The sequence below is a fragment of the Cupressus sempervirens genome, chromosome 11 (assembly GCF_028749045.1).
Source record: "Cupressus sempervirens isolate cs-2001-9-10 chromosome 11, ASM2874904v1, whole genome shotgun sequence".
NCBI lineage: Eukaryota > Viridiplantae > Streptophyta > Pinopsida > Cupressales > Cupressaceae > Cupressus > Cupressus sempervirens.
The window spans coordinates 639,043,290-639,187,468 of NC_143128.1; the positions used below are offsets into that span (position 1 = coordinate 639,043,290).

The window sequence follows — 144,179 nt, forward strand, 5'->3', positions numbered from 1 at the left end:
TGTCATACATGCACATATCTAATTTAATGTCATACACGAACATATCTTATTTAATGTCATACATGAACAAACATATAATATAAAATGATAACCAATAATGTCATGTACATTAACAAACACATAATATATTATGATAACCAATAATGTCGCATATGAACAAACATATCATATATTAATCAATAATGTCATAAGTCGAATAATGTCACACATCAAATAAATGTCATACATCAAATATAAAATGTCATATACATCAAATGTGTATCGAATATGTCCATTGATGCCTATATATATATGTCTAGATAAACTATATCTTTTCCTTCCCACAAGGGGAAGGAAATAAATCTCTTGACGTCTTCTGTCATCGTGTCGAGGGAGATGGTGGAGATGATAGGGTCCTCCTGACATGCTCGCTCGTCCTCTTGTTGAGGCTCTTCTCCAACTCGAGCTGATACAAACAAAGTAGATATGAATCAGTATTTATTATATGTTAAAATCAAATATATGTACACACAAAATCAATTATTTTCTTACCGCCATCAAATAGTCACTCTGTACGTCCACCTCGAAGGCTCGTGGACGATCAGGCGTGACGAGACCCTACAATAATTCAATAAATATAATCACTTATAAATAACATTAGAAAATTTGAGACTAACTATTATAAACAACAACTAAAATAGAGAAAATTCTTTCATACCTCAGTCAATGGCTGTGAGCTAGCCATAGCTGCGGCCACTCCATGATCAACAGACTGTCGGAGATGAGGAGGTGTGTCCGACGTCATGAGCTGCATGTCATACAATACACGTTACATGTAACATGAAACATGAAACAAATATAATCAAATGAATTAAATTAACATGAAACAACTGTACCTGTACGAAGCTCGTACGATGTCTATGCTCTGAGTCCATACTAAAGGTTGAGGGTCCTGTGGAGAACTGATGAACATGCATAATTTTTTTTGTCAATCCTTAATATGATAACTTAATAAATATATGTATTAATTTAAATGATTAAATCAATACATACCTCTGGACTCGTGGAGGGGACAAAAAATGGGGCCGGAGCATTGCTGCTAGGCTCGGCAACAGTTTGACCCTGAATTTTGAACAATGTCAATAGATGCTAATTAATTAATAATTCACTATACATATGAAATGTGATCAAATTAGTAAATTATAATTGTAATTTACCTGTGTTTCAATGCCAAATGTTTCGTTCAAGAACTGATCAGTGACGAGCCCATCATCCACAGCATCTCTAGCATGAGTGCCAAATGTGCATAGGGATCCGCATGAAGTGCACATGTGACCACGACGCACAGAAGGCTCCCCCTCAACTAATGGGCCCGTGGAATGGATGAGGATCTGTGTCAAAGCATTAATGGTCCCTAGAGTGCTGGCCTCTACATGTTCCTTCACAACTGAAGGAATAGTCACATGCTCACACTGTGGCTTGACCACAGGTGCCCTAACTACATTAGGGTCATGATGTGCTCCCGGCCTCTCGAATGATGACCCCCCACCTCTACCTTGGGAGTCTAATAGATCAAAATAATTGGGGATCTCCTCAAGGACAAACTCACAATACAATTTCTTCAAAAAATACATTGGGACCTCGTGATTGTTGCAAGGAGGGGCATCAAAAACCATCCACCATCTATCCCAAAAATGATTTCTCATAGCATCATGTATACACCAATGGATGGGGAACCGTTTAGTACCCTCTCTAACAGTATTTTGCTCACCGGGTTTTCTAAATAATGCAAATATTGAACCTTTTGGTATTTCTTTTTTTTTAACATCTTCATATGACAATTTATTTGCATAAAATCTTTTTTGTTCTTCCCTCTTAACCCGCCAAACATCTAACTGACCAGTAACTGAGGCTATCTGGGTCTTAATGGATTCGAGGGATGATGCCAATTGAGACCTCATTGGATTGGTTTGTCCAGCTTGTTTCAACCGACCAATGAGTCCTTCTAATTCAATTTTGCCTATCTCAATTTCATTTAATATATTTTCTTGTGTGCCTGGTGGAGGTCTTGGAATTGGTTCAGGTTGTGGAATTTGTTGTTCTTTAGGAGGGTTTTGTGGATTTTGGTTTTGAGGTTCTTCAGGTTCTTGAGGGTTTTGTGGATTTGCCAGTTGATTATGGACATTTCTTGATAAAGAATCAATTGAAATCCAAATGAATAAACAAATCTAAATAAAAATTGTAAAAACCCTATAAAACAATATGAAAAACATATAAAATAATGCAAAGTCAAGTTTAGATTACATACGACGTTGGCGTTGGCGTGCTGGTGATCTTGGATTTTGTCGACGAGGAGGGATATTGGCAAGGGATGTTGAAAATGAATTGTTTTCCAACTCGCGTGCACGCTGCCCTTATAAACAGTAAAAATCACTGTTAATATGATGGGCCGCGGGTGTGCAGCCCATCATTTATAAAAAAAATTTCTTTTTAATAGCGCGTACGCGCTATAAAGCGTATGCACAATAGCGCGTGTGCGCTATTGAAAAATGAAAGAAAAAATGCTTGTCACCTTTTTGGCACCACAACTCGGTGCATATGCCCCTTAAAAAATAGTGAAAATTTGGTAGCATGTTATTGGTGGTTTTTCTCAATTTGGGTTTCCATGTTAAATATTGGTGTTATACTTGTGTGAATGTATTTGATTTGTTTTATTGCTTATTTCTTTACATTCTACAAGTAGGTCACAATTGGGATAGTGAACTACAAGTTTATGTTACTATTAAGATGATATATAGACCGAGTGGACTAATAAATAAATATGAGTTGCTAAAAGTGGTTAAAAGTTTGTTTGAAACATTTGGACCTAAGGATAATTGATTCACCACCCCCCCACCCAATTATTATAAAATCATTCTAACAATTAGCAGCATAACTATTGGAAGCATAAATGCTGATGATATTCCTATAAGGGATTATTGTAGATATGTTACTATGATGATATGCTACATTCATGACTGTTTTTGTCATTGATGTCAACATATCAGTTTTTTGTGGTATCTAACAGAAGAATAACATAAAGATCAAGTTGTTATGGATGACTAGTTGAGTATTCTCACTATTCAAGGTTATGAGAGATAGTTTTGAGTATCTAGTGTATGTAGTTAACATTGGATGAAGAAATAATAAGTATGGAAGAAGTTATGTAAGTTTTGGTGATGTTTGTTTTGAGATAGAGTTCATAGAGGCATGTTTTGGTAAACTTGTTATATCTCTTAGCAAAATTGTTATTCTAAGAATTGAGGTTGAGGATGTGTAGATGACATGTTGATGATGATGTGGTCAAGTTGGCTCATCATAATATTGTGTGTACAAAAAGTTATTCAAGTTTCAAGGTGAAAGATTAATGTTATCACTAAGTATAATGTGTTCTTAATGTGGTCCTATGATAATTAATTGAGAAGGTCTAACAGCTGACTCGGGGAATTGTTTTATGAATTTGACATAAAGGAAGGACATTTTCCTTTATCATAATATATGTGGATATGAAATGGAATTGTATTGATCAAAATTGATTGTAAGTAGTAGAGAGAGCATAATATGAAGCTGAGTAGAGAAGAGCGGAAGTGAAGGAAACTTCATTGCAGAGGTTTTATTGTGTGACTTGAGGTTTGATATTTGGATCTAAGTTTTGTGAACTGGTCTATAAGGTCTGACAGTGTTTGGTTCGGTTGATAGAAAAAAGGAAAGAAGAACATAATAGTAAATTGCATGTTTGAGTAGTGAGCTCTTCTTGTAGTTGAAATTGCATGTTTGGGTAGTGGGCTCTTCTTGAATAAACTATAGTACAACTTATAATAGGGTTGGAATCTCCTAACAGGGATTCAAAGTCTCCTAATAGGGACTCTATATATTAAATGTTGTAATAGACTCCTAACAGGGTCCATCTTCTAACATGGAATATTTATATTAGTACATCATCTTGTGAGCATCATTCCCATTGGGGTTTTTCCTCTAATCAAGGGTTTCCCTAGTTAACATATTTGGTGTAATTGTCTATATGCATCTTACTATGGTTGTTGTTTACTTTGGTTGAATGGTTAAGTTTGTTTAAGGAAGATAAATTTTTTAATTATTGGATAACTGATTCACCCACCCTCTTAGTTATCTTGGTGGACTATTGTTTCTAACAATTAGTATTAGAGCATCAAGTCCTTGAAGATAAAGTTTAACAACTTTGGGAGATCCATGGAGAATATGTTTAGGAAAGACAGTTCTAAATCTGGCAGAGGAAATTTTGACACCCTAATGATGGAAATTATTGGTGAGTTATTAGATTTGTGTAAAGAATAGAGTATTAATTTTTCCAATCTAGAATCCTTCCATTGTATATAAAACAAAAAAAGTTCAAGCAGAGATAGATCTAGATCTGAAGAAGACATGAAGATAGAGGAAGGTATTGATCTACTTATGAAGAGAGAACTAGAAGGTATGAATTTTTTTGTTTGTTGGACATGTAAAGAGTTTGGTCATTTTTCATCCAAATGTCCTAAGAGATTAAGGAAAACCAGAAAGAGCTTACTTTATAATCAAGTTGAAGAATTTAAAGCAAGTATGAAAAGATTCTTGAATGACTATGATAATGAGCCTAGATTGGTTGATGAAGATGAAGTGATAGAAGAGACAACTTTGGTGACTAATATGGAAAGTGGAAATGTGAGAGTTGATGAAAAATTCAAGATACAAGAAAGAATAGTTGATTACAATTCTAATGATGATGTTGTTATTAAACCAAGGAATGATGAAGTATTTATTGAGACTAATAATGATTTGCAGAATGAAGGAGAGCCAAGGCAAGAACAAAGCTTGAAACCTTCAGTAGAGCCACGAGTTGAGATAACAACTCCTACTTTGAGAAAGAATATGATAAAGGATCACCCATTTAAGTAGATCATTAGAAGTAGAGATAAAGGTGTGGTGAAAAGAAGCAAATTCAATGAACAACTATGTTTGATATCTCAAGTTGAGCCTATGAAAGTAGATGAAGCATGTAAAGATGATTATTGAAAACAAGTTATGAAAGAGGAACTAGATTAGATAGTAAAGAATGAGACATGGGAATTGGTCCCCAGACCAACAAACAAGAATGTGATAGGAACTAAATGGGTATTCATGAAAAAGATGAATGAGCAAGGTGAACTTGTAAGGAACAAGGCAAGATTGGTATGTAAAGGTTACTCACAACAAGAAGGAATAGGCTATGATGAGACCTATGCTTCTATGGCTAGAATAGAAGTAGTCAGTTTATTCTTAGCCTATGCAACACAAAAGAAATTCAAAGTATATTAGATGGATGTCAAGTTAGCATTTTTGAATGGAGAACTTGAAGAAGAGGTATACATTGAATAGCCTAAAGGTTGTCCTTTAACAGATGACAAGTACATAGTATGCATATTGAAGAAAGCATTGCATGGCTTGAAGCAAGCACCCAAAACCTAGTATGTGAGGTTGGATAAGAATTTGGCAAAGCTTAGATATAGAAAAGGTATGGTAGATAGTAATCTCTACTAGAAATAAATTGATAATGGACTAATGATTTTGGTAATATTTGTTAATGATATCATATTTGGAGGAAATAATGAGGAAAGTGAAAAGTTTGTAGAAAAAATGAAGGAAGAATTTGAAATGAGTATGATAGGAGAAAGGAAATATTTTCTAGGATTACAAATCATATATAATAAAGAAGGAATCTTTATTTCTCAAACTAAGTATTTGAAGGATTTACTGAAAAGGTTTGGTTTGGAAACATGTAAACCTATTGGAACACCTATGGTAATTGGACACAAGTTATCTACAAAGGATGAGACACCTACTAGTGAGTAGAACAAGTATAGATCTATGATCAGAGGTTTGTAATATCTAACTCACACAAGGTCAAATATACCATAAATCCTCATCAAAGAAAAGGCTGGAAATAGGAAAATATCTCCCCAATTATGATCTAATCTTTTACCCTTTGGAAGCAGGGTGATTCTTAAAAGAAGTTTTAAAATCTAAAGTTCCCTAAAGTAACCTAGATCTAACATTTTTACTATAACAACAATAAAATTAGTAAAGAATGATACATAATCAGAATAGTGCTAAGAACTATCCCATACCTATGTCGAAAACAGAATTGACAACTCTCCATTAGCATCATAAGTGCTATCAATAAAATCTAGTCTTATGTATCCCACATTTTTATACATGATTAGGTGTATGAGTAGTGAATAATGATGGAACATGAATTTCTCCATTTCTCCTCTCTAGGCTAGCTCAATGTTTTCTCTTATCCTCTCTAGGATGTACTCAACATAATTATATTCACCTCCATGATAGGAGTCTTTCACATCTCTCACTATGATGAATTCTACTCCATATAACATAGTAGTCCTATCTTTTCCGATCACCTTGTGGACTCCACACACAATTTTTACAAAATAGTTCTTAAATTTATCTAGTGGCATCTTCTTTTCCACTTTCTTTGGATAGTCTCCCACCTACTTTAGGTCCATGGGAATATGTTTTAGGATTGATTTACCTATGTATGCCTTGGTGTTGGCATCAAATTTTTATTTTATATCAACCAGGTACACTGGTTCACTAATGGCACCATCCAATCTAGATGCTTCAATGAATGAGACATAGTCCAGTGTACACAGAATAGTTCCATCTCTCTTATGGAATGATTTGGTGGCAGGATAGTATGAATTTATTAGGGCCTTTACCAAATTGAAAAAATGAAAAACTCTAGAAAGATTAATTTCGCTAAGTTCTTCTTCCAAAAAATGCACACAGGGATCTTCTTCTCTCTGTTATGGTAAAAATATTTGAAGAGTTCATAACCTGTAACCCCAAGAAATTTAGCATCTCTACATAGAGCATATGGGTCCATGAATGCATAATCATTTGCAACATTAGCATTGGAGGATCTTGGAAAAGCTTAATCCATTCTTCTACAAACCTATTAGGTTTTCTCTACTAGGTTTTTCCTCCCTTTTGAGATGATGTTTCCACCACCTCCATGTCTGAAGCTTGTATCTCTTTAAATTCTTTTTCAGACATTGTGAAAGTAGCTTGAAAACACTAATTTTTTTTCTACAAATAGCTCTTGATAACAATCTACTGGCACTGAAAACACTGCAATTGCTCTAAAAATTTTGATCTTTACAAATGGTAATGGTTCACTAGATTATGGAATATTTTATAATGAGCGTTCCTTCATCAACCTTCTCTGTGTATTGATAATCTGCATGCTTGGGCTTTAATTTTAGTGCAATTTGTCAACTTAGATGGATCGTCTACATTACTACTCCAGCTCAGGGACCTTTTGTACTTTATTCAAATTTGATTGGCCATGAGCAATCTATCATTATTCCAGCTAAGGAGGGAAAAGTTCCTCTTTAAGTCAAACTAGGGTTTACGATCTTACGATATACACTAAAGAAATAAATTTCTCGTATTATCTTAGGATGGAAGGAAAGGCTCTACGATCTTACAATCATTTTAAATTGAATCTTATCTTATTATCTTAGGTTGTGGGAAGATCCCTCATGATCCATAGCTAAACCCTTTATTGTATTATCTCATTGCTCCCCAAGACTGCACACGATCTTATGATCACTTTTTTATACTTCCCTTGGTGTAGCATCTCACCCTTCCTTCTTTATCCTTACGATCTTATGAAAAACTATTATCTTTCTTCATCATAGCATCATTGATATTAACTTTCAACTTTACAATCTCATGATACACTATTTTGTAGCATTGTAACTCTTTAACACTGCCTTTGAGATCTTATGATATACTACTTGTTGTAAGATTAGAGAATGAAAATTTCCATATTTTCATAAAAAATTATGTAAATATGCTTCTAGCCCCACCTTACCATGTGTTTAATTGTCGTGATTTCACCTTAGTTGAATTTTAAGCATCTTCATTTTGCGAAAAAATAACCACCTTAGATCTGTCCCTGATCAACGATGTTGAATGATCCTTTTATCTCTGAGCATACTTTACAAACATCGGGCCCACCTATCCAACTTGGCATCCACCTTTTTATGAATTGTAACTTTGACCAATCAAGATAGAACACATGTAATCTTCCCTAACACTAAACTACCACCTTGCTTTGTTATTTGTTACCTTACGATCTTATGATCGTGCCTTCATTATGCCATGTTATACTTCTCATTTTACTCATAGAATCGTAAGCTTTTTGAAGAGCCTCTCTAATGTCATGACTCCTCCTTTTGTGTAAGATTATATCTTAGAATATCTTCTTTTCCCTAAAGTAACCCGCAATATTATGATCACTACCTTTTGTAGTATCGTGAACTTCCATTTCTTTATTTGATATCTTATGATGACTTTTTTTTTGTAAGATCCTAAATCATGCTTTACCATTCTTTTATTAGACACATAAGATAATATGATGAAAAGAGAGTTTTAAAGTTGGAGACCTCACCTTGAACTTTTATGATGTTATGAACACACAATATATCTTAAGATTAGGGAACTCAGAGCACTAGCTCTGAGATCTTGCACATAACCTTACATCGTAAGATTGTAACATATGTTTTGAAAGAACTACCATTTCCTGCTTGAAAGAAAATTTAGGTAAAGGTAAAGGGTTGCAATTTTAATGAATTTATTTCATGACTAGCTTGAAAAAGAAACCTTAAGACATCACATTATCTTACTAGGAAAAAATCTCAAAGCGGGACTAGGGAAAAATATTCAGGTTAGGGCTTATTTTGGAAAATGATGATAAATAAAATAAAAACCCTAAAAATACAACCTAGTTCAAAAATATTTTCACAATGAATTTTCAAATTTGTGGCATAGTGAAAATAAGGGCTATCAATACCTTTTGAACATATCAAAAGCATGTGACTTCAACTTCATAAACATGACTGTCATCATCTTAGAATGATCATCAACAAATAATATGAAATATATGTCACCATAATAACTTTCTACTCTCATTGGTCCACACAAATTAGTATGCATTAATTCTATAATATCATTAGATGTATGTGTCTTACTTAAAAGTCTTGACTTGGTCATCTTACCAAGCTGACATTGTTTGCACATATAATTCTCAATTTTATGCAAATTTAGTAAGCATCTAGCTCTTCTATTTCTATTAACCTTGACCATATTACCAAAATGTACATGATATGACCTCTTATGCCATAACCACATATCTTAAACCTTTGAAAACATACATGTATCAAATGTAGGATCAAGATAAAATAGATTACCTTTTCTTTCTCACCTATACCAATTAGATTTCAATCATCATCATAGATCTTGATTTTCCTATTCTGAAACTCTATCTTGTGACCTATATTATTCAACTGAGAAACACTCAACACATTATATTTTGTTTCTTTAACCTAATATGCATCATCAAGTCTAATTTTATCTTTCAACATCAATGAGCCTCTACCTTTCTCTAGACATGGAACACCATTCCATAATTTAATAGTTCCACCATCATATTCTTCAAGTTTATGAAACTTACTAATCTCTCTATTCATGTGATGTGAAAATCCACTACCAATGATCCATGTATCATTCTTACCAACATGTGAAATAAGAGATTTTTCATCCTCATACCTTTCCTCAATAGGGTCTTCTTTACCACCAACATACACTATTTCCACTCATTTTTCATCTTTAGTGTCTAAATTAGTGTGATCTTCGTTAATAATATAGCATGATTTCTTCCCTTTGTCCTTGAAGTCTTTGTTCTTTATGTATTTTTATCCTTCTTATCATTTCCATCACTCCTTCTCTTGTTAGGACATCTTGTAGAAAGATGACCTATTTCATAACACTTAAAATATATCAGAGGTAGAAAAACCTTTGAATTTACCTTTACCTCTTAGTAGCCTCCTTGCAAGAAATGCCTCAGTCTCATCCATATAATCTTCTGATTTTGACTCACTTTCACTCTTACTGCTCTTTACTTTCTTGGAACTACCAATAGTTAGTGAACACTTGAAAGTACTCCCTGACCACACTATTATCAAAATCAATCAATTCAAATATAGTCAACCAATTAACTAAATCATCAAGAGTAAGATCATTACTAGAAATAGCTCTAACTTCTTGAATTGTAGATACATTAATAGCATAAAAAGGTATGAGAGTTCTAAGAACTTTACTTACAACTTTAGTGTCACTAATAACTCCTCTAGTAGCTTTTATTGCACTCACCACTTGCTTAATTTGGTGCACATACTACACAACATCTTCACCTTCTTTCATTCTCATGTCATCATATTGGCTTCTCAAACTTTTACTTTTTCTCTCAATACATTGTCATATCCATCATGCAAGAGTGCCAACTTTTCCCACATCTCTTTAGTAGTAGTAGAGTTCTTGGCATCATCAAACTTGATATCTTTGAGGGAAGATGCAATATTAATCATCAAACTATTGTGTTCTCTCTTCTGAGTGATCTCTTCCATAGTCATAGGAGGGATAGGAGCAAAATATGCATTATCTATCTAGTGTGTAGAATTATCTCTTATTCTAGATAAATGTAGCCTCATCATGTTCTTCCGTGAGGAGAAGTTCTCCTTGTTCATCTTTGGTTCCTCTCTCTTACACATTTTTGGATCTTTTGCTCAAGTCCCTTCAAAATTCTTCCTTCAAGCACTAGACTCTGATACCAATTGTTAGATAACTAAGAGGGGGAGTGGGGTGTGAATCAGTTATATCCAATTATCCTACATGTCTTTCAAACACTTTAGTACTAATTCAAACTTTATAAACTTTTACAACAATAAATCTGTAACCACATTTAGCTTCTAAATCAAAATTACACTTATTTATAATCAAACTATTATCTTATTGTTCCTTACTTTACTAAGTGACAAAGTATTCACTTAGCTTATATTGAGTTGCAAAAATAAAAAATAACATAAAAATTAACTTGCAACACATAAGAAATCATAATTTGACACAAATATTGGACGTGGAAACCATATAAAGGGGAAAAATACCTGGGAACTAGAAACCCAAATAATTTCACTCTTCTGAAGTGAGCTCTGTTAGGAGACAATCTTGTTAAAGTTTTCACATTTTTAGTGTGACTTGGTTTTGAGGATTGTAGCCAAAGATCATCTAGACCTTATTAGTTCTTGTCATTACTAAGGAGTTTCCTTCTCTAAAGGACTTATAAATATTACTAATCGATGTTACCATATATGATTTCAAAGACTTGTTAGGTCCACTTGGTTGAGCTATTTTATCTTCTACAATGGTAAGAAAGTAACAATCAAATGATCTACTAGGTTAAGCACTACCTTTCTTGTTCAACTCTCTACTTCACTCTATCTCTTTCTTTTGATCTCTTACTGGTTGATTCAAACACTCACACTAACACTTAGTACTTCCTCTTGCTTGATCTTTGCACTTCTGTTCTTCCCCATTCACCTTCTATCTTGTTCTTCCTTCTTTTCTTTGCATCATCAACAACTAAAAACAACCTCATTCAACTCCTTAAATAGTAAACTTTTCTATTCCAGGTTCTTCCATATTTTGCCACTTAATAATGATTGTAGATCTAAGATTCAGTGAATTTATTCACTCAAAAAAGGGTTACACCTTGAAATTTTTGCTCATCACCATTTTGTTACATATTCATTATATCTCTCTATTCATAGATCTTATAACTAAATTGGACTTTATCCTTGGAACTTCTCAATAATTCTTAATTTTCACCAAATATCAGCCTCAGATTCAATCTTTCTTAACTTGTCCTTCATATTCATACTTAGTGAAAACTACAACTTAATCAAACAATACATCACTCGGTTAACACAAAAATTAATTGGTTAACACTAAACTCTAACCCTTCTTTTCTAGATGCTTGGTGACAACTATAGTAGCTTAGTTAATACCACATCTCTTCATTCACTAACCAAAGTGTCTTATATATAGATGATCTTCATCACTTAATAACATCAATACATGATTGTAAAACAATCAAACCAACATTATTTTATCATACTTTCTTCAAATCCTCTTCATCAATCAAATGATATGTTACTCTACTAAATTAGAATAATGTCTAACCAACTAAGGCTTAACATCAATTAAAACATAAAAAATGATATTTCTATTTTAATATAATAACAAAATTATTCGTTGGGGATAAAAAGGAAACCAATAGAATCTCCAAAATTATCAAATGAGGCATTTCCCTATGGGAAGAAGCTGAGATAAGTTAGGAGGCTAAACATCTTTTCTTTGATTTACTCTCTACTAATTCCAACCTCTCTCTTGATAATTAGGGAACCATCTCAACAACATTCCTCCTATTATAATAGGAGAAAAAAATCACTCACTTTGGGCTATCCCAAAATAAAAATAAATAAAAATGAACTATTTTTGTTTAATGGGGATAAGGCGTAAGGCCTTGACCACTTCCCCATGTTATTTTTCTATACTTTCTAGGAGATTGTTCAATAATTCTTTGGATCTAGGAATATCCTTAAATAAATCAATGCTACCTTCCTAGTTCTTTCCCTAAAGGTGACTATGGCTAAAGCTATGGATAAGTTTTTCCATATCAATATGTACAGTTCCTTTTATAAGATTATTTCTAAGGTTCTTACTCTTAGGTTGTTGGCTTTGCTTGTAGCTATCATTTCTCACCAAAATTTTAAATTAGTTCCTAAAAGGAAGACCCCTTACTAAATTATCTCTATCCATGAAGTGATTTATTCCCTTGAAGCTTCATTAAATGAAGGATTTCTTCTCAAGATGGATTTATCCAAGGCTTATGATTGAGTGAACTACAATTTTTTAGTCAAGGTTTTGTCCACTTGTGGATCTAATAAAAAGTTGTATAAGCTTACATCTTAGCTATTTACTACTCATTTGTTAGTTATTATCTATCTTATCTCTTCTAATTTCTTCAAACCTTTAAGTGGTCTTAGGAAAGGGGGTCCTCTATCACCCACTCTCTTTTTTATCATTGTTGAATTCGTTGGAAGGTTGATCTTATCCTTTATTACCAACAAAAGTTTGATTGGGATCTCAAGATGTCCTTTGCCAACATTACTTTCTCCCATTAGTAATTTGTTTGATGACACAATCCTTGGGGGGTATTTTGTAATTAAGGAAGATAAGAACCATAAATTTGCATAGAATTGTTATAGAAATGCTTTGGGACAACTAATAAATTTGGATTAGTGTTCTCTATTCTTCATTAATACTCCTTTGGATAGATAGAGGTTGTTGGAAATATAGATGAAGTAACTAGGGGGGGGGGGAGGTGAATCAGTTACCACAAAAACAAATCTCAATCCCTTAGATGTCTTAAATAACTAGTTACTGCTATCACTTGGTAAATACATCACATAAATGTTGTAACACGGTAGATTAACTTGTTACTAATCTTTAAGAATTCATAATTATTAGCATGCATGCAAAAGTAAACAACATGAGCACAAGAGACTCCAAATTTAATGTGGAAACCCAATATGGAAAAAACCACCAAGTAACTAGCTACCAATTTTCACTCTTCTGAAGGGAGCCCTGTTAGGAGCCAACCCTGTTAAAGGTTACAATACACATTGTTAGGTGTGACCTTGTTAGAGGATTTAATCACCCTGTTAGGAGTGGCCTTGCTAGAGGTTTTTAGAACAATTCAATTGAACTATCAACTTGTTTTAGGATTTACAAAATGGCTGTCAAACCAACTCTGTTAAGAGATTTTGAAATCATTGCTACAATGGTTAGAAAGTAACAATGAATTGACTTGAATATTATGCAACTAAATTTGCTGATTACAGATCTCTATTCTGCAACATTAGATCCTCCTCAATCAAATATAGCTTTGCCGCTCCTCAATGATCTTTGATCATCCTTCAAAATTTTCTCTCACAATAATCAGTCCTCCTTCTCATTCTCATTACATCAAATCCATCACTTACACTTATAATTCACAACTTGACCTCTTATATATACCATTCAGTTTATCAAGTTGGCTCATTCACAAGTTAAATTTACTAATAAATCATACATTAGTCAGATAAAAATATTACATTAAAAAAATAAAACTTTATTTCACAAAATAATGAAATCTTTCATTGGCCGACCCTGCTCAGTAAGCACTGCTTCCAGAAACAATTTCCTGAGTTAACCATCTCAACTCATTTAACACTACAAAATCTGCAAAATCCTTTGGCTACCGAGTGAACTCAATAAGAACTAAATTTCCTTCATTGACCATGAGAGCTTGGTAAGAACTGTCTCTACCATATTTCCCTTTGATGACCAAGTGAGCTCAGTAACAACTGAATTTCCTTGATTAACCTTGAAAGCTCGGTAACAACTATCTGCACAAGGTAAAGCCTGAGAATGCTTAGTAGACACTGTAAACCTTCTTTGCTAGCCTTCTAAGCTTGGTAGACTCTATCTGATGACTGATATGACATTTGTGTAACATCAAAGATAACACACAATTGAACAATTGTATCCAACAGAGGTGCATTGCTGACATCTTGGGATGCCTCATTTCTAATCTTCTAGTGACTTATTTGGATCTTCTACGTGGATCTAAGCCCCCTAAGTCATTTTGGTGCTAATTAATTGACAAATTCAGTATGAATTTGGCTAGTTGGAAAGGTGTGCTACGCAGCCAAGTGGGAAAAATCCAACTCCTAAAGTCTACCCTTTAGAATCTCCTATTTATGTTCTCAACATGTTTTGTATTCCCTTTAAATCTATTGAGGCAATAGAAATAATTCAAAAGTTCTTTATCCAGTTTGGGGATTATAAAGATAAAAAATGAATTCCTTTGATTTCTTGGGAGAAGGTCTACCTCCCAAAGGCTAGAGGTGGTTTGGGTATAAGAAATTCAAGAATATTCAATTGGGCTTTACTAGCTAAAATGACATGGAGAATATTTTATAACATTGGGGAATGGAGAGAAATCTTTTATTATAAGTATCTCTTCAATAATTATACTCTTTAGGAATTTGTTTCCCCCAATAATATCCCAAATGGTGTGGCCATTTGGAACAACATTGTAAAGGATAAAGGTATTGTTGCTAAAGGTATCAAGTGGAAGACATGAAGCACGAATTTTATTAAATTCTAGTAGGATGATTGGATCCCTATTGAGAGGTTGGATACTCTTGATGAATTCAATTTGTAGAAGGAGGTCTATGAGGAAATTTTTTCTAGTCTTGGTTGTTAATTACTGGTATAGTTCCAACTAGGTGAATTTGAGAGCCATCTCTCCCTAGCTAGAACCTTTGATGTGTATTTTCTCATCAATTATCTTTGCTAATAAGCTGGATATCCTGTTTGGGTTGCCTCACCCTCTAGCTTGTATTGTGTTACTTCTTCCTACCTTTCATTATCTATTGCCCTTGATTCCCCTTCTTATTGGACTAAGGCTTGGATTTCAAGTCATATCCCTAAATTTAATAAGTTTTTATGGATCCTCCTTTAGAATAGAATCCTTACTATGGAAGTTTTTTGCAAGTAGGGTTTTGTCTTCCAAGAAGGTGTGTTTTATGCTTCAATGATGAGTCAATTAATTTCCTCTTTGTTCATTGTCCTTTTTCTAGTGATATTTGGTCTCTTTTCTTTGGCATATTGAATTCAACCTGGACCCCTCTAAGTAGTCTAGTTTTTTAATTCAATGGCACCCCACCTTCCACCTTAAGTAAGATCTCATGCATATCTAGTCCTTCTCTCTCCCACACATCTTATGGGGCATATGGAAAAAATGTAACAAAAGGTTCTTTAGAGAGAGGTCTACTTCCCCCAAGGTGTTTTTTTTTTCAAAATTGAGAGGGCTCTTTCTAAAAACATCAATTTTTCTTGTTCTAGTTCTCCTAGTTTGGATATATTGAATTATTCAGGACAAGATCTGTATAATCTTGTTGATAATAGGAGTAGGGATAGAAGATGTATTTTTCCTCCTCGTGACTAGCACACCGATAATTTTGATTGGGAAGCTAAGGGAAACCCCATGATATCTGGACATGGAGGAGCATTAAGGAACCATTTTGGCCAATGCCTTCTAGCTATGGAACTCCCCTTGGGAAATTATACTATTGAAATGTAGAGGCAATATTGGTTCCTCAAGATATTAGATTGGATAATGACATCGGTATTTGTAGCCTTGGGATGGAGGGTGACCCTAAAAATATAATTAATTTTGTAAAGATGATACCTAATCTTGGTAGCTACAAGTAGGATAAGGTACTAAGAGCAGGGATGAGGGGCTGGGGGGTGGGGGGGTGACTCATTACCTTAAACAATTCACTTTTAAACACTTACTTTCTTTTAATTGATAGCCAGCTTGAACATTGACCTAATAGTGTCCTTTAATTTGTATCTCCAATGTATACTAATAGTTAATGTGTCTTCAATAAAAAAATGAAATAAACATCCAAATTATAAAATTGAAATACATAACACACTATTTTTGGTATTGTACAAAACCCTTGGTCAGAGGGAAAAAATGTGGTGGGGATGATACTCACTACTCATAATTTCAGTAATAAGGTGCTCAGTTAAAATCTTACACTAATACCATCTTCTAAATGACTTCACTCTGTTGAAAGTGTCTAATACCCTATTAAGAGTATCAATAGTCCTTTTAAATGCTACTCTATCAAGAGATTCAATCCCACTCTTATAGTATTCACCTCATTAAGGGATTTACAAGTGAGTTTAAAATAAGAGCTAATGAGTCCTTTGACAGGCCAACTTGTAAAAAGATTTTACAATCTTGCTGATTAACTTATTAGGGAAAAAACAAGAGATTGACTTGTGTTTGCTTTCCACTTCTTGATAGATTCCTTTCTTCTAATACCAACTTTTCTCCTTTTGATAGCTTTCTATTCAATCACTTCACTAATAGATTGTTTTTTTATCTCTTTCTCTAATAGCTTGGACTCCAATACTTCTCTCAATAGATTATTCTCTTTAACATATCCTTCTTGTTTCTTTCTTTTCTTTTCATGTGCTTACTTACTCTTTTCCACTTCTTGATCTAACTAGGGTTTCTAGATTCTTCCATAAGCTTCCTTTGACCTTTGCTCCCTTGTGACACCAATAGACCTTAACATCTCTGATAAGCTAAGCCTTATAGTATCTCCAATAACATATTAGTCTATGATAGTAATATTCTTATTTAAACATAACAACCCAACATACATAAATATAAATTTTTTTTTTGGCAAACAATGACAACATCACAAAAATGATACCAATAGGGTTATAGGATTTTGTCAATGTGAAAATCTCCCCTATTGGAATTGGTGTAAAAAAATTATGCATCTTTAATTTTCCAACTTTAAAATGTCCCACTTTTTGAATAACCTTTTTACATAAACTCTCTGTCTTCACAAATTCTCCCCCTTTGACAACAATGCCAAAGGAGAAAAACTTGGTGTACTCCTCACTTGGCTAACTCTATATATTTCATTTTTCTTGCTATATGTTGAGCTGTCATTTTACATGATGCTAAATAGTAGGGATCCTTTCAAACTCCTCTCTTGAAAAGCTGATCAAGGACCAACTCCATGGTTTTAGGTGGTTTTGCTCAATTGAAGATAAATGTGTATGTTCACAAGGAGGTCTTTTCTAGTTCGAACCAATCTTGTATAATTTTTTTTTGTTTGAAATCTAACCACAAAAGAGATATATTTTTATTTATTTTTTGTTTTACGATGAATACAATTTATCAATGCAACTATATTTTTAACCAAGAGTTTTAAATGCAAATAACAAAGATAGAGTAACAAGAGGTTAAGAAAAGAATTAACTTGAAAGGGAAATTTGTAATGGACTTAAACCAAGGTAACAACATGTCTGTGAATTAAATTATCAAAAGAATTGGTTAGGAAACCAATGTAATTAGGAGTAGTGCTTCCTCAAATCCACTAATGCAATCATCAATGGGAACTCAATATAAACCAAAAGATGTTTCATATTTCATCAAATCATAAGGCCACAGAGAGTGTGCGCACATGAGACAAGACACTATGCAAGAACAAAGATGATCTCCATTTTTTCACAATAGTGGAATTCATTAACACAAGGCAAACACTATAATTAAAAGATGGCACAATCATAACAACACAATAAAACCATTGGCTCAATTATTATTCATGAACATGCCTTCACAAAAAAAACACACTCTAATAAGATTTACTACACTCAGAAGGAGAGAAACAATATCATATATTATTGCATCAAAATAATGGCCTAGAGTACATATTACATCCATGTATTTATAAGAAATCATCTCCTCCCTTTTTTTTGGAGAGGGAGCTCTTAAAAATGCAAACTCATGCTAAAAACGAATAAAACAAATGTACTTATATACAAATCGACTCTCTAAATGGTGCTAAGTAGGTCTCCACCCTTGTTTATATCCATTAATGGGTGCATGATCCTTTACATGACACAAAAAGAATGAAAGAATAAGAAGATAAGAAGAATGAATTTGTGAGATGATCTGAAAGTCTCTAGGAGCTCTAAAAATGGAATCTTGGCCTTCTTTAGACATCAATGGGAGTTGGACTATCATCAAAATGCATTTTTTCAGTACATGGAATGCTCTAAAATAGCAACTGGCAATTAATTTCTAGTACACTAATTCTTCTTCAAAACCGTTAGGGCACCTCTAAGAAAAGTACACTTGCGCACTTGTGCACTTTAGTGATAGGTTCCAAAAATCCAAAAAATCTTTGAAGTGCCAAAATTGAATTTCCAACATCTAGGTTTTCTTCCCCTTTAGACCAAAATGATTTTTGGATGTTTATTCTTGAATTTATGAACAATCTCTACTATTTGAGTAGTTTTCAATAAATATAAAGCCTCATACTTATTCTTCATTACTTGTTGGTAGTTACTAATTTTTATTCTTGTCTCTGCAAAATCCCCAAAATTGGTGTTCAGTTCCAACAATGCTTCTTCGGTTTTGGAAGCTTGTCCATCTATGGGTTTGTCTATTTTCTACCTAATGCAACTCGAAGAGTGACTTTTTAATTTTCCAGGTTGATAGGTCTCACTACTTCATTCATGTAGCCTCTGAGTAGCTCATTCTACTTATGCAGTGTTATCAATTTAGTCTCATCCTGATCCATATGTTAAATCACCTCCTTCATGCATGTGGTGATCATTACGTTAGTTGTGTCCACCATGGGCTTTCCCAATATAAACCCCTTGATTTATTATTCTTTTAAATTTAGTTCTTTGGTTTTAGCATGAAGAGGAGGAATGGTGATATGTGTGAGAAGCTCTTGGTCTTGGTTATTCATTATGAAGGCTAGTGTTTTTGCATCAACCTTAGGTGGCTCAGGCCTCCTTACCTCTTTAATCAATTCATTCATTTCTTCCTCTATTGTCATCTCTAGCTTCCTTTTCTATAGAGACATAACCTCCCTCTTCAACCATATTGGTGTGGTACCCATGAGTGACATATGCTTAGTTGAAGAAGTTGGTTGTGCAACAAGATCCTTTCCCTTATAACTTCTTTCTAGACTCTTCTCATGTCGAGGAAGATCTTTAGAAGGAGTTTCTATTCTCTATTGGAATAAGGATCTAACCTCTATATCTCAAGGAGTTTGATAAGTTTATTTTAGTATTTGTCCCTCCTTGGATACTCCATTGGCATGAAGTTGTTGGAATTCTCCTTCCTCATTTTTTTGTTCTTCTTCTTTTGCTTAAATAATTGGAGGAGGTGGAGTTACTAACGCTTTGCCTAGATAGCCACATCTTATGATGGAGGTAGTGGAATGTCTGGAGGTCCTTAAGGTAAAGGAGGAAATTGATTCCAATCCTCTCCTAAAGGTTCACTTGTGGGAGTATCTCTGATATTCTCTCCCATTATCTCAATGCCCAATGACATAAACTCAAAGTCTGAGAGGTCAAAGACATTAGTTGCTTTACTCTCCATCTCTATTATCCACTTCTATTGTTCATCTTCTAAAGTTGATACTTGTATAGGTTCTCTTTGGCTAGATGATATTATTCTCCTCTCTTCCTTTGTGGCTTTGGTCGAATGAGTTCTCTGGCTCAAGGGGACAAACTCTATTTTCCCCCTTCTTTCTCATCCTTGGCTTCTGGAATGGAGTATTTTTGTTCTTTAATCTCCTCCTTTATGTACCCACCATAGTTTTCTCTATGCTCACTATCTTTAGACTTGAGGAGGAGGCTTCTTCCTTTGTAGTTTTGAATGGTGGGACCCTCTATTCCTTTGCATATTCTTCTTCTTATTATTCTTGGTGTGCTTGATTTGGAGGTTGATGTACTAGCTCTTCTTGAGGCTCTTCATTCTTAGCTTGAGGTTTCACTTGCTCCTATTAAGCTGGTGTTATTTGCGCCTCAGCCACTTGTCTCTTTTCCTTACAGGGTGCCCTCTTCCTCTTCTTTCCCTTATTAGCCTTAAAGTACTCAATCTCCCACTCATGTTTATGTACCATTTATGTTCATACTAGGGATTGAGAAGAGTAGGTTGGTACGGTGACCTTTGCACCTTTACCTTTGATAGGCCTGGCCTAGCTTTGGCTTGTAGTGGTATGGATTGAGGAACTGGATCCATCCAAAATGTCTTCTAGATTTGTTCCCTTGTCAGTTCAATTATATGTTGTCTTGATGATCTAAGTCACCATTTTCCTCTTTCCTTCTCTCAACATTCATGATAGGCCTATTGCAGATTTTTTCTCTATTGTGCAAAGGATCCATAACTTCTAGTACATCCTTTTCTATGGCCTTGAAAGGAATCTTCATTTTGAGCACAATTTCTACTAGGTATAGACTCATCCTACAATAGTCCCTTATATAGACATTATAATCATCTATTGCATTCATTTAGTGATCTTCTAGGGCATCAACATGTACAAATTTCTTCCCTACTAGATGTTGAACCATCACAATATTATCGAAGAATGGGTGAGGGGCGTTGTATTCTTCCAAGAGATACTAGTCCCATTCAGAGTCAAAGGTGGCAATGTCTTATTTCTTCTTCACTTGGAATGCACCAATTGTAATTTGTTAGACCCATGTCTTCTTATGCTATTTTCTCACTCTGTCATAAGAAGTGATTTGGTATGCTATCTCCAAGATTATCATCCTATCCAAAGGATATCTTTTGAGCTTCTTGGGGAATATAAGAGTATCAACTACCCGAAGATATGTGAAAGTCTTAAATTGAATGTAGTAGGAACCTATCTTTGTGAGTTGGGCTACTGCCTCTATTGACATTCTCTTTGCATAATCACCTTCAATGAATTTGATGATGGCGAAGATGAACCCATCATTGACCACTCTATATTTAGAACTCTATAGTGGGAGATTCTTTTTCACCAATTGTAGGTATATCACATAGGGCCAATAATTTGCATCCTACATGCTTCTTTTTCTATACAAGCCTAGATAATCACTAGTTCTAATAGCTAGTAAGTACACCTTTTCTGATGTCATCTAGAAACAAGGATTGATTTTAATAGTGATTAGCTACTCATCCAAGTTATCACTTAGGATGGTGGCCCAATCAATGGGTATCTTATCAGTCATTATGGTTTCAATGAAATGAACAATCCATTTTAGTAAGTGACCCATTGGAGGAAGACACATAACTCTACTAAGGAGGACAATCGAGTATCCAATGTCATATTTCATGTACCCTTTGGTCATATCCATCTTGCCTAATCTTTGGCCTCAAGGTGTCTTGTCAATTAAGAATGAGGATTGCACTAGTTCCTTCACCTCTTTCTCATTATCCTTGTACCATTTCTCTGATCCATCATATGAGATTTGTAAGTATTGGTCTGCTTTTGGAAGGTGTAACACTTTCTCCATGTTTCAAGGTCATGGGTTCAAGACTATCTCTTGAGTGATGCTCTTTACAACCTTTTCCTCCATCACATAGTGTTATGCCATCATCATTACTAGTTCATAAGATAAAAATAATGTGGGATGGGATGCTACATTGACCAGCCCAAATTAGATCAATAAAGATAAATTATTGTTCTTTCCCTTAGTTTTTTGTAGATTTTTTGGAAGGCATTCTGGTCAATGTGGCCTAGTTCAATATATATGATCTTTGCATGCCCATCTAGAAATCTTGACTTCTTTGGTGCCCCTTGGCACTTGAATGCAACCATTTTTGGTGTCATTTTCTCCACCATGGAAGATGAAGATGATGCCATTGAATCTACATGAAAGAGGAAAATATTAGTCTTATGTTATCTAAAGGAAAAAAATGAGACTCTACAAGACTCAGATGATCATCAAAATAGGTCAAAAACCATTCATAGTAGATCAAAATGTTAATTTTTTCCCTAAGATGGCCTGCTATGAAACTTAGCACACCCTTACAGGTGCACTAGTGCACTTCATTAGCCTTAATAATGACTATTTTTCACATTTGTGCACCAACACACATGCATACCTATAAGGCTGCACTCATGTGCATGTATGCAACTATGCACATGCATAGTACCTTAGTGCAATAGGGGAGGATCACCCTAGTCCTTTTAGTTTTGATAGGTAGAGGTTGGCATATCACACCTAATGGGGGTGCACATGTGCGCACCTCCATGAAGTCCCTTAGGTGTCTTAGGTTTTGATTTTTTTTTTTTTGAGTTTTCAAAGTTATATGGAGGTGTACACATGTGCACCTCTAAGGGATGAACATGTGTGCACCTCATGGATGTCTAACCTTGTGATTTTTTGTGTAGGAGAGGAGAGGAAAGTTGCACAATGGGTAGACTTGCGTAGGTGCGGCATCAAAGATAGAGCAGAAGCAAAGTGAGGAAGGATGGGGGTGGTATATAGACCCCAAGTGTCAAGCGCATACCCTCACAGGTGTGCACCTATGAAGGTGTGCATGCTCTAACACACATGTCCATGTGTGTATGTGCACACCCCCAGAGCGAGGGTGAAGTGCACATGTTTGCACTTAGCACACATGCACATGTGCAAGTGCACATATGCACATTTAAAGAACAATGAGTCCCAAACATTTATCTCTATGGTGTAAGAGAACACTCCAATTCATCTTCATCAAAGGATTAATGTACTAAAACTTCTTCTTTTGATTTATGTGATAAGTCCAAAGTGTAAGGCCAAGGGACACAAAATGTAATTATAAATCTTGTCATCCACCTTGGGTCAAGGGACAATTTTACACATTTTATGCTAGTACTAGAAGTCTAGATGTTAGGAGGTCTTAGATATGATTTTAATTTTTTTTTAAATCCTCAGGAATGCAAGAAATAATGACAACTTGCTTTTGGAAACTTATTGCTAAAAGTTGTCAAAAGTTGTCAAAGTTGCTAATGAGCAACTTTTGCATTTTTTGTTGTTTTTGAGAAAAATCATTCAAAACCACTTTTTGGTTGGAAGAAATACTAGGATCTATAAAAATAGGATGGAAAACATGTCCTATGATATATTGGAAGTGAGATCGTACAGAGGAAGCATTTAATCAATAGAAAAATTGAATTTTTTGTGTATTTTGCTATTTTTTGGGTATTGTACAAATTGGTACAGTCTAAAACCACTAGTTGGATCCCATGATCAAATAGAGGGAAAAGTCACCTTTCCATTGCATCTAGTTTGAGGCTTTGAAGTGGAGGAATAGGCCTATTAGAAGGATTTTTGTGCTGATTGCCCTGTTATAAGCCCACACCTAGGGTTTCAGATTATTTTTCTCATATCTTACAAAGTAACGATGGGAAAAATCTAATCCTTGGTGATTTGAAAGGTATGGAAATTTAATTTAATTGTTTTTTGGTTACAAGTTGTGAAAATGTTGGCTGCTAGAGTTATTAGCAAAACCCTAGGACAAGCATCTTCACGTGACTAACCAAATTTGTGCAAATGATTGCATAGGTCAAGTTGGGGGTGGAATCTCAAGGTGAAATCAGAAATTGAGTAATTTTTCATAAACCTTTACATGATCCAAGTGTTGGTGAGGATTGGGAATTAGTTTTTGTTATAGCAATATCCTTCAAATTTAGGTGTAGTATATGTATTCTTGAGTCTTGACCTGCACTCATGTATTTAATGCCCTAGTTTCTTGCAGTAGAAATAGTAACTAGGAAACTTAAGATTAGAATTTTGAACATCATGTTTTCTTCTTCAAATATTTTGAGTATGAGCAAGTTTCCCACAGTGATAGCATGTTGGTTTTGACTTTGCAATCATCAGTTCTCCATTCTTGGATGATCTCCTTTCTCAGTGCATGAATGTCCTGGCCCATTAGAACAACTCGATGACTTCATAAGTTCTTCAAAGTACTTCATTTCTTCTTTTGGTTTGTTGAATTTCTCAATGGATTCTCTCTCATTCTTCAGTATGTCCTATGATTTTAGATTTGCAATTTTGACATCCTTGTGATTCAATTCCTAATTTGCAAGCATTAGTTGATTCATCATGTCTAGTTGAGTGTTTGTGAGCATCTATACATTTGATATCCTTTCTTCAAGTTTGGTAGTCATTACCCTTTTGACTTCTTCAGCCATAGTCATGTCTTCTTCAACTTTCTTCTTTTGTTCAATCACTTCACATAGTCTTATTGATTGGATTTCATGTTTTCTTTTTAGTCCTCTTATCTCTTCATTCAAGAGTTTGTTCTTGTCAAGTAGGTTAATAGATGCTTTGTCATTGGGATTGATTGGTTCAAATAGTCCTTTAGTCTTGTAAGAATTTTCCTTAGGGAAAAATCACCCAAGACCAAGGAACTCAAGCACAAGCACAATAGTATACCAAAGAGAATATGATCGAAATGATAATATAATATTCATTCAATATGCATTGAAAGTACACTAGGAGTGCCTGTATATAAAAGCCTCTGGAATGCTTCTAGAATGCATAGGATTCAGCATCATGATAAGTCATACAACCAAGCATATGTCCACTAGATATGGGTTATCCTCCATTAAGCATAGGAGTAAGTGCAATGATGAGAGGATAAGCCTACAAAGGTGTAGCATGCAAAATAATGTTGTAGACACTATGTGCTAAATTAGGAGTGCAAATAACTATGTTGTCTACATGAAAACTTAGTTAATTATGCAAACTCTAGTATTGTAGAAACCATGTGTTGAATTAGACTTGCTTACTCCAGTGTTGTCAACATGAAAACTCATAAGAGTATGCAAACTCCTAAGTGTCTCACCAAATAAATAATAAAATAATGAATTAACCTAAGTAAATTTAAGTAAAGTGTAAATAGTAAATACATATTTACATTAACACCCCCCCTTAAGTGCAACTTAGGGGAATTCACTTAAGTTTTCAAAAGCTAGTATGAAATGCACAATGGGTCCCAACTACTAGGCCATATTAGGTACCCATGTACATAATGCAATGCAATCTCTCATAAAGTGAAGAAAGAAGGAAAACCTCATGGGAAAAAAACTCCCCCAAAAAGAGAGATGAAAAGACAAGATGCATGGATGGATGGAGTAATCAAGACCCCCCCATTACGACATACATCAAGTATATACAAAAGAGAAATGTGAGAAGAACACAATCTCAAAAGAGGAAAAGGTTCCCCCCACAAGAGAGAAGAAGAAAAGAGACAAGGTAGTCTCCCCCCCAAATGAAGAGTGCCAATTAGTGATAGCTACTCCAATGTAGAAGCTGATCCAAAGTTGTTGAATAATGTTCCTCCCCTTTGGAAGAAACAATAACCTAGCTACAAGTGAGATGCTTTCGCTGTGTGTGGAAAGAATTTTAATGATGGATGATGCCTTTGAAACTTGCTCAAGTATCCCTATCAAGGATGAATGAAGAACCTATCCCAAAGAATATACGATCTCCTAAAATGATAAAAAGACCTCTTGCAATTTTTGTACATAAGTATCCACAATCACATCAATTTGTGAAGATCGATCATGTAGAGAATGGACATGAGGGTCAGAGTGAGCCCTCGCAACAACTGAAGAAGGGTCTTCTCCATCAAAGAGAATATGTATATCATTAATGATGTCTTCCAAGTCTACTATGTGCAACTCCACAAACAAACCTAAAATACCTGTCAAGAAGTCATCCATTGATGTTGAAGCTGGAAGACTAGGTGTACCTTGTTATGCTGAACCTATCACTGTGGCAATATATGCATGTGGAATGTGCTAATGTCATGACTTCTTGCTGCAATAGTCAATAGAAACCCATGTATTTAAATCTATTGAAGCACTATCAGTGGTGTCACTATTAGTTTCCACAATGTATGATGTGTGGAGAGGATTAGAGGATAAGCTTGGTGAACTTTTCTCAAAGTGTACATCCTTCTCCACAAAGATCTCATGTGTCTCAGGATCCATAAGTTTGTATGTCTTCACACTATCTTCATATCTAATGAAAGTACAAGGCCAAGGTGGCGGTGCCTTGCATCCCCTAGAAGATATGTTTGCCCATGCTAGACAACTAAATACTCTAAAGTGTGTCACAACTAGTTTTCTACCACACCATGCCTCAAAAGGAGTCTTGACATCTAAGGCAGGATAAGGAGACCTGTTCAATATTTGATTAGCACTGCTGATTGCTTCAACTTCAAGTGATGGATCAAGAGACTTGGGTTGTATGATGCAAGTTGTCATTGAATTAAGAGTTCATATCTTCAGTGCTGCAACGTTTGTCTTGTGTAGACTGAATGCTGGTGGATTTTGAAGATCAATACCCTCAAATTTGCAAAAGTCTTTAAGTCTTTTGTTCACATATCTACTTTCATTTTCCATCCTTAGAAATTTGATGGCTTTCCTTGATTTTTGTTCTCAACATGAGTCTTGAAGGCTAGAAACTCATCCAACACTTTTTGCTTGTGATGAAGAAAGTAGACCCACGTATACTATGAAAAGTCATCAATGAAAGTAAGTATGTAGCGACCCTAGCTAACTGATGTCACTGCTAAAGGACCCTGTAGCATCATGTGAATCATTTGAAGAACAACTAGTGCTCTTGAAGAATTCCCTTTAGTTAACTTCTCCTTTAGATGCATATCCAGTGAACCTGTTGAACATTCACAGTGGGAAAAGTTGATTGTAGATAGACCTTTGACCATATTGTTTAAACAAAGTTTCCAAACATAGAAAAAGGATAGATGTCTATACCACTCATGCCATAATTTGATTTGAGAATTAGATTGAGTCAACAAGGCTTGTGAATGAGACTTGGCACAAAGTGTGAGAAAGAATACAAGTTACAACCTTTTGTCATGATTAACTTTCCCCACTACAACCAATGAGTTATCTTTTAGACTATGCACCTTTACTGAGTCAAGAAGGAACTAAAAATTATGGCCATCTCCAAGGTGAGTGATTTAGTAAATTGAGAAGATATTTTAGGTTTGGAACATAGAGAATATCTTTGAATTCTCCATTTTCCATTTCCACATTTTCTTACCCTTCAACTTCCATTTTTGTATAATCTCCTACAAAGATGTGCGGTACCTTAGATTGCTTCAATGAAGAAAAGTCTCCTTTTGAAGAACCCATGTGATATGAGGCACATGAGTCAAGAATCCATTTTGATGAAAAACTTAAATTTTCCATGAGTCCTTGCCCTTTTCCCTTTGAATCTGAAGAAGATCCTTTCTCCTTATAAGCATTAGGTAGTGGAACTTTATGTTTCTTCATGATGTTTTTTAACTCATCAATCTTCTTCTGATAACACTCATGTTCATGATCATGACCCAACTTCTTGCAATAGGCACACTTTTTCTTCTCCTTATTATTGTCCCCCTTCTTGTTTGAATTTAAGGAAGACTTACCTTGTTGATTTGCTTGTGTTGTTTCCTTTTTTGCATCCTCTGATTTGTTATTCTTCCACTTCTTATTCTTGCTCTTTCCTTTATTTGAAGATTAACCAATTGAATTTTGAGAACCCTCATTATTTGCCACCAATGCCTTTGACTTAGGTGAATTGAGAATCCCCATTGATTTCAACTTCTTTTCTTCTTCATCCAATAATATAGCATAGTGATCAAAAGAGACTTTCTAATAGGAAAACCCTAATGTAGTCTTTGAAGTGTTATAAGAAGAAACAAATGTGGAGTACTTAGATGGCAGCTTATTATGAATGAGATAAATTAACCTGTAATCCTTAATAGGACTCCCACAATAATCAAGCTTTGTTCTTAATTCATTCACCGTTATGATAAAGTCATGTATGGAATCAAATGCCTTAGGATCTAAGGAGACAAATTCATCTTCAATTTTGTAAACATCCTCCTCAGGCACTTTACCAGTATCCCAAGCTTCCTTGGATGTATGAGACTTCTAGATCTGATATATGATCTTGTCTTTAACCCCCAAAAAAATATTACCTAGGGCTTTCCTATCCATTGTTTGCTAATCAATGATTTCACTGGTAGATACTTGATCACCTGTTGGTTTAGGAAGGGTACCATCTACATATTGAGAAACTTCTTTATGCATTAAATGACACCACATTTTAAAGGATCATGTAGTATATTTATGTGGAGTTAATTTTGGAAACTTAAAATTTCCCATGATGTAGAAAATGAAATAAAATAACAAAAAAGGAGGAACACAAACACCAAGAACACCACCCCTTTTCACTCAATCACCCCCCTGGCAAAAAAAATGTTTTTGGCACTTTATATGTAGTGCATTTACAATGGCCACTTACCAATTTTGGCCTTAGTGGACTTCTGATTTTTCCTTTTTACAACCTCCTTATGGAGTTCAAAACTAGAATATTACAATGTATCTCAGATATACAAAAATTCTGAATTTATATCAAAGCATTACAATGTAGAAAAGAACCTAATTCTAAAAGTGAAACTTTTGTCCACACAACCCTTTAATCTAATTATAGATCTGGAATGTAGATGAAAAATAATGCACTTTCAAAAAAATAGAACCTATTTTTGAGTCTTGGGACTGCATGGAGCATTTAAAGTTGTTAAATGTATAATTAGATAGGTACAACCAAAGGATGCAATTTTTGACAAATCTATGCACAAAACTAGAAAAGAGTAGCACTACTAAAATTTTAAGGAAATTTTAGAGAAAATTAAAAAAAATTACACCTAATTTGGAATTTGGATGACTAAGATATGGCCTCCCAAAGTCAAATTGTCAAATCAAAAATCAATCTGGAGAGGGGTTGGATAAAAAAAAGATGGGGTTAAATTTTAAGGTCATACAACCATCATAGCAGTTCTATTTTTCCTCCTGATGATGGTCAAATGGCCATCAAATTTAGGATTGTGAACTACTAATGTCAGTGTACTCAGGCCCTTGTGGTGACATCACTAATGACATCAACATCGTATGGATGGTACAAAAAAAATCCAACGTGTCTAGGTTGACATGGCATACGAAGATGACTTTATATATGGTAGGGCTTGCCATGTGTCGTACCAACATTTTAGACATGGATGTTGAGGTGTGATAGTACAAATCCTACTGACTAGATTTTTCTTGTGGCACCTATGTGTCTGCTTATTGTTTAGAGGACGTGGAAGAAGTGTGGAGTGTCCAGATCGATGCCACGTGGTAGGTGTCAGAATCAATGCCAGAATTCAATAGTGTGGCAATCAAATTTTTTTTTGCTATCATTGGCAAAAATGCCACCAGGTGCCAGGAATCAAGCAAGTGTATTGGAATGTATTTTAGCGGCAATCGAGAACCTTAAGTTAATCCCACATTCATGGGGAAAACACTTTGCAAAGTGTTCAAATGAGTGTGACCACAGGTTTTAAATAAACCATGGTGCCACCAGTGGTATGTAGTGTGCCCTCTAGTTAGCTTTGGCTAGTTTTTGGTGATCAGTTGGGATATGCTTGCTATTCACTAGATTTGGCCAGTGGAAACTTAGTTGGAACTTGTATAGAATTTGTTGCCAAAATATGATGATTTCCTAGCTAGATTTTTGAGCCAAATAATAGAATATTCCAAATTCATATGGAATATTCTCTATGGGAGCCAAGGTGTCACTGCCTAGTTCCTACAAAAAAAAATTCTCTAGAGGTGCCTTTAGGGCCGATTTTTTTTCAAAAAATACCCAATTCAAAAATAATGCAAAGAATAAATAATTATAGATTTGAAACAATTGAAATGTACAGATTTAATAAATGACCATACCCAGTTTGTGAATTGGGCCTTCGAGTGCTAGTTTGTAAAAAAAATTTGCCTCAAAATTGACTTTGGCCTAGCATAGGCGAATTTATTGTCAATTTTCACCGAATCGACATTCCAAATGCAATGGTGAGGTCCAATTTGGCTCTAAATGCTCCTAATTTTTGTAGATTCTTTGGATATGGGTCAAGGTGCTAAAGCAAGAATGGTCTTGAATGGATATGTGAAGAGAATCTCCTCGAGCTCTAATACCATGTAAGAATTTTCCTTAGGGAAAAATCACCCAAGACCAAGGAACTCAAGCACAAGAATAATAGTAGACCAAAGAGAGTATGATCAGAATGACAATATAATATTCATTCAATATGCATTGAAAGTACACTAAGAGTGCCTATATATAAAGGCCTATGGAATGCTTCTAGAATGCATAAGAGTCAACATCATGATAAGTCATACAACCAGGCACATGTCCCCTAGATATGGGTTATCCTTCATTAAGCATAGGAGTAAGTGTGATGATGAGAGGATAAGCCTAAAAAAGTGTAGCATGCAAAATAATATTATAGACACCATGTGCTAAATTAGGAGTGTGAATAATTGTGTTGTCTACATTACAATTCAGTTAATGATGCAAACTCCAGTGTTGCAGACACCATGTGCTGAATTAGAGTTTCTTACTCCAGTGTTGTCAACATGAAAACTCATAAGAGTACACAAATTCCTAAGTGTCTCACCAAATAAATATTAAAATAATGCATTAACCTAAGTAAAATTAAGTAAAGTGTAAATAGAAAATACGTATTTACACCAACAAGTCTCAACATCTTCATAGGAAAACTTTTTTATCTTAATTGCAATTTCCTTTCTCCTTTTTAGGGAATCCTTTAGATCTTGTCTTGCCTTCTTAAGTTTTTTCAATGTGAGTTGGATGTCAATCACTTGATTATCAATAACCTTATCCAGTTTGAATGCCTCCATCTCCAAGATCTAATCTCCAAGTTGTTAAGCTTCTCTCAAAGAGCCAATGCTCTAATACCAATTATTGATTGATGAAGGAATACAAAAGATAAACTATATACTAAGAAGGGGTGGGGGGTGGTGAATCAAAATCTATAACACTTTCTAACTTTTCACCAATTCATTCATACCTATCAATAACTTGTGCATGTAAAAATTATAGTGTAAAATCATTATAACATATAAATCTAATCAATCACATACATGAAAGTAAAACACATAAGACAATATTTGTTACCCAAAAACCCTCCAAGGTGAAGGTAAAACTAGGGTGGGGATGACACCCACAAATCTACACTACTATAGTAATAAAGTTAACCAGTTAAGGTTACAATGTTTTACCATAAAATATGATCTAATGTGTGAGAATTCTACCTTGTTAAAGGCTTAAGAGACTACTAGGTATCATTTTGTTAGAGGATTTAACACTTACAATAAAGTAAGGACTCTGTTAGGAGATTTATAAAGATTTGTTAAGAACACTCTATTAAAAGATTTACCCTAATTCAAGTAAGTTAAAATGGTTTAGTACCTAACTCTTAGTTTTCTCTGTAAGATGATTTTGAGAGTCTTCCTTGCTAACTGATCCTCTCCTCTAATCTGATATGATTGTCTTTCCCTTTCACTTCACTACCATGACTAGGTCACTTGCTTTGTTAGATGATAACATAACCCTTCACTGACTTCTCATCTTTTCTTAGTCCTTCTCATGCACAACACTTATAGTTTGCATGCATACACCTCTCTTTCCTTTCTCTTATTTTGCATGATTATGATCTAGGTTAAGATTATTTATATTTAAAGTGTTTCATAAAGAATTTTCTAGATGATTCCATAATAGCTTCTTCATCTTGATCATCAAACATACAACATAGAGATCTATGATCCACATCATTTAAATGTTCTGTAACAACCTCAAAAAAAAAATTTCCTTCCAAGTTGGCCAGATAATTATTTTTCTTCAAACTTTGTTCCATTCTTGACTTTTATGTAAACTTTGCTCTGCTTGGTCTTTACTATTTCATGATGCTAAATATTGTTGTTCCTCGATCTGCATTACCCTTCTGATGCTTAGAAAGTGTTGTGCTTGACACACACTATATAACAAGGTACATGTATACTTTTTACTTGGAATTTTATCAATCATTGATGACTTCAATTCATATAGAAATACTCAATGACCACTCACTTACTTGGCTCCTATAGAGCTTGGTACATACTCACTTATGTACATAACTCAACCTATGTAGAGTATCTTGGTTGTAATGATGTCAATCAATTGGAATTCTTTAGAATAATTGAGAGGGGGGTGAATCAGTTATCCAAGGTCCAAATGTACAATGAAAACTTTTCACAACTTAGTGAACTCATAAAACATTTGTCATCATGCATGTATCCATAAGATTATGCAATGACTTAAAACTTGTAGGTTACTATCAAACCAATTTGCAAAAATGTAAACATGAAACATAATAGATTCAATCATCACACTTACCAATAACATGCTACTCTTTTTCACTCTTCTAAAGTGATGCCCTTTGAAAGGCCAACCCTGTTAAAGGTTATAATGCACATTGTTAAATGTGACCTAGTTAAAGGATTTCAATCACCCTGTTAGGAGTGAGCCTTGTTAGAGGACTGTAAACCATTCATTTGGAATTTCACCCAATTAAAGGATTTACAAATGACTATTAGGTCAACCTTAATCTAAAGGATTTACCCTAGAATGATTAAAATTATTAGATAGTAATAGTGAGGCTTGATCTGATAACAACTCACAACTCCATTTGTAGATTATAGATCTCTATTTCAGCCCTCCATTCTACTTGACTTTCACACACTTCAGCTCTAATAGCGTGTTCACCCTTCAAGCATTCATACCCTTAAACCTTATTGATTAACATGCTAATGCAAACCCTTCACTTAGGTCATTGAATGATGTAATATCCTAGACTCTTTGTCTTCCTTAGGTTCTCGCACATGACAACCTTTGCTTCTAACCAACCATCCCCATAAATAGAGAATTAAGATATTTTGTTCTTCATTATCCATTGCCCAATTTAGGATTAGGATATATTAGGTAGGATTCAATGAATCTACCCCTTATTTCATTTCATCCCTTTCTAGAAACTTCTCCTTTAATCCTCCTTGAATTTTCCTCAAAACGGTTTACCATGGATTCTATGCCACCAACTCATCAATCTTATCTCCACATGGTTCACACAATCCAAGAAAAAAAACTTCTCAGCTCAAATCTATTGAATTTATGATCTTTCAAATAATCCTGACACTCAGCATTAACTTGCTTCTAATTCTTGGCACATACTATGTTGCTCGATGTCCTCTGTAAAATCACTTGGCACAAACTAAAGTTGACTAGTGCTCGGCTTCAACTAAAATTTACTTAGCATCAACTCTTTTACTCAACATACACTAAAATAAACTTTTACTCGTCTCCAACTAGTTTTTTTCTTGGCTTGCACTGACTTTGCTTGGAACCTATTGTCCACTCGGTTAAGCTTTGTTGACAAACTTTGTTATACTTGTTCTTCTGAACTTGCTTAGTATAACTAACCTTTTCAACCTTAAGTATATTATCAATGCATTATTTTACCACTGTCTTAGTTGATTCTTGTACTCATTTTCATATCATAACTCAACCTTTCCTCTAAGTGCTATTGTTACATCTTTTGATCAAATCCTTTTCATCAATCAAATAAGTGATAGTACTTGAATCATGTAAGCAGTTGTCTTACCAACAAATAGAAGGTTTGACATTAGTGAAAAAACAATAATTGAAATACATTTATCATAATTGTATCAATTTATTTTCAATAATTTCCCTTTTCAACAATCTCCTTCTTTGGCATTGATGGAAAACCAAATTGTCAACTAAAATGACTAGCTTAAAATAGTAAGACCAACGAAATACCAAAAAAAAATTTCTTTGTATTGAAATATCTCCCTATATCAGTAGCTTTCATCTTTTGAATAGGTTACAAAACTCTATTATGTCATCCTTATGACTCCCTTTGAATTACTTCTTATATCTTCCTCTACATTATCATCCTCTTACTAAGTAGATGTAGTCAACTGATACACTTTCTTTTTTAGATGTTCAAAAGTTCTCCCTCATATTGTGTGTTATGATTTCTCCCTCTTTGTTCCTTTTCCTGTGTTAGGATTTCTCCCTCTTAGCTGTATATCTCACATTCTTTGTATATATCTCCCTCTTTGACAACAATGCCAAAGACTTGTCATCTTAACATGCAAATATGACCTTTTTCAGTTTCTCCCTCTGTCACCTTGCTTGTGACTGATTTGTAGTTCCAGCTCATTGATTACTTTAGGCATCTATTAAAGTAAGATCCATTGCATCAATTTGTAACATATGTCAATCAACTTGTTTGATGTAGGGCACTCTTCTTTTTACTTAGATAGCCTTTGATAGGGGTATCACCCCTAGTTTACCTCTTAGATACTCATGAGCATCCTTAGGTAATGCCTTTGTGAAGATATCAACAATTTTTTCTTTTGTGTTAACATATTCCATCTCCACCTCTTTATCTTGAACTAATTCTCTCAAGTAATGATACTTGATTGCAATGTGCTTAGTCTTTGTGTACATCACATGATTCTTTGATATATTTATAGCATTTGTATTATCACAATAAAGTATCCCCGGTTCAATAATTTCTTCCTTCATATCTTTGAGTAGTTTTTGATCCATATAATGTTTGTACAATTTACAGCAACAACAACATATTCAACTTCAACAGTAGATTGTGAGGTGCAATTTTATTTCTTGCTAGTCCATGTAACTAGCCTCTTGCCTAAGAAAAATGCTCCTCCATTGGTGCTCTTTCTATCATCAATGTTTCCATCCCAATCAAAATTAGTATAGGCTCTTAATTCAAATTTGTCATTTTTCTTATAGTATAGACTATATTCCTCTGTTCCTTGTAGATATCTCATTATTCTCTTTATAGCCATCAAATGATTATCCCTAAGATTAGTAGAGAATCTTGTAACTATCCCTATAGATAAAGCAATATCAAGTCTACTATGTACTACATATTGCAATTTTCCAATCATAGACCTGTATAATGTTTGATTCACCTCAACTAAATCATCATTCTTTGACAAATTATGTCCTATCACCATAGGTGTGCTTACTGGTTTGAAATCCTCCAATCTAAAAATTTTCAGTATCTCCTTGACATACTTTGACTGAGTGATGTATATACCATATTTCATTTGGTGTACTTGCAAACCCACAAAGAACTTGATCTCTCCAAACATAGAAATCTCAAATCCTTGCTTCATTTCATTTGTAAAAGCCTTACATAATATATTTTGACCTCCAAATATGATTTCATCAACAAAAATTTCAAATAAGAAAATTTCTTCGCCTTTCTCTATCTTCAAGTATAGATTGTTGTTATCATTAGTCCTTTCAAATCCAATCTTCAAAAGATCGTTATGAAGTCTGTCATACCATACTCTTAGTGCTTGCTTCAAACCATATAAAGCTTTGTGTTATCTACATACCATTTTTTTATTGTTAATATCAACAAATATTTTTGGTTGTTCTATATAAACTTCTTCCTCTAGTATACCATTTAGAAATGTAGATTTAACATCCATTTGATAAACTTTGAAACCTTTGTATGTAGAATAAGCAAGAAGGGTTCTTACTCCTTCCAATCTAGAAACATGAGAAAATGTTTCTCCATAATCAATCCCTTCTTCTTGTGCACATCCTCTACAGACTAATCTTGCCTTGTTCCTTGTGACTTCGCCATTTTCATCTAACTTGTTTCTGTATACCCACTTGGTGCCAATCACATTTTTGTCTTCTGGTATAGGAACTAGAGTCCATGTTTTTTTTCTCAATTTGTTCAATCTCTTCTTCCATGGCTTTACTCCAGTCCACATCTTCTAAAGCATCTTTCACTATTCTAGGTTCCTTCATGCTCATCAAACATGTATCACTTCTCAACTTGTTCCTTGTCATTGTTCTACTATCTTTATCTCTAATTATTTGTGCATCAAGATGATGTCTCTTAACATATTTAGACAATCTTGGTTCACCTCTAGTTTCTTCATTTTGTCTCTCAACTTCTACGTCATTATGTATATCTCTATTAGGTATTTCAGCATCTCTTTCATGTACACTAATCTCAGAATTGGAATGTGCCTCAACTCCATTCTGTAACTCAATACCTGAATGTAGCTTAGTTCTTAAATGCAACTTGACATTCATAGTATGTGACTTGGTAGTCACTAAAACTTGCTATTGGTTTATAGCTTGATTAGCAGCATCTTCTTCCAGTAGGCATATCTTATTAAAAATATACAAATTATTTGTATTCTTCTATTTCCTTCATATGTTCAACCTCATATACTTCTATATATTCATCAAATTTCACATTTGCACTTTCCACAACTTTTTCAGGGTTAGTATCTAAACACTTATAAGCTTTACTTATTATGGAACAACCTAGGAATATACATTCTTCACATTTTACATCTAGTTTACCATTCCTAAAATCTTTGAGAAATAACATTTTCTTCCAAATACCTTAAAATATTTTACATTAGGTGAGTATCCATACCACAATTCAAAAGGTGTTGAATGAGTACCTTTCTTGACTTATACATAATTTAAGGTATAGGTAGTTGTACTTACAGCTTCTCTCCAATATTTCAAAGCAATATTTTTCTCCATCATGAGTGTCCTAGAATAGTCCATTATAGTCATGTTACTCCTTTCAACAATGCCATTTTGTGGAGGGGTTCTAGGAGAAATTATCTATCTTTTGATTCCTTTGTCATTACAGAACATCTCAAACTCATTTGATGTATATTCTCCTCTTGTGTTAGATCTCAAACATTTCAGACTTTTACCTATTTCTTTTTCAACTCTTGTTAGGTATCACTTAAACATTTGGAAAGCATTAGATTTCTTTTTCAGAAACATTACTATCATCATTCTAGAATAATCATCAACAAGAAGCATAATGTACTTTGTAGCTTTGTACTTCAAATCATCCACAGAAATCAGTATGAACAATCTCTAGTATTCCTTTAGAGATATGAGTTTACTTTTAAGACTTAACTTTTTCATCTTGCCTAACTAACATTGTTTGCACATTATATTGTCAGATTTCTTAAACTTAGTCAAACCTCTAGCTCTTCTCATGTTATTGATAATAATGAAGTTATCAAAATTAACATGACATAATCTCTTGTGCCATAGCCACACATCATAAAATTCTACAACTAAACAAGTAGCATTGTCTAAATCAAGATAGAATAGATTACTCCTAGTTTGATCACCCTTTCCAATTAGTTTTCCATCAGTATCATATATCTTAGCAATCTTGTTTTCAAACTCAACCTTACATCATGAATTATTCAGTTGTGACACACTCAAAAAATTATAGTTAAGTCCTTCAACATAGTAAGCATTGTCACATAAATTTTTTCTATGAGTTTGATAGAACCTTTTCCTTTTATCAAACATGATGCATCATTACCAAGTCTTACACTATTTCCATCATAACAATTTAAGACAATGAACTTACTTTTATCTCCAGTCATGTGATGTGAGCATCCACTATCAATGATCTGTCTATCATTCTTGTTCACACAAGACACAAGTATAGTTGCCTCATCTTCATTAGATTCATCCTTCATTGCAACACACACCACTTCATCATCATTTTCATTAGATTCATCTCTTATTTCATCTTCAACAATGTAGCAAGAATTCTTGGCTTTGTCTTTGTAATCCTTGATATCTTCATCTCTTTTACTTTTGTACTTGTCACCACCTTTGTAGTTCTTCTTCTCTAGACATCTAGTAGAAATATGACAAACCTCATTGCAATTGAAACAAATGATATGTCATTCACCTTTAAACTTTCCTTTACCTTTGTGAAATCTTCTTTCCTATAGTGCTTCAAGTTGATATATATCCTCCTCATCTGTATCACTATCACTGGACACATATTTTGTTTTTTTCTTCTTCTTCTTCTCATCAGGTTCCTTTAATGATAGCTTAACTTTGAAAGTAGATTTAATATTTTCAGGTTTGTAATTATCAAAGTTAGATAGCTCAAAAGTGGTGAGCCTACCTACCAAACCTTCAAGAGTTAGATCATTCCTTGGTACACATCTTAGTTCTTGTATTGTAGAAACTCTAATAGCATGGATGGGTAGCAATGTTCTCAAAACTTTACTTAGTACAATGTCATCATCTATTTTACTAGTAGACCCCCTTATAGCATTAACAACATCTTTTATCCTAGAGTAGTATTGAGCAATATTCTCAACTTATTGCATTCTCATATCATCAAACTTACGTCTGAGACTTTTAGTTTTGGCTCTTAGAACATTCTTGTCATGCCAAATTTTCTTTGCACTGTCAAGACTTTTTATATCATCAAATTTAGCATAGCTTAGGGTAGAGGCAATTTCTAACATTGCCTAGTTGTGTTCTTTCTTCTTTTTCAAATCCTCAACAGTTAGGGCTCTAGTAGGACTAGCATGCTCTGTAGTAATGTTAGATTGTGCATGATCTCCAATTCCTCCAAGGTGTAGCTTCATCACACTTTTTCATGCAGGAGAGTTATCTCTATTAAGCTTGGGTACTTCTCTTTTTGACATCTTCATCTTTGTGTTTCTAGTATCTTTAAACTAGTTCTCTTAAGCAGATGGTTCTGACACCAATTGCTAGAATTCTTTAAATGAACTAAGAGGGGAGGTGAATCCATTATGCAAGATCTAGATGTACAATTAATCTTTTTCATAACTTAGTGAACCCATAAAATATTTATCATCATGCATGCATCCATAAAATTATGCAATTACTTAAAACTTGCAGGTTACTATCAAATCAATTTGCAAAAATGTAAACATGAAACATAATAGATTCAATCAACACATTTGACACAATTATTTACGTGGAAACCAAATTTGGGAAAACCCACTAGTAACATGCTACTCTTTTTCACTCTTTTGAATGGATGCCCTGTAAAAGGCCAGCCATATTAAAGGTTACAATTCACACTATTAAATGTGACCTAATTAAAGGATTTCAATCACCCTTTTAGGAGTGAGCCTTGTTAGAGGACTTTAGACCATTCACTTGGAATTTCACCTAGTTAAAAGATTTTCAAATGACTAGTAGGTCAACCTTAATCCAAAGGATTTACCCTAGACTAATTACAATTATTAGAGAGTAATAGTAAGGCTTGATCTGATAACAACTCACAACTCCATTTGTAGATCACAGATCTCTATTTCAGTCCTCCATTCTACTTGTCTTTCACACACTTTAGCTTTGATAGCTTGTTCACCCTTCAAGCATCCATACCCTTAAACCTTCTTTCTTAACATGCCAATCCAAACTCTTCACTTAGGTCATTGAATGAAACAATACCCTAGACTCTTTTTCTTCCCTAGGTTCTCGTACATGACAACCTTTGCTTTTGATCAACCATCCCTATAAATAGAGAATTAAGATATTTTTTTATTCATTCTCCATCGTCCAATTTAGGGTTAGGATAGATTAGGTAAGATTCGATGAATCTACCCCTTATTTAATTTCATCCCTTTCTAGAAACTTCTCCTTCAATCCTTTTTGAAGTCACCTCAAAATGGTTTACCATGGATTCTGTGCCACCAGTTCATCAATATTATCTTCCACATGCTTCACACAATCCAAGAAAACAAACTTGTTGGCTCAAATCTATTTAATTCAATATATTTCAAATAATACTAACACTTAGCATTAACTTGCTTCTAATGCTCAACATATACTACGTTGCTTGGCATCCTCTATAAAATCACTCAGCACGAACTGAAGTTTTCTAGTGCTCAAAATTAACTAAACTTTACTTGGCATCAACTATTTTACTTGGCATACAGTAAAATAAACTTTTACTTAGCTCTATTGAGATATGATTGAAAAGATTATTATTGAGATAGATTATTGAAAGAAGGAGATTGTCAAAGAAGACTATGTGTTTCAATCATTATTTTGTCACTGATGTCACACCTGCCATTTTCTAGTAAGACAACTACTTATAAGATTCAAGTACGATCACTTAGTTGATTGATGAAGAGGATTTGATCAATAAGATGTAACAAAATCACCTAGAGGAAAGGTTGAGTTATGATTATGTAATGAAGTACAAGGATCAATTAAGATATTGATGATATGGCGTATTGATAATCTACTTAAAGTTACAAATGTTGGCTACACTAAATTTTTTTAGAAGAACAAGTTAAACAAAATTTGTCTACCAAGCTTGACCAAGTGGATAGTAGGTGCCAAGAAAAGTTAGTGTAGGTTGAACATAGAGTCAGTTGGAGCCGAGTGAAAGCAAATTATAGTGGATGTCAAGAAAGATAGTTGATGTCAAGTAAAGTTTAGCTGATGCCAAGCATTACTAAACTTTACTTGATGCTGAGTGATTTTATAGTTGATGCTGAGCAATGTAGTATGTGTTGAGCATCAAAAGGTTGATAATTTTGAGCTGCTACATTATGTTAAAAATCAAAGAATCACCAAATCTGAGCCAACAAGTTTTTTTTCTTGAAACTTGTGAACTAGGAGAAAGATAAGGTTGATGAGCTGGTGGAAAATAACTTGATGTAAACCATTTTTTAGGTGAATTCGAATAGATTCTAGGAAAATTTTCTAGAAGAAACAAGATATGGTGTAGATACATTGTATCCTACCTAATCCATTCAAATCTAGAATTAGATGATGAGTGGGAAAATATCCCAATTTCCTATCTATAGAAATATCTAGCCATGAAGCAAAGTTTTCATGTGTGAGAACCCAAGAAAGAGAAGGAATTAATGGTTTTGCTTCATCAAGTGACCCAAGAAAAGAGTCCACAATGGCATGTTAAGCAAGAAGGCTTAAGGAAATATATTCTTGAAGGGTGAACAAGCTATCAAAATTGCAAAGTATGAAGGCCAAGTAGAATTGAGGACTGCACAAAGATCTACAATCTACAAGAGAAGTTGTAAGTTTTATCAGATCAAAGCTCTACTATTACTCTCTAACAATTGTATCAGTCTAGGGTAAATCCTTTGGATTAAGGTTGACCTAAAAATCATTTGTAAATCCTTTAACAGGGTGGCATTCCAAGTGAATGGCCTAAAGTCCTCTAACAAGGCTCACTTCTAAGAGGGTGATTGAAATCCCTTAATCGGGTCACATTTAATAGTGTGTATTATAACATTTAATAGGGTTGGCATTTCATAAGGCATCACTTCAGAAGAGTGAAAAGGAGTAGCATGTTACTGGTGGCTCTTCTCAATTTGGGTTTCCTCGTAAATCATTATGTCAAGTGTGTTGATGAATCTATTATGTTTCATGCTTTACATTTTTGCAAGTTGATTTGACAGTAACCTACAAGTTTTAGGGATTGCTTAATCTTAATGGATGCATACATCGGTATGAAAGTTTTATGGGTTCACTAAGCTATGAAATTTTTTATTTATACATCTAGGCCTTGGATAACTAATTCATGCCCCCCCCCCCCCCCCCCAACCCATTTATTCTAAAGTATTCCAACAATTGGTATTAGAGCCATTTTATTAAGAGAATTAGTTTATAGGTGCTAGAAGCATAAAGATCAAGATGTCTAAAAGGGAAATACCCAAGCTCAATAGAGATAACTTTCTTGTATGGAAAATTTTGATGAAGCTACACCTTGGAGGACTTGGAGATCATGCACAATCTACCATTACAATAGAATATGTTGATCCAGTTGGAGCCTTAACTATTGAATACATGAAGAAGAAGAAAGAACACAATCAAGCAATGTTGGAGATTGCCTCTACTCTAAGCTATGCTAAATTTGATGATATCAAAAGCTGTGACACTACAAAGAAAATGTGGGATTCCCTACACACTATCTATGGAGACAAAAATGTTCAAAGAGCCAATTTGAAAGTCTCAAAGGTAAGTTTGATGATATGAGAATGGAAGGTGAGAATATTGCTCAATATGTTGCTAGAATAAAAGAAGTTGTTAGTGCAATACGAGGAGCTACTAGTCATATAGATGATGATACTGTGTTGAGAAAAGTCTTGAGCACACTACTACCTATTTATTCTAGTAGAGTTTCTATAATTCAAGAACTAAGATGTATTCTAGGAAATGATCTAACTCTTGAAGGTCTAGTAGGTAGACTCACTACTTTTGAGCTATCTAACTTTGATAATTATAAACTTGAGAGTCTTGAATCTACATTCAAAGCCAAGTTTTTATTGAAGGAATCTAATGAAGTAAAGTGGAAGAAGAAGAAGAGAAAGATAAAATATGTATCTAGTGACAGTGATACAGATGAGGAAGATGCTGAACAATTAGAAGCACTACTAGCAAGAAGATCTCATAAAGGTAAATGTAAGTTCAAAGGTAAGTTACCTATCATTTGTTTCAATTGCAATGAGGTTGGTCATATTGTTGCAAGATGTACATAGAAGAACTATAGAGATGGCAACAAGTACAAAAATGGAAGAGAAGATGACATCAAAGATTACAAAGATAAAGGCATGAAGTCATGCTGCATTGCTAAAGAAGAAACCAAGGATGATTTTGATGAACACGATGATAAAGTGGTGTATGTTGCAATGAAGGATGAATCTGATGAAGACGAGGCAACTGCACTTGTGACTTGTATGAACAAAAATCATAGATGGATCATTGATAGTGGATGCTCACATCTCATGATTGGAGACAAAAGTAAGTTCATTACCTTGAATTGTTATGATGGAAATAGTGTAAGATTTGGTAATGATGCACCATGTTTGATAAAAGGAAAAGGTTCTATCAAACTCATATACAAGATCTTATGTGACAATGATTACTATGTTTAAGGACTAAACTAAAACTCATTGAGTGTATCAGAATTGAATAATTTGGGATGCAAGGTTGAATTTGGAAATAAGACAACTAAGATATTTGATAGAAATGGGAAACAAATTGGAAAAGGTGATCAAACTAGAAGTAATTTATTCTATCTTGATATAGAGAATGCTACTTGTTTTGTTGCAAAATATGATGATGTATGGCTTTGGCACAAAAGCTTATGTCATGTTAATTTTGATAACTTGGTTAGTATCAGTAACATGAAGAAAGTTAGAGGTTTGCCTAAGTTCAACAACCTGACAATGTAGTGTGCAAAAAATGTTAGCTAGGCAAAATGAAAAAGTCAACCTTTAAAAGTAAAGCTTTTACCTCTAAAAAAATACTAGAGATTGTTCATACTGATTTGTGTGGAGCAATTGAAGTGCAAAGATATAGAGGAGATAAGTACATAATGTTGTTTGTTGATGATTATTCTAGGACGATGATAGTCATGCTTCTAAAACAAAAATTTGATACTTTTCAAATGTTTAAGTGGTACTTAGCAAGATTTGAGAAAGAAACAGGAAGCAGTCTAAAATGTTTGACATCTAACAGAGGAGGAGAATTTACATCAAATGAGTTTGGGATGTTTTGTAATGAAAGAGGAATCAAAAGATAGAAATTTTCCCCAAGAACCCCTCCACAAAATATAATAAATAATAGGAGAAATAGGTCTCTAATGGACTATGATAGAACACTCATGATGGAGAAGAATGTTGATTTGAAATACTGGAGAGAAGTAGTAAGTATTGTTGTCTATGCTTTGAACTGTGTGCAAATCAAGAAAGGTACTCATTCAACACCTTTTGAACTATGGTATGGATATCCTCCCATTGCAAAATACTTTAAGCTATTTAGAAGTAAGTGTTACATTCTTAAAGATGTTAAGAATGGAAAGCTTGATGCAAAAAGTGAAGAAGGTATATTCCTTGGATATTTCACAAGAAGAAAAACTTATAAGTGTTTAAATACGAACACAAACAAAATTATGGAAAGTGTAAATGTGAATTTTGATGAATATATAGAAGTACATGATGCTGAACCTATGAAAGAACTAAAAAGATACAAATCATTTGTATACTTTTACGAAGGAATGCTTGCTAAAGAAGATGTTGCAAAAAAAGTTGTAAACCAACATCAAGTTTCAGTAACTGTTGAGTCATATCTTATGAATGTCGAGTTACATCTAGGAATTGAGCTGCATTCAGATGCTAAGTTATAGAATGAAGTAGATGGACATTCTAATTTTGAAGATGGTACACATGAAAGAGATATTGAGATACCTAATAAAGATGTACATAGTGATTTTGAAGCTAAAAGACAAAATGAAGAAACAAGAGCTAAGCCAAGATTGTCCAAATATGTCAAAAGACATCATCCTGATGATCAAATCATTGGAGATAAAGATGCTATACCAATGACAATAAATAGATTGAGAAGTGAATCATGTTTGCTAAGCATGAAGGAACCCAAAATAGTGAAAGATGCATTAGAAGATGAGAACTGGTACAAATCCATGGAAGAGGAGATTGAAAAAATAGAGAAGAACAAAACTTGGAGTCTAGTTCCTAGACTAGAAGACAAGAATGTGATTGACACCAAGTGTGTATTCAGAAACAAGCTAGATGAGAATGATGAAGTCACAAGTAACAAAGCAAGATTAGTCTGCAAAGGATATGCACAAGAAGAAGGAATAGACTATGGGGAGACATTTTCTCCTATTGCTAAAATGGAAGGAGTAAGAACTCTACTTGCTTATGTTGCATACAAAGGTTTTAAAGTTTATTAGATGGATGTTAAATATGCATTTTTGAATGACATACTAGAAGAAGTTTACATAGAATAGCCAGAAGGTTCTGTTGATGATAATAATAAGAACATGGTATATAGACTGCATAAAGCTCTATATGGTTTGAAACAAGCACCAAGATCATGGTATGAAAGACTTCATACTTATCTTGTGAAGATTGGATTTGAAAGGACTGATGATAACAACAATCTGTACATAAATAATAAAAAAGGAAAAGATATTTTTTTATTTGAAATATTTGTTGATGATATCATATTTGGAGGTCAAGATGCTTTATGTAAGGATTTTGCAAATCAGATGAAGCAAGAATTTTAAATGTCTATGTTTGGAGAAATCAATTTATTTGTGGGTTTGCAAGTTTATTAGATGAAGTATGCTATATATATCCCTCAGTCAAAGCATGTCAAAGAAATATTGAAAACTTTTGGACTAGGAGATTCCAAACCAATAAGTACACCTATGGTGATAGGACATAAGTTGTCAAAGAATGATGATTCTACTAAGGTGAATCAAACATTATACAGGTCTATAATTGACAAATTGCAATATGTAGTACATAGAAAACCTAATATTACATCATCTATAGGGATAGTTGCAATATCCTCTACTAATCCTAGGGAGAATCATTTAATGGTTGTGAAGAGAACAATGAGATATCTAAAAGGAATAGAAGAGTTTGGTCTATACTACAAGAAGAATGAAAAGTTTGAATTAAGAGCCTACACAAATGCTAATTGGGATGGAAACATTGATGACAGAAAGAGCACCCATGGATGAGCATTTTTCTTAGGCAAGAGACAAGTTACATGGACTAGCAAGAAACAAAGTTGCACCTCACAATCTACTATTGAAGATGAATATGTTATTGTTTCTATAAACTGCACAAACATTGTATGGATCAAATAGCCTCAAAGGAATGAAGGATGACATCATAGAACTAGTGATACTTTATTGTGATAATACAAGTGCTATCAATATATCATAGAATCCAATAATGCACACAAAGACAAAGTACATTGCAATTAAGTATCATTATTTAAGAGAATTAGTTCAAGATAAATAGGTTAAGATGGAATATGTTAACATAAAGGAGAAAATTACTAATATCTTCACAAATCCATTACCTAAAGATGCTCCTGAATATCTAAAAGGTAAAGTAGGGGTGATACCCCAATCAAAGGCTATTTAAGTAACAAGAGGAGTGTCCTACATCAAATAAGCTAATGTTCATATAATACAAATTGATGTAGAGAATCTTACTTTAGGAACCACCTAAAGTAATCATAGAGCTAAAACTATAAATCAATGACATGAAAGGTGATAGAGGGAGAAATTGAAGAAACTACAAAAGCTTATGTCTATATATTTTAAGATGACAAGTTTTTGGTATATGTCTTTGTCATTGTTGTCAAAGAGGGAGAGATTTACTGATAAAGAGGGAGATACTCTACTAGTCAAGAGTCAAAGATCAAGAGTTAGAACAGATAGAGAGATTTATTGATTAGAAAAGGGAGAAAGATCACCATCACAGGGAGAAAGTATAAAAGTTGAGAAGTCTTACTGATCTTTAGAGGGAGATCAAATAATTGTTGATGTTGCTGATTAAAGAAGAGGACACATATATGATGAAATAAATCCTAATCTACCTAGTAAGAGGGGAATACAAGAAGGAACTCAAAGGGAGTTTTGTAACCTAATCAGAAGATGGAAGTTGTTGACGAACAAATTTGGATACAAGTTTCTTTTTGGTATTGACTTACTATTTTAACCAAGTTAGTTTGGTTGAACAAGATGTTCATCATTATTTGATTGACTTGGTTGATCAGTTTGGTTTGCCATCAATGCCAAAGAGGGAGATTTTTGAGATATGATTGAAAAAATCATTATTGAGAGAGGTTATTGAAAGAAAGAGATTTTTGAAGAAGACTATGTGTTTCAATCATTGTTTTATCACCGATGTCAAACTTTCCATTTGCTAGTAAGACAACTGCTTATAAGATTCAAGTACTATCATTTAGTTGATTGATGAAGAGGATTTGATCAATAAGATGTAACAAAAGCACCTAGAGAAAAGGTTGAGCTATGATTATGTAATGAAGTACAAGGATTAGTTAAGACAGTGATGACATGGTAATCAAATCAAGGTTACAAATGTTGGCTATACTAAGAAAGTTTAGAAGAACAAGTTACATGAAGTTTGTCTACCAAGCTTGACCAAGTGGATAGTAGGTGCCAAGCAAAGTTAGTGCAAGAAAAGCAGAAAGTCAGTTGGAGCTGAGTGAAAGAAAATTCTAGTGGATGCTAAGAAAGACAATTGATGTTGAGTAAAGTTTAGTTGATGCTAAGCAATGCAGTATGTGTTGAGCATCAGAAGGTTGATAATTCCAAGCTACTAAATTATGTTAAAAATTGAAGATTCACTGAATCTAAGCTGACAAGTTTTTTCTTGAAACTTGTGAACTAGGGGAAAGATAAGGTTATGAGCTAGTGGCACAGAACTTGATGTAAACAATTTTTGAGGCAAATTCAAATGGATTCTAGGAGAATTTTCTAGAAGAAACAAGATATGGGGTAGATACATTGTATCCTACCTAATCAATTTGAATCCTAAATTGGACAATGAGTGGGAAAATATCCTAATTTCCTCTTTATAGGAATGTCTAGTCATGAAGCTTGTCATGCATGAGAACCCAAGGAAGAGAAAGAATTAAGGGTTTTGCTTCATCAAGTGACCTAAAAAAAGAATTTTCAATGGCATGTTAAGAAAGAAGGCTTAAGGAGATATATACTTGAAGGGTGAATAAGCTGTCAGAACTGTAAAGTATGAAGGCCAAGAAAAATTGAGGACTGAATAGATATTTTTAATCTGTAAGAGAAGTTGTAAGTTTTATCAGATCAAAGCTCTACTATTACTCTCTAATAATTGTATCAGTCTAGGGTAAATCCTTTGGATTAAGGTTTACCTAACATTCATTTTTAAATCCTTTAATTGGGTGGCATTCCAAGTGAATAGCCTAAAGTCCTCTAATAATGCTCACTTTTAATAGGGTGATTGAAATCCCTAAATCGGGTCACATTTAACAATGTGTATTGTAACCTACAACAACATTGGCCTTTCACAGGGCATCACTTCAAAAGAGTGAAAAGGAGTAGCATGTTACTAGTGGTTTTTTCAAAATTGAGTTTCCACATAAATCATTGTATCAAGTGTTGATGAATCTATTATGTTTCATGCTTTACATCTCTACAAGTTGATTTGACAATAACCTACAAGTTTTAGGGATTTCTTAACATTAATGGATGCATGCATGGGTATGAAATTTATATGGGTTCACTAAGCTATGCAAAGTTTTATTTATACATCTAGACCTTAGATAATTGATTCACCGCCACCCCCTAGTTATTCTAAAGTATTCCAACAAGCTCCAATTAACTTTTTTCTTGACTTGTACTGATTTTTCTCAGTGCCTACTATCCACTCAATCAAGCTTTATAGACAAACTTTATTATACTTTTTATTCTGAACTTTCTTAGTGTAACCAACCTTTGCAACCTTAAGTAGATTATCAATGCATTATGTTACCACTATCTTAGTTGATTCTTGTACTCATTTCCATATCATAACCTAACCTTTCCTATAGGTGCTATTGTTACATCTTTTGATAAAATCCTCTTCATCAATCAAATAAGTGATAGTACTTGAATTATGTAAGCAATTGTCCTACCAGAAAATAGCAAGTTTGACATCAATGACAAAACAATGATTGAAACACATTTATCATACCTGTATCAATATGTTGTCAATAATTTCCCTTTTCAACACTGTTTGACTCTACCTTATAAATGACTAAGTGGTTGACACTAATAGATAATAATAGTTACAGAGAACAATAATAATATAATATATTTTTGGTCAACAATGATAATATTAAAAAAATGATACCAACAGGGTTCTAGGATTTTGTCAAGGTAACATCTAATCCTTCTTGAACTATATAAAATATAATTCAAGAAGCTAGAAGTATGCTAAGAACTTTGGAGAACCATTTTATTAATCATTCTTATCATGAGTCAAACATGGTTGTTGACTCTCTTTCTAAGAATAAGTGAAGACCAACTAGAAGATGAGATGGCAAGGTGATGTGTATTGTTAGAATAATTTAGAATAACTGAGAGGGGGGGTGAATCAGTTATCTCAAGTCTAGATGTACCAATTGAAATTTTAAATACCTCAAATACATCAAATCTAAACATTCAATAGCTCAGCCTCTATAGAAAATATTATTAACATAAACTTGTAGTCCACTATCTGAATAGTAAAAACCATGCAATATGTAAAACATTAACAGTAAAATATCTCAAAATAAATTCACACAAGTATGATACCAAGATTTAACATGGAAACCCAATTTTGGAAAAACCACTAGTAACATGTCACCATTTTTTCACTCTTCTAAAGTGAGCTTTGTTAGGAGCCAACCCTATTAAAAGTTACAAATACATTATTAAATGTGACCTTGTAAAATGATTTAATCACCCTAGTAGGAGTGTTCTTGTTAGAGGAATCAAGAAAATTTTATTAGAATGTCAACTTGATTAAAGGATTTATATATTACTATTAGGTCAACCTTGATTAAAGAATTTTAAAACTAATACAATGGTTTGCAAGTAACAGTAGGCTGATCTGAAAAATACAACTCACATAAAAAATATAGATCACAATTCAATTCATATTTTGATCCACTAACTAGCCTCCATTGTCAAATCTATCTCTGATCTACTTGGCAACCCTTCAAGAAATCATACTTCACCTCTTCATATTTTCTCTTACCCTCCTACTCAAGTTCTCTAATCAATAGCATCAATAAATACTCCAACCTTATTAGGTTAGCCCTTCACCTCCTAAAATAGGTAATTCTAATATTATTCAGCTTAAACATCATTGTAGATCTTAGGATTTGGTTAGATTCATTGAAACCTTCCATCATTTCATCTCCTCTTTTCTCTTCTAGAAATTTTTCCAAACTTCTCCTTGAATTCTTAAATAGAAACACTCAAACATAATTTCCCTTAAAAAAAATTATCTACTTCATCCATCCTTATCTTCAACATGCTTTACATATTCTAATAAATCAACTATGTCAACTAGAAATTAGGATTTCCTCATAATCTATCAAATGTTGTCCTCAACCAACACTGTAATCAGACACTCAGTCATCACTAGATTACTTAGTTGCTAACTATTCTTCTTGGTACATTTAATGACCCTCAATCAATATTGATGCATGGTTGGTACTATATATTCTTGGCTTACACTGGTGCTTGGTCAACACTAGCATCACTTGGCATGAACTTCAATCTCCTTAATATTTTTCTCTTTTGCTCAGTCAAGCATATGTATTTGGTCATTCTTTGATCACTTCTTCTAGGATTTAGTACATCTGTCTTCCCCACTTAGGTTATGATTAAACAATCACATTATCTTATCAATGTCTAACTAATCATGTTCCTATTACAATTTTGCATAAGTCAACCTTTCCTTTAGGTCTTTTTTTTAATGTCCTTCTCAAATCCTCTTCTTCAATCATCTTGATATGTTCCTATACTTAGATAGAAACTGGTTTATCAATAAGGTTTGGAAACAATTATAATATAACAATTGTCTCAATTCTAATTTCCAACAATCTCCTTCTTTGGCATTTCTGGCAACACCTCTAGTTACCATGTAATCCAAAAAATATAATACTTTGAGCATCTCCCTCTATGTTCAATATCATATATTCATTAATATCCTTAGTTTCATTCTAATTCTCATCCATGCAACTCTGATATAAAACACATAGACCTCCTTTATTTCTCCCTCTTTGCAACACCTCTTCATTAATAACTCTTTCTTCATATGGTAACTATATATTATCTACCTTATATTCTAGTTGACATTATCTCCCTCTTTGACAATAATACCAAAGACACTTCATCTTTTCATACATCTTTATCATGTAGATATCTTCATGGTAATACTTCTAAATCTTATTCACCATCTATCATCTTGTCTTATGACTAATACAACATCATGTTCTTATAACATCACTACTTTAGGTATCTCCTAAAGTATGAATTTATGCATCAACTTGTAAGATTTTATGATCAACTCCTAGAATGCTGAGATCCATCTTAGCTTAAGTATCCTTAGCTAGGGGAATCGCCCCTAATTTACTTCTTACATACTCATGTGCATCCTTAGGTAAAGCCTTCATGAAATTATTAGCTATTTTCTCCTTGTGGATCACATACTCCAATCTCACTTCTTTATCATAAACCAATTCTCTCAAGTAATGATACTTGATAGCAATATGCTTCGTCTTTTTGTGCATTACAGAGTTCTTTGATATATTTATAGCACTTTTGTTGTCACAATATATAACAATAGGATTAGTGATCTCTTCCTTCATACCTTTCAACAATTTCTCAATCCACACAATGTTTGAACAATTTACTACTACTTTTATGTATTCATCTTTTGTTTTTTATTGAGAAATGTAATTTTTCTTCTTTCTTGTTCAAGAAACTAATCTCTTTCCTAAAAAGAAAGCTCCACCACTTGTACTTTTTTTTCATCAACATTATCTACCCAATCAACATCTGTGTACACTTTTAGTTCAAACTTGTCATTTTTCTTTTAATATAAGACATAATCATCTATTCCTTTTGGATACCTCAATATTCTCTTTACTACCATCATATGATTCTCTTTAGGATTTGTTAAAAACCTTGCAACAATCCTAACTACTAGTGCAATATCAAGTCTATTGTGAACAACATATTGTATCTTTCCAGTCATTGATCTATACAATATTTGGTTCAAATCAGTTGAATCATCATTCTTAGATAGTTTATGTCTTGTAGCCATGGGTATGTTGACTAGTCTTGAGTCTTCCATTACAAAAAAAAAAATTTATCTCCTTGATATACTTTGATTGAGTAAACTTGGCTTCATCCAATATACTTGTAAACCAACAAATAATTTGATCTCACTAAATATAGACATTTAAAATTCCTTATTCATCTCTTCCACAAATGATTTTCATAATGCATCTTGTCCTCCAAATATGATATCATCCACAAATATTTCAGCTAACAATATCCCTCTATCACTTTTAGTCTTCAAGTATAGATTATTGTTATCATTAATTCTAGCAAATCCAATCTTTATCAAATAAATGTGCAACCTTTCATACCATGTTCAATCCATATAGAGATTTGTGTACTTTACATACCATGTTCTTCTTGTTGGAATCAATAAATCCTTCTAGTTGTTAAATGTAAACCTTTTCTTCTAGTATTCCATTTAGAAATGTAGATTTGACATCCATTTGGTACACTTTAAATCCTTTATAAGCACAATATGAAAGTAGTGTTCTAACTCCTTCCAATCTTGCGAGTGGGGAAAATGTTTCTCCATAGTCAATACTTTCTTCTTGTGCATATCTTTTGCATACCAATATAGCTTTGTTCCTTATGAATTATCATTTTCCATTTAGCTTGTTTGTGAATACCCACTTAGTTCCAATAGAATTCTTGTCTTTTGGTCTAGGTACCAGTGTCTAGGTTTTGTTCTTCTCTATCTATTAAATTTCCTTATTCATTGCTTGAATACAATCTTCATTATCCAAAGAATCCTTTATAGATTTAGGTTCAATCTAAGAAAGTAGACATGTAACACTTCTAACTCTTCTCCTTGTCATCACTCTAGAGTCTTTGCTTCCAATGATTTGTTCAAGTGCATGATGTCATCTCAAATACTTTGCTAGTATAGGTTCTTTCCATCTTTCTTCTTGAACAGGTTCATCTTGAAAATTGATTTCGTGTTCATTTTATATTTTTGCTTCTAGTTCTAGTTTAGGTTCTACTTGCTTGGCATTTTCTTCCTGATGTTTTACATCTTCTTAATATAGCTTGCTATCATTCTATTGATGCTTGACACCTGCAATCTATTGCTCGGTAACCTATTGTTGCAACTCATCATTTACATTTTTTTCCCTTGGTAGCTTTATTCTCTAGTTTAGGTAAGGTGCAGGGAACACTTTCATTAACATATATGAATATGTTATAGTATTGAAGTTTAGTCTTACACTGAACTTCATTCTTTTCTGCATATTCATTAACTTTCACATTTGCACTTTCCACAACTTTTTTAGTGTTAGAGTTTAAACACTTATAAGCTTTCCTCTTAGTGGAATATCCTAGGAATATACCTTCATCACTTTTAGCAACAAGTTTTCCATTTCATTTTCCTTCAATATATAAAATTTTCTTACAAAGACTTTAAAATATTTTACATTAGGTGCACACCCATACCATAATTCAAAGGGTGTAAATTGTGTACCATTCTTGACTTGTACTTGGTTCAAATTGTAGATTGTTGTACTTACAACTTCTCTCCCATTTTTTTTGTGACACATTCTTCTCCATCATCAATGTTTTGGCACAATCCATGATTGATATGTTTCTCCTTTCAACTATTCCATTTTGAGGAGTCCTAGGTGCTAATATCTACCTTTTGATTTCTCTATCATTGTAGAATATATTGAATTCATTAGAGATAAACTCCCTTCCTCTATCAAATCTCAAACACTTCAAAATCTTACCTATTTCCTTTTCACCTCTTTCCAAATACCACTTTAAAAATTGAAAAAGCATCATATTTCTATTTAACAAGCATCACAATTGTCTTTCTATAATAGTCTTCAACAAATAAAATGAAATATTTTTCACACAATAGATTTGCACACCAATGGGTCCCCAAATGTTAGTATGAACTAATTCCAAAATATAATTAGACGAGTATGTCTTGCTCTTGAAACTAGACTTAGTCATTTTTCCCAATTAACATTGTTTACACATAGTGTTATTAGGTTTCTTCAATCTTGGACATCCTCTTACTCTTTTTGTCTTACTAATTATTACCAAATTATCAAAATTCACATGAGATAACCTCTTATGTCATAACCATATAACTTCATTTTGTCCAAACAAACATGTCTCATCATATAAATATAGATAGAACAATTTACCTCTTGTTTCATCACCACTTCCAATTAGTTCACTAGTAGCATCAAATATCTTGCCCTTCTTCTAATGGAAATCAAATTTGCATCTTGATTTGTTGAACTATGAGATACTCAACAAATTATAGTTAAGTCCTTCAACATGATAAATATTGTCACATTTTATCTTATCAGTTAGTTATATTAATCCTTTACCTTTCACAAGACATGATGTATCATTACCAAACCTAACAAAACTATATTTGTATAATCCCATTCTCTCAAACTTACTTTTATCACTAGACCTATGATGTGAGTAGCCACTATCAACTATCCATCTATAACCTTTACTCACATATGAAATTAATGCAATTTTCTCATCTACATTAGAATCTTCTTTCGTAGAAACATAGATAACTTCTTCATCATTACTATCAAAATCATTGTTAATTTCTTCTTAAAAAATATAACAAGATTTATTAGGTTTGTCTTTGTAGTCCTTGTTTCTCCTATTGTCTCAGTAATCTTTTATACCTTTTTACTTTCTTTCCCTTCTCTCATCCATGTCTTCTCTTTTAGGATATCTTGCAGCAAAATGACCAACTTTGTTACATGAAAAATATATTATAGGAAGTTTAACTTTGTATTTTCCTCTACCTCTTGCAAGTCTTCTTGTCATCAACACTTCAAGCTCATCAAGATCATCATCAAAAAAATCATTGTCAGTAATCACATACTTTCCTTTTTCTTTCATACTAAGAACTAGTTGAGACTTAAAAGCATATTCAATAATGATAGGAGTAAAATTATCAAAATTTGACAATTCAAAAGTCGTAGGCCTACAACTGCACCTTCCAAAGTTAGACTATTACTAGGGGTACAACTTAGTTCTTGTATTGTGAAAACTCTAATAGCATAAATAGGAAGTAGAGTTTTCAATACCTTGTTGATGATAGTCTCATCATAAATCTTTCCATTTGATCCTCTTAAAATATTTACCACCTCTTTGATTCTTCCATAATATTGTACAATATTATCTCCTTCTACCATTCTCATTTTATCAAATTTACCTCTTAAGCTTTCTGATTTTGCTCTCAAAAAATTTGTGTTTCCTCCATAGATAGTCTACAATGTAACCCACATGTGCTTAGTATAGTGCACTACTTTATGTCATCAAACTTGGCATAGCTTGGGGTTAATACAATCTGCAACATTTCTTGATTATGTTATTGCTTCTCTTTTAGCTAATGTGTTGTTAAGGGTTTTGGCATCTCTACATATGCATTCTCTACATAATATATTGCTCCTTCTTGAATTCCTACTAGTTTCAACTTCAACAAACTTTGACATGCAAGGAATTTCTCTTTGTTCAAACTTGGCACTTCCTTTTTTAACATCTTGATCTTTAACTTCAAGTACCTTCAGACATTTCTCTACAAGCACCAATTCTCTGATACTAGTTGTTAGAATTATTTAGAATAACTAAGAAGATGGGTTGAATCATTTATCCTTATGTCTAGATGTACCAATTGAACTTTTAAACACTTCAAATGCTTTAGATCTAAACAATCAATAGCTTGGTCTCCATATAAAATAATCAATAACATAAACTTGTAGTTCACTATCCTAATAGTAACAAACTTGGAGAATGTAAAAAATTAACAATAAAAATCTCAAATGACATACACACAAGTATGACACTAGGATTTAACATGGAAAACTAATTTGGGAAAAAATACTTTTAACATGTCACCAAATTTTCACTCTTTTGAAGTGAGCTATGCTAGGATCCAACATTGTTAAATACAACCTTCTTAAGTTATTTAATCACCATGTTAGGAGTGGCCTTGTTAGATTACTCAAGAACATTCCATTATAATTTCACCTTGATTAAAGGATTTACATATGAGGTGAGTGCACCAGATTGTGGTGTCAAAAAGATGACTCCTTTTTTTTTCTAGTTTTAAAAAGTCTGTACACGCTATAGCATGTACGTGCTATGGCTTGGGATACCCAAGCCATAATGCGTATGCACTTTCTAAAACATAAAAAAAATTATAAATGGGTTGCAAACCCATAGCCCATTTCATTTTCACTCTATTTTGCAAGGATTTCATAGCCACAATGCATACGCAAGTTGAAGGAATTAAAGATTTTTTCCACTCGCCTCCTCAAAATGCCTCCTTGTTGTTGAAGTTCAAGATCGAGATCATGCCATATATTTTCGACTATTGTTTTTGCATTGTTTTGTAGGTTTTTCTTCAATTTTTCTTTAAATTTGTTTATATATTTAGATTGCAATTGATTTCTTATTAGGAAATGTGAATAATGAACTAGAAAATCCCCAAAAAGATCAAAACCAAAACCCTCAACAAGATCCAAATGAAAACTCTCCACAAGATGAGAATCAAAACCCTTCGCAATAAGAACAAGAAATTCTGCAACCTACACCGATTGGAAGATCTCATCCTAACACACAAGACAACATAATAAATGAAATAGAAAGAGGGAAAAAATGAATTACAAGAACTCATTGGTAGGTTGAAAGCTTGTGGAAAAGCCAATCCAATGAGAGCACAATTGACATCCTCCTTCGAGTCCATTATGACCCATGTATCTTCAATTAGTGGTCAATTAGATATTTGGCATGTTAAGAGGGAGGAACAAAAAAGATATTATGCAAACAAATTATCATATCAAGATGTAAGAAAAAAAGATATACCAAAAGGTAGCATTTGTGCATTGTTTAGAAAGCCTGGTGAATGAAATACTATTAAAGAGACAACTAAATGGTTCCCCATCCATTGGTGTATACACGTTGGTATTAGAAATAATTTTTGGGATAGATGGTGGATGGTCTTTGATACCCCTCCCTAACATAATCACGAGGTCCCAATGCATTTCTTAAGGAAATTGTATTATAAATTTTTCCTTGGGGAGATCCCCAATTATTTTGATATATTAGAATCTCAGCGTAGAGGTGGGGGGTCATCATTTGAGAGGCCAAGGGCACGTCATGACCCTAACATAGTTAGGGCACCTATTGTTAAGCCATAGAGTGAGCATGTGATTATTCTCTTAGTTATGAAGGAACATGTAGAGGTCAGCACTCTAAGGACTATTAATGCTTTGACACAGACCCTCATTCATTACATGAGTCCATTAGTTGAGGAGGAGCCTTCTGTGCATCGCGGTCACATGTGCACATCATCTAGATCCTTATGCACATTTGGGAGTCATGTTGAAGATAGTATGGATGATGGGCTAGTCACTAATCAGTTCCTAAATGAGACATTTGGCATTGACACATAGGTAAATTACAATTATAATAAACTAATTTGATCACATTTCATATGTATAGTGAATGATTAATTAATTAGCATGTATTGACATTGTTCAAAATTTAGGGTTAGAGTGTTGGTGGCCCTAGTAGAGATCCCCCAACCCCATTTTTCATCTCGTCAATGAGTCCAGAGGTATGTATCAATTTAATCATTCAAATTAATAGATGTATTTATTAAGTAATGATATGAAGGATTGAGAAAATTTTTTATGCATGTGCATTAGTTCTCTACTGGACCATCGACATTCACTAGGGACTCTGAGCCTAGGCATGATACGAGCTTTGTAGAGGTACATTTGTTTCATGTTAATTTAATTCATTTGATTATATTTGTTTCATGTTAATTTAATTCATTTGATTATATTTGTTTCATATTTCATGTTACATGTAATGTGTATTGTATGACATGCAGCTCTTGACATCTGAGACTCCTCCTCATCTTCAACAGTCCATCAATCATGGAGTGGCTGCAACTATGGCTAGTTCAGAGCCATTGACTAAGGTATGAAAGATTTTTCTTGATTTTAGTTGTTGTTTATAATAGTTAGTATCAAAATTTATAATTTTATTTATAATTGATTAAATTGATTGAATTGTTGTAGGGTCTTGTTACACCTAATCGTCTGTGAGCCTTTGAGGTGTACTTGTAGAGCGACTATTTGATGGTGGTAAGAAAATAATTAATTTTGTGTGTACATATATTTTATTTCAATGTATAATAATTATTGATTCATATCTACTTTGTTTGTGTTAGGTTGAGTTAGAGAAGAGCCTAAAGAAGATGACAAGCAAGCATGTGAGGAAGACCCCATCATCCCCATCATCTCCCTCCACATGATGACTGAAGACCTATAGAGATTTTTTTCCTTCCTCTTGTGGGAAGGAGAAGATATAGTTGATAGAAACACATGCATAGGCATTAGTGGACATATTCAATATACATTTGATGTATATATGACATTTTATATTTGATGTACGACATATATTTGATGCATGACATTATTAGACTTATGACATTATTGGTTAATATATGATATGTCTATTCATGTATGATATAATTGGTTATCATAATATATTATGTGTTTGTTAATGTATGACATGATTGGTTATCATTTTATATTATATGTTTATTCATGTATGACATTATTGGTTATCATAATATATTATATGTTCGTTCATGTATGACATTATTGGTTATCATAATATATTATGAGGTTGCATGGGTACTTGTACCCACACCCATAGTACTTGTACCCACGTACCCAAGTACCAAGTACATGTATCCCAAGTACTGGGTACTCAGTGGAGAGCATCATAGCTAAGGACCTTGATTGAGATTTTTGATTATTTTTTTCAATTTTTTGTTTTTGTATCAGCTCGTTGTTTATCAAGCTTAATTCAATACCTACTTAGTTCAAAACTTTGATAGAATATTGATTAACAATAGAATTTATCACTGTTCAAGCATAAGTTTATCATTTCCAATATGTCATCATCATATGATTTATGATCTTGTTCATGTTTAAAGTTTTCTTTCTCTGTTATTTGTTTATCAAGCTTAATTCAATACCTAATTAGTTTGAAACTTTGATACAATGTTGATAAAAAATAAACTTTATCAATGTTAAAGCTAGAAATTTATCATTTGCAATATGTCATTTTCATATGATTTATGATCTTCTTGTTCATGTTTAAAGTCTACCTTCTATGTTATGCATCTAAACATTTATCATAAATTATTATTACAAACATATAACAAATCTAAAATTGAAAACAATACATTACATTTGCAAACTTTATCAATGTTCTTTATTTGAAAAATCATTGTCATGACTCATAAATTCAGGTTTTCTACAAATATAAAAGTATAATTAAAAATAAAGTTTGACATACCCAAGGACCCCCCTTCCCTATTATAAAAAATAGTTGTACCTGTACCCGTACCTGTACCCTAAGTACCCCTGTCCCCATGCAACCTTGTATATTATACGTGGATCTTGGTGTTTTCTCTACACCTATGTGGTCTATAGAATCTCTTGGTACTTAGAACATCCCCTAACCTTGCCCAACCTCCTCACCAAGTTAACTGATCCAAACCTGCAACATCACTCCCTTACTCTTCTAGGAATACTATCCCTCCAAAGGTTTTATAGGTCTACTAGGGCACCACATCACTCCCCAGTTCAACCAAGGTTTCCATGATGTCCTAAGGTATTATTTGAACACTTATACTATGATTGAATGGATAAGAACAATGGGTTTGTACCCAATTTCAAGATTTATTCACAAAAGGGCTACAAGGAGAGCCCCTAATTAGGCCTCTACTTGGATTTCTAGGGCCAATAGATCCTTTGTCTTAGAGTTTCAACACCTCTATCCTTAAGAAAAATTGATAAATAGGACCCATGCTCAAGGATTTTTAGGGTCTCAGGGTGCCTACAGGCTGTACAACAAAAATAACAAAATTGAGGGTTTGGTAGGGTTTTCTTGGCTGCCTATTGTCCCCACTTTTAAGACACCTTCCACAATTCATCAAGACTCCTCCTCCACAAGTTATAACCTCATCATATGCCTCTTCAATCCCTTAGAAGTTCAAGTCTTCATTCTTCAAGCTTTTCTCTTGAGAGCTCTTTCTTTGCTAATAGTCCCTAGCCAGGAATTGCCTAGCTCACCTAGGGCTTGGTCAAAGAATTCTTTGCACTCAATTTTAGGGAATTTTCTTGAATAATATAATATATTAGGTTCTATAGAATTGAAATCCAAAAGACCATGGAATTTCCATAGTGGAGACAAGACTTACAACCCTTTCATGATAGACAACTCCAAAACTAGCAGCAAACATGTATCTTTGAAGAAATTTACAAAACCTTTCAAAACTTGGTCACAAAATATAACTAATGCATATAAAATGAAAAGTAAACAATAAAAAAAGTAAAACATGCAACAAAATGATAATAGCCACATGATTTTCCTCCAAACAAGATAAAAAACTAGTAAAATATGTGCTAAAATAGTCACAATCTGCTACATACATTCCAACAGTACAGATTCATACAAGAAATGAGTTGCCAACCCTTGATTAGGGTTCCTCCAAGAATAAATATATTTCTCCTTGTGTTAGAGATAGGTTTTAGGGATTTTTCAAAGCTTCTTTTCAAAGTAGGTCTTTTAGCAACAATTGGAAAAAGTTGCTCAGCAACTTTTAAAAATTGCAAGCAATTTTGGGGCAATTTTTATTGCTTGGGTAGTCTTGTTTTGACTCACATTTCAAGACCATGCTATGCCTTTCCAAAACATCCTTGGGAGTTAAAATTTAACTATCTTGCTTCACCTAAGAATCCCCAAACTCATAATAACATCCCTTCGATAAGGTGGCAGATTTACATAACATTATAGTGTTCATGCACTTTGGTCTTCTAAACAAGTAGTCCACCTTGAAAGGTTCTTTTAATGCACATCCATGCCTAAAATGTAATAAAAAATCCTAAATTAAACTTCCCCCAAAAAAGAGCTAAGAAGGATACCAACCCAAAGTCAAGGTACCATTCTCAACAGAGACTAAAGAGGAAACTTTAAGACCTATCCTAGCTTGGACACACAAGCATGAGCTAAATGCCCTTATTGTATTCACATACTTCTTCAGAGAAGTTCATCACACCAAAAATGATATGATGGGAGCCTTGAAAGGGTGCTCCTAAACCACCTTCCAAGAGATTCTTCAACATCATATAAGTGAAACTTCCAACATCCTATGACTATATTTTCTTTGCAACAACATGTAATTGGTTGATTTTTGGACAACTCTTCACAAAGGGAAGTGGTTATGTTTCAAACCCATGAAATGACTATTAAGACAACCAAGAAGATCATTAACATCTTCCACTAACTCCATTCAAAGATAACATGCAGCTATATATGGTGTAATGACTCTCAAAACACTTATTGAGTCAACTTATTAACAAAATCAACAAAAAAAGGAAAATCATTAGGACTAAGGCAATTTGGGTTTATAGGTGACCTCAAGTTCCTTGACCTTACAAAAAAGGATTACCTTATTACCATAAAAAATATAACATGTTCAAAATGATGTGTATGATCACCCCTTTACCTTCTATCATGAGTTTCCATCATTAGATGAGATGACATATCCAGTTGCCATAGTCAAAGATTGCTGCCCTATGGCATTTAGTGACTCTTACAGATGATTCAATTGGGTGTGCCTAAGAATGTTTGAACACTCAATAGGACATGACAAGCTTGGGGCTAATGTTTACCTAGCTATCTAGAGCTAACAAAATAGACAGTTCAATCCCACGATGAAAGGTGAGAGAGATTTGGTAGTTGGCAACTTTGTACTAGCCAACACTATAGGTTTCAGCATCACCTGAGATGGCATCACAAAATCAAAATAGAATAAGTTCATCAAAAAATGAGAGAGTTTATTATAGGTCTTTACAACATGGTCCTATAGCACCTATAATTGCATCCATACCTCACACGGGCTCTGAGATATGCCCCCTCAAAGATCACTGACCTATGGCATTTAGTGACCCTTAGGGATGTTTTAGTTTGGCATGCCCAAGAATGTTTGAGTGCTCAATGAGATGGGACAAGTTTGGGGCTAGGGTTTACCTAACCACTTAGAGCTAATGGAATAGATAGTTTGGTCCCACGACAAATAGTGAGGGGGATTTGGCAGTTGGCAACTTTGTATTGGCCAACACTATGAGTTTCAACATCACCTAAGATGGCATCGAAAAATCAACACAGAGTAAGATCTCCAAAAAATGAGAGAGGTTATTGTAGGTTTCCACAACATGGTCTAATATCACTTAGAATCACATCCATACTTCACACGAGCTCCAAGATATGCCCCATCAAAGATCATTGCCCGATGGCATTTAGTGACCCTTAGGGGATGTTTTAGTTCGGCATGCCCGAGAATGTTTGAGCACTCAATAGGATGGGATAAGCCTGGGGCTAGGGTTTACCCAGCCACCTAGACCTAACAAAATAGACAGTTCAATCCCACGATGAATAATGAGGGAGATTTGGCAGTTGGCAACTTTGTACTAGCTAATACTATGAGTTTTAGTATCACTCAAGATGGCATCACAAAATCAAAATGGAGTAAGATCTCCAAAAAAAAAAGAGAGAGGTTATTCTAGATCTCTACAATATGGTCCTATGGCACTTGGAATGGCATCCATACCTCACATGAGCTCTAAGATATTCCTCGTCAAAGATCACTTCCCTATGGCATTTACAGACCCTTAGGGATGTTTTGGTTTGGCACGCTTGAGAACGTTTGAGTGCTCAATGGGATGGGAAAAGCTTGGGTCTAGGGTTTACCTAGCCACTTAGAGCTAATAGAATATAAAGTTTTATCCCATGATGAACGATGAGGGAGATTTGGCAGTTGGCAACTTTGTACTAGCCAACACTACGAGTTTCAGCATCACCCAAGCTGGTGTCGCAAAATTAAAATAGAGTAAGATCTCCAAAAAGAGAGAGAGGTTATTGTATGTATCTGCAATATGGTCCTATAAACACCTAGAATCTTATACATACGTCACACGAGCTCTAAGATATGCCTCATCAAAGATTGATGCCCTATGGAATTTAGTGACCCTTAGGGACATTTTGGTTTGGCATGCCCAAGAATGTTTGAGCGCTCAATAGGATGGGATAAGCTTGGGGCTAGGATTTACCTAGCCACCTGGAGCTAATATAATAGACAATTTGATCCCATGACAAATGGTGAGGGAGATTTGGCAATTGGTAAATTGTATTGGCCAACACTACGAACTTCAACATCACCAGAGATGGTCTCACAAAATCAAAATGGAGTAGGATTTCCAAAAAGAGAGAGAGGTTATTGTAGGTCTTTGTAACATGGTCCTATAGCACTTAGAATCACATCCATACCTCACATAAGCTTTGAGCTATGCCCCATCAAAGATCGTTTCCCTATGGCATTTAGTGACCCTTAGGGACATTTCAGTTTGGCATGCTCAAGAATGTTTGAGCACTCACCAAGATGGGATGAACTTGGGGCTAGGGTTTACCTGGCCACTCAGAGCTAATGGAATAGAAAGTTCAATCCCATGATGAATGGTGAGGGAGATTTGGCAGTTGGCAACTTTGTACTGACCAACACTATGAGTTTGAGCATCACTCGAGATGGCATCACAAAATCAAAATAGAGAAATATCTCCCAAAAGCAAGAGATGTTATTGTAGGCCTCCACAAGATAGTCTTATAGAACCTAGAATTGCATCCATACCTCACATGAGCTCTAAGGTATGCCCCGTCAAAGATCGCTACTGTATGGCATTTAGTGACCCTTAGGGATGTTTTAGTTCAGCATGCCCAAGAATGTTTGAGCACTCAACAGGATGAGATAAGCTTGGGGCTAGCATTTACTTGGCCACCCAGAGCTAATAGAATAGATAGTTTGATCCCATGATGAATAGTGAGGGAGATTCGGTAGTTTACAACTTTGTACTGGCCAACACTACGAGTTTCTGCATCGCTTGAGATGGTGTTGCAAAATCAAAATGGAGTAAGATCTCCAAAAAGTGAGAGAAGTTATTGTAGGTCTCTACAAAATGGTCCTATAGGACCTAGAATTGCATCCACACCTCACACGAGATCTAAGATATGCCTTATCAAAGATCACTGCCCTATGGCATTTAGTGACCCTTAGGGACATTTCAATTCGGCATGCCCGAGAACTTTCAAGCACTCAATGAGGCTGAATGAACTTGAGGCTAGGGTTTACCCAACAACCTGAAGCTAATGGGACAATTCGATCCCACCACAAATGGTGATGGAGATTTGGTAGTTGGAAAATTTGTACTGGCCAACACTATGAGTTTCAGCATCACCTGAGATGGTGTTGCAAAATCAAAATGGAGTAAGATCTCCAAAAAGTGAGAGAGGTTATTGTAGGTCTCTACAACATGGTCTTATAGGACCTAGAATCACATCTCTACCTCACACAAGCTCCGAGATATGCCCTGTCAAAAAAAATTGCTCTATAGCATTTAATGACCCTTAGGGATGTTTCAGTTCAGCATGCCCAAGAACATTTGAGTGCTCAATGGGATGGGATGAGCTTGGGGCTAGGGTTTTCTTGGCCACCAAAGCTATCAAAATAGACAATTTGATCCCACGATCAATGGTGAGGGAGATTTGATAGTTGACAACTTTGTACTAGCTAATACTACAAGTTTCAACATCAACCAAGATGGCATCACAAAATCAAAATAGAGTAAGATCTCCAAAAAGTGAGAGGTTATTGTAGGTCTCTACAACACGGTCCTATAGCACCTAGAATTGAATCCATACATCACACGAGCTCTGAGATATGCCCCATCAAAGATCATTGCCTTATGACATTTAGTGACCCTTGGGGACATTTTAGTTGAGCATGTCCAAGAATGTTCAAGCACCCAACATGATGGGATGAGCTTGGGGCTAGGGTTTACCTAGCCACTTGGATATAACATAATAGATAGTTTGATCCCACAACAAACGGTGAGAGAGATACAAGCAAGATATGTATGTGTAGGCCACATTGTGCAAGATATGAGAAAAAGTTGCTAATTACACCAAATTGAGTCTTTTTTATTTTTTGGTCAAGATAGCCTAGGATTAGGTGTTTTTAGTTATTTTTTAATAGTTTGAAACCTTTTCCAAGTCCTAGAAGTGAAATCTAGTGAACTTTGCATTAGTTGCACTTTTTGTGCAAAATTACAAAAGATGTAAAAGTTGCTAAAAAATGCAAATTTGACTGGAAACCTTCTAACCTTAAAAAAAATGTTTCTCATGCTCATATACCTGAGCATGGATAGTTACAAATTCCCAAACTTCCATTTGCAACTTTTTTGCAAAAATTGCAAAAGTTTCTCAAGCAACTTTTTGAGCAACATTGCAACTATGCATTTACAAGACTTGGGAAGCTAGGATACTCAATTTGGGCATGACCCCTCAATCTTCTCATTGAAATATACTAATTATCTTAACAGAACAAAAAAAATCTCATTGCCACCTTTAAATGGAGACTTCAGCTTAAATGGAGATTGTCAGTTCCCAAACATGTCCCAGTCAAGTAGATGACTGGTTTAGAAAGGAACCAGTATGAAATGGGGTTGTAGAAATGAACTCAATGCTTAGAAAGGTTTTTCAACACTAAAATAACTTATTTCCAAATTCTTAGCCCTTCACTAATTCCCAAACTCTCGCCATTCACAAATTAACATGCTACAAGAGGTCAAATCCTTCATGGTACTTGACCTAGGGCTTGATTGGAAAAATCACAAAATACATCCTCCAATCTTGAAACCCTGGAATCTTAAAAAGGACCTTACTAAATACCATTTCCCAAGTGGGAATGAAATTTCAACCAAGGAAATTGTAGTTAGAGGCCCATTTTTGCTGTGTGCACCAAAATGCTGTTCTAAAAACGTAGTTTCACTAAAATGTAATAACTTGAGTTAGAAAACATGTAGAATGATGAGAGCAGAAGAAAAAGAAAGCTGATTCAAAGCTCTATCTAAAAAATCCATCACATCTTGTGTAAAAGTCCATACATTTTGTGTAGCATGCAAACAACAATAAAAATGACTTGAAAATTGAATTTCTTTCTTTGCAACTTATTTCAATCCATATATTAATGCCCTCGAAACCTCAAAAATGAGGTATTTATCTTCTATGTATATTTTAATGGTTAGAACCAATACTTTAATAGTTATAACCCTTTTCCCACTAAGTTGCAAATTTGAGCAACTTTTACAACTTTCAACAATGCAACTTTGCACAAAAAGTGCAATTTTTACATTTTTCAATTGATTCCACTTCTAGGACTTGGAAAAGGTTCCAACATACCTAAAACCAACTAAAAAAAACCCATTCCTAGGATTTCTTGACCAAAAATATTAAAAATTCTGAGTTTGCCTAATGACCAACTTTTACTTATAAATTGCATAAAGTGCCTTAAGCATAAAAAATGATGCCTTTCTTTGACAACCATGGACTTCTCATCCAAGGGTTATTTATTCTAGCCTAAGTAGATTAAAAAAAATGAAAATAAAAATATAAACCAAGTTCCTTGGTGCTCTATACCAGGAACATAGCTGCAAACATGAATGAAAAGAGAACAATGACCATGGACACATTGAGATTGGTGAAATGCAGCAATAAAAATCTTCGTGTTTGCAAGTTTGCAATAAATGGCATCCAATACCCATACTACCACACCTAGGTCCAATTTTAAGTTTTCATTTATTTAGATGAAGTGTTGTAGATAGTCATTTTCACATTGTTTCTGATGTAGAGCTTACAACCTTCTTTCACCAAAAGCTTCTTAAGTGCCTAGTAGCACCCAACTCACTACAAGATGCCAATCAGGCTTACTAGCCTTTAACCAATGCTGAACACTATCTCTCCAAGTGGACTCTACTTTTCTAAGGTCTTTCCCCTTCTCTAGGGCTCTTAGCAAACTTGGGTCAATTATAGGTTTTAGGGACACTAGCCCTCAACTAGGCAAAATAAGGAAAAATGTGAACTTTGGTTTCCAAACTCCAAACTTAGGCTAGGATCAACATCACTAGGCTAATACCATAAAGATTCATGCACTTTTAGGGTTCTAACAACCCCAAAAGACCAAATTCTGAAAATCAGGCCTAGAAATCCTAGTAGGTCAATTTTTAGTTTTCTATGGCTAACTTCCAAACTTTCCAAATGAGGTATTAAATAAATTACCTTTTTAAATACCCTTTACCAGGTTCTTGAAGAATCCAAAATATCTTGGGCTGAACCTACTACAAAATGTCCTAAATCCCACTTGGTTCACAAACCTAATAGGCCTAATTAGGTTGGCTTTCCAAAGCAAGTGTTAGGATATGGGTTCATAGAGCTAATACAACTACATGAAACTCTTCCTACCCATGCCACATCTCCATTTCACCCTTTTCCTAGGTTAGAACAATTGGTTTGGAAGTCTAATCACCACTTCTCTTACAAATTTGGGCTGAACACATAGGGATGTTCAGCCTAGGGCCAGCTGGTAAAAAATTGAAACCTTCTCCTCCATACTTAAAACTCTACCATATCAAATTACACTCCCCTAACTTTCATCCCTCCAAGTGGCATTAAATTCCAACAGTGGGATTGCAAGTTAGAGACACATGTTTGCCAAAACCCACAAATTCAGCCCCAATCAAGCAACTTGAACAAAAAATGCAATAACTTGAACAAATGGAAAGATAAATCCTTCAAACAAAAATAAAATGAAGCCTAGTTCATTAGGATATCTAACCGTGTCAATTGATCCCTTCTCCCAATCTGTATAGTTCCATACAACACAAAAAAAAAAAGAGAAAATGGTAGAAAATCAGAGTTTTATTCATGCAAATGTTCACCAGTCCGTACCATCATGTTGTCCTCTCCATGTACAAAATATTTAAACACGTACTTTGTGTCTTCAATGGTCATAACCATATTTCAAATGGTTATGCCAACGTACAACATTTTTTGCAACTATATTGCAAAGTTGTCAACATTTTTGCAATTTTGCTTGACAATTTTTGACAACTAACTTCCTATACACCTAGGACTTTACGAAATGACCTTAAGGACTATTAAAACCTTCTAAGGATAAAAAAAAATCGTATTTACATTTAAAAACAATGAAAATTGCTTATTTTTGACCCATTGGTACAATTTGGCACTCTAGCTTATAATGCAACCTAGAGCCCAATTGACCTTACATTTTTGTCTTATTACAACATTCTTATTAATGTTCCAAATCCAAAAATAGGACCACTATCCATTTGCTTTGGTTCCCTACACCAATTTCCTTCAAGAAAAATTATGTAACCATCCCCTTTCTGTTCTAACTATGACTTGGGGATGGATTATTAACATGTATCATATATAATTATGCATACTAATGTAGGGAATAGTCAGAGGATGTGGATTATTTATGCAAAGTCTACAACCTTAATCCACCAAAACCTTCTTAAGTGCCTAGTAGAACCCAACCTACTATAAGATACCAAACAAGGTTTCCAGCCTTTACCCAATGCTAACCTTTGTCTCTTCAAGTGGACTCCACTTCTCCAAGGTTTTTCCCTCTCCCTAGGGTTCTTAGCAAACTTGGGCCAAAATAAAGCTTTAGGGACACTACCCCTCAACTAGGCCAAATAGGGAAAATTAGGAAAAATGCTTTCAAGGGTTCAAAAAAAGACTTTTTTTGTCATACTTAGTCCTATCCCGTTGGAATTCATCCACTTTTAGGGTTCCCACACCACCAATAGACCTGTTTCCTAAATCTAGGCCTAGAAATCCTAGTAGGTCTATTTTTAGTTTTCCAACGTGAACTCTCAAACTCCCTAATAAATGTGGCAAATAAAAAAAAAATTTTGATACCCTTTTCCAGACTCTTGAAGATTCCAAAGACTCATGGGCTGATCCTACTCCAACATACCCAAACACCAACTAGGTTCACAATCCTAATAGGCCTAATTAGGCTGGCTTTCCAAGGCAAGTGTCAAGAGATGGGGTCATAGAATCAACACAACCACTTGGGAATCTTCCCCACCATGCCAAAAATCCATTCCACCCTTCACCTGGGTCATTACAACAAGTTTGAGAGTTTTACACCAATTTCTCTTCAAAACTAGGTTGAACACATGATGATGTTTGAAGCCTAGGGCCTGCAAGAAAAAATAGTAAAAAAACTTTTCTTCCCATAAAACTCTGCCATATGTAAGAATAAACCCCTAACTTGCTTCCCACCAAATGGCATTAAGATCCCATTGTTGGATTGCAAGTTAAAGGGCCATAAGTGCAATCTAGTTTGTTTACAGGCTTACCTAGGCAACCCTTAGTAAAATGGTAATATCTTACACAAATGAATAGATCAAAACCTCAAACCAAATGAAAATGAAAGATACTTCAAATACCTATCAAAACATATCAAATATTCACATGTTTCAATCTATACACATCTGTAAAATAGCAAAACACAGGAAAAATGATAGAAAATAAAATTTTTATTGCTTCAAAAGACATCAAATTTGTACAACCATCATCCACTGAGGCCTGTATGGTCATATCATATATATATGCTTCCATTACAATGGTTATAACCACATTTAAAATGATGGTTATAACATACACTTGGTTTTTCAACAAAATTGCAAAGTTGTCAGCATTTTTGCAATTTTTGACATCTTAACTCCTATACACTTAAAACTTAATGCAATGAGTGTAAGGACCTTTATTGTTGGAATATTCAAATATGGAAAGAATACTTATGAGAGGTGGGGGGGGGGGGGGAGGGAGGTGAATAAGAAGTATTACACTTTAAGCAATCAAACTTTTAACTGAAAGTAAATTGCATGCATGTAAACACATCAAATAAACATGAAACTAATACATGCATCAACAACACATAATTCTGGAATTTGATAACCCAGAAACCCTCCAAAAATAAGAAGGTAAAACTGGGGTGGGGATGATACCCACAAAAATCACTGCAATAATATTGTTCAACCACTTCTGATGGTTTACCCTGTTAAAGGCATTACACTGTGTCAATAGTGACCTAGTTAAAGGATTTACAAACACTTAACATGAAGTGTCACCCTGTTAAAGGATTTAATCACCTTTTGATAAGGATCTACAAATAGCTATTAAGCCAACCTAACTACATATGATTTCCTTTCTAATACAATGGTAAAAGAGTATTAGGTATTATCAACCTGATAGTTTTCAATCCTTGATTGCTGAATGCAGGCACTTGTTCAGGCTCTCTTTCTAATTTTGATCCTTTGAGATCTAATTTTTGTTCATCTCCTTTGGTTTTTTCTAATCATCTGAATACTGAATTGTTGCTCTTACTCTCTATGTCTCCTTTCACTGAATTCCATTATGTTTTTCCCTTAACACTATTCTCCTTCTCTCATCCCTATTAAAATGAAACTTTTGTCTTCCTTAAAAAAGACTTTGAAGACTTAGGGTTAGATATGGATCTATGATCCACATTGAATCTCAATATCCCACTCAATACTTCCCTTTTTGTTGACTGGTTGCATGCCTTTCCAATTTTCCAATTGGTTGCATGCAGATTGCATAGGAAGTGTAAAAGATTCGTTCTTATCTCTAGATCTTCTGAGATTTACCTTGTGTCAGCTACAAAGATGGTTTACATCATAGTTTTTGCAATTACAAACTCTTATGTTGATATTCTGAGTTACTCTAGCTCATGAAGCATTACTAATGCTCGACACATGTTGTTTCCTGGATAGCTCGAAACCTAAACAAAATTGTATCACTCGACACCTTATGTTACTTGGCACTTGATATTACTCAGCACTTGATATCACTCGACACTTGATATTGTAGAACCAGAATCAGTATGCAAAGAACATTAAAAAATAAAGTAAATATTCAAAAACCAAAAACTAAATTCACATATATGCTTAGACAAAGAAAGAGAACAAGAAGTGCAAACCTCACAAGAGAAAACACTCCATGCTTTCTTGATTCTGTAGATGTGTCCTTTTGCTGTGGATGTATGCTCAAGATGCTCAAAAGCTACTTCAATGGAGATGGGTAATGGCAAATTGGTAGCTTTGTGAGCTCTCAATTTGGCATTATAAGGGCATGGTTGATGGCTTTGGTTCTCAAAATAGCATGGTAACTTTAGCTCAAAGATTTTTGATGAAATGGCTTGGGATGGGATTCAATTTATAGGCTAAGGGGTAGAGGGATGGAGGGCTTAGATGCAAGGATGGATGAAGGCTTAAGGAGGGCTAAGATGCACTCAAAGGGGAGCACATGGATTGTGCTTGTTTAGCACCAATGGGAAGGTGACACTTGTCACAAGGAGGATGAGTGTGAGAGGGTAGGGTTAAGGGTTGGTTAAAGTCATGATGAGTGGGGTTGAGTATGTAAGAGGGATGTAAGAGGAATGAGTGTGGAAGAGGGAAGAGTGTGGAAGATGGGTGTAAGAGTCATGAGTGGGCTTGTAAGAGTCTTTATGTTTTGTAAGAGCACTCATGACTTAGTGGTTGGATTTTTTGAGGGAAGACTTTGGTTTGGTTTAGGAAAGTCTTAAACTTGTTTAAGGAATGTGACAACATTAGGGGGTGGATTAGGCTTGGGTTTAGGATTAGATTAGGGATGTTAGAGATGTGCAAGTGGATGGCATTAATGAGGGTGGGTGAGTTAGTGGCTAAGCTTGGTTAGCATGGGTGGATGGGGTGGATTAGGCTAAATGGAGGATTAGAGATAGGTTAGGGGTTTTTGAATTTGAGGATTTCATTTATCAAATAGATTTATTTAATAAATGGGGATTTTTGGAATTAGATAGAAGAATAGGATTTAATTGATAAATAATAGGTTATTTGATTTATCAATTAGGACTATAGATGATTAATTAAATTAATCAGCTAGGGGATGGCAAAGGATTAATTAAATAGGAATTTAATTAATGATGCCTTTAGAGATAACTAAATAGGATTACTAAAGCGATGTAATCAAATTTAGGTGTCTACAGATATCACTCGGCACTTGATATCACTCAGCACTTAATATCACTCGGCACTTGATATGTATAGTAAAAAATGGTTAAGTGTATTGACACTCAACTGTCAAAATTATTCTTTAAACCAACAATCTCCCCATTTGACATGAGTGGCAAAAACACTTCACTAAGATCCTGTGATCTTGACATTATTTCGTGCATCTTCTTATTTGCTTCAAAAATTTTAGGAACAAATAACAATATACCTTATGACTCCCTGTGAGTTGATTATTCCTTGTACACTTAGTGACTTATGTCCTATTTCTACATTCTGACCAATATGTTATATCAAAATTTGTCAAAATTCTCCCAAAATTCTCTATCTCCCCCTTTCATCATACTTACCATTTTATTCTATACTGAACTCCCCCATACTTAATCTCTACTTAACTCCCCCATACTTATTCTTCCCCTTTTTGACACTTATGTCAAGGGTTCTATAGGAAAATTCCATACTTGGCCAAAAATGTACTATTTACTTCAAGGAGTACCTTCAGAGCTGCATCCCAATTTTCTAGTGCAACATCCAATGACTTATGCTAGGTGGCAATCTCTGCTGCTAGGTGTACAAGTCCATTAGATGTAGAAAGATTGGGGTCTTTCTTGACAACTGTCTCTACATTCATCTACACTTTGTGAAGTATTTCCAAATGAGGAGTGATAGAGGATTGAATTTGCATCAATTTGGCTTTGGTGGTTGCCTCCTCTGCTGCTAAGATAGCTAACTCTCTTTGTGTGTGAAGCGATTAGGCAAAATGCTTCTCACTCTGAGCTGGATTTGTAGGGAGTTACATGCTAGAAATTTTCAAATTTCTCTCTAAGCTCAGTATTTTCTGGCTAGTGTCCTATGTGAATGTGGAAAGATCACACAAATTGTTGTACAGGGAAAATATGTTTCCAAGTACAGTTTTGACTGTTTCAATTTTCTTAGCCAACTCCATTTGTGATAGTGCTATATCACCAGATATTTTCTTATTTACCTTGCCTTGGAATTTTCTTCCTGACCATTCCAGTAATTTGGCATTTGTTTCCTGGTCTTCACTAGTTACCTAGTCAACTATATTAGATAGTTGCTCTATAATTGGCCTTGACTCATCTAGAGACTGTAAGCAAAAAGCTTCTGTGAATATGTCTTTGATTTCATTTAAGGTATGCTTGTGCTTGTGTTCTCTTCTTAGTGCTTCTTGTATCCTTCTTCTATCCAATGCATTCTGAATTTCATTCATCTTTTCTTCAGTGAGAGTGCTGGATTCATAATATGGAATCTTTATTTCTTCATCAAGCTCAGGAACTCCATAGTGAAGTTTCTTGATTGCCTTTGATGAGCTTGAGCATGGTGTCCTGATTTGCAATGGTAACCTATCAGTGCCCGGCTACTGAAGAGACTGTGTTGGAGTACTAGATTTGGGTAATGCAACCAATGTTTGTATTGCAGACTCCTCCTTACTTGTCTCATCTCTTTCTTTAGCTAGTTTATCCTTTTGGTGATCACTAGGTGGGGTTGAACTTGCTGGTTGTTCAAATGTTTCTTTAACTTCCCCTACTGTTGTACTCAACATCTGAAGTGTATCAATGACTACACTTGGTGGAGGTGGTGGAGGAAGGAATAGAATACTAGTAGGTTGTATGGTCGAAGGTGGTTTTTGTGTTTTCACCTTGATTGCCTTTTTCTTAACTACTAGATTCTGCAATTCATCAACACTGACCAATATAGGATTTGAACATAATTTTGCTACTAGTGTTGATTGGTCAAGGATTTCTAAATCCTTTATAGTTAATGGATTGATGTTTGGATTAGAAGTGTCTATAATATCCTTGATTTTAACAATCTCTGTAGGTGTGATGATGGCATGAGGAGGACTAGGAGGGGATACTTGTGTGTCTTGCACACTTTGATCTTCTGGTACTACTGTATCTTTCTCTTCCTCTTTCTCCTCTGTATGTGCCTTTTCTTCCTTTTCTTCTTCAACCTTCTTCTCCACTTGTTCCTTTTCTTTTTCCTTGTTACCTGATATCTTCATCTCCTTTTTCTTGGCACTTTCCTTTGCCTTATATTCTTCATTGTATACATCTTCTATTTTCTTGTAAACTATCTTCCACAATCTTGTGGATTTTGTAACTACATCCTCAATTTTGTTCTGCAAAATGCTGAAAGCTCTATGTTTGGGAGTGAATCTATTTTTATGCCTCTTAACTGCATTTGTTACTTGATCCTTAGTCAAATCAGGCAAAAATATTGCTAATTTTGATTCCCTTATCTCCCTCTCCATTTGTAAACAAAAATGCCATTTATCCTCTACAATTTTGTACAATTCTTTAGGTATTGATTCATCTAACTCTAGAGGTGTGTGCTTATACTCAGCCATCATAGCATACACTGATTCCTCTAATTTATTTTCTTCTTCCTTGGTGAGCTTAGAAAAATTTAGGTTCTTTAAACCTTTCAAATCATCATTCTTAATCTTTCTGCATAATTTATCAATAGTAGTCTAAGGCTTGAAATTGGCTGTTGTCCTCTGACTTAGTCTTCTCTTCATCTGTTTGAGGTTGGGCAACAAATTTTCTTTTCTTCTTTGGCTCGACAGTAGTCTTCTTTGAAGTTTTTTTCTTCTCTTTTTTCTCCTCTTGGGCTTTTTGTGTTGCAGCCCTTGTAGTAGGTCTCTTTGGTGTAGGAGCAGCTACTTTCTTTGCCTTGGGTTGAGGAGCAGGAGGAGTTGTGGCCTTTCTTTTTGTGACCTTGGTTTTAACTTGTGCTTCCTCGGCTTCTTCTTCCTCAGCACTTTCTTCTTTATCTTCTCCTAACCCTTGAGTTATACCTTGAGGTTCATCTTCCTCATCTTCAATGTCTTCTTCTTCCTCTTCTTCTGTTCCTTCTTCTTCAACACCAAATTTTTTCTTGATTTGCCTTACCAATTTTTCTTTCTTCTCTACTGCTGAGGCAGTCTTCAAATCTATTATCACCCTTGATTTTACAACATCATAGGTTCCAAAGGCTTTTGCATTCTTATCAACTTCTTCTGCAAGGAGGGTTGTTATTGTTGTAGAGGCTTGATCAATATTGAGTTCATAACCTAGTGGCCTAAGCCATCTCACTCTAGGTATGATTGCTTGTATATAGGTATAATCAATATCTACAAGAAAGCAAATGTCTTTTTCATATTTCTTAGTCAATGAGACTAGAATCCTCATTCTTTGTTTCATGGACTTTTTGAAGTCCTCAAAGTAGCTAGTCATTTGGGCATCAAAATTATCACCCATATGTTTAGTATATCCATTGATTTGTTCAACAATTTTTTTGTCTAGATTCCATTTCACCTTACCCACAAAAGGAAATTCTTTCATCAGATAGAAAAAAATGCACACCAAAACTGATCCAAATTTGCATTGAGCTCCCTTGCTCTTCCTTATGGCTCCCAGATTTTCATTAATCTGTTGAAACATGAGCTCTGCTAGATCATAGGTATGATCCTTTTTAATCAATTTGTATGCAACATCAACTGCTATACAAGGCACACTGTTTAACCTGCTTGACTGATAGAATTTGTGTGAAATGATTCTCATAGAAAAATCTAGTAGGGGTTCTATGATTGTATCAATAGTCATTCCCCTATTGTTCCATTTAGCACCTATGTTTTTCTCTATTACTTCCTTTTTGTCACTACGCAGGGTCTTTGGCCGCTCTAGGGTTGGAATACTAGTAACCCTATGAACAGTTCTCTTGGTAAATTTCACTAGCCCTATTTCTAACCAAAAGGCTCCATCATGTATTCTGCTCAAAACTATGCGTACCCATTCAACTTTGAAAACAATAAAAAATTCTAGGGTTTTGGTCAATCCTTTTCTCTCGACTATTGAGAACTCATCTTTCAGTATTTTGTTCTCACATAGCTTGTCATATGCATTGTAAATTTCTAAATCTCCTATGGCTCCAATTTTGCAGTTATAGCATCTACGAACATCTTGGACCATAACAACTTTATCAGGAATAACTGATAATGCACCTGTGGGATCATTCTTGTATGAAACTTTTGGAATGGGCTTAAATTTTGGTTGCTTAACTTCATTACTAGCCAACTGTATTTCATGACTCTCCTTGCTCTTAGTGGTTCTAGACCTAGATGCCATTGTTTTCCAAACTAGGGTTTATAGTTTAAACAAGGTTACAAACACTACGTAGCTCAACACACAAGTAAAATACTTCAAATTGATGAAACTCATGCTGAATCGCTATGGAAATCTTTTGCAAATGGCTTCTGAGCTAACCTTGATCTTCTGCACTCTTCTCATCTTTGCTTCGCATTTGAATGGTGAGAAGTGATCAAAAATTGAACTATGTACCCTTCAAAATAGAGCAATTAATGCTTAGTATGTTGACAACTGTCTACTCGGCTCCTGAAGGATTTCAACATGACTCGGCACCCATTGTGTTTCACTTCACTCAGTTCCCATTGATATTTCAAAGCTTGGCATCATCTATCAACTCGGTCGTTGTTAGCAACTCGGCACCTAAAGACAACTTCAGCAAATTTTCCAAGATTCTTAATTTTGACTTAGTATCTTTGTTTATGTTGATTTCTTCTTTGCAGTTCTTCTATGTCTTGGGACTGATGTATGATGTAACTTAGTTTATCAATCCCACACACAACCATTCTTACTTAATTAGATGAAGTGTGATCAGTTGACCCATTAGGTGAAGTGATCTTTGCATTTAATGTGATGCACTCATCTTTCTTCTTCCATGTCTTATTCATCTCACTTCTGATGTGTTCAACATCTATCTTTGCCTTTCCATTGTTGTACTTAGAACTTGGTGCCTTTGACCTTGTTGGGCAATTCCTGCTGACATGACCAATTTTTAAGCAATTGAAACATGTGGTTTGACTCAACCATCTTTTATAGTTCCCCCTGAAATGTGTTCTTATGCAATTCTGGGGTATATGTCCATATTCTTGACAATAGTGACAACTGTACCTGGTGTTGTAATCCCAATAGTAGTGATTTTCATGGTTTGATGTCTTTGCTAGTTGATTTGATGTCCACATAGGCTTTGATCTGCATTCAAAAGCTCTATGCCCATATTTCTTGCAATTATGATAGTGACCCTCAAATCTTGATGTCTTAATAGTCTTGGTTCTACATTCATGTGCTTGATGACCTTGCTTCTTGCACTTATAACAATAGTTTACACTCTTAGGCTTATCATGCTGATGGGCATTCTTGCTTCTACATACATTAGATGTATGTCCTTTCTTTCCATAGAAATGACATGTAGGTTTGACATTTTTACCTTTGTCGCTTCTTTGTTCAGCACTCTTTGATGATTCTCCAACTTCAATGTTGTTGTATCCAAGTCTTGATGTATCATGGGTTGATCTTGGGGATTTCAATAATTGCTCAAAATACTTGATGGCTTCATTGGGTTTGTTGACGCTTTCTAAAATTTCCTTTTCTCTTCTCAAGTCAATCTGCAATTGTTCATTCTACATCTTCAGTGTAGAGATCTCAATGTCTTTCACATTGAGTTCATGACGAAGGTTCATCATTTGGGCAAGTGTATCCATCTGCATGTTTGAGATCCTTGTCAATTCAGTACATTTTTCTTCAAGTCTATTTGCAAGATTTCTTTTATCATTTTCCATCATGACTTTATCTTCAACTGCTCTTTTCTTTTGTTCAGTGATTTCACACAACATTATGGCCTATGATTCATGTTCCATCTTGAGAGATCTTATTTCATCTGCTTGAACTTTTTTTTTCTCCATTAGTTCTACAATTGCTGCATCAAACTCTTTAGTATCTCCATTGGAAAATATATTTGTGGTATTAATCTCCTTGTAGTTTATCTCATTTTCAGCTATGGCTAAATCCTTCCTTCTTTTCAAGGAATTTCTCAACTTATCTCTAGCTTCCTCCAAGCTATGCAGAGCAAGTTGCACATGTATCACCTGGTTTTCAATGATCTTTCTGAGTTTGAAAACTTCCATCTTTAGATATTTTCCTCCAAGCTCTTAGGCTTTTTCTTGTGATAACCTAATCAGTTTTGATACCAATTGTTGGAATATTCAAATATGGAAAGAATACTTATGAGAGTGGGGGGGGTGAATCAGAAGTATCACACTTTAAGCAATAAATTTTTTAACTAAAAGTAAATTGCATGCATGTAAACACATCAAATAAACATGAAACTAATACATGCATCAACAACACATAATACTGGAATTTGATAACCTAGAAACCCTCTAGAAATAAGAAGGTAAAACTGGGGTGGGGATGATACCCACAAAAATCACTGCAATAATATTGTTCAACCACTTCTGATGGTCTGCCTTGTTAAAGGCTTTACACAGTGTCAATAGTGACCTGGTTAAAGGATATACAAACACTTAACATGAAGTGTTACCCTGTTAAAGGATTTAATCACCTTTTGATAAGGATCTACAAATAGCTGTTAAGCCAACCTATCTACATAGGATTTCCTTTCTAATACAATGGTAAAAGAGTATTAGGTATTATAAACCTGATAGTTTGCAATGCTTGATTGCTAAATGTAGGCACTTGTTCTGGCTCTCTTTCTGATTTTGATCCTCTGAGATCTAATTTCTGTTCATCTCCTTTGCTTTTTTTTGATCAACTGAATACTGAATTGTTGCTCTTACTCTCTATGTCTCCTTTCACTGAATTCCATTATGTTTTTCCCTTAACACTATTCTCCTTCTCTCATCCCTATTAAAATGAACTTTCATCTTCCATAAAAAGACTTCAAAAACTTAGGGTTAGATATGGATCCACGATCCACATTGAATCTCAATATCCCACTCAATACTTCCCTTTTTGCTGATTGGTTGCATGTCTTTCCAATTTTCCAATTGGCTACATGCAGATTGCATAGGAAGTGTAAAAGATTCGTTCTTATCTCTAGATCTTTCGAGATTTACCTTGTGTCAGCTACAAAGACAATTTACATCATAGTTTGTGCAATTAAAAACTCTTATGCTGATATTCTAAGTTACTCAGCTCATGAAGCATTACTGATGCTTGGCACATGCTATTTCCTAGATAGCTCAGCACCTTATGTTACTCGACACTTGATATCACTCGACACTTGATATGTATAGTGAAAAATGGTTAAGTGTATTGACACTCAGCTATCAAAATTATTCTTTAAACCAACATTTATAACCTTCTAAGAAACATAAAAATTCTTTTTTCCTTGAAAAATCACCTTTATTGCTCATTTTGACCCCTTGGTTCAATTTGGCACTCTGGCTTATAATGGCACCTAGAGTCCAATTGACCTTACATCTTGGGTCTTATTACATCATTTTGCAACCTTGTTCGTAATTCACAACTAGAATGAAACCTATCTATTTGCCTTGGTTCCCTGGACCAATGATCATCCAACTAGACAAATTTGGAGTGCTTGGGCACATGAAAATGCATTAAATTTGATACCATAGGTATAGCAATGGGAGATCTGCCTAAAGGAGGTCATGGTTTTATGTAAAAAAATAAAATTAATCATCATAAACATGGTGTAGGATCAACTAATAGGTCCTGGAAGTGATTTCTTGGACATATTTGAAGAGGCCCTAGTTTTTGCCCTTATTTAGTGAGGGTTTCATAAAAATCACATATAGAGAGTTTATGGTTCAATCCAATTGAAGAATCCTCACTTTAGGATCATATTAAGATACTCTACCAACCTTTGTCCAAAAAAACCATACCTCATCTTTTGATATGTTAAATAGAAGCCCAATGGGTATCCTAATATTCAATTTATTTTCTTGATGTTATGGAAAAATGTGGAGAAAAATGAAAGAGGACAACATTTGAGGGCTAATTGGGGTTTGTAGGCCTAGTAGGTTGGGACGATTGGTTTACCTTAGAGATAGGCTCTTGGTATTGGTAAACTAGTTATTTGGGGTGTATTAGGGTATTCAAAATCATTATATTACTAAAAAGTCTTTGGATAAGTCATTTACCTGATTTGGGAAACTGAAGTTTTAAGGTTGCATTCAAAAACCTTTGAGAAAACACATTGTTTAGAGTATTTTCTTATAGAACTTGGAAGGGCCCATCTTGCTCTATATCACTTTACCTACAAGTGTCTATAAAGAATATATGTAATCATACCCTAAAGACTTGGTTGCAAGTGTAGAAGAGATATAATATCTAATTGGGTCCTAGAGCTACATTACAAGTTTTAAGTTCAATATATGTTGATATGTAGTCAAGTCTCAAATACTTAACTATGATTGTGTTAAGAGGGTGATATGCAATGAGGTCTTCAAGACTAGATTGTAGGGATGCAAGACTTAACCCAATGACATATGAAGATTCTTAAAGAGCTTGCAATCAATTCCTAGAGACTTGATTACAATATGTGCCTATCAACATAGAAGGATGACTTATTGGTTGGGTCTTAAGGCTTACCAAACACTTAGGCATGAGAAAACTTGCAATCAAGTTTGCGAGATGCAATTACATTGTGTTAATGCATGTAACTTATGACTTGTAATTGATGTCAAGGTCCTTGACTACATATGAGAACTAAGACAAACTATTCAAATGTTGAGATTCAAATATTGACCTATACACTAGTAATTATGAGGATAATTCAAGGGCATTCAAAGACATAAAAAAAGGGCCTAAGTGATGCAAGTGGCAGGTTACTAACAAGGTAGATTGGGAGAGTACAACCTACAAGAACAACCTAACAAGGTTTGACAGCCCAAACAAGGCTTAAGACCCCACACTTGCACCTTGACAACAAATATTACTTAATACAAGAAACCTATACTAGACATGGAACCAAGAACTCAAACTCAAGAAATGATGTTCTTACATTAGAATAGGCATATCAACTAGAATTGAAGACCCCAAACTGAGAAAAGGACATAGTTCCTTCATTAACCTCTTGGATTTCTTGTAGCCCAAGGAATGCGACTTAGGTCTACAACTTGTACACTTAGCATGGAAAGAAAAGAATAACACCAAGATTATTTCCTATTTCTAATGTACTATTAGATTCCAAAGTGGAGAGATCCCATTAGCAAGCAAATTGTCAAAACTCGTGGGGACAACATTTAGACACAAGGGCTATTTAGGCCACATTTACAAAGAACGTACCATTTAAACATGTGATGAAAAAATTAGACCAATTTGAGATGTTGAGGAATGATCCAAATATGCTGATTAACAAGTTACAAACCATAATATGGAGTTTTGCGGCCTTAAAATGCTGGGACAACAGGTTTGTGTATTGATGCATACAAGGTGTATGCATCTAGGGCATCATGTTTCTTCCTTCTACTTGCATCTTATCACCTAAAACCAAAAGCATCTTAAAGTGCATTAAAAATACAAGGATTCCACCAAAGGCCATAATTTTCATATGGTGGAATCTCACATTATTTCTTGATTTCAATCAAAACCCTTGAAACGCTTGAATTTTGGGTTGTCAGCACAAAAATAGGAATAAATTGAGTTCTAAAAAAATTTAAGACCTCAAACCAATTGCATTAGAAAGGTGATTCAAATAAATATTCAACCATACCAATCATAGATCCCTAGGCATCTGTACATGACCATACCATGCAGAAAAATAGCCCAGAATGCAGAAAACAAGGTTCTTTTTATTGATTTCAATGAAAAAAATGTATATTGTACCTTCCAACCACCTAAAAGGGCTATATGAAGGTCTTCCCCAACTGATCCAACCATATTTGAAAGGTTGTGACCATTGGAGGAAAGATTAGAAGTATTTTTGCTTAGTTATGCAAAAAGTTGCAAACTTGCATAGTAACTTTTGCACTTTTAATGCATTTTTTACATTTTAGTGCCTAAAAGGCATTTTAACCATTCAAATGAGTCTAGATTAATCCAACACAACTAATAGACCCTAGATTATAACTATATGCATTTGAATTACATAAATTGTGCCCTTATGACCTCATTGAGAAATGAGTTAATAATATACCCAAATTTCTAATGGCCACACAATTAAAGGTGAACTTAAGAGGCCCAAAAACCCTTATTTCATCATTCCATGTAAGAGTTCTCCTGCACCACTAAGAGAAATGAGCCACAATGAAAATGGATTTTTGTGTAGATTTATACTTAATTCTTACCAAGCAAAAATCAAGAGCAACATATTGAAAGGTTATGTTAAACAAAAATAATGTTGATGATGACCTTCAATCTACCTTTGAACCCTTTTAAAGAAAGTCAGATCTCAATATATTTAAGATGAAACAATATGTGCATTGTTCAATCCACTTGCTTCATATGTTCTTTTCTCTTTTCTATCCCCACCTATATAATTCAAACTTCTACTACATGCAAAATACTTTCTAACACTTCCAACTTGTTAAATGGGCTATCCCTTAGCAATTCCATGCTAGGGACCCTTCCCTAAGCTAGAGACTTATCCCTTAAGTTTCTCATTTCCCTATGGTAAGGTATGCCTTGAGTTTTAGTCCAACTAGTTACTCTTCCAAATACATTGTGACTTCCTACACCCTAGCTATCACACCTAGTTCTAATGACCCTTATTGATGCAGAGCACACAACCTACTTTTGCCACTTGGTTGTTAAACCTCTAAGGGTACCCAAATTCACTGTAGGATGATGTCCTAGTTACCAACCTTTGCCAAATGATGAACTTTACTTATCCAAGTGGACTCCACTCTTCTAAGGTCTTTCCCTTTCCCTAGGGCTCTTGGAAAACTTGGATCAAAATATGGCTTTAGGGACACTTGCACTCAACTAGGCCAATTAAGGAAAAACAAGTAAAAAGGTTTCAAACGTAGACTTGATTCAGCATTTATAGGACTAAAACACTAGGATTCATGCACTTTCAAGGCCCCAACACCTCCAAAAGATCAATATCCCTAACTTAGGCCTAAAAATCCTAGTAGGTCAAAATTATATTTTCCTTGGAAAACTTCCAACTTTCCAAAGGACAAGGCCAACTTATCACATTTTCAAATACCTTTTACCTAGTTCTTGAAGACTCAATGAATTCTTAATTATCTTTGGATTAAAATATTACACAAATGTTAAGAATGTTAGATTTTTAAGATATATATCAACTTTAAACAACAAATAAAATGGCACTAGCTTTTTATGTAGAATTACCTATCTCAAATGAAAACAACAAATAAGTTCTAACCCCAAAAAAAACACATAAACTATCTAAACAAATTATAACATAAAATATACTATTTAGATGAAACCATGAATGATGATAATGTACCTAGATTGGCATGCATGTCATCATTAACTTTAACATAGAAATCAGCATCCCATTTAGTGAGTTTTGTAGAGAAGTAGATCTTGGTCTTTGCTGAGAGCTGATGGTAGCCTCAACATGTTTGAGTCTAAGGAAGTCATTATGCTTTGCATCTTCTACTTTAATTGCATGATCCAAAATGCCACTTGGTGTAGCACTGTGCCCAATAACAAACCTTATCACTATCCCCTTCTCCTCCTCCAACTTCTTCAACTTTTCCCCTACCATTCTCATTTCCTATTTTCCATTTTATTCATGGTTTTCAAAAAAGATAGTGTAATATTCAAATTTAAAAACTTACAAGTGTTTTAATTGAGTATAGTTGTTGACCTTGTGCCATCCAAGTGTGTTGGATAGAATCATGTTGTTTTCTACTGCTAAAAGTAGTGTTGATTCCCACTACAACAAATGTTTTTTGGTAGAAGATTTATTTTCTTGCTCCACTCCATTCATCTTCATTCCACTCATAACTCTTGCTGCTCCTAATTCCATTTCTAGTGAAGATATTATTTTGTCTGATGACCTACATCACTCATGCCCCTTTATATTCTTCAAATGAATCTGAAAACCATCCATTACAATACCACTTATCCCAATAGATTCAGCTAATTTAAACTTCTCATACATTTATATATATCTTAGATGATAACACATCAAAATTCAATCTAGCATTATAAGATGGGTTTTATAAGTTTATGATTCAAAAAATAATTTTTTTTGGAGTTTATCTGAAATAATTACGGATGACAAAACAAATAAAGTATAAAAGCATGTTGGTCATAATATCATTATTGGTAACAATGTTCCAAATGAAAAGAATTATTTGTTTGAGCTTCTAGCAATGATCAAGTAGCTTACTGAATGGCTTGATGAGTCTTGGAAACTTCTCCCATTATATCCTTTCTTTCGCTAGTTTCAAGTTTCTGGTTACATGCACACAATCATGACTTTACATCACAAAGCATTCACATTCTAACAATTTTCATGTTCTTTCATTACATTTTGATCTAAACAACAAGTTCTAAACTTTCACTAATTTAAATGACTAATATGAAAATGGTTCTTATTAAAGAATCTAATATAAATTCAAATAATGTATCTAGATTCTAAACAAATCAAAACATAAAATCTATGATTTAAACTTATCTCATCACTTACACATAATAACAATACCCACCTTTTCATGTGGACAGTCTTGGGGGAGAGGTTGCAACATTGTATTTGGGTGAGGGACAGTCCACATTTGGTATGCAAATAACATACCAATGCAAAAATAGGCAAGGCAAAGGAATACAATGAATTTGGAGGGAATGGTAGAAAGGGAAACTCCAACTCCTTGTAGCTTCTTTTGATCTTCTAGACACCTAAATCTTTTCCCAAAGACCCCAAGGTATTTAAATATATCTAAAGACCTACAAACTCCTTATTGCATACAAAATAACTCAAATTTATCAAATTTGAACTTTGGTTCAATTTGGTATCCTAGCTTATAATGACACCAAGGATCCAATTGATCACTCTTTCTCTCTCTCCCTCTCTCCCTATTCAATCTAATGAACCAACTAGATCTACTCTACATTTTAATGTCTCAAGTATTGCTTCATGGTCTGACTCATGAACTTTCCAAAGAATCTTATTATGTGGTTTTCCACCATATTTTATCAAGTGGACATTTGATGTGACAACAAGGTTCAAATAATGAAGAATCTTCCTCTCTATTTGCCAATCCTCGAATAACCACAAGTTAGGATTCTTCATAGAATATCATCTAAGCCATGTGTTGGTTACAACCACTACATAAATATGGTACTCTAAACCTTCACCATCTATAACCGAATGATCCAATTTTTGTTTGGCTTGGAAACAATGACACAAATAATAATATATCCCTTCTTCATTGTCTTTGGCTATAATAACAGAAAAAACATGGCCTGTAGTGAAAAATGTACAAAATTGGGTCATTAATTCAAAAAATACGTAGGTAAAACTTATAAAGTTACATATTGAAATTATATATATATATATATATATATATATATATATATATATATATATATATATATATATATATATATATATATATATATATATATATATATATATATATATATATATATATATATATATATATATATATATATATATATATATATATATATATTACCAGGTTGCACTAGATTAGACAAGCAATCAAAGTCAATAGATGAACCCATCTCTACCATTTCTAGTGCTTGAGGGGGATGATAGGTGTCAATTGGGTCCAAAACTCGTATCTCCCATTTGTCCACCCATTTAGTCAACTCACAATCATCCCAATTTTCTTCTACACATGATGGAAAATAGCATGACATTTTTCATGTGTGGATACTCCATGAACCTACATCAAAGCTTCTAAAAGAGTGCAACTCACTTGATCTTGTTAGTGTGGAACAATCCTCATGTGGTGCAATGTTAGTATTATCTATCAACCAAAAAAATATATGAACTGTAAATTCACCTTTCTTATGTGGACCCATTGTAGTGTTACACCACTGGACAATGGATTTTACATCTGTCAATATTGCTCCATCTTTGTACTTTAGTTCTTCACAAGATAAGGCCCTTTTGATGCATGCACCTGCACCATAGTGCTCTCCCTTTTCATGACCAACCTCTGTGAAATTTCACATATATTGAATTCTACACAACCTATGCATCCTACTCAACTAATAGAACATCCATGCATTCTTGAATTGAGATTTGCAATTGTCTGACCAAATAATGTGATGATGATATGGTATGCCCCTATTAGCCAAATCTCCATAAAATAGTTGAAAATGACCATGTACAAACTCTATTGAATGTGATTGATAATCACTAATGTAAAAATGGTACTCCCTCAAAATCTTCCTATCATCCTCTATACTTGTAGGTGAATGCATGAATGTTAAATGTGAACAAATATGAAAACCTATTGAAAAGTATAATACTTTTCTTGCACCTCATTTTGTGGTTGTAGTGTGTAATTCTCTATGAAGTCTACAATTGAAACAATGGTATCTAGTGGAAACATATCCTTGCACAACTTGAATTGCAAATCCAACCATCGAGCTCTATGTGTATGCCTTGCATACTCATAAATAATCTTTTCACAAAAAATCTTCATGAAATCATACACTAGAATCTTTTCAATGACAAAATCACATCTTTTACCCAGTTTCCCATCTTTTAGAGCATACGTCATTGTCTTAAATTTTTTTGTAATCTACTATTTCATTTCCAATTGCATGTCTACTATCCATATGTTCACAAGTTAATTAAAGTTGCAAAGAACCACAAAATAAGCATTTACCATCCAAGCATGATGTCTTGTAAAATTGTTGGCCGTCCCCTATTTCACATAAAATGTTGGATATGAATTCCCTTGAAGATCTTGGTGGATCATTCATGTCAAAATCCTAAAAAACATACTTAGAATGCAAAAACACACATATATGCCTAAAAACATCAAAATGGTTAGAAAATTCAATATGTATCCTACAACAAAAAGTTGTGCATGTGTGATTTATCTTCATGTAAAAAGGTTACTCATCTCAAAAAATATTTGACTTATTCAAATTTAAAGATACATACCAATAAATTTTGCAAAAAATTGTGTCTGAGTTGAGTCCAAAAAATGTTTCACATGTGGGTAACGATTTTGGCTACCAATTCTCCTTCTTACAACATCTCTTTGATTAGGGGAAACATGTGTTGTTATTTTTCCAAAAAACTTTGTTCAATGATTTCAAAGCTTCACTAATTTCTTTATCCTTTCGTGGTAGTCTACTGCTAAATATCCATAACTCATTTTTTGTTGGATCTTCCAATCTCTCATGCCTTAGCATGGCTCTCCTTAGAGTGCCTCTACCAATTTTCAATGTTTTTCTTGTCTTTCTCATGATTTGAGCTTTTTTCATTTGGGTACTTACTATTGTCGACGTAAGTACTCATCTTGTGATATTACTACCTTTGGTGCATGATTTAGAATCCACTTTGTCATAAGCACTCATTAGATTCTTTACAATGCTTTTTTCATTTGAATTGTCCATCGTTCTTAGCCCAAGAATCTTCATGATAGGCCTAAATTTCAAATTCCTCATCATTTCAAAAAATAATTGGCATTGACCTATAATATTTAATTCCTCAAAGAATAATCTCCACATACAATTAACTTTTCTTTGACAAGCAAGTTTGCTAATCTTGTTAGGCATTGATTTCAAAATGTTAGTATCAATATCAATCAAATATTTTGGTCTTCTGAAACAAATTGTTATAATCTCTTCCATTCTCTCAACATTTTGAACATCAACATAAGGTTAAGTTTTTTGCATACCTTGAACTGAAGATGATGTGCCTTGGTAATTAGATGCAAAAGATGGAATATCACCTACTTGATATGTTGATGTTGTGCCTTCAACATGACATGATGGAGTGTGTACATCGTCAGATCTACAAATTAATGTCTCTTCAACATGAGAGAATGATATGACTCGAACATTGGAAGATGGTGTAGGTTCACAATTCAATTGTCTTCTTGAGTGTAATAGTCTCATTCGTTCTCTTTGTTTCTTTTTATTGGTGGTTCCTGTTCCTCTTCGAAAGTCAATTCTTCATTATTTCTTTGCAATTTTCTTTATTCATATAGTAGTTTCATTTTATCTCTTTTAATTTCCAAATTTGCCTCCCTCTCTTCCTTTTTTTGAGTTTTTAGTTTCTTCCTTTGCATGATGATGATTTCTATATGTCAAATTGTTCAAACATTTGAATAAATTACAATTTGTAAATTACAAATCATTCAAATACGTATAAAAATTACAATTATTTCAATGAATACATAATATATATCAAACAACTTGCCAAATTTCTAACCATTTCCAAATAACAATTCATTCAAACATACAAATTTAAATGAATTCACTATATATTAAACAAAATGTCAAATTATAATCAAATTTGTCTCTATATATCAACAAACAATATTTAAAAAAGACTACACTAACCTTTTCTATAGAAAGAATATTCAAAAAGCCTTCAAATAGCATATCTAATGATTGAATTTGGTGTTTGCTAGCTTCAAAAAGTCTTCAAATAGTGTTTGCTAACTTCCAACAGCTTGAAACTCATGTTTCTTGTTAGAACAATAGAATGCACAATAGACAAAAAGCAGAATATGGATGAGCAGGGACCCAAACTTGCTTTATGACGATTTTTTGGTGATTTCACATAGTGCATACGCACTATAGCATATACTCACTATAAAGTGCATAAACACTATAGTGTGTATGCACTATGTGAAAATAAATCTCTCCCTAGCCCACATCCCCCATCCCTTATTCTCTCTCTCTCTCCCTCCCTATTCTCTCTCTCTCTTCTCCCATCCCCTACTCTCTCACACTCTCTCTCTCACTCTCTCTCTCTCCTTCTCCCTCTCTATCACCTACTTTCTCTCACTCTCTCTCCCATCTCCTACTCTCTCACTCTCTCTCCTCTCCCATCCCCTACTCTCTCTCGCTCTCTCTCCTCTCCCATTCCCTACTCTCTCTCACATTCTCTCTTCTCTCTCATCTCCTACTCTCTCTCTCTTGCTCTTCCTCTCCCACTGCCTGCTCTCTCTCTTTACCCTCTCCCATCCCCTACTCTCTCTCCTCTACCATCCCCTACTTTCTCTCTCTTGCTCTCACTCTGCTAGTCCCTCTCCCACCACCTACTCTCTCTTCCATCCCCTACTCCCTCTCAGTCTCTCTCCTCTCCATCCCCTACTCTCTCTCACTCTCTCTCCTCTCCCATCCCCTACTCTCTCTCTCTCTCACTCTCCCTCCTCTCCCATCCCCTACTCTATCTCTCATTCTCCCTCTCCTACTCCCTCTCCCACCACCTAATCTCTCTCTCCCCCCCCTAATCTCTCTCAAGCTACTCTCTCTCCCCTCTCTCACATCCCTTACTCTCTCTCTCTCACTCACACACTCTCATCCTCCTCTCTCTCTTGCTCTTGCTCTCCCACTCTCTCTCTCACTGCCTACTCTCTCTCTCCCATCCCCTACTCTCACTCTCTCTCCCATCCCATTCTCTCTCTCTGCCACCCCCTACTCTCTCTCACACTCTCACACTCTCTCCCATCCCCTACTCTCTCTCTCTTACGCACACTTCCATCCCCCTCTCTCTCCCTCTCCCACTCTCTCTTCCACCAACTAATCTCTCTCCCACCACCTACTCTCTCTCTCTCTCCCTCTCCCACTCTCTCTTCCACCAACTACTCTCTCTCCTACCACCTACTCTCTCTCTCTCCCATTTTCTACTCTCTCTTAGGTTACTCTCTCTCTTTCACACACACACACACTCTCTCTCTCTCATCTCCTCTCTCCCTCTCCTCTCCCATCCCCTACTCTCAATCTCTCACACACACTCCCATCCCCCCTCTCTCTCTCCCTCTTCCACTGTGTACTACCTCTCTCTCTCTCACTCTCTCCCTCTCTACTCTCTCTCTCTCCCATTCCCTACTCTCACTCTCTCTTTCTCTCTCCCATCCCCTACTCTCTCTCACTCTCTCCCCCATCCCCTACTCTTACTCTCTCTCTCTCTCTCCCCCATCCCCTACTCTTACTCTCTCTCTCTCTCTCTCTCTCATTCCCTACTCTCTCTACCATTCCTACTCTCTCACACTCTCACACTCTCTCCCATTCTCGACTCTCTCTCTTACACACACTCCCATCCCCTCTCTCCATCTCCCACTCCCTCTCCCATCACTGACTCTCTCTCCCCTCTCTCATCCCATACTCTCTCTTTTTCACACACACACACACCCATCCCCCCCCCCTCTCTCTCTCTCTCTTCTCTCCCATCCCCTACTCTCTCTCTCTCATAGTCCCTCTCCCTCTCCCTCTCCCACTCCCTCTCCCATCGCCTACTCTCTCTCTCACTCTCATTCTCTTCCTCTCTACTCTCTCTACCACCCCCTACTCTCTCTCATGTTCTCACACTCTCTCCCATCCCCTACTCTCTCTCTCTCTCTCTTACACACACTCCCATCCCCCCTCTCTCTCTTGCTCTCCCACTCCCTCTCCCACTGCCTACTCTCTCTCTCTCTCTCCCATCCCCTATTCTCTCTCTCCCCTCTCCCATCTCCTACTCTCTCTTTCACACATAAAAACTCCCATCCCCCCCCTCTCCTCTCCCATCCCCTACTCTCTCTCTTTCACACACACTCACTCCCATCCCCCCTCTCTCTCCTCTTCCATCCCCTATTCTCTCTCCCCTCTTCCATCCCCTACTCTCTCTCTCTCTCCTATCCCCTACTCTCACTCTCTCTCTCCCATTTCCTACTCTCTCTCTAGCACCCCCTACTCTCTCTCTCACTCCCACACTCTCCCATCCCCTACTCCCACTCTCTCTCTCATATTGTACTCTCTCTCTACCACACCCTACTCTCTCTCTCTCTCTCATATCCCCTATTCTCTCTTACACACACTCACATCCCCCCCTCTCTCTCCCTCTCCCACTCCCTCTTCCACCACATACTCTCTCTCTCACTCTCTCCCATCCCCTACTCTCTCTCTCTCTCTCTCTCCCCTCTCCCATCCTCTACTCTCTCTCTTTCATAGACACACACTCTCATCCCCCCCTCTCTCTCTCCCACCCCCTATTCTCTAGATCTCACACACACACTCCCATCCCCCCCTCTCTCCCTCTCCCACTTCCCCTCCCCTGACCTACTCTCTCTCACTCTCTCTCTCTCTCCCTCTCTACTCTCTCTCTCTCCCATCCCCTACTCTCTCTCTACCACCTCTATTCTCTCTCTCACACTCTCTCATGCCCTACTCTCTCTCTTACACACACTCCCATTCCCCCCTCCCTCTCCCTCTCCCACTCCCTCTCCCATCATCTACTCTCTCTCTCTCTCCCATCCCATACTCTCTCTCTTTCACACACACACACACACACACTCCCATCCCCCCCCCCTCTCTCTCTCACTCCCTCTCCCATCACCTACTCTCTCTCAGGCTACTCTCTCTCTCTTAGGCTCCTCTCTCTCTCTTGCTCTCCCTCTCCCACTCTATCTCCCACCACCTACTCTCTCTCTCCCCCATCCCCTACTCTCAATCTATCTCTCTCACACACTTCCTCTCTCTCCCATACCCTACTCTCTCTCTCTCCCCTCTCCCATCCCCTACTTACTCTCTCTACCACACCTACTCTCTCCCATGCCCTACTCTCTCTTACACACACTCCCATCCTCCTCTCTCTCTCTCTCTCCCTTTCTCACTCCTTCCACTACCTACTCTCTCTCTCTGTCATCTCCTACTCTCAATCTCTCTCTCCCATCTCATACTCTCTCTGCCACCTGTACTCTCTCTCACACACTTCCTCTCTCTCCCATCTTATATTCTCTCTCTACCACCCCTACTCTCTCTCTCACTTCCTCTCTCTCCCATCCTCTACTATCTCTCTCTCACTTCTTCTCTCTCTCTCCCATCCCCTACTCTCTCTCCCCTATCCCATCCCCTACTCTCTCTCTCTCTCTCTCTCTCTCTCTCACACACACACACACACACACACACACACACACACACACACACACACACACACACACACCCATCTCCCCACTCTCCTCTCTCTCTCTCGCTCTCGCTCTGCCTCTCTTCTTCCCTATCTATGCTCTATTTAGGTCTTGATAGTGTGTGCGCACTAAAGCATGCACACACTATTAAGACTTAAATTTAAAAAGCTTTAAATAGTGCATGTCGGCTATAGTGCACACATGCTATTGGGTGCACACACTATTCAAAGCTTTGCATTCTACTAAGCCTAAGGTTTGGTTTTTCCTTGGGGATCCAACCCAAAGGTTTCAAGTCTATAAACTGGTCTGAGATGTGTTTTTCTACAAACATACAAAAAATGATTGATTTTTCTTGTGTGCTCTCCTTCAAGTTTCCTTGTGGTTGAACATCAATAAAATCAAGTTACATGAAATTGTAGGTCTCTATGTTAGCTATATAACTATATAATTAATTTTTTATTTGAACTAGTTCAAGCCTTTCATCTATAATTTTTTTTGAATGTATGTCCATCTTTTGTCAAAAACCAACATGTACTAATTGGGCTATAGATTTTAGCTCATTCATCGAATTTTGCAACAACTTAGTTTTTTAGAAACTAGACTCCATTCTACACACTTTGAAAAAAAAAAAAGTTTTGATTTTAGATTAGTTTTCAATAATTTCTAGGGGGAGCACATAGATATTTCATGTTTTTGGGATGTGTCTAATTAAAAAATTCATAAAAATAATACACATTATAAAATTACCCAATAAATTTGGGATAAGCTACATAGTGTTAGGTAACTTTTGACCAGAGCAATTAAAGAATTTCCAAAAAAAAGTTAAAATTTTAGGGGGGCCACACTTTGTACTGTGTTATGTTTTTTTGGAATAAATAGTACCACTTTCTATGGCTGCCTTTTTTGAGGACCTAAAACCTAAACCATTTTGAAAAAAAAATTAGTAGTTTAGAAACTAGATTCAAAGGACTACTACTTTTGTTTTTGTCATATCTTAAAATTTTGAGCTTAACTATCTTCAAATTCTTGTTGAAGTTTAGAAATTGTTGATTTCAAAAAAAAGGTGTCTGCTTATACCCCCCTTTTGGCACCATAACTTGGTGCACTTACCCTATGACTATTAGGTCAGCCTTGATTAAAGGATTTCAAAACTAATACAATGGTTAGAAAGTAACAATATGTTGATCTAAAAAATACAACTCAATTTTCAAATATAGATCACAAGTTAGTTCATATGTTAATCCACTGTGTGGTCTCCATTGTCAACTTTGTCGATGATCTTCTTGTCAACCCTTCAAGAAATCATACTTGCCCTCTTCATCACAACTCTTCTTAGCTTCCTGCTCAATTTCACTAATCAATAACATCAACAAATGCTCAAACCTTATTAGGTTAGTGCTTACACTTCATTAAATAGGTAATTTTGATCTTTTACCACTTAAATGAAACCCTAGATCTTAGGGTTTGATTAAATTCATCGAATCCTTCCATCATTTAATCTCCTCTTTTCTCTTCTGGAAAATTCTCCAAACTTCTCCTTGAATTCTTGTTGAGAAATTCTCAAACATGATTTCCCTTGAATTAAATTTTCTAGGTCATCCATCCTTATCTTTAACATACTTTACATATTCCAACAAATAAACTATGTCAGCTAGAAATTGCGATTTCCTCATAATCTTTCAAAATTTTACCCTCGACCAACACTGTGTTCTAACACTCAATCATTATTGGAGTACTCGGTCACTACTAATTGTTGTACTTGGTACATTTACTAATGCCAGTCAATAATAATTCTCAATCAACACTATATTTTCTCATCTTATATTGTTGCTTGATCAATACTAGCATCACTTGGCATAAACTTCAAGTTCCTTAATCTTGTACTCTTATGCTCAGTCAAGCCTATGCATTTGGTCATTATTTGATCACTTGTTCTAGTATTTAGTACAACTATCTTCTCCACTTAGGTTATGATTAAACTATCACATTATCTTGTCAAATTCTAACTGATCAAGCACCCATTGTAGTTGTTCCTCATAACTCAACCTTTCCTCTAGGTTCTTTTGTTATGTTCTTCTTCTCAAATCCTCTTCATCAATCATCTTGATATGACACTATAATCAAATAGAAACTATCTTAGCAATAATTTTTGACATATCAAAACATAAAAATTATCTCATTGTTACTTTCCAACAATGTCTCTTCCCCTTGGAGGTCATATCATGTATTAATTATGGCATGATAAGTGGTAAAGGAGTAATATGACATGATACCAATGGTTCTTCAAAGTAATTCTTGAATGATTGTGAGGCTGATTATGATCCTTATGGATAGGTGATGTAATTATTTCTTCCTTTATTTACTTATTTTGTGAGTTAGTCTAATTATTGTTTTTCAAGCTTTTGGGATAACCAATTATGGACTCATTCGTGGCTCTACTATTCTACTGGCTATTTAAGGTGTGAAGAATGTTTTTATAGAATGGGATGACAAAGGAGATGAAGGGAGCCTCATAGCTACAAGAAGTGGAGAAGGAGAAAGAAGGTCTAGGATATCTTGAAAGACAAAGGCTTGACACTATTCATGAAAAATCTTCATGGGGGAACCCTTGAACTCACCAAGTTCTTTCATAAGAATTGGGATGAAGGGAGTGTTGACTTCTGTGGGAGATAAATTACTTTCATGGAGGATCTTATTTCTCAAGTTACAAGTATCCCTATTGTTGGAAAGAAATGTTACAAAGATTTTAAGGTTTCTAAAGCCACAGTGGAGGATTTTCTAAAGGATGAGGAGGAATGTGAGGCCTTGGTTAAGGATGGTAAGACCTACTTCCCCCTATCTCTATTAAGAAACTGTGAAGGTTTGTGTTTAGAGATATTGTGTATTCCATTTTTCTATATGGGAGATTTTCTTAGGTCTATACAAATCATATTGTGTTACTCAACCAATTTAGACACAAGAGTAAAATCTCCATATCCTTTTATTTTTATGCCTTCTCTAATACTAGCACCAATGGGATTAGTTCTCTTGAGGTTACCAACTCCCCTCTACATGATGACCTTATGTTGTTAATTTATGAACACATTAAGATGCACTTTTGGGGGATTCCCATTAAGGATAAATATGAGCCTAGAATTAAGCTTGATGACTCTAAATCTATTAATAAATTTTTTGATACTGATGGTACTAAGGACCTACATTCTAAGGAAGAGATTTCAACCACCTAGGGATAAGGGAAAGGATCCATTGATATATGATTGAAAAGATCATTTGAATGGAAAGAGTGTTGAATGAAGACTAAGTGTTTTCAATCATTATTTTGTCACTGATGTCAAACCTGCTACATGCTAGTAAGACAATTGCTTATATGTTTCAAGCACTATCACTTAGTTGATTGATGAAGAGGATTTGATCAACAAGATGGAACAAAAGTACTTAGAAGAAAGGTTTAGTTATGATTATGTATTGAAGTGCAAGAATCAGTTAAGATAGTGATAACATAATGTACTGATAATCTACTTGAGGTTACAAAATGATTGGCTATACCTAGAAAGTTTAAAAAGATTAAGGTCGAACAAAGTTCATTTTCTAAGTTTGACCAAGTTGATAGAAGGTGCCAAGAAAAAAGTTAGTTAGAGCTGAGTGAAAGAAATTTCTAGTGGATGTTGAGCAAGTTAGTAGGTGTCGAGCAAGGTAGTAGATGTTGAGTGATTTTCAATAGATGTTGAGCACCCGTAAAATTCTATTGATGCCGAGTGATTTTATAGTAGATGTCGAGTAATATAGTATGTGTTGAGCATCAGTAAATTGATAATGCCAAGCTACTACATTATGAAAAAGATGAAAGATTCGCCAATGAAAAGTTGACAAGTTTATTTTCTTGAAACTTATAAATTAGGAGGAAGATAAGATTGATGAGCTGGAGGCACAAAATCTTATGTAAACCATTTTGGAGGTGAATTAAAATGGATTCAAAGAGAAGTTTCTAGAGAAGACAAGATATTGGGTAGATACATTGTACCCTACCTAATTCATCGAAAACCCTAATTTTTGAGAAGGATAATGAGCGAGAAAAAAAGTTCTAATTTCCTATTTGTAGGGATGTCTGGTCATGAAGAAATGTTGGATGTTGGATGGAGGTTAGAGAGTTTTGAATGTAAAAATTTGACAAGGAGAAGGAAGAGGGTTTGCTTCATTAAGAGACCCAAGAGGAGAAGTCTATAATGGAAAACTAAGCAAGAAGGCTTAATGAGGATGAATGCTTGAAGGGTGAACAAGTTGTCTGAACTAAAAAGATTGAAAGCTAAGTAGAGATGAGGACTGAATAGTGATTTGTAATTTTCTAGTAAGGTTGTAAGTGGTATTAGAGAAAACCTATATTGTTACTTTCTAACAATTGTATCAGATTAGGGTAAATCCTTTGGAAAAAGGTTGACTTAACAGTCATTAGAAAATCCTTTAACAGGGTGGCATTCCAAGTGAATGGCCTAAAGTCCTCTAATAAGGCTCACTTTTAAGAGGGTGATTGAAATCCCTTAATCGAGTCACATTTTACAGAGTGTGTTGTAACCTTTAACAGGGTTGGCTTTTAACATGGCATCACTTTAGAAGAGTGAAAAAGGTGTAGCATGTTACTGGTGGTTTTTCCAAATTGGGTCTCCATGTTAAATCATTGTATCAAGAGTACTGATGGATATATTATGTTTTATGCTTTATATTTTTTCATGTTAATGTTTTAGTAACATATCAAATTTGGTTAACACAATGAATGCATGAATTGTCAAGAATGTTATATGGGTTCACTAAATTGTGAAAAAAAATTATTTGGACATCTGGACCTTGAATAACTAATTCACCCCCCCTCTCAGTTATTCTAAAATAATTCCAACAATTGGTATCAGAGCATAGTTTCTTAAGAGGATTAGTTTCAAGTTACTAAAAGCATAAAGATCAAGATGTTAAAAAGAGAGGTACCAAGCTAAACATAGATAACTTTCTTGCATGGAAAAGTTTTATGAAGCTACACCTTGGAGGACTTGGAGACTATGCACAAACTTGCATTATAGAAAAACATGTTGATCCAGCAGGAGCCCTAATTGTTGAAGATTTGAAGAAAAAGAAAGAACACAATCAGGCAATGTTGGAGATTGCCTCTACCCTAAGATATGCTAAGTTTGATGATATCAAAGACCTCAAAAGTGAAAAGTAGATGTGGGATGTCCTAAACACTATTTATGGAGGAGACAAAAATGTTCAAAGAGCCAAGTTAGAGAGCCTCAAAGGTAAGTTTGATGACATGAGAATGGAAGAAGGTGAAAACATTGCTCAATATGTTGCTAGAATAAACCAAGTTTTTAGTGCAATAAAAGGTGTAATTGGTAAAATAGATGATGATACTGTGTTAAGTAAAGTCTTGAGAACATTGTTGCCTGTGTATGCCATTAGAGTGTCTACAATCCAAGAGTTAAGATGTATGCCAGGAAATGATCTAACCCTTGAAGGTTTGGTAGGATGACTCACAGCTTTTGAGTTATCTAATTTTGATAACTATAGACTAGAGAGTATTGAATCAACTTTCAAATCAAAATTGTTACTAAAGGATTCTAAGGAGGTAAAGCCAAAGAGGAAGAAAATAAAGATAAAGTATACATCCAGTAACAACAATATAGATGAGGAAGACATTGAAAAATTGGAAGCATTGTTGGCAATAAGATTTCAAAGAGGAAAAGGTAAATTCAAAGGTAAGCTACCTATAATTTGTTTCAATTGCAATGAAGTTGGCCATATTGCAGCAAGATGTACACAGAAGAAGAACTTTAGAGAATAGAACAAGCACAAAAATAGAAGAGAAGATGATGGAAGAGACTACAGAGATAAAGGAAAGAAGTCATGCTACATTGCTAATGAAAATGATGATGAAGTGGTATATGTTGCAATGAAGGATGAATCAATGAGGATGAGGCTACTGCACTTATGACTTGTGTGAACAAGAATGACAAATGGATCATTAATAGTGGATGTTCACATAACATGGCTGGAGACAAAAGTAAGTTCATTACCTTAACCTATTATGATGGAAAAAGTGTAAGATTTGGTAATGATGCACCATGTTTAATAAAAGGAAAAGGGTCTATCAAGCTTATAGACAAAATTTTATGTGACAATGCTTATTATGTTGAAGGATTGAACTATAACTTGCTAAGTGTGTCAAAATTGAATAATTTGGGGTGCAAAATTGAGTTTGAAAACAAATCAACCAAGATATATGATACAAATGGAAACTTGATTGGAAAAGGTGATCAAACTAGGAATAATATGTTCTTTTTGGATATAGAAGATACTACTTTTCTTATTACAAAATTTGATGATGTATGGCTTTGGCACAAGAGATTATGTCATATTAACTTTGATAATGTAATTAGTATCAGCAACATGAAAAGAGTTAGAGGTTTGCCTAAGTTGAAGAAACCAGAAAACATATTGTGCAAACAATGTCAACTAGGCAAGATGATAAAGTCAAGATTTAAAAGTAAAGCTTATACCTCTAAGGAAATACTTGAAGTTGTTCATACTAACTTGTGTAGACCTATTGAAGTGCAAAGCTACAAAGGAGATAGGTATATAATGTTTCTTATTGATGATTACTCTAGAATGATGATAGTCATGTTTCTAAAAAAAAATTGGATACTTTTCAAATGTTTAAATGGTACTTGACAAGAGTTAAGAAAGAAATACATAAGAGCTTGAAATGGTCGAGATCAAACAGAGGAGGTGAATTCACTTCACATGAATTTGAGATGTTCTGCAATGACAGAGGAATCAAGAGACAGACATTAACACCTAGGACCCATCCACAAAATGGAATTGCTGAAAGAAGAAACAGATATGTAATGGACTGTGCCAGAACATTTATGATGGAGAAAAATGTTGCTCTAAAATACTAGAGAAAAGTTGTAAGCACTGCTATATACACCTTGAATCATATACAAGTAAAGAAAGGTACTCACTCAACACCTTTTGAACTATGGTATGGTCATCTACCTAATGTGAAATATTTGAAGGTATTTGGAAAAAAATGCTATATTCTTAAAGATGTTAGGAGTGGAAAGTTTGATGCAAAGAGTGAAGAAGGTATATTCCTTGTTTACTTCACAAGAAGTAAAGCTTACAAGTGTTTAATTACTAATACTAATAAAATTGTGGAAAGTGCAAATGTGATTTTTGATGAGTTTACAAAAGCACATGAATCTAAACCTACAAAAGAACCAGAAGATTTCAAGACATTTGTATACTATTATGAAGGAATGCCTACTGAAGAAGATGCTACAAATCATGTAGCAAACTAGCAACAAGTTTTAGCAACTTCTGAGTCACATTATATGAATGTTGAGTTACATTCAAATGCCAAGTTACAGATTGAGGAGAATGCACAATCTAATTTTGAGTTCGGCAAACATGAAAGAGATGCTAAAACACCTGATAGAGATGCACATAGTGATACTAAAGTTGAGAGATAGAATGTAGCCACAACAATTGAGCCTAGACTATCCAAATATGTCAAAAGACACCATCTTGTAGATCAAATCATTGGAGACAAAGATGCAAGGCCAATGACAAGAAATAGGTTGAGAAGTGAATCATGTTTGCTAAGCATGAAGGAATCTAAGACAGTAAGAGATTCATTGGAAGATGATGATTGGTACAAGGCTATGGAAGAGAAAATTCAACAGATAGAAAAGAACAAGACTTGGAGCCGAGTTCCTAGACTAGAACACAAGAATGTGATTAGCACAAAATAGGTATTCAGGAACAAGCTGGATGAGAATGGTGAAGTGACAAGAAACAAAGCAAGACTAGTTTGCAAAGGGTATGCACAAGAAGTAGGAATTGACTATGGCAAAAAATTTGCCCTTGTTGCAAGAATGGAAGGAGTAAGAATTATGCTTGCTCATGCTACTTATAAAGGTTTCAAAGTTTATCATATGGATGTTAAGTCTACATTTCTGAATGGAATATTAGAAAAAGAGGTCTACATAGAACAACTAGAAGGATTTGTTGATAAAAACAATAATAACGTGGTATGTAGACTGCACAAAGCCCTATATGGATTGAAACAAGCACCAAGAGCATGATATGAGAGACTTCATACTTATATTGTTAAAATTGTATTTGAAAGGATAGGATGCTAGTATCAATTTGTACATGAAGAAAGATAAAGAAAAAGGTATACTGTTATCTAAAATATTTGTTGATGACATCATATTTGGAGGACAAGATGCTTTGTGTAAAGATTTTGCAAATAAGATGAAGCAAGAGTTTGAAATGTTAATGTTTGGTGAGATCAAATTCTTTGTGGGATTACAAGTCTATCAAATTAAGTATGGTGTATATATCACTCGATCAAAATATGTCAAGGAGATATTGAAGACATTTGGACTTGAGGATTCAAAACCAATTAGTACACCTATGGTAACAACACTCAAGCTATCAAAGAATGATGATTCAACTGAGGTCAATCAAACATTATACAGATCCATGATTGGCGAATTGCAATATATAATACACAACAGACCTAATATTGCATTAGCTATGGGGATAGTTGCTAGATTCTTTGCTAATCCTAGAGAGAATCACTTGATGGTAGTGAAAAGAATAATGAGATACTTGAAAGGAACAGAAGAGTATGGTTTATACTATAAGAAGAATGAAAATTTTGAACTAAAACCCTACACTTATGCTAATTGGGCTAGAAATATTGATGATAGAAAGAGCACCAGTGGAGGAGCATTCTTCTTAGGTAGAAGACTTGTTACATGGACAAGAAAGAAGCAAAGTTGTACTTAACAATCTATTGTTGAAGCAGAGTATGTTGTTGTTGCTATTAATTGCACAAACAACGTATGGATCAAACAACTACTAAAAGGAATGAAGGAAGAGATTACTAAACCAGTGACACTTTATTGTGATAATTCAAGTGCTATAAATATGTCAAAGAATCCTATAATGCATACAAAGACAAGGCACATTTCAATAAAGTATCATTATGTAAGGGAATTGGTTCAAGACAAAGAGGTGAAGATGGAATATATCAACATCAAGGAGCAAATTGCTGATATCTTCACCAAAGCATTACCTAAGGATGCTTATGAGTATTTGAGAGGTAAATTAGGAGTGATACCCCTATAAAAGGCTATTTAAAAGAATTAGAGAGTACCCTACATCGAACAAGCTAACATGCATTTCATACACATTGATGTAGTGGATCTTACTTTAGGAAGTTGCCTAAAGTAATCACAAAGCTGGAATTTCAAATCAGTCACAAGCAAGGTGACAAAGGGAGAAAAATTGGAGAGCATGCAAAAGCCTATATCTACATATAATAAAGATGCCAAGTGTTGAGTATATGTCTTTGGCATCATTGTCAAAGAGGGAGAAAATACAGTAAACTAATAAAGTGCATATTGATCAAGAGGAAGATGATCAAAGTAGAACATCAAGTAAGAGGGAGAAAGTATAGTGCACTTGAGGAGTAATGAAGTGAGAGTACATCATTGGTTGAGAAATAAACTAAAAGAAAGAAAGAGGGAGATATCCTGATATTCTACTAATTCATGGAAGAAGAGAATGTTATATTTTGTAACCTAAGAGGGAGTTGCTGATAGAGGGAGAAGTTTTATTCACAAGCTTTCTTTTTGGTATTGCCTTACTATTTTAACCTAGTTAGTTTATCATTTTTTTGACTAATTGATCAATTTGGTTTGCCATCAATGCCAAAGAGGGAGATTGTTGATATATGATTGAAAAGATGATTTGAATGGAAAGACTGTTGAAAGAAGACTAAGTGTTTTCAATCATTATTTTGTCACTGATGTCAAACCTACTACATGTTGGTAAGATAATTTATTATATGTTTCAAGAACTATCACTTAGTTGATTGATGAACATGATTTGATCAACACAATGTAAAAAAAGTACCTAGAAGAAAGGTTGAGTTATGATTATGTATTGAAGTGCAAGAATTAGTTAAGATAGTGATAACAAATGTGTTGATAATCTACTTGAGGTTACAGAATGATTGGCTACACTTAGAAAGTTCAAAAGAATAAGGTTGGACAAAGTTCATTTGCTAAGCTTGACAAGGTTGATAGAAGGTGCCAAGCAAAGTTAGTACAAGCTGAGCAAAAATTTAATTGGAGCTGAGTGAAAGCAATTTCTAGTGGATGCCGAGTAAACTAGTGGATGTTGAGCAAGTTAGTAGGTGCTGAGAAATGTAGTAGATGCCAAGTGATTTTCAATTGATGCCAAGCACCAGTAAAATCTAGTTGACAAGTACTAGTAAAATCCAGTTGATGCCGAGTGATTTTATAATAGATGTTGAGTAATAGAGTATGTGCTGAGCATCAGTAAATTGATAATGTCGAGCTGCTGCATTATGAAAAAGATCAAAATTTTGTCAATTAAAGGCCGACAAGTTTATTTTATTGAAACTTGTAAATTAGGAGGAAGATAATATTGATGAGTTGGAGGCACATAATCTTATGTAAACCATTTTGGAGGAAAATTCAAATGGATTCAAAGAGAAGTTTCTAGAGAAGACAAGATATGGGGTAGATACATTGTATCCTACCTAATTCATTGAAAACCCTAACTTTTGAGATGGATAAGTAGTGAGAAAAAGAGTTCTAATTTCCTATTTATAGGGATGTCTAGTCATGAAGCAATTTTGGATGTCGGATGGAGGTTAGAGAGTTTTGAATGTAAAAATCTAACAGGGAGAAGGAAGAGGGTTTGCTTCATCAAGTGACCCAAGAGGAGAAGTCTATAATGGAAAACTAAGCAAGAAGGATTAATGAGGATGAATGCTTGAGGTGTGAACAAGATATCTAAACTAAAAAGATTGAAAGCCAAGTAGAGATGAGGATTGAATAGTGATCTATAATCTATAAGTAAGGTTGTAAGTGGTATCAGATCAAACCTATATTATTTCTTTCTAACAATCCTATTAGATTAGGGTAAATCCTTTGGGAAAAGGTTGACCTAATAGTCATTGGAAAATCATTTAATAGGGTGGCATTCATATTGAATGGCCTATACTCCTCTAAGAAGGCTCACTTTTAACAGAGTGATTGAAATCCCTTAACTAGGTCACATTTAACAATGTGTGTTGTAACCTTTAATAGGGTTGGCCTTTAATAGGGCATCACTTCAAAAGAGTGAGAAAGGAGTAGTATGTTACTGGTGGTTTTTCCCAAATTCAGTTTCCACATTAAATCGTTGTGTCAAGAGTACTGATGGATATATTATGTTTTATGCTTTATATTTCTGCATGTTAATGTTTTAGTAACATATCATATTTGGTTAACACACAATAAATGCATGAATGGTCAAGAATGTTATATGGGTTCATTGAATTGTGAAAAAGTTTTATTTGGACATCTAGACCTTGAATAACTGATTCACCCCCCCCTCTCAGTTATTCTAAAAGAATTCCAACATGATCGTCTAAGAAAAACCTTAAACCTATGAAGGTTGAGGATAAAAAATAAAAAATATTAAGGTGGTTATCTCTTCTGATGATGAGTATCATGAGAAGGAAGAGGATATGAACACTGATAAGGATGAGCCTAAGAACCAAAAGAAAGGGTAGATCTTCATGTCCACTATGTTAAAGAACACAAATTTCAAGAAGGCTACTCCTAATCTAATTGGTGACGATGGGAAAGTAGATGCAAAAGAGGTTTTGTCGAGATCCCCCAAGGCTCCTACTATGGAATATACCTCTTCTCCCCCACACAAGGATATTCTCCTTTGAAAGGAGGTTATTTCATGGAAGGATGTTGATCTGAGTAAGGTTAAGTTTGCTATTTCAAAGCCAAATATGAATCTAGAAGTTAGGATAGAAGGGACCGGTCTTGATTATCTCACATATCTTATTGATCCTTCTATGCTCATCATGAGTGACTCTAGTAGAGAGTTCAATACAAATGTCCTCTTAAGTGCAAGGACTAGTATGATGGACTATTTAAGGTCCATAATTTTTTTTTTCCATGCAATCAAAGAAGTGACCTTGAGGATGAGATATCTTGAGAGAAAGGTTAACAACTATGAGGATGCAACCAAAGATAGTGGTGGGGATGTTGGTGTTATCTCATCTATAGAGATAGTGCAAAAGAAGGATAATATTAGTTTTGTTGTATACGTTGTTGTTTTTGATAACTTAGAAGATAAAGTCTTGGATTTGTATGGTAGGGGTTCCAACTTGAAATCTTCTCTAAAAAGGATTGCTAAGAAGAGCTACAAGATCCTAAAATGTTCTAATGAGAACATCAATATTCTCACTAGTAAGCTAGAGTGATCTACTGATGACATGACAATTATCAAAATCATGGAAGTCAAGGAGGTAAATAATAACAACTAAGATGGACATAGTAAGAGAACCAAATATAACACTGGAAAGATGGCTTCCTTTTCTACTAAAGAGGTTAAGGATATCAAGAAAGTGATGGAAAAGATGGACAAGCTTGAGCTAGAGGTTGTAGAGCTTCTATAGTAGCTTGGCTACTTATGTTTTGATATGTGTGCTTAGTTGGTTTCTATCCTAGGTGTGTTTTCTTCTAGGTTCTATCCTTTTTTGTTGTCCTTCTCTCGATTGGATTTTTGTTGTTAGCTAGCCTTTTTTGTTGTGGTCCAATTGTATAGTTCGGGCTTTAATATTTCAAGTCTTATGCTTCTTATGTAAAAGGGTTTCAGGAGCCCTTCAAAACCTATTTTCTTATAATAAAAAACTTCATTAAACCTTTCAAATTTTCTTACGTCAGTCTTATACCATTATGGTATATCACTTTCAAGCTTCAAAAGTGCATCCCTACAACCAAAAGTAAAGATGACTATTCAAATTTTGCAAAATGCAAAAATTTGTACAAGTTACATTTTGCAACATCCCACCAAAACTACCTATGACCTTAAATAACATGACCATTTTTCCTCCAAACATGCCAAGAACTTATTTATTTCACCACATGATAAAATTTTCCTTTAACTAACACTTTGACCAAGGTTAACTTTGTTTGACCAATGAAAACCAATGCTTTATTGTAACCCACACATGACCAAATGACTACAAATCGTCAAATGAACTTAGCATACTCATAACATGTTTTGAAATTACCTAATTGATCACACATCAAAATTTGAAAGGAAATTCTTACGATCATTTATGATGCACATGCATGATACTCCTCATGACATGAAAACTCAAGTCCCTTGAGTTTCCAAATTTTGTAACATGACTCCATGCTTAATTATATCAACTTCTAAAATCCATACAACCTCCACCTATCAAAGCCTCTATCATTTAACTAGGTAATTTTTGTGGTTCTACAACACGTGCCCCTTTTTTGACTTTGGAAATTGGGAAGCCCTCTTTTTTTACTCAAATTTTGTTTTCCTTAGAATAGGGTATCTTCCAATGTGTGTCGAGGAGAAATTTTTTTCTAGTTTGGGTTTAGGAGTCTGGGCACTTAGCATCATTTTTACTCTCTAGCACCAATATATTGATGTTTATCTTTTGTAGGTCATCATGGAATCCTCATCATCCATAGTAGCAAAGATTACCATGGTATTGCATGTGTATATTCAACATGGGTGCCTTGTAATTTTAGATAGAAGAAGCTGAAGGAAATCAAGTCCATGACAATTTTGGACTATAAAGAGGGCATAAATCATCAAAAAGATTGGAATTAACTACACAAGAGTGGTCCTAGACCTCATTTGAGAAAAACCTTGAAATCATTTTCAAACATGGGAACTTTAATTTTTTGGCGTATTAAGCACCTTGTGTAACTCCTTGAAGGTGTGCTAAGTTTGAAGGTGTACTAGTGCACTTTTTGAAGTTTTGGTGGTAGACATTTTATCTCCAAAGGTGTGCATGTGTGAAGGTTCATAAGTGTGCAATTTATAGATTTGGTGAATGAATTATATCTAAAGGTACACAAGTGTGCATATCCAAAATATCCAGAGGTCCCAAAGATTACCATTGCTTCCTTGTCTTCTGTGGTAGCTAAGATCATACTCAAACTTGTGACATTTCAATTCCAAGGAGTGTCCAAAAAGTCACACTTCATGGATTTCCACTCAGAAGTGAGAGATACCAAAAGTTGCTAAATGTTATAAAAGAGAAGAACTAGATAAGATTGATGATTGAATTGAGAATATACTATCCAATAGTAAGGTCATGTTATCTATGTATGAAGATATCCAAGATATAAAGAGAGCACATGTCTAACTATTAGAAGTGGATAAGTACTATAGTGCAACTAGCTTAGAGGTTTTTGATGATGACTCCAAAATGCAAATATGCTCAATGAAAAAAATTGTACAATAATTCAAACATCATTTGAAGTAGTATCCTCTAAGGAGACACTAAAGGAGTTGGACTTTAAGCTAGTTGAGTTTGCAGAAGCAAGGCAAGAAGTTCATGACTTTCATAAGGATGTGAGGGAAAAATATGAAGCTTTAGACTTGTCATACCCTCAAAAAATGACCTTTTCCATCCAAAAGTTCAAAGGGGAACATCAAAATATCATTTTGGTTGAAGGTCAACAAGACGCAAATGTTCGAGACTAAAAATTATAGACTCAAGAAAATTCTCACTTTTGGAAAATTGTGGACTTAGACAAATTCTCGCTTTTGGAAAATTGTGGACTTTGAAAAACTCTCACTTTTTGAAAATTGTGAACTTCAAAAAATATTTCCACTTTTGTCAAATTGTGGACTTAGAAAAATTTTGTCACTTTTGGAAAATTGTAGACATAAAAAACTTCTGTCACTTTTGGAAAATTGTGGACTTCGAAAAATTCTCACTTTTGAAAAATTATGGACGTAGAAAAATTCTATCACTTTTGGAAAGTTATGGACTTCGAAAAATTCTGTCACTTTTTGAAAATTGTGTACTTAGAAAAATTATGTCACTTTTGGAGAATTTTGTACTTCTATCAATTTTGGTCATATCACTTGGAGGTTCTCTTTTGATAGAGGTGCACTTTTCACAAGGTTTTGTACTGACAATTTTGGATCAAAAGTAGTGTGTAAATAGTTAACTTCTAGTTCCATGTTTTTGAGCCTTCCATGCACTAAAAATACATTTTGATGACATTTTAACTCCTAGAAATTCCTAGAGAAGGTTGAGCTTGCATTTTTTAAGCTCCTATGACTCCTAGATCATCCCATGGCTTCTCTCTTCTTATCTTCTTCTTCTTTTATTTTAAGTCATGTAAAATCTCATGCACCCATTAATTGATATAAACAAGGGTGGGGACATGCTTAGCACCATTTAGAGAGCCTGTTTGCATATAATTAGCTTTATTTTATTAGTTTTTAGCATACTATTTTCACTAGAGCAACCCTCACTCCTAACACATAAGAAGGAGAGGGAACATTACAAATACATGGATGTAATATGTACTCATCACAGATATTTTGATATAGTAAAGAATGCTATTGGTGCTCTCATTCTATGTGTAGGATATCTTTTTGGAGTGTGTTTCTTTTTATGAATTTATGTTCATGAATAGTAATGGAGCCAATGGTTTTATTGTGTTATGATAATCATGCGACCTTATAGTTTTGATGTTTTCCATATGTTAACAAATTCCTCTTTTGTGACAAATCGGAGAAAAGACCATTATTGTTTTTGCATAGTATCTTGTCTCATGTGTGTGAATTTCCCATAGCTGCATGATTTGATGAATCATGAAACATCATTCAATTTATATTGAAGTTCCCATTTATTATTGCATTAGTGGAGTTGAGGAATCAATGCTCCTAATTTCATTAGTTTCCTACTAGATTTTTTGATAATTTAACTTGTAGATGGTTGTGGCTTTGGTTTATGTCCATTAGGAATTTCATTTTCAGTAATTTTCTTATATCCCTCATTACTCTATCTTTGATATTTTCTTTTAAATGCATGGTTAAAATAGGAATTCATATAGTTGCACTATCATAAAATTTTATTCATCATAGATTTGAAAAATATAAAAATATAATTTTTTTGGTTACGTTTGTCATGTCTTGCAGAATTAAAAAGTACTAGCAAAGTCCTCCTTATGAACATTCATATTTATCTTCAATTGAGAAAGTTCAGTGGGGGTAAAAAATAACCATTTGAAACCTTTGAGTTGTTCATTGATCATCTTTTCAAGAGAAATTCATAATAATTTATATTATTGGCATCATGAAAAATGACTGCTCAACAAATGTGGCACTAGAAGAAGGGCCTAAAAATCATTCTACTTAAAAGAAAAGTCATTGTTTTATAGTTTTGTGAAATTCATGGTTATATTTTGATAGTTTATTAATAGTCATAAGATGTGCCTATCAAAAGGTGCACTTTTCACTAAGGTGTACATGTTGGAAGGTGCACTTTTTACATAGGTGTGCTAGGATCCATATTGTGCTTCCCTAGAGGTGTACAAACTAGAAGATCTTGATCCATCATCTCCCTTTCAGCAAGCATTAAGGTCTTCTCCTACAAGCAAGAGTTTCTAGACCTCATTCATTTTTGCAAGCCTCACAATGTAAAGGGATGCCTAGGCTCCACCCACTCACATTATAAATTCCATCATCATCATCACCTCTAAATTCTACTTCACCCATTCCCATCATCATGCACCATAGGTTTCTTCAATGCCCAAAGTTCACCATTGAACCTAACTGGTCCATTACATGAATTGGTCAAAAATATTGAAAATTTTTTTCCATTATTAATCTATGGGGAATCATTAAAAACAGAAGATAATATTAAAATTTTCAACGAAATCTATAATGGAAACTAGATTCAACATATAGACATGGTTTGTTGCTTATTCCCTTACACTTTGGGGGAAATAAAAGTCAATTGATACCTCAATCTACCATTAGCATCAATTAGAGATTGGAACTCTTTTGAGAGAAAGTTTTAGGCACAATTAAAGGTCTACATTGATCTAGTTATCCTACATCATTAGTTCAATTCAATTAAGAGGGATCCCCACAAGTCTATTTCATAGTTTAATCATCACTTCTGTAGGATGTATCAAAGAATCAAGTCTCTTTACATTGTACCAAAATAGGATATCATCTAGATCTATTTGGGAACAATAGATTCATTAACTTCTATTTTTCTAAGAAGGCTCCCTCCTAAAGATATTGATACCCTTGAGAAGGCCTTCAAAGAGGCTATTGCATTCATGAAAAAGATAGATCCCCATGGTGGAGGGAACTTTGTTTCTTCCTTTACTTTGAATAATGCAATAGGAAAACAACTATTTATAGCAAGAGCATCTACTACACCCAATCAAATGCCCCTATTGAATCCAGTACCTTTACTGTAATAGATATTCCTACTCCAAGTCCAACAATTACATATTCAAGGTATGAGCCCCAAAAGACTAAATTATTTGAGTAGGAGACTTCTCCACCCACTAAACTCTAGAACAATATGGCTAGTGTGTTTGAGGCCATGAAGAAGATAATGTCTCTTTTATCCAACAAACTCATCAGAGTAAAGTTGAGTTACTCAAGAAACCAAGGCGGTCATCCAAGATAACTTACTTCCCAAAACTATTATTCTCAAAATCAAAGAAAATTTTATGGCCACTACAATAAGATTGATAATGAGAATAACGGTATTATAGGAATGAGTCCAAGTGAAAATGGAAATGATGTTTTAGAACAACCTCCCAAATCATGGAGAAATAACCTTTGCAGTTTAGTGCAATGTTGTTTGAATCATATGATAAATCTATAGGAGAACAAAATGATGAAGATGATCAAGAGGAGTTTTTGTTCCCATTCAATGAAGAGAAGGAGCATGGACACTCTAGGATACATCTATATTGTAGAAATAATAGGATCACACAAAGTTTGAAAAGAAGAGAAGAGCTTCTAATGGGTGAGGTTTCTCTATGGTTATATCCTACTCCTCTAGACATGTACGTCTGTAACACTCCAATGCATTATGAGGATCCAACTAGCATTAGCCCGATAGTTTAGAAGGAATTACATGTAAATGATGAGATTTGTATATGTTTTATTAATAAAATAACAAGAAATTTGAAGTATCTTGGAGAAGATTTAGAATCCAAACATCCTTTTTCTTCTCAATTATTTTTGCCTCCATAAAAGAATTCATTTAGAGTTGGAATGTGCTAGTTTCCAAGATATAATATATAATGTGTTAACATAGATGGTTCATCCTATTGAATTTTTTAGAAATGATGAAATTGATGCAAGTTTTGATGTTTCAATGAGTGTGTATATCATAGAAAATTTTGAGAATGTAGAAAATTCTGAGCTTCCAAATATCTATGAAGTCGTAAAAACTCTCAAAGTTGCAAAAAATGATGCAAATGCACAACATTCTAATTTTTCTAAAAATTTTGAATTAGGAAGTCCTCAAGATGAAGATATAAATCCTTCATACTATGATATTGATCCCCCATTGGATAATGATGAGGTGCCTCTCTTAGAATGAGATATGTCATCAGACAAGATCAATAGAGTGTTTAATTTGGTCTCAATCTTGACTAAGGAAATGTCATTTTGTGGGTATTCTATGCATATATAGGATCATGCAATAATAAATTCATGTAGAATTCATCGATTTGGGTTCTACTCTGAAGTAAGTTGTCCTGATTTCTTGTTAGCCTAGGAAATTGTGATGGAAGGTAAGTGTAATCATGAACACCATTACTCAAGACTTTAGGAAAAAGATTCTTTGATCAATGATATTGACAAATGTTGCAATTCAAAAGACATGTGTGTGATTGAGAATGTTAGTTTGAATGATCTTAAATGGTGTGATCATTTGTTATTTGGGGCTAGTGATAATAATAATGTGGATCATAATTACAATGTTCTATCTTTTGAAGCTTGTTTTAATAGTTATATCATGTCTCCAATGTACATATTGCCTAGTACACATGGATTTGTGTACCATGAGGTAAGACCACTACAAGGAGAAATTGCAATGTGTGAGTGTACTGCTATGGTGGGAGAATCACTAAGTTAGGTGATATCTTCCCATTATCCCTCTCATTTTGACAATTTTGAATTTAAATATGATACGGAAGATAAGGAAACTTGTTTGTGGATTAACCATGATGATGAAGAGTTATCAAAACTTTTGATTTTGTGTGATTTGTGCCCAAAATTTGTGTCTAGGGTGGGTTATTTCTATTGGACATACTGATAAATCTACTGACAACCAACCCATGTTCTTTTTATTCAAGGTTTTTGTTGTATAAGTTTTCTTTTTCTTTCCTTTTGAGTAAAATTAGGTAGGTATTAGTTTTCTTTGAGTTAGTTTTGTTTAGGTTTTGCAACTTCTTGTAAATTTTATTTTTGAGTCTTAGAGTCAGGTTTTGGTTTGTTTTGTCAAATTTTCTCCCAACATATAGTTGATCCCAATTGGTTCTAATTTTTGGAAGAGATATTTCTTAGTCAATGCACTCAAGGGTTAAATCTTACAAAAAACTTCATATAGATACCACCGAAGGAAACGTAGGTCTTTGGTTATCAAGCTCAAATCCAAAGTTTATTATTTTTACTACTCTACACATCTAAGAGTGATACAAAGGTTTTTCTAAATCCAAGTGAATAGTGATTAAGATTCATCTAAGTTGATTTATAAGAGTGATTGTGATTTTTCAAAGCCTCTCCATGTTGCTTCTTAGTGTGTGAGTTTCCCAAAATCCAAAAAGAGGAGTTCACATAATAAGAGTCAAAGGATAAAAAAGAGATCAAGAAAGTTCAAATGCTCCAATGTTAGAGTCTAAGAATTGCTTAAGAAAATTGAGAAGGAAAAGGAAAGAAAGAAAAAAGAAAAGAAAAGATAATGTAAGGTAGCACAGCTTGATCATTGCCTCATATACACAAAAGGTTCAAAGTGAAATCAAATGGGAAATGTGTGAGATCTCTAAAATTATAAATATTACACAAAAAAGGGGAGAGTTAAAAGGTGATGTATTAAAAGAGCCCTTAGAATAGATTCTCACATCTAGGAAAGAGTGACATAAATGGGTTTCTTGAATATTATCAAAGATCTTGCTAATTGGTCTTGGTGGAGCAATTTGTTTGGTTAATTCCATTAACGAACGAGACCTCAGCTTGCTAACTAGCTTCACAGCGGTTCCCCTTCCCAGCCAGCTTCTTAGAGGGACTATGGCCTCCTAGGCCATGGAAGTTTGTGGCAATAACAGGTCTGTGATGCCCTTAGATGTTTTGGGCCACATGCGCACTACACTGATGCAACCAATGAGTTTCTCTTGTTGGAAATATGGAAAGTTAGATGTCTGAAGTATTGTCATTTATGGAAACATGTATTTAGTATTTTATTTATGCAATAATAGTTAGAAATTTTTTTAAGTGTTAGACAGATTGCAGTAGTACAGTGACAGATACAAAAAGTACAAATTACTGAGTTTGAGTTTGGACATGTGTAGCTAAGGATCAATAGATGACAATGTGGTGATGATGTATATCAATGTATAGACCTGTATGGATGGTATAGTGCAAGTTATAGTCAAGATACCAAATCAGGTATTTAATAGAACATAACAGAGCATATTAGAGAATTGGATCATTCAACTTAAGGAAATTTTTTGTGACAAAATAATTACTAAGTCATGATGGTTCGACATCCTAGATTTTTACCCAAATTCATTTTTATATTTGGTCAAGTGCATGAAAGCATTAAGGCTAACTAAGCAAAAATTTATTAATTTGTGAGATATAAGTAAAGATCATATCTTGTGTTGATGTGATGTGATGTTGTGTGATGTAATGTGAATGATTGAGAAGAAAGTTTAAATGATATGTGAACCTTATGTGATGCAAAATCTGATTTATGATCAAAGAAAGTGTGAGATACAATCGTAAGACAATATTGTATGTATACCTACTCTTGTGAAGAACTTAATTGTATATTGCATGTTAGGACAATGGGATCTTCTTTCATACATTGTATTTGATCTACCAACTCCTAATGGGGTTGAAGAAACTCCTAATAGGGTTGAGGCTTTTAACAGGGCCCAGTCCTCTAACAAGGACTCAAGACACTATATATATTTCACATATTCCTAATAGGGTCAATATCCTTAACATGATTCTTTTGTTTAGCGAACCATCATGTGGGTACCATCCCCACTAGGGTTTTCCCTAGTTAAAAAATAATGGTGTTATGAGTTCTCTTTGTGTATGTTTGTATTTAGTGTTCAACATTATTAGTTTACTTTCATATGCAAGTTATAAAGTAATTAAAAATATTGAATTGTGTGAAAAAGTTTGTAGAATAATGATTCACCCCCCCCACCCTAAGTATTATATATTTCTAACAATTGGTATTAGAGCACAATTACTCAAAAGAGGCATAAAAACTTGAGTAAGATCCCTATGGATATGGAATAGTTGAAGAGAAATCTTGAAGAAGCTCTTGAGAAAATTGACCTTTTTATAGAAGAAAGGGACAACCTGAAAAGATAGGTATGAAGATACAAAAGTCTACACTAGTAAAATAAAAGATAAGATAGATGGTCTAAAATCTAAGAAGGAACCAAACAAACAAATTAGTGATAGTGATGAAGTAGAAATTTTGATGAAAGAAAATGATACTTTGAAGCATGAGTTGAAAATTTTTGAACTTAAGTTGAGTTTTAAGAAAGATGACAATAAGATTGAACCTAATATGAAATCTCAGAATGTAGACCTTAGATCCCAGTTGAGTTCAGTAACATTTGAATTAGATTCTATCAAGATTGAGCATGTAGAATTAGAAAAGTACAATACCATTATGAAAGAAGAATTGACACAAGATAAGAAACAATTAGAGAAACTTTATTCCAGTAGTGATAAAATTGATGAAAAAATATTTCACCAGAGACCTTTATATGACAAGACATGTTTTGGATATCTTATTGGAGAAAAGTCAAGAAAGAAAGTTGAAATTAGGAAAGAATCATATCCAGTTGTTGAATCCCTTAAAGAAAGTGATCAAAGTAAGATTGAATTAGAAGTATCTAAGGAAGACGTTGATTTATCAATAAAACATGATGAACCAAAGGAAATAGAGCAAGTTGATAAACCCAAGCAAGATGAACCATCCAAGGAAGTTAAATATGAATTCAAAGTTAGATGTTTCAAATGAAATGAAGTTGGTCATATGAAAAGACATTGCACATGAAATTCTTTTAAACCTATTACTAATTTCTATTGTTATAATTGTCATGGTTATGGACATAAAGAAGTAGATTGAAAGAAACCTAAGTTAAATAATAATAATGGGAATAGTATAATGTTTAGGAATATTAATTCTATAGCAAATGGAAAAAGAAGATCACAAAGAAGATCTAATGATGGAGAAATATCTAATAGAGAAAGGAAACATGTTGCATGTTACAAGTGTAACAATCCTAGACATATTGCAAGGAATTGCAGAGCACCTAAAAATTAGAATGGAACCAATCAGAGAAGAAATGTACCTATATGTCAATTATGTAATAACTTTGGATAGAAGGAACAATAATAGGAATGACAGAAGGAATGATAATTACAATGATAATAGTTAGAAAGAAGCAGTAAAAGAGCATGTTGATGAATTTAAAGTAGTTGTGAAAGCTAAGGATCTAGAAAGTTCTTATATAGTTTTGGAGGAACAATATTTTGATGCACTTGATGAGAAATTGAAGTCAAAAATTGTTTGTGATTCATCCTATCTGAATTAAGCATCTCTAGTAGAGGTAGAGCGTCAGTTGATCAAAAATAATTTTGGGAGGTGAATTAGAAGTTGCACAGTTGACAAAAGGAAGAAGACATGGAGTGGAAGCTATGGTCAAGTGCACAAGCATTTGGGTGATTGCAGTAAGTCATACGAAAGAAAACAAGTTTATTGGTAATCAGTGACAACTTTTTGAAGAAGAAGTGGATGCACATTTAATGTGGAGTCAAATTTGAAATGATTTAAGGATTATGAGCAAGATTGTGAGTACCATTTGACCATGCAAAGAGTTTGGATAAATTAGTGAGCGATTTGACAATGAACTTAAGTGTGAAGAAAGGCATTTGAAGTGCAAAGTTGTAGAAGCCCTAAAAGCAACATTAAAGGTATTTTACAAATATTTTGTTGGGATTTCTAGTATATTTTGTAAGTATCATAGCAAGCCATTTGATATGTGATGTAAGTGATAAACCCAGATACAAGTTCAAGAAACACCCATTTGTTTATCTCATAGATGATTTGTTAGGAGCATTTTCTCAAATCTTGCCAAATGTACTTCACATAGAGGATGTTAGAAGCTACATTCACAATAAATTTGAGAGAATTGGTAATGAGGACATCCATAAGGATTTAGGAGTTATGTGTAATGGTGACTTAACCCTAAAGTCTAAATACACATACATGAATGAGATAAATTTGAGTAAGTATATGTTCTACATGAAATTCAATAATCATTAATGGACCAAAATTGTCCTAAGTAGAGTCCATGGAGAGATGGTTTGGGTAGGTGATGTACCAGTCACATTTTACAATAGCCTAATTCATAAGGTCATAGGTTTAAGGAATGAAGTTTATAATCCAGTGAATGACAATAATGTAAGAAAGATAGTTGAGACAAACTTGTATACTAACTTTGATGGGAGGATATTGAAAGTTGACATGATCCAGGACAAAGGAGTCAAAGTGTTGAGAAAAATTATAGGATATAAAATGAAACACAATTCTAGAGTGAACTCTATGCCAGCAAGATTCATGCTTGAAACATATGTTATGGAAGTTGAGAAAAGGAAAGTAAATATGTGTGAGATTGTCAATATGTAGTTATTAGACAATATTGTGAAACTGAAGAAGGCAAAGAATGTAGTTTTTAGATTTGAGTCTCTATTAAATCACTAATTTTTCTATGCAACTAAGCAATTCCTCGGTATGACAAGTTGGGACAATAATGAATGTTCAATGAAGTTGGTTACATAGTGTTACAGGGAAAGATTAGAAAATGTTAGAGATAGTGACATTGATATTATGATGAAAAAATTTTAATCAGAGATTAAACTGAGATACATAATCCCTCCCTCTATGGTGGAGAAGTATAAAGATGAGATATGTTTCATGGTTCAAACTAATACCACATGTATGGAAGTAGTTGGACCTAGGGTGAGATTCATTGAACCCATGGGATATGAAATGAGTGAAGAACTCATTGAAGGTTATGCACAGATCATTTTGCAGTCAGAGAAGGACACTAAATGTCCTAGATGGGGCACTTATGAGGAAAATATGAGGGAATTTCATTCTAAACTTCATAGCAAGGAGATCAAGAAGAATGTGGAAAAGAAAATATAAACCATTCTTAAGGAATTTGACATGTCAAGGGAAGAATTTAATGAAATCAAAGGGATAGCAATGGAGATGAAAGTCAGTGGGCAGTCTAAGTTGTTAGCAACTACACCTATTACTATTGTAGCACCATCTAAAGGTGTAATAGTTGCAAGACCTATTGCACAAACACCTATTGCATCTTATGTAGTAGCTATGCAAGTGCAACTAGTCAGAGTACATTGTGATCAGAAAAAGAAGCAATCATAGGTTGATACACCTATTGAGTAGAGAAAGTCAAAAAGATTGGTAAAGGTTAAACAAGAACCTACACCACCTTCAAAGAAAAGGGTCAAGAAGACCACCAGTGGACCTAGAAAAAGAAGAAAAACATTTCAAATTAGTGATTTTGAGGAATCAAATGGTGAAACTAAAGACAAGCCAATTGAGAAAGCAGCTAAAGAAGGAAGGATACCAATCAGAAAGAAGGCTTGAAAACTAAAGGTAGAAAACCTAAATATGTAGATTATAAATTATGACAATTTTGTACAATTGAATAAATATTATAGTTTGTATAGTAATATGTGTAGACACCTAAAAACCTTTAGAAAATAAAGTATTTTTATTTTTTGAAAAATTCCTGATGACATCATCATTTATTGATTAATTAATTATTTAATTAATTAATTTATTTTTATGCCATTAAATCCCTTTATCTTAATTAAAAATATTTAATTAAAGAATCTCTCCCAAAAATTTTTAAATCTTATTTAAACATTATTTCCTTATTTATTAATTATTTAATTAATAAATTGACCAAAAAACCCAAAATAAATAAAAACTTTATTTTTTGCCCAAAACTTGGCCAATTTCCTTAAGACCACTAACCTCTTCCAAAATCTTCTAATCCTTCTTTAATTTTGATTAAAGGCTAATCCCATCATTTCCTACCCCTAATCCCAACTCAAAATATTTAATTAAGATTAAATATTAATCCTCATGTTTATTAAAAGAGTTTTAATAAATACCTCCTCAACCCAAACCCTTGAAATAAATAAAACTTTATTTATTTCCTAAAAATCTAATTTATCCTCATCCTAAGAAGTTCTAGACTCTTCTAGAAAGTCTTCATCCTCATCCTAGGAAATTCTAGACTATTCTAGAAAGTCTTTATCCTCATCCAAAGTCTAGACTCTTCTAGAAGATGTCTTTAAACCTAATCCTAATCCCCTCCTAACCTTTTCACATTTCCTAAACATGGGTTAAAACTTACTAACCCAAGCCAAAGTTAACAAATATCTCCTCCTTCACCCACCCTCATTAAATGCCATCCACTTGCCTATCCCTAAGCTAATCCTAAACCATCCTAATCCATCCTCTAATCATTTGCACAAGTCTAAGCAAGCTTAAAACCCTCCTAATCAAGCCCAAGTCAAAATTTTTCTCATCTCCCTCAAAATATCTCAACCATAAAACTTTATGAAGCCCACTAGGCCATAAATGACTCTTCCAAGCCCTTTTATTGCTCTTACAAGCCATTATGAGGGTCTTTATGAAGATTTTATCCCTTGAGCCTCCTTTGTTGATTCATACATCCCCTTTCCTCCATCCTCTCACCCTGTGACATGTGTCACTCCCTGATTGGCTATAAGGAAGCACAATCCATGTGCTCTCCTCTCATACAATCTGAGCCCTCCATGAGCTTTTTCCCATTCTTGCATCTTAGCCCTCAATCCCTCAAGCCTCTTGCCTATAAATTGGATCCTTCCCCTTTGCAAAATAACACAATCCATGAAGTAAAGTCATAATGCCATTTTGAGAAGTCATTTTACATCAAAACCATACACTCACACCCAAATTCCAACTCCATTTAAAGCCCTTTTTGAAGCATAAAGCTTGAGCATACATCCTATCTATTTAGACAAAGCTACTCAACAAGAGAGCTTCTCATTGAGAGAGCCCATAAATGGCTCATATTCTCAATTGAGAGCTCATCTTAGTCTATCTTGAAGTTTATGAATTTTTTTTAGTTTGTAGAAGCTTTATTTAAATTTGGTTTTTATTAGCATACTAACATTGCTCATATACATTTTGGCACGCCCGGTGGGACCCTGCATGGGTCATCTTCATTAGCTTTTCTAGTCAAGTTTTGTATGTCATTTGCTAATTTTGGCTAATTTTGCTTTCTTTTGTGATTGGTCGGATTGTATAAATTGGTTTTGTAGGTCCACATGAGCATGAAGAAGACAAAGGAACTCATAGTCTATCTCATAGTGTTTGCAGATTTTTCAAGCTTATAGGTGGACAAAGCACTTGGAATTCTTCTTCCTCTTCTTGTCTATATTCTTCTTATTCCATCTACTTCTTCTTCTTCTTCTTGTGGGAGATCTTGGCCATTTTTTTGAAGGAAGAAAAATCATACACACTTCTTTTTAGTGCTTAAAATGAACCCCTAAATCATACTTAAATCCATTAAAAACTAAAAATTTACAAAAAAAAAAAACCTTTTAACAAGTGAAACTAAACCAATCCAATCATTTGCATCCTTGCAACATCAAGGTTTTAGATGCATTCATTCAAAGTTAGGAACACTTCATTTTTGGAAATTTAAAAAGAACTTCAAGTTTCCATTTCAAAATGTTCAAAATCAACACTAAGTGCACACTAAAATCTAAATCAAACTCAAAGCATCAATCAAGGATAAAATGAACCTCATTTGCAAATATTTTAAAGTTCTTTTAAAAATCTCATGAAAACTAAGAGTCCTAAATGGTTGCCAAAAATTGTCCTAAAAGCTTTGTTATTTGTTCCAAACAAATGTCTTGTTGCAAAATCTTGAATGTTTCTTAGGTTTTTCATGCATCAAAACAATCTAGGAATATCAGTTTTGGGCTTAAAATATGCAAACTAGAACACAAAATCTTGAATGAAAACCAAAGTCCAAAGAGTCATTTTCACTTTTGAGTCCAAAACAATTTTGAATGATCTAAGGTTAAAACAAAGCACTTCAAAGTTCTTAAAACAACACACAAAATCTCAATCTTGAATGCTCAAAGGAAAAAACTTGAATGTTTAATCACTTGTCTTTGAATGCATGTTGCTAAAATCACTCTTGAGTGCCATGGATTAAAATCAAGTTTGTTTTTTTTATGAATGCATGATTAAAACAACAAATCCAATCTTGAATGCCATAGATTAAATAATCATCTTTTGGGGCATAAAAAGAATCCACATTTTTGAAATCTTCTAAGTTATAAAAACTAATAAAGATGCTTTGAGTAAGTTTGTAGTTGGACTCACCCTCTTTAATCACCCATCAATTTAACCATTGCTTGCAATCTCAATGCCATCTATGGGGATGGGTCTACCTAAGAGGGTGTTAAGTGCTCCACAAAGATCAAACTCCACTCACTTGGGTCTTTAGTGGTTTTTCTAAGTTAGAAAATTCCTTGAATGCACAGTAATCTCACTCACACTTCATTTGGGCATAAAAATTGAACAACTATTGACGTGGAGGGCCTTCGGGCTCACGCTTGGCAATCGAGTTTCACACATCTTTGTTTTGGTCTTAAAACAAACTCACACTCAATCTTGAATTCCTAACAATCAATGAACATTGCATGGTTTGGACGCATTTTCAATGACGCTCGCATTTCTTATGTTGACGATCTCTCGACTTTCATTATGCTGACAATGTTGTCAAATTGGAATGAACATTGTATGCCATGATCACAAGTGTCTTCAATCATAGCTTACAAAATATAAATCATCAATTGGAATAAAGGTGTGTCTTTTAAAGCCCAAGATCATGTATGTGGTCTTGTTTTACACTTTTTAGGAGGCCTGCTTGGGGATTTCATCACCCTTTGGGATGACCTCAACTCCAACGTTCTGATGGAGTATAAAAATTGGGAGGTGAATCCAAAGACACCTTTCTTGGAATCAAGATTTTGTCACTCGGGCTAAGCCTCAAGAAAATTTATACCCTTGAGAAGTGAAAGAGGAGAAGTGAGTTACCGCTCCTCTCGGCTGTGTGACATCTTTTTGGTTTCATCTACGGATTTGGGCCTCATGTACCTTGCATATATCAAGGACTCCCTAGCTATAACAAGTTTCATCCTTGTAGAAAGCTTCCTAGGATGTTGGTGTGTTTGACGTGCTTTCTCCAAAATTTTGTTTGCTTGTTTGTTCATAGCTTTTGAATGAATGTTTGCCAACTTTGGTCAAAATCCCGAAAAAGAAAAAATCTCCCAACTCAAGGCATACTTAGCGTAGTCACTGCCTCATCAGAAAATCATCCAAGCTCCCCCGCTGCAACCGAATCTATCTAGTTCCTTTTTTTAGAACAATCCCAAATCCAAAGTCTCTCCAAATCATCCCCCCAGCCAACTAGCAACCCAGTCCAAAATCACACCCAAGCCTTTAGAGAATTTTTGTCATTTTGTTAGAATTTTCTATCCAATCAATCCAACCAATCCACCAGCCTCACCAAGGTTATCCCTTTGACAGAGCTTTGTCTAGGGTAATCTAGCTTTGTCACTTGTTATCCCTCATCACCTTGAGCTAAAGGTTGGGATCCATAAGTGGTCAATCTCGTGTCATGCCCATAGGATCATTAGTCTATCCTTAAGTTGACACAATCTCCACCAATCCAGCGCATAGGAAAGCAAAACCCTCACCTTTTGACAGCATGCCCTTGAAGTCTTCCATCCTTAGAAAAGCCTAAAATCCCCATCCAATCCTCCTTAGGTTTTTCATGCAGCTTTGACTTTCCCTAGGAAATCTTTGCAAACCCAATCCAAAATCTGAGCTTAATCCAAATCCAACCATGGGCTTCCATGTTCATCCATATGCAAGACCCCATCCCCATCCGACTCATCATGAAAACATGAAATCCCAAACCTATCATGATGTGTTTGATCATATTGTCCTTGCTCTCGCTACATCCTATTCCAATGATGATGAAAATCTTGTTGACTATGACGGGTATCTTGAGAGCCTTAGAGGCCTTCCACCAACCATCCCCCAAAATCCAAGAGTTATTCCAAACTATCTAGTCATGCCATCTGATATCCCAGCTTCTCCTCCATCACCCAATCAACCAAGCTTCCAATCTTCCACCCTCATCACACCAGCTATTCCTATCAATCCACCACCTCCACCTCTAACACACGAGTCTCCAAGGAATCTCCTAGAGGAAATACAAGAAAATCCACCTCCAACAGTCGATAAGCCATGTCATCTAATCCAAACATGTGAAGTAGTCAGTGATGAAGCTTCCCCATCTATAATATCATCCCCATCTCCCATAGATATCATCCCCATACCATCCATCAAATTGCTTAAAATCCTTCCACTTCCCACAAGCGTCAAAATCCCACCACCCATCGAATCGCTCCAAATCCCATCCACATCTCCTCCTCCAAGCATTATCCAAATCCCATATAATGAACCTCATGCATCCACTCCCATCCATTCCTTTCAAGATCTTGTCCAAAAGCATGTTGAAATATCCTCTGACAAAACAGCAGATCCCGCCATCCCACTTATTCCCCTACATGATCCACTTTTACCATCCCCTCCATAGCTAAATCCTACCATCTTACTTACTCCATCTCAAGATCCCTTTCCCTCAGCCCACCCAACTCAAGATTCTATCCTCCTATCTCCTCTGCTTCATGATCATACATCTCCCATAATCCATGATGATAGATCCATCGAAAAAGAACTAATTATCATATCCAAAGCTCCAACTCCTTCAACTAGTAATGGACTCACATCTTGTGTTCCAAATAATGAACATCATATTGAAAAAAGAAATGAAAATGTATTTCTAGATGTTGGTATCCCCACTATTCTTGCATGGTCCCAAGTCCTTCCATCTCCACCCCAAAGTTCCCATCCATCTTATTCCACATCTATTTTGGGCCCTCATCCTACTCCTTATCTCCAACCCTCCATTTTGGGTCCATTGATCCCTTATCTAAATCCCACCCCCTTTCCATCCATTTTGGGTCCTTACATACCTAATATGAATCCTTTATCCCTTGGATTTATTTTGGGACCTACACCTTCCCCATTTCCATCTATTTTGGGCCCATATCCTTCCTTCCCTCCATCCATTTTGGGCAATTATATCCATCCATATCCTATGTTCTAGTCTATCCTTCCATCCCCTCAAATCCACCAGCTAGATCATCAAAGGCACTCACTCTTGAATCCCTTCCAACCTTTAAACCCTATCACTCCATCGATTATCCCTCCATCTCCTCCATGCTCTTGTTCCCATCCCATGGCTAATAGAAGCATATTGGATGCCAAAATACAAAAGCATACATCCAAAAATCCACAAAAATCCAAGTCTCAACATGTCCCTTCTAAAATACATGTTCAAAATAAGAAACATTTAATCCCAATCAAAGAAAAAGTCAAGAGGCCACAAAAGCCCAAGCTAAAAAAGTCAAAAATCATGTGGATACCCAAGATGCTCATAAAAGAAATGCATCTCAAATAAAAATCTCAATTGGTATCCATTCATGCTACTCAAAAAGCCTCATCCATCCATCCTTCATTCAAATCCCCATATAAGCATCCTTCATCCCCCCAATCCACTTTTAGTCCATATGCTTCTTATCCTAAATTTCCCATCCTCCATCTTCCAACTCTACTTTTTGTCCTTATCTTTCTCTTCCTCCATTTTCTCCTCAACCTTGCTCAAAACCATCTTTCCCACTACTTTATCACCTCTCAAGGTGTGTGCCAATGATGATCTTTCCATTTTCCTCATCCATTTACCCACAAGCCTTATGTCTTTGCATCCATTATCTGTCAAACTCCCACCCACCATTCCACTTGTTCAATCCAATCCTTTTTCATCCATCCTACCAACATCTATGAGCCAAAAATAGCTGAAGAAAGCCAAAATCATTCCAGCTAAGTTGAAAGTCAAAAAGTCAAAAAAAAAGTAAAGAAAAATAAAGCATCCACTGGTGAAAACTTGGCAATTTAAGCGCCTTGGACAAGTACCATGACAAAAAGTTGGCAAACAAGCGTCATGTGTAATCTCACCATCCCCAGCTTAGCCTATCACCCTCATTCTTTTGCTCATCTCTTGACATCCAACTCCATCTTCCAATCTATACACCTATCCTCCATCCTCCAGCTTCCATCTCACACTATCCATTGATTTTCTGCAGCTTCAGCCAATCATCCTAGCTATCATCCATCTCCCTAGCACCTTCAGCTTTTCCATCCTAGCTTCAATCCTATCAGATCCATCGTAAGACCTCCTTTTGCATGTCATTTTCTGACTGGGGGCACTATATTCCTTGGAGATCTTGTCTTGTCCATCCTCCCTTGTCATTGGTATCTTGCTCTAGGCTATCCTCATGCAAATCCAATGTCATCTTCTCATTAGCCATTCACTCGAGCACCATCTATCAGCTCAGCTACCACCAACCCTAGAATTATCCCCATCCTTGGTCGTAGATCTATCATCATCATTGGATGCATCCTTGCACATCCATATCTTTCATTATCACCTCATCCTTAGCTTCTACCTCGTGCACCAACTTGAGCCATCCTGCTATCCTATCATCCTGAGCTTTTGCCTGCTTCTAACATATCTTGGTCCATTAGCTTGTACATCCTCTTTAGCTTAATACCATTGTATCTATCCAGCGTTCATGTCAGTTTGTCCTTGATCATCATCTTGCACCCATCGCACATCTTGGTTAGCTATTCCAATGCATCCTTTAGCTAGATTTCCTATCACCAAAGTGTTATCTTTCTTAGTTCAACTTGCCAGACGCATCACTCATCCAAATCCACTAGCTTAGGTGCTCTCCAATAGGTCCTTGCAGGATATAGCTTTCCTCATGTCTGATCTTGGTCCGTTAGTACCTCGTCCTACCCATCTCATTGGCAAACAGTTCTCTTTTGGATTTTCGCTTTCTTTTGATTTGGACTCTTCCCTGTTGGGTCTTGAAATATCTTTTCCAAGCAATCTCCTTGTTCCCTCCTCAAGGTTGCCATGATATTCTATATCATGGTATACTGCGAATGGGGCAATCAGAGCGTAAGGTCTTGATCATGTCTTTTGTTTGTTTTTCTTTTCTGCTTGTGGGTTACCCAGTGTCGGTTCCATGCTGCTTCTTTTAGGAATCATGTGTGATGATGGGGCAATCCTTGCGTGTTTGTTTTGAGTCAGTTCGTCAGTCCTCTGGATAGTTGGTGAAAAGGCCTTGATGTTCTTGGTAACCTTGGCAATTAACCAACAATCCTATAGAAAATCTAGTGCTCAACTACATGGTGGTACTTCTCTTTGAAGTATCCCCCCGCTCAAAAAGCTTCAATGGTTTTCCTTCATGTCCATTATCCCCCATCCATATCCAACATCCATCTCTCCTACCCCATCTTATGCATCAGTATCTCTTTGAATCACTCCTCACCTTTAGCTTTAGGGATCCACAATCCTAGTCTTAGGGATCCACCAATCCAAATCAATCCACCAAGCCTCATCTTTCGAGATCCACAATCCTAGTCCTAGGGATCTCCGAAACCCATCTTCCACCAATTTGACTCTTTGAAATCCTATTGCATCAGCTTTTTAATCCCCTCATCCATCTCCCCATCCTGGATTCCTTTTATAGCGCTCCGCTCCTTCATCCTCTGTAATCTCTGAGATCTTAAGCTTGCTTCCTCTTGTGCCTCCGATTCTCCTTTATCATTCTCCCATAGTGAGAGTTTGAGTTAACTAAACCTCTTCTCTTAAGCCAATCTGAGTCTTCTTGCTCATCTCAGATTCTTGTACTTTTCAAGAAGTTGTCGAGCCTCACTTTCTCTCCCCGCCGCCTTCTTGAGGGGGGGCATCTTGCAGTCCATTCTCTCCTCTTCTGCTCTAGCTTTGAGCATCTTATTTTCTTATCTTTGATGCCATGCCACTTGCGGCATCACATCAAAGAGGGGTAAAATGCATACACCTAAAAACTTTTAGAAAATAAAGTATTTTTATTTTTTGAAAAATTCCTGATGACATCATCATTTATTAATTAATTAATTATTTAATTAATTTCTTTATTTTTATGCCATTAAATCCCTTTATCTTAATTAAAAATATTTAATTAAAGAATCCCTCCCAAAAATGTTTAAATCTTATTTAAACATTATTTCCTTATTTATTAATTATTTAATTAATAAATTGACCAAAAAATCCAAAATAAATAAAAAATTTATTTTTTGCCCAAAACTTGGCCAATTTCCTTAAGACCACTAACCTCTTCCAAAATCTTCTAATCCTTCTTTAATTTTGATTAAAGGCTAATCCCATCATTTCCTACCCCTAATCCCAACTCAAAATATTTAATTAAGATTAAATATTAATCCTCATGTTTATTAAAAAAGTTTTAATAAATATCTCCTCAACCCAAACCCTTGAAATAAATAAAACTTTATTTATTTCCTAAAAATCTAATTTATCCTCATCCTAAGAAGTTTTAGACTCTTCTAGAAAGTCTTCATCCTCATCCTAAGAAATTCTAGACTATTCTAGAAAGTCTTTATCCTCATCCAAAGTCTAGACTCTTCTAGAAGATGTCTTTAAACCTAATCCTAATCCCCTCCTAACCTTGTCACATTCCCTAAACATGGGTTAAAACTTACTAACCCAAGCCAAAGTTAACAAATATCTCCTCCTTCACCCACCCTCATTAAATGTCATCCACTTGCCTATCCCTAAGCTAATCCTAAACCATCCTAATCCATCCTCTAATCATTTGCACAAGTCTAAGCAAGCTTAAAACCATCCTAATCAAGCCCAAGTCGAAATTTCTCTCATCTCCCTCAAAATATCTCAACCATAAAACTTTATGAAGCCCACTAGGCCATAAATGACTCTTCCAAGCACTTTTATTGCTCTTACAAGCCATTATGAGGGTCTTTATGAAGATTTTATCCCTTGAGCCTCCTTTGTTGACTCATCCTTCCCCTTTCCTCCATCCTCTCACCCTATGACATGTGTCACTCCCTGATTGGCTATAAGGAAGCACAATCCATGTGCTCTCCTCTCATGCAATCTGAGCCTTCCATGAGCTTTTTCCCATCCTTGCATCTTAGCCCTCAATCCCTCAAGCCTCTTGCCTATAAATTGGATCCTTCCCCTTTGCAAAATAACACAATCCATGAAGTAAAGTCATAATGCCATTTTAAGAAGCCATTTTACATCAAAACCATACACTCACACCCAAATTCCAACTCCATTTAAAGCCCTTTTTGAAGCATAAAGCTTGAGCATACATCCTATCTATTTAGACAAAGCTAATCAACAAGAGAGCTTCTCATTGAGGGCTCATCTTAGTCTATCTTGAAGTTTATGAATTTTGTTTAGTTTGTAGAAGCTTTATTTAAATTTGGTTTTTATTAGCATACTAACATTGCTCATATACAATATGGATAGAAGATAGCTAGAAGATGCTACTATAAGGAATATATTTTTGAGGAACAAGAGATTTGATAGCATACAAAATAAGATTCCAAAAGATCTCTAGATTAGATTACTTAATAGGAAGAAAAGAGTGGTAGAAGAAGATACTAGACTAAGAGACATCATGATTAGCAAATTTTGTGAAGTGAACACAAAGGAAGATTTGGACAGAGTTTTGAAAGGCATTAAACCCTTGCTAAGGAATAAAAGAAGAGTTATTCATCTTATGGGAGAAAACTACGAAGAATTCAAGAAAGAATCTGAGGAAGCCATAGTGACATATATGACTTCTATGCCTGAGGTGACCAAGGAGAGTGTGGAGCCAAAATTAACAAGCCCAGTGTATGTGGAGGCTAGTACTCCTGTTGATGGTGAAGAAGAAGTTAAAGAAGTGCATTAAACCATTTCACCTCCTTGCATAGTTATTGGTACTAAATCCATGCAAGTGGACATTACACATATAACTGTTGATGTCAAAGAGAATCCATTTACTAAATATGGAACAAACATTGTTAACAATATCACTACCTACTCAAGCTTAGATGAAGAAGATAATACAAAAGTAGAGAAAATTGCAGAAAAGAAAAGGATAGAGGAAAATAAAAGGAAGAAATAGGAAAAGGAGGAAGAAGTTCTATCACCTAAAATCAGTATTTTATAGAGGCTATTGGAGGAGTTTCTTGTAGTTAAGGCCTCCTATGACAAGTTTTACTATATTGACATGAGCATGGTAGAAGTGACATCTTATGCACTTTGTGCACTCATCAATGTATCTAACACAGTCAAGGGAAATTAGAAGAAGGACCTTGAGAGATCTCAACTCAATTTTGTAGATTATTTCTCTAGAATGACAAGCTCATGATCAGCAAGAGGAAACATAGTTTTGTATATAGTTTTTGACACCTTTTCTATTAATGTCAAAGGGGGAGAAATATAAGTAACGAAATTTTTATATGCATAAGGGAAAAGTAAAGAAAATATATATGTATATGTTTGTAAAGAGAAGTATGTATATGTAAGGGGGAGTCTATCTATATAAAATTGAAAGGAGTGATAGGGAATGTAATGATCCATCAAAACATGAATAAAATATTTTCTATTTTGAAGAATTTTTTTGTGTAGTTACCTTTTGTATGACATCATTTTGGGACTCAACCAATTTTCCCAAACATTGCCATCAATTCCAAAGGGGGAAATTGTTGGAAATATGGCTAGTTAGATGTCTAAAGTATTTTTATTTATGGAAACATGTATCTAATATTTCGTTTATGCAATCACTGTTAGAAAATTGTCTAAGTGTTAGACAAATTGTAGCAATATAGAGACAAATACACCATGTACGGATGACTAAGTTCAAGTTAGGACATGTGTGGTTATAGATTGATAGATGACAACATGGTGGTGATGTATGTCAGTGCACAAACCTGTATGGATGGTATGACACAAATTATAGTCAAGATACCAAATCATGTATTTTATAGAACAAAACAAAACATATCAAAGAATTGGATTATACAACTTAAGGAATTATTTTGGGGATAAAATAATTACTATGTCATGATGGGATGACATCCTAGATGTTTACCCAAAGTCATTTTTATATTAGGTCAAGCATGTGAAAGCATTAAGGCCAAGTGAGTAGAGATTTATTAATTTACAAGATATAAGTGAAGATCATATCTTGGGAAAATGTGATGTGATGTGAACAATTAAGAAGAAAGATTAAATGATATAAGAGCCTTATGTGATTCTAAATCTAGTGTATGATCGGAACAAGTGTGAGAGACATGAAAGGAAACTCAGGTACGGAAACAACTTCCTACACTAATCTCTTAAGAGAAGTATGGTGCAAATCCTATTAAAATCTTTTACAGTTACAGATTCAATATCATGTAAAGAACAATATTTCAGCCAACCAAGCATAAAGAAAATAGATAGAGAAAGAAACACATAACACGAAGATTTTTTGATGGGGAAAAAACTTTCGGTAAAACAACTCCACCCCTCCAGAACCTGCACAATGTATTATCTTCAACACAAGGTTACAATACACTTGCAATGCAAGTTCAACAGTGACAATAAAAGACTCTAGTAGCAACTCACAATAGCAACAATACACTTTTTTGCATTGCTTCTCTTCGCAACCCTAAAAATTCTTATAACATGCCCTTCACTTTAGAGCTACTCCCAAAGGTAATTGCATTAGGGTTTTACCATTCTCCAAGAAAATAGGAACCCCAAAAAAATAACCCCACTATTGGGGTAGAGTGTAGAGTACTCAAATTTATTAGTTGCCACATGTCTTCACCTGTCATTGAATCTTCCTGACATAGCTCTTACGTGTCATAGGAATCCGTCATAACTATTTTAGCGATGATCTCCTTATACACAATTCAAGATTCTGACACATCAACATTATTTGCAAGAAATACATTTTACAAAATAAATAATAAGAATAGGAATTATCCAAGGTTGAGACACCTTATTCCTAACATTCTCCCACTTTTTGAACACCTTGTAAGAGCAATAGGAACATAATAGGAACTAACCGCTATAGGCCAAAAGGCCCATAGACTTCGAACACCATCTGAACTTTTCAGTGCCCACTGGTTCCGTTAATGCATTTGCAAAATTCTTCATAGTATCTACCTTCTCCAAATTTACCTTTCCATCTTCCACCATATCTCTCACAAAGTGAAACTGCACATCAATGTGGTTTGCTCCGTCATGGAAAGTTGGATTCTTCGCAAGGCAAATAGCGCTCTAATTGTCACACCAAATAGTAATCTATTCTACATCAACACCAACATCAAAACACAATCTCTTAAGCCAAATGGCTTCCTTACAAGCATGAGTAGCAGCCATTTACTCAACTTCTGTAGTGGACAAAGCAACCACAGGTTGTCGCTTGCTCATCCAATTGATGGCACCACCAAACATAGTGAATACATAAGCATTGGTGGATCTCTTGCGGTCAATATCACCTGCCCAATGTAAATACACAAACTAATGAATACAAAATGAATGCCAAAATTCACAAGAGTTACCATGATAACATATGGATTAATTTGATGTACCCCTCAAATATCTAAATACTCACTTAACTGCATCCCAATGTACCCGTCTAGGATTAGCCATAAACTGACTCAGGGCTCCCACTGCTTGGGCAATGTCTAGTCTAGTACAAACCATAGCATACATAAGACTACCAACTGCACTAGCATAAGGTACTCTACTCATGTCCTCTACCTCACTAGGAGATTTTGGGCAATCATCTATAGATAACTTTGTTCCCACAGAAATAGGAACACATAGTGGTCTACAATCTGCCATGCTGAACCTATCCAACACAAACTTCACATACTTACTCTAACACAATGAAATTTTTCTATTAGACCTATCTCTACTGATTTCCATACCCAAGATGTACCTAGCTACCCCAAGATCTTTCATCTCAAACTATGCTGACAACTGAGATTTAAAATCAAGAATCATACACTTACCCTTCCCAAACAACAACATATCATCAACATATACTGCAACAATAAGAAGGCAATCATTTTCAACTATGAAATAAACACAATGATTTGATTTCTATCTTACAAATCTAATTGACAACACAAAGGCATCAAACTTAAGGTACCACATCCTAGGAGATTGCTTCAAACCATATAGAGATTTCTTTAATCTAAATACTAAGGATTCTTTACCTTTAATAATGTAGTGCTCAGGATATGACATATAAATCTCTTCCTCCAAATCACCATGAAGAAAAGTTTTCTTCACATCCATCTTTTCGATCTCTAAATCATATGATGCAGCAAGGGATAACAGAAATCTAATGGATGTCAACTTTGCAACAAGAGAGAATATTTCACCATAATCTATTCCCTCTACCTATGAATACCCCTTTGCAACCAATCTAGCTTTGTACCTTTCAACACTGCCATCTGCACATAATTTCTTCTTGAGCACCCATTTACAACCAACACATTTTCTCCCTTTAGGAAAAGGTACAAGGTCCCAAGTTTTGTTTTTCTCTAATGAAGCCATCTCATCATCCATAGCCTCAATCCAAGAACTTGCATCTTCCATGCCCAAAACCTCTTTCACAGATCTAGGCTCATCAGTGTTAGTAATTAAAGCAAAAGCACAACTGGAATCTAACATAGAATAACCAAACCTTTCTAGTTTATTTCTTTCTCTTGTGGATCTCCTCAAGGGCTACAGTTGAGGTTGTTCTTCCTCTTCTTCTAAACTATCAGAGCTGCTAGAGCTCTCCTCATCATTAGACCCAACCTGGTCTCTTTGTTCAGTCTTCTCAGGGTTAGGAGGCAACTGAACAACATGTTTTTCCTTTTCTTTTTCATCTAGTTGTAGCACAATAGGAAAAGATGTTAGCTCTCTAAAAATAACATTTCTACTATACAACACCTTACTAGTCACAGGATCCCAAAGCTTGTATCCTTTCACACTAGCACTATATACGATGAAAATACATTTAACAACTTTATTTTCCAACTTAGATCTTTTCTCCTTTGGGACATGTGCATAACCTTCACAACCAAAAACACAAACATGTCTAATTAAAGGCTTCTTACCAGACCACACCTCCATGGGTGTCTTACCAACAAGGGTTGATGTAGGAGATCTATTAACTAGATAGCAAGCAGTGGCCACAGCTTTGGCCCAAAACCTTTGTTCTAAACTAGCTCCACTAAGCATACTCCTAGCCTTCTCCATCAGTGTCCTATTCATTCTCTCTACAATTCCATTTTTCTATGGGGTATAAGGAGTTTTCTTATGCCTCTCGATACCTTGTTCTTTATAGAATTGTTCAAACTCTGCTAAGCAAAACTCACCACCATTGTTAGTTCTCACACACTTAATCTTCTTACTAGTCTAATTCTCTACAAGGGCTTTCAATTCCTTGAATCGACTAAAGACTTGTGTCTTACTTTTAAGGAAATAAATCCATGTCCTTCTACTATCATCATCTATGAATAGTACAAAAAATATAGACTTGGATATTGAAGGAACTTTTATAGGACCAAATACATCAAAATGAATAAGATCCAAAACATCAGAAGATTTGTGAGAACTAGAGTAAAACTAAACATGAATTTGTTTACCATAGATACAGTGTTCACAAAAGTTGAACTCAATATTGCAATCATTTAACCCCTCAACGAGATTTTTATTTTTCAGGGTTCTGAGACCCTTTTCACCAATGTGACCAAATCTCATATGCCACAACATTGTCTTTTCTGCAGGAAGCTTACCTTCCAAAGTGTTTGCATTGCCACTAGAACCAATAACCATAGAATTCTTCACTGCTCATTTAGATGGTGAGGATGAAGAACTATTACATAGTGGAATACATGCATCTAGCTGAAATAAGGTACCTCTCCTAGTACCCCTTGCAAGCACTATCGATCCTCTCATCATCTTGCATCCTTCTTTCGAAAAAACAACTTGAACACCTAAATCATTCAACATACTTATAGATAATAGGTTTGGTTCCAATCTTGGAATGTGCATAACTCCATTGATTCCCTTTACTCGTCCATCAGGAAATTTGATAGTGACCCTTCTACATCCAACTATCTTTAGGTGAGAATCATCACCCAAGTACACCTTTCCACCATCGAACTCTTCATATTTTGAGAACTAGTTTCGATGAGAGGTCATGTGAAAAGATGCACTTGAGTCAACCAACCACACATCATCAGATGCATGGGCTACCAAAGCTATGATGAATGCATCGCCATCTTCTTGAGATCTTTCTAAAGCTAAATTTAAACCTTTCTTCTTCTTCTTCGGCTCTTTGCAATCTTTACGAAAGTGCCCAGGTTTATCATAGTTCCAACATTTTTCCTTGGACTTATGGGAAGTCTTCGACTTCCTATGGGATTTGGATCTACCCTTATTCTCAGACTTAGTGTCATTTTTCTTCCCTCTTTCTATAGATCTCCCATGAACAACAAGGGCTTCTTTTTTCAAAATGGAAGCCTTTCTCTGCATCTCCTCTGATAGCAGTGTAGACACCACATCATCCATTTTGAAAGTGACTAACGTGCTTCCAAGAGCCATCAAAAGATGGTCCAATGAATCCAATAAAGAACACAAAAGTGTGTAGCAACGATCCTCCTCCTCTAAATTGACACTAGCTGATGTCAACTGTGCAACCAGTAGATTAAATGAATTTAAATGATCCATTAAGGATCCACCTTCCTCCATTTGTAGAGAGTACAACTTCTTCCTTAGGAACAACTTGTTCACAAAAGATTTGGCCTGATACATGGCCCCAAGTCTTTCCCACAAACTATATGCGATTTTCTCATCTAGAACATTTAGAAGAACTGCATCGGTTAAATAGAGTCTTATGAGACCCTTAGCTTTATGGTATTTGATATCCCAATCTACTTGAGCTATAGTTGTTGGTCTTGTAGCACTTGAAGTCACTTCCCATAGGTCACGATCTTCCAACATGTCTTCCATCTTGAGTTTCCACAAGTCGAAATTAGTGCCATTAAATTTCTCCACCTCCATTCTTCCATATGATGAACTCGCCATCTCAATCTACAAATAAGATTTAGGATGCTCTACACAAGAATCCCACTCAACTTGAGATTAGCTCAAAAAACCCTACCCATCAACTAGGATCAAAATTTGATCAGGCTCTGATACCAATTGAAAGGAAACTTAGGTGCGGAAATAGCTTCCTACACTAATCTCTTAAGAGAAGTATGGTACAAATCCTATTAAAATATTTTACACTTACATATTCAATATCATGTAAAAAACAATATTTTAGCCAACCAAGCATAAAGAAAATAGATAGAGAAAGAAACACATAACACAAAGATTTTCCAGTGGGGAAAAACATTTCGGTAAAACAACCCCACCCCTCCAGAACCTGCACAATGTATTATCTTCAACACAAGGTTACAATACACTTGCAATGCAAGTTCAACAGTGACAACATAAGACTCCAGTAGCAACTCATAGTACCAACAATACACTTTTTCACACTACTTCTCTTCACAACCCTAAAAATTCTTATAACATGCGCTTCACTTTAGGGCTACTCCCAAAAGTAACTGTATTAGGGTTTTACCATTCTCCAGGAAAATAGGAACCCCAAAAAATTAACCCCACTATTGGGGTAGAGTGTATAGTACTCAAATTTATCAGTTGCCACATGTATTCACCTATCATTGAATCTTCTTGACATAGCTCTTATGTTTCATAGGAATCCATCATAACCATTTTAGTGATGATCTCCTTATACACAATTCAAGATGGTGACACATCAACATTATTTGCAAGAAATACATTTTACAAAACAAATAATAAGAATAGGAATTATCCAAGGTTAGTAAGATAATATTGTATGTATACCTACTCTTGTGAAGAACTTAATTGTATATTGCATGTTAGGGTAGTGGGCTATTTTGGCATAAATTGTATTTGATCCACAAACTTCTAATGGGGTTGAAGAAACTCCTATCAGGGTTAGGCTTTTAACAGGGCCTTGTCCTCTCACAAGGACTCAAGACACTATATGTATTTCATAGACTCCTAACAGGGTCAATATCCTTAACAAGATTCTTTTTTTTATTGAATCATCTTGTGGGTACCATCCCCACTAGGGTTTTCCCTTATCAAGGTTTCCCTAGTTAACAGATAATGGTGTTATGAGTTCTCTTTGTGTATGATTATATTTATTATTCAACATTATTAGTTTAATTTCATATGTAAGTTACAACAATATTCAATTATGGGCAAAATTTTTTAGAATACTAATTCACCCCCCACCCCCCTCTCAATATTATCTATTTCTAACATGGTGAAGAGTAGTCTCAGTTATTTCTTACTTTTGGTTGCCTAAGCCTAAGAATCAAAAGGAATTAAGCTATTATGCACATAGTGAATGTGAAAGCTAAAGTTTTGGATTGATGGTTGAGATAATTTTGTAACCTCTTATGGAATTAGTGTTAAATTTATTTCTTGATTAAGTTTGAGGGTGATTACTGATAAATAAAATCCTTTGTCATTACTTCCTTTTATCGAGGCTATTTATTGTGGTTCCACAACACATGTCCCATTTTTTACTTCATAAATGGGGAACCCCCTTTTTTGACTCATAGAATCTCATTCCTTAGAATAAGGTATCTTTCAAGGTGCCTCAGTGAGCAGAACCTTTTTTAGTTTAGGTTTAGGAGTCTAGTTAGTTAGTATCATTTCTACCCTCTAGCACTCATATATTGATGTTTATCTTTTGTAGGTCATAATGATATGCTCATCATCTATAGAAGTAAATATTACCATGGTATTGAATGTGCACATTCAACACAAGCACCTTGTGATTTCAGATAGAAGAAGCAAAAGGAGCCCAAGTCCATCACAATATTGGACTATAAAGAGGACAAAAATCATCAAAAATATTAGGATTAATGATGCAAGAGTGTCCTAGGGTTTTTATAAATCCTACATGTTAGAGGCATTTTTGGCTAGGAGTTGTGGACTCAGTCACCAAACAATGGTGCTCAGTCATTGGGAGGGATTAGTCATTGTTGGAGCCCGACATCTTCTATATGCTCAACATGTATTGGCTTCTCAACATGTGTTGGTTTCTTGAAAGATATTGTGCTTGTGGTTTGGCTGTCATGTCCCCTATTTAGGGTAATATAAATAAATTATTATGAATAAATAAATATATTATTTCTTAATGTTATAATATATTAAAATAAATATTGATATATTATTAATGGTATGATATATTATTAAAGAATAAATAAAAGATTGATAATATTAGAAAAGGTAATCAAGATTCATGGATATCAATTGTACACGTAATAATAACAATAATGTTATTAATAAATAATGTACACTATTATTAAATAAATATTGAATATATAAGTATTAATAATAGTGCATCAAGCATTATTATATAATATTGATATATAATTATTATTATAGTATAAAAATATATAAATAAAGGATTAATGATAGTATATTATGAAATAGACATATTCAAGGATACTATTATATTATAATTGAGAATTAAATATTATTATAAAAATGATATATAAAGAAAGTATGCTACAAATAATAATATTATTACTAATGTTATAATGTTGCTATGTACATATTACAATCTATTATTAAAAATGAAAGTCATGGTGATGGTTCATTACAAATATCCCCTAAAATAAGATTTCATATTAATAAGTAATAGAATATACAATGAAATAATAATAATCATACTATATAATATATTAATAATGAGTCAAATATCATTATTGAGTTATAGTGCAATATCATAAATCAACATATTTATACAATAATAATAATAATAATATCAATATAATATATAACTCATAAGCAAACATTATTAAGTCCAAGAAATATGAGGCACCATATAGTCAATAATGAATATAAAAGATATATATATATATATACACCTCAAAGTCATAAAACAAAGAGATTATATGTCAAATGTATGTTTAGCACATAATTATCATTGAGTGGCTATAGAGAATAGTAACAACCATTGAGAACCAATTTCTTTGCGACTATTTATATGGTATGTCCTACAAGTGGAACAACGGGGAATAGAAAAAGCACTTCAAAACAAAGGAACACAGAAAGATATGTTAAAGGTATAGTATCCATGATATTAAGAAAGATTACATGTTAAAATTGAGGCAAAAATGATTGAACAGGGACATACAAAGAGAATAGATGATTATATGCATAAAAGAGGAAGCAACCAAAGAATGGCTTGTGGAGAAGAGTATGAGACTAGGAGCAGTACTGAGAAATAACAACATTGAATATGAGAGGCTATAGATTTTGGATAAAAGGAGGATGAGTGCACAAGTCTACAAGATACAAATTATGTCAACATTGATGAACAATTGGCAAATAGTATTATATAGGAATAGAGGAATCATATCTAAAGGCATAGAGATACAATTGGAGTAGGAGTTTTTCGGCATTGAAAACGTGGGACGAAGTATGAGCAACAGACATATATATATTGTTTTCGATCAATTTTTTGGATTTAAGCATTAGTACTGAAGTATACACTGATTTCCATCAGGATTTACTGTATTGTGCATATTTGATATTACTAAATCAGAGAAAACATGGAAAAGGATATAAGTAAAGAAAAGAAAAGTCACAAAAATTAATGACCCTAAAAAGGGGTCATTACATTGGCTAATGCTTGGATTGGTTTATCTAACACTTAATCTAGTCTTGGTTCTTTAGGTGTCGAGTTGTCTGTGAGCCAACTTTTGGCATTCAATAAGTATTGTAATCCTTTTAAGGAATTTGGTATTTAATTTTGATTGGAGGTTGACTTGTGGCTCAACATGTATTTAATGTAAGGGTTTATTTAATTTGTACCTTACTAGGATGACTTATGGCTTAGTTGGGTATTAGTAGGGGGTCTTATGTAGCCTTTAGTCATTATTCATCCATCTTGGAGAAGAGGGTGTGGTAGAGGAGCAAACTTTGAGAATAGCTAGTAGTTGTGGCTTGGAAGATAAGGAGATTGCTTGGTGGTCTTGCAAACACAAGTTTAGATCTTCCTTGGATGTATCTACTAGAGTTTGGATCTAGACTAGATAGGGTATCGATTGGATATTACGGGATCTTGCAAAACTATTATTTTAACTAGGAAGGTATTATAGCCTAATACATTGCATGCAATCAATTATTTTATGAATAAAGAGTTGTGTTTGGTATCAAATCTTGTATCTTGTATTGTTTTATTGCTTTGTGGTTATTTCTTGGGGGCTAGGATATCTCCTTTGGGGATTCTCTTGCCTTGCACTACATTAGATGGTATTAGAGCATAATTTTTCCTAACTGTGTAGACATATCATTGAAGCTAAAGAAATTTGTAACAACACTTGTGGTGAAGGTTATTTGATCGAAGGTTTTATTTGTTTGATTTTTTCTAGAGGGTTTACAAAAATACTGAAAGATGCCTTCGAGACAATTGGACCCTAGGGCGATTAAAGATCTTTGTGATGTCATGGAAGTGAGTAAGTCAAAGAAGATTAAATAAGAATTTAGATCTGAGATGGCATTGATGAAGAGTGATATAATCACTATGATCATAAGTGTTATAGCGGGTGTACCTTAGCATGTGGGTACTGAAGATGGTTATGAGGAAGTTGCTAAAGACTTTGAAGTTATTGGTGTTGGAAATCTAATTAAAAAGTTCATCTTTGTTGAAGATCAAAGAGGGAGATTGTTGCAAAGAAAGAAGTTTGATGTTTTCAATCATTGTTTTGTCATTGATGTCAAACCTTCTATTTGTAGGAATGACATTTTCTTATAAGATCCAGGTACTATCACATCATTGAGTGATGAAGAGGATTTGATCAATAAGATGTTACAAGAGCACCTAAGGGAAAGGTTGAGTTATGATGTTGTAATGAAGTACAAGGATCAGTTAAGACAATGGTTAAAAGATGTATTGATAACATAATCAAAGATACAAAGGTTGGTCACACACTTAGAAACTTTGGAGGAAGAAGTTGTAACAAGGTTGACTACAAAGCTTAAACTAAGATCTTTAGTGGGTGCCAAGAAAGTTAGCTAAAGCCAAGAAAATTTCCAATTGGAGCCAAGTAACAGGAAATTCTAGAATGTGCCGAGTAAAGATTAGGTACTGAGCATCAAAAATTTCTTAGTTGGTGCTAAGTGATCTTCAGGTGCCAAGCATCAGGAAAAATACAGTGGGTGTCGAGTAACACAGTATGTGTCGAGCACCAGTATTTCAATAGTGTCAAGCTGCTGCATTATTTCAAATAACATAGATTTTCTAAATCTGAGTTGACATAGTGGTTACATTGAATTTTGTGAATGAGTTCAAAGATAAGGATGATGAGCTAGTGGCATAGAATTCTATGTAAACCATTTTTGGGTGAACTCTAAAGGATTATTCAAGAATTTTCTAGAGGAAAGAAAATATGGTTAGATGTAATGAATCCTACCTAATCCATGCAAATTGAAATTAAAGAATGGAAGAATCGAGTAGGAAAAGAACTCCAAGACTTCTATTTAAGAATTCATAGACCAAGAAGCAAAGAGCTACTGATATTGTTGCTGCTGAAGAGCCAAATCTGTGAAGTGGTTGAAAGGGTGTCAAGGAGAAGACATCTAGAGAAGGAAGAGCATAAAGGCTCTACTTCTATAAGTGGTCATGAAGAGATGATTGCACTAGTACATTGAGCGAGGAGACTCAAGGAGGTTAAGCTTGAAAGGAGGGCAAGCTATCTAAATTGCAAAGATTGAAGGCTGAGCAAGGGTATGAGTTGAGAAGTGATCTAAGATCTACAAGATAAGTTGTATGTTGTAGTCAGGTCAAGATTTTCTAATACTCTCTAGCAATTGTATTAGATTTGGAAAATCCTATGGACTTAGGTTGGCCTAACAGCCATTTATAAATCCTTTAATAGAGTGGTATTCCAAGGGAATGTTCTAAAGTCCTCTAACTAGGCCCACTTCTAATAGGATGGTTAAATCCTCTAACTAGGTCACATTTAACAGTGTGTTGTAAGCCTTTAACAGGGTAGGCCTTTCATAGGGCATCACTTTAGAAGAGTGAGAATGGAGTAGCATGTTACTAGTGGTTTTTCCCAAATTGGGTTTCCATGTAAATCATTATGTAATGTGTTGATTTCTTATGTGTTATGCTTGCATGTTGATTTGCATTAACTTGTTGATTAGAAAAGTTAAAGTTTGGATGAATGAGTAGTTGAATGGGCTCACTATACTTAGTGAAAAGTTTGAATAGGACATTTGGACCTTGAATAAATGATTCACCACACCCCCCCCCCCCCCCTCTCAATTATTCTAAAGCATTTCTAACAATTGGACCAAGTGGTGAGGATAGAATTGATCATGTGGAGAGACCTATGGGAAATAGGGTTGGTTAGTTTGTTAGACCTAGATCATAGTTAAATCTTAAGCATAAGATGGGGGTTTCTAATTTCTCAGGTACTTTGACTCCTAAAGACCTAATTGATTGGATTGGTGAATTAGAAGACTACTTTGAGCCTGAGGATATTGGAGATCTACTCAGAGAGAGGTTGATACAAACTAAGTTGATAGGACATGATACTCTTTGGTGGAAAGAACTACAAAGAGATAGAGAGGAGAAAGGTGAAATGAGGATCTCTAGATGGAGCTTGATGGTGACTAAGATGAAGTCTAAGTTTATTCCTATTGATTATGAACTTGAGTTATTTAAAAGGTTGCAAAAACTGAAATAGAAGGATATGACTGTGAAAGATTATACCGAGGAGTTCTACAAGTTGGCTATTTGGTCTAAGCATAGAGAATTGTCATTAAAGGAGAAGGTAGTTGGGTACATTAATGGTTTGAGATTCAATATTCAAGATGAGGTTAGTATGTTGAATATTTATTTTCTTGAGGATGCTTATAAGTATGCCCTAAAGGCTGAAGATAAGTTGAAGAGGGAAAGTCAAGGTAATGCTAGAGGAAAGGAGCAGTAGGATAGCTTGGAAAAAGCTAAAGCAAGTGTAGAAGGTGAGTCAAAAACTATTGATAATTAAAGGAGGATAGGTGGAGACAAGTTTAAAGGTAATTATTTTGGATGTGGTGAAGAAGGTTATAGATCTTTTGAATGCCCTCATGGTGGGAAAGTTTTTGTTGTGAATGAGGTTAAAGTCCAAGATAGTTAATCTAAGAAAGGAGAGAGTTGTCTAGCTTGGAAAGAAATGGTTGGTCAAAGGACACTAGATTCATGTCAGAGAACTAATTTGTTCAAGACTTGTTGTAAGCCTAGTAGTAAATTCTACAAGGTGATTATGGATGGTGGTAGCATTGATAACCTTGTTACTAAGGAGATGGTTTAGAAACTTGGTTTGAAGAGAGTGAGACATCCTTATCCTTATAGGATTTGTTGGTTACAAGGTTCTTTGGAGGTGAGGGAGCAATGCCTTGTTGATTTCTAGATTGGGAAATATAAGGATCAAGTGTTGTGTGATATCGTGGACATCAACAGTTGTCATGTGTTTCTTGGTAGACCTTGGTATTATGATTGTAGGGTTGTGCATGATTGTGTCAATAATGTGTTTACTATTGTGAAAGGTGGAAGGATGCAATCCTTGATTCCTTTGTAGAATGATGAGCTCGGTAGGAGGAACCTAAGTATTGTTAGTCAAGTTGAGTTGGTAGATTTTAAGAAGGTTTGAGATCAACATGGAAAGAAGACTTGTAGCAGACCAAGGAAGGATGTGAAGATGAAGAAGAAGAAGAAGGGAAAGAGTGTGCAAGTTGAGGACTTGGAGGGTATGTATTTAAAGAAACAATTTTGGATTTATGTGTTGAGTCCTAGAAAATGTTCTTCCAGTTATTGAGAACATCTTTTCAAACTTGGAGTGTGTAATGCAAGAACATCCTAGGTTTCTTAGCAATCCTAGATGTTGGAAGTATTTTGGCTAGGAGTTGTGGACTCAGTCACCAAATAGTGGTGCTCAATCATTGAAGGGTGTAGTTGTGGATGAGGTTCTCAGTCATTAGGAGGGCTCAATAATTTTTGGAGCTCAACATCTTCTATGTGCTTGACATGTATTGGATTCTCAACATGTGTTGGTTGCTTGAGAGATACTATTCTTAGCATGCACTCAGTGCTCAACATGCATTGGGAGCTTGACATGAAATAGGAGCTCGATAGTGCTTGTGGTTTGATTAATGCTTGACTTGGTTTCTCTAACACTTGGTCTAGTCTTAGTTCGTGTAGGTGTCAATTTGTATGTAAGCCTACTTTTGGCATTTAATAAGTGTTGTAAGCCCTTTAAGGAATTTGGTATTTAATTTATGTTGGAGGCTAACTTGTGGCTCAACATGTATTTAATGTAAGAGTTTTTTTTATTTGTGTCTTACTAGGCCAACTTGTGGCTTAGTTGGGTATAAGTAAGGGGTCCTGTGGAGTCTTTAGTCATTATTCATCCATCTTCGAGAAGAGGGTGTGGTAGAGGAGAAAACTTTGAGAAGAGCTAGTAGTTGTGGCTTGGAAGACAAGGAGATTTCTTGGTGGGATTGCAAGCACAATTTTAGATCTTCCCTGGAGGTTTCTACAAAACTGTGGATCTAGACTAGCTAGTGTTTGGATTGGATGTTAAGGGATCTTGCAAAACTATTACTTGCTTTGTATTTGGTTGTAACTAAGAAGGCCTTACAACCTGACACATTGCATGTAATAAATTATTTTATGAATAAAGAGTTGTGTTTGGTATTAGGTCTTGTATCTTATATTGTGTTTCCATTGTGTGGTTATTTACTAGGGGCTAGGATATCTCCTTTGGGGATTCTTCTACCTTGCATTGTATCAATTAAGTACACAAGAGTGGTCCTAGACTTTGTTTGAGCAAAACCCAAAAATTATTTCTAAATATGGGAACTTTAAATTTTTAATGAATTGAGCACCTTGTGCAACTCCTTGAAGGTCTGCTAGAGCAAAGGTGCACTATGTGTGATGGTGCACTAAGTGTGAAGGTGCACTAGTGCAAAGGTGATATAAGTCTAAAGGTGTGCTAAGTCTGAAGGTGTGCAAGTGTGCTAGTACAATTTTTGAAGTTTTGGTGGAAATCAAATTTTCTCCAGAGGTGCGCAAGTGTGTATATCCAAAAAATCCAGAGGCCCCCATGATTACCATTGCTTCCTTGTATTTTTTAGTAGCTAAGATCACACTCACACCCATGAATTTTAAGTTCCAAGGAGTTCTCAAGAAGTCACACTTCATGGAATTCTTCTTGGAAGTGAGAGATACCAAATATTGCTAGATTTTATACAAGAGAAGAACTAGATAATATTGATGAATGGATTGAGAATATATAGACCAATAAAAAGTTCATGTTATCTATATATGAAGATATCCAAGATATGCAAAGAACACATATCCAGCTATTAGAAATGGATACATACTATAGTGCAACTAGCTTAGAGATATCTTATGATGCCTTTACAACACAACCATGGTCATTGAAAATAGTTGTATAACAATTCAAGCATCATTTTAAGTAGTATCCTCTAAAGATGATTTCAGATGCATTTTCAAAACTAGTGAAACACTAAGGGAGTTATACTCTAAGCTAGATGATTTTGTAGAATTAAGACAAGAAGTTCATTATTTTCAAAGGGAAGTAAGGGTAAAATATGAAGATTTAGAATTTTTAGATCCTTAAGGAATCATCTCATTCATCCAAAAGTTCAAAGGGTAACATACAAACATCATTTTGGTTGAAGGTCAAAAATCTAGAAGTTGATGAAAGCCAACTTCACAGTGCACCAAGATCACCTACATGCAAATAGCTTGCTGAAGAGAAATTGAAGAAGAAGGAACAAGAGCTTGGAGCAATTAAAAAAAGTAAGAAAATATATTTCACAATAAGAAAAATGAAATTGCTATGTGAATGATATGAATATACAATGAGAGAGACCAAATATAAAGGCCTCAAGGAAGCTTGTAGAACAAGTTGGAAAGAGCTAGATGATAAGGTTGACAACTAAGCATACATCCACAAAAGGTGGAATATCCTTGATCAAGGTGAGAGGATAAATATGACTAGATAGGAACAAACTCTCATATTTTCAACAAATCATCAACTACAACTATTAAATAAATGCATTAACCTAAGTAAAATTAAGTAAAAGAATAAATAAATAATAAATAATTATTTACTCTAACACCCCCCCCTTAAGTACAACTTAGGGGAATGCCTTAAGCTCACAAAAACTAAGATGAAATGCAATCTCTAAAAATGGAGAAAGAGGGAAAACCTCATGGGAAAAACCCTACCCCAAAAAGAGGTAAGTACAAACATGCTAAAAAATTGAAGGAAGGAAGGAAGGAAGGAAGGCCTCAACAAGACCCACCAAGGATAACTTGCATCAAGAATGTTTCAAGAGATTCTCTCAAAACCATAAGTACAACTAGCCCCCCATGAGAGATAGAAAAGATGCCAAAGCCCCCACAGAATAATGGAACCCCTGGAGAAAGAATCAAACCAATGAAACTCCAATGCGGAGTAAACAAGGGAACAAAACAAGGAAACCCCTAAATGAGAGGCAAAACTAGAAGGCCTAGCTGATGCTCAAAGGAGAAAATGTGAGGATCTTGAAAGGGAATCCCCAAGGCAGGTGTGATGACACTATCATGAATGTCTTCTGTAGAATCTGTAACAGGTGCACCTAGAGGCTTGATGAATGGAGTTGGAGGATCAAGCAAAGTGGAAGAAGAATCCTGACTATAACAGGCCTTTTGAACTCAATGGTAGTGTCTATTTAGGCCCAAAGTGCTCTAAAAAAATTCTCTTCCTCCCAATTGAAGAAAAATCCACAAACAAACTAGGGTTTGTGTCTCTGAATCGCGGCTTCAAAAATCCTTCAACCAAGAAGCAATAGAGAGTCTCTGATACCATGTAGAAGTTGATGAAAGCCAATTTCACAGTGCGCCAAGATCACCTGCATGCAAATAGCTTGCTAAAGAGAAACCAAAGAAGAAGGAACAAGAGCTTGGAGCAATTCAACAAAGTGAGAAAAGATAT

The 144,179-nt window shown here is 34.8% G+C and overlaps 1 pseudogene; it reads right to left on the minus strand.

Moving 5' to 3' along the window:
- Positions 1 to 338: 338 nt before the first annotated feature.
- LOC149531386 (putative beta-1,3-galactosyltransferase 2) lies at positions 339 to 121,640 on the minus strand (annotated as a pseudogene).
- Between the last annotated feature and the right edge of the window lie 22,539 nt (positions 121,641 to 144,179).